Raw genomic sequence first — 144179 nt, 5'->3', positions numbered from 1 at the left:
GAAAAATCACTAACATTCATATATACCAATAACTTCCAAGCTAAGAGCTGAATCAATAATGCAGTCCTATATACAAGATACACACACACAAACACACACACACACACACACACCCCATATACAAATACCTAGGAATATAGCTTACCAGGGAGGTGAAAGTCCTATAACAAGATCTGCAAAATTTTGCTGAAAGATATCAGAGAAAATACAAACAAATATAAAAATATTCCATGCTTATGGGTAGGAAGAATCGATATTGTTAAAATGGCCATATTACCCAAAGCAATTTACAGATTTAGTGCTATTTCTATCAAACTACTGATGCTATTTCTTATCAAATTAGAATAAACTATTCTAAAACTCAGATGGAATCAAAAAAGAGCCAGAATCACCAAAGTCATCCTAAGCAAAAAGAACAAAGACAGAGACAACACACTAGCCAACTTCAATCTATACTCCAAGGTGACAGTAACCCAGCACAGCATGATATTGGCCCAAAATGGACACAGAGATCAATAGAACAGGTTAGAGAATCTGGAAATAAAGCCACACACCCACAAACATTTGATCTTTCATGAATTCAACAAAAATAAGCAATGTGGAAAATATTTCTTATTCAATAAGTGGTGCTGAAATAATTGCCTGGCCATATGCAGAAGGTTGAAATTGGACCCCTTCTTTTTACTATATACAAAGTTCAACTCAAGATGGATGAAAGACTTAAATGTAAAACCTAAAACTATTAAAACATTAGAAGTAAACTGAATAAGTACCATTCTGGACATTGGCCCTTGCAAAGATCTCATGACAAAGACACCAAAAGCAATTGCAACAAAACTAAAAATTAATGAATGGACCTTAATTATATTAAGGATCTTCTGCACAGCAAAAGGAACAATCAACAGAGTAAACAAATAACCTACAGAATGAGAGAAAATATTCACAAGCTATTCATCCAACGAATGTCCAATATCCAGAATGTATAAGGAACTTAAGCAAATTAACAAGCAAAGAAACAAACACTAAAAAATGGGCCAAATATGTGAACAGACAAAATAGAAGAGATACCTGCAGCCAACAAGCATATGAACAGATGAGATAGAAGAGATACACGTGACTGACAAGCATATGAAAAAAATGCTCAGTATCACTAATCATAGAGAGATGCTAATCAAAACTACAATAATATACCATCTCACACCAGTCAAAATGGCTATTATGAAAAAGTCTAAAAATAACAGATGTTGGCAAGGTTGCAGAGAAAAGGGAATGCTTATACACTGGTGGTAGATGGAAAACTAGTTCAGCTGTTGTGGAAGGTAGTTTGGAGATTTCTCAAAGAACTTAAAACAGAACTATCATTTGATCCAGCAATCCAATTACTGAAGTTGCATAAGTAATGAGAAGACAAATGTTAATCACCAATACAATGACGAAAATGACTTCAGGGCAAGTCAGAGATCTTCACAGTAGCCCCTCTGTCACAGGGCCTAGGAGGGATAATTGGTTTTGTGGGCCAGGCCCAGGTCCCTCCTGCTCTATGCAGCCTCAGGACATGGTGTCTTGCATACCAGCTGCTTCAGATCCACATGTGGCTAAAAGGGGCCAATTTACTGTGGAGCTGTGAGAAGAGGGCCACCATCCTCCAGACCCCAGAATGGTAGATCCATTGGCAGCTTGCACCAGGTGCCTGGAAAAGCCACTGACACTCAATGCCAGCTGGTGAAAGCAGCCAGGAGGGGGACAGAACCCTGCAAAGCCATGGGGCAGAGCTGCCCAAGGCCATGGGAACTGACCTCTTGCATCAGTGTGACCTAGATGTGAGTCATGGAGTCAAAGGAGATCATTTTTGAACTTTAAGGTTTGATGACTGCCCTATTGGATTTCAGACTTGCATGGGACCTGTAGTCCCTTGTTTTGGCCAATTTCTCCCATGTGGAATGGATACATTTACCCAACACCTGTACCCTCACTGTATCTAGGAAGTAACTAAGTTGCTTTTGATTTTACAGGCTCAGGCTGAATAAACTTGTCTTGTCTCAGATGAGACTTTGAACTTGGACTTTTTGGTAAATGATAAAATGAGTTAAGACTTTGGGGGACTGTAGGAAGGGGATGACTGTGTTTTGAAATGTGGGGACATGAGATTTGGGAGGGGCCAAGGGTGGAATGATATGGATTGACTGTGTCCCCAGCCAAATCTCATCTTGAATTGTAGTTCCCATAATCCCCATGAGTTGTGAGAGGCACCCAGTGGGAGGTAATTTAATCATGAGGGTGGTTGTCCTCATGTTCTCATAATAGTGAGTGAGTTCTCACAAGATCTGATAGTTTTATAAGGGGCTTTTTCCCCTTTTGCTTGGCACTCCTCCTTGCTGCCACCCCGTGTATGTAGAAGGATGTGTTTGTTTCTTCTTCTGCCATGATCGGATCGTAAGTTTCCCGTGGCCTTGTCAGCCATGCAGAACTGTGAGTCAATAAACCTCTTTCCTTCAGATTATAAGACTGATGCACTGCCGGCTGTGCTAAGAGGGCTAGTTATATGGAGAAAACTGAAATGGGACCCCTTCCTTACACCTTAGACAAAAATCAACTCAAGATGGATCAAAGACTTAAAGGTAAGACATAGGACCATAAAAATCCTAGAAGAAAACCTGGACAATACCATTCAGGACATAGGCATGGGCAAAGATTTCATGTCTGAAACATCAAAAACAATGGCAACAAAAGCCAAAATTGACAAATGGGATCTAATTAAACTAAAGCTTCTGCAGAGGAAAAGAAACTTATCATCAGAGTGAGCAGGCAACCTACAGAATGGGAGGAAATTTTTGCAGTCTATCCATCTGACAAAGGGCTAATTTCCAGAATCTACAAAGAACTTAAACAAATTTACAAGAAAAAAACAAACAACCCCATCAAAAAATGGGCAAAGGATATGAACAGATGCTTCTCAAAAAAAGACATTTATGCAGCCAACAGACATATGAAAAAATACTCATCATCACTGGTCATTAGAGAAATGCAAATCAAAACCAAGTTAGATATCATCTCACACCAGTTAGAATAGTGTTCATTAAAAAGTCAGGAAACAACAGATACTGGAAAGGTTGTAGAAAAATAGGAATGCTTTTACACAGTTGGTGGGAGTATAAATTAGTTCAACCATTGTGGAAGACAGTGTGGCTATTCCTCAAGGATCTACAACTAGAAATACCATTTGACCCAGCAATCCTATTACTGGGCATATACCCAAAGGATTATAAATCATTCTACAATAAAGACACATGCATGTGTATGTTTATTGTGGCACTATTCACAAGAGCAAAGACTTGGAACCAATCGAAACGTCCATCAGTGATAGACTGGATTAAGAAATTGTGGCCCATTATATACCATGGAATACTATGCAGCCATAGAAAAGGAGGAGTTCATGTCCTTCTCAGGGACGTGGATGAAGCTGGAAACCATCATTCTCAGCAAGCTATCACAAGATCAGAAAACCAAACACTGCATATTCACTCATAAGTGGGAGCTGAACAGTGAGAACACACGGACACAGGGAGGGGAACATCACACACTGGGGCCTGTCAGCAGGTGGGGGGCTAGGGGAGGGGTAACATTAGGAGAAATACCTAATGTAGGTGATGGGTTGATGGGTGTAGCAAACTACCAGGGCACATGTATACCTATGTAACAAAACTGTACGTTCTGCACATGTACCCTAGAACTTAAAGTATAATAATAAAAATAATAAAAAGTCCTTCTACTCTTTCCTGGCCTTCAAAATTTCTATTGAGAAGTACTTCATATTCTCATAGGATTTTCCTAGTGTGTGATGAGTTGTTTTACTCTAGCTGCTTTCAAAATTTTCTGTTTTTTAATTTCTCAGTTCAATTTTATTATATCAGAATGTAGACCTCTTTCTTTTCAATCTATTTGGGGTCCCATGGGCTTCTTCAGTCTGGTTGTCTATTTCCCTCTCCAGATCTGGGATGCTTTCTGTTATTAAATCTTTAAGTGAGAATTACACTTCTTTCCTTTTCTCTTCTCCTTGAATTCACATTATAAATTTGCTAGTTCACTTCAGTGTGTGTCATAAGTCCCCTAGGTTTTCTTTACTGTTTTTCCTTTTCCTCTTCCTACTGGATAATTTCAAGTGGTCTACCTTCACATTTGCTGATTCTTTCTTCTGCATGATCAAGCCTACTGTTGGAGCACTCTATTTTATTTTATTTATTTATTTTTTTCAGACAGAGTCTCACTCTGTTACCCAGGCTGGAGTACAGTGGCATGATCTTGGCTCACTGCAAGCTCCACCTCCCGGGTTCACACCATTCAGCCTCAGCCTCCCGAGTAGCTGGAACTACAGGTGCCCGCCACCACGCCTGGCTAATTTTTTGTATTTTTAGTAGAGACAGGGTTTCACCGTGTTAGCCAGGATGGTCTTGATCTCCTGACCTCGTGATCCACCTACCTCAGCCTCCCAAAGTGCTGGGATTGCAGGCGTGAGCCACCATGCCCGGCTGGAGCACTCTATTTTTTTAAAGCGTAGCCATTGTGTTCTTAAATTCCAGAAACTGTTTGGTTCTTTTTTCTATTTTCTTTACGTTGTACTACTCACTTTATCCTTGTACTGTTTACTGATTTAAAAAAATGTTTAATCCATGTTCTCTCTTACCTTATTGTGCTTCTTTAGAATAACTGTTAATTACTGGACAGTTATTACATTCCTTTGATGATTTCATGTTTCCCTCCTTTTTTGTGTGTTGTTTCTTTGTGTTGGTGTCTGCACATTTGAGAAGCAGTTACCTATCATAGACTTCATGGACTGGCTTTGGCAAGGAAAAATCTTCACCTGCAGAGGACGAATGAGGATGAAGGGATTCCAAAAGTAGGGTTGTTTGTGGGTGTACTCTGGGCCCTGGGTCTAGTGGTGTTCAAGACAAAAACTGTGGGGGTGTGCACAAACTCTGGGTTTGGGGCAAGTGGTGGTGGACCAGTGATCAGGCAGCTGGAATATGCAATGTTGACAAATGTGTGGTCTTGGAATTGATGTTTACATGGTGCCCATGATGGCCACTAGGGTTGCTGGGAATCACAGTGGCATCTCTTGGTCAAGTGGTGAGCATGACTGGGTAGGTGGATGTTGAAGCAGGCAACATGTTTGTGCTTAGCTACAGGGGCCAACTGCAGGTGTGCTCACTACAGTGGGAGCTGAGGTTGGTGATGGGAGCAGAACCTAGTTGTATACACTATACAAAGTGGCCATACTGGGTCCTGAGTTTCCATGGCATCACTGGCTAGTTCCCTTCAGTGGTTGCAGCAGATACTGCAGCTCAGGCAACTGAGGTCAGAAAAAGAGAAAATGTGGAACCCTTTGTGGTAAACCTTCAAGAGTCTGCAGTGACCATAAAAGTTGTTGAGGTCCTTAACGTTGATGTTATTGGGGTCCTCTGCAAGGGAAGCCACTGGGAACTGAGGTAGCACCTGCTGCCATGTACTTGGTACCAATAGCTCCTCCCCACTTGTTCCTAGTCATCTCCAAATATATCAGCTATGCTGATATCCCTACAATCTGGCTGGGTTAAAACCAAAGTAAGTCCTTCAGTCTAAAAGCTGGGGAAACTGGTTATTCATCTTGATCCTCTTTTCCTTCATAAGGAGAACTCATGGACCAAGATGACCTCTCTTAGTGAACAGCTGTGCTGGCCTGAGGAATTTAAAAAAAGTAGGCTAAATGAAACTGTTCTTCCCATGCTATCTGTGAAGTTATTTTTGGTTCTATTGCCCCACTGTGTGGCTGCACCTTCTTAAATAGATTCTTGAACTCTCCCAGAGCTATTTTCATTTATGCATAGCTGAATAATTATTGTTTTTGTGAAAGGACAAATACATCATTTTTAAACTGAGGTATAACATACAATTTGTAATGTGCGCAAATTTAAATAAGCAAGTTAAATATTTTTTCAGTGTTATATAGACACCCATGTATCAACTAGATGGATACAGAACATTTCGAGTACTCCAAAATGTTTTCTTCTGTGACATACCATTCAGCACATTCTAAAGAGGTGGCCACAATGCTTACTTCTATCTTCAAGTCATTATTTTGACCTATATTGAACTTCATCAAATGAATTAATCCAGGGTGTATTCTTTTGACTCTTGCTTATTTCATTTAATATAGCATAATAGCGAATTTTGTGTGTCACTTTGAATGGGCCATCGGATACTGAGATATTTAGTTAAACATACTGGTTGTGAAGAAGAAGTGCATATGTTTACCAGATTTTGTGTACAATGATACTTGTAGTAGTTATATACATAACTCCAAATGCAAACATCCTAAATGCCACCAATAGAAAAATGGACAATTAATATGTATTATACTCGCACAATGGAATACTGCACAGGAATGAAAATGAGAAACTACTGATGTGCAATACAACATGGATAACTCTCAAAAGTTACCTCTATTACTAGAATCTCTCCAGCAAAATAGAATGAATAGGATAGTTTTAGACAAAGATGTACATTTGTAGGCTTATCATAAGAAATTGGCTCTTGTGGTTATGAAGGCTGGGAAGTTCCATGATCTTCAGATAGAAAACTGGAGACACAGGAGAGCCAATGCTCTAGTTCCAGTCTGAGCCTCAAAGCTTCAGATGAACTGAAGAAGAGACTTAAGGGGACAAGCAAAACCTCTACCAAAATTACTCTCATTGCTAATATTTCCATGTAGAGATACTGGCATTAGAGAAGACTTCTGGTCTTTATCTGTTACCTCATTTACTTGCCTCAGGATTAGAGATAAATGATTGTTCTGGGGAGTTTGAGCAGAGAAACTGGGTATGAGTAGTTCAGCTGTGTTTCTCTTTGGAGAGACAGCCTGTTAACAGCCAGTGTGAATTCCTGGGTTTTTCATGGAGTGAGGTTTATTGTGGTAGGCCTCTAGAATAAAGGGCTGTGGTTTTTTCCAGCTCTGCTTGAGACAGTGAGAGTAATTCTGATTCTACACCCTTCTGCAAACTTATTATTGCTAGAGAATGAAGCCTTGTCCTTTTAGTAGCTTTGTCAGGTTAATGATGATGTCAGTTTTACTCCTTTGCCTATCTTTCAAGTGATTTCATTCACAGGCAAAGAACAGTGATAGTATACAGTGATCTCTCAAAAGGTCAACGATATTAACTTGCTATCAATTAAGAAAACAGCACATTTCTCTGATTTCCATGTCTACGAAGGTCCCATGGCCATATCTCAAATAAGTGACAAAAATTACAGGTAGACAGGAATACACAAAACCAGACAGAACAGAGAGAGCAATACAGACACAGAAAACAAACAGAAATATTGAAATGTTATAATATATGGGAAAACAAGAATAAACAATTTAAGGATATAGAAAATATAGTAGTAGTCCCCAAAATAATTTTTATAACTGACTTACTATGAATAAAATATTCCCACATCTCCGGACATATTGTCTTTTCCATGATACCTGTCAGTCTAACAGGCAGGCTAGGTCATATCTGGACAAAGTAGTATTTGACTGCCTATTAACTATAGTTCTTTCCCTTCTTCAAGATAATGGTTTGAGTCTGTCTATGATCATCTGATAGTCTTTGTATGACTAACAATTAAACTTTTCAGTGCAAGTGAATCTGTCAAACAATAAATATCTTTCTCAAAAGAATCTAAAAAATCTTAATAAATGAATTAAACTCAGATGTGAATGGTGGCTGTGAAAAATATGACTGTATCAATAAATGAATGGATGAGTACATTGAAATACCTCATAGATGACAGATGTATTTTCAGTGCTTTTGTTTTTGTAACATAGTAATTTAGTTTTGCCTTCATAGGTAGAAGATTGCTGTGAGATCAGTCGGTATTGTTGAGACGTGCTATGTTAGCATTTGCTTACAATTAATTTACAACAGTAGATACATTTGAAACAAATCTTTATAAGTTTTCTATTAACCATTGTTATAAAAGATTGCACATTAAGGCCGGGCGCAGTGGCTCACACCTGTAATCCTAGCACTTTGGGAGGCCAAGGTGGGCGGATTGCCTGAACTCAGGAGTTTGAGATCAGCCTGAAGAAAAAGGTGAAACCCCGTCTCTACTAAAGTACAAAAAATTAGCTGGGTGTGGCGGCGGGCGCCTGTAGTCCCAGCTACTCAGGAGGCTGAGGCAGGAGAATTGCTTGAACCTGGGAGGCGTAAGTTGCAGTGAGCCAAGATCTCGCCCCTGCACTCCAGCCTGGGTGACAGAGCGAGATCCATCTCAAAAAAATAAAATAAAAAAATAAAAAAAAGATTGTACATTAAATGCTTAAAATTTCTTAAATTTTTTGTGTGATTGCAAGAATACTGAGGGATAAAAGGAATCTGTAATTACAGTCCTGTTTCTACTATTTGTGCTTAGTGTAACTTGGGACACATGACCTTGGCCTCTCTGTCTTCTCATTTGATTAGAATGTAACACAGGTAGTCCTCAATATTCCTTCTAACTCTAAAATATTTTGGTACTATTCATTAAAATTTATAGATTAGTAATAGCATAATTTGGCTAAGGAAATAGTATATTGTAGTAGAGAAAGCAATGAATTACTGCTGTCCCATTTTGTAGACTTGTTTTATTCAGTTTTATGTCAGGGAGAGCGGGGGAAAAAGAGTAATTCACCAAATTAAATGAATAATATTTAATTTATTAGTGAATTAAATTAATTATTAAATAAATAAATAATAATAAATTATATAATTATGATTATAGATATAAGTAATAAATACATAAATAAATTTAAAATTATTAAATCTAATTATTAAATAAAATTTAATTCTTAATTAAATATTTAATTCCAGTAGCAATAATTTCACAAAACTAAATAAATAATATTTTGTCTTTCTAATTGATTCTCTCTGGTATTTCTCATCTGCCTATCCTTGCATAAGCAAGAGTTTCTAACATTGTCTTCTAAATCTGTTTTGCTCAGACCAAGATTTTAACAAAAACAGAACAAATAATAGTTCCTGCTAGCTAAGACAACTGAGAAAACATGTTTTTGAAACTTTCAAGAAAATCAGTTTTAGTAATTTCTTCAAGATAAATATTTTCAGTGCCTGGATTGCAAAACAGTTGCTATTATAATAATTGAATGATTTGTTACCTATATTAGTATTAGTCAGGTTTCCCTAGAGGAACAGAAATAATAGGATATATATATGTAAAGGGGAGTTTATTAAGTTTACATATATATATGTATGTGTTTGTGTGTGTATATGTAAAGGGGAGTTTATTAAGTATTAACTTACACAGTCACAAGGTCCTACAATAGGCTGCCTGCAAGCTTGAGGAGCAAGGAGAGCCAGTCTGAGTCTCCAAACTGAAGAACTTGAAGTCTGATGTTTGAGGGCGGGAAGCATCCAGCATGGGAGAAAGACGTAGGCTGGGATAATGAAACACTGCTGGAAACAAATATTTTCAAAGGTTTTGAAATTCTATAGTATGAAGACATAAATATCATACATGTCTTTTCAACTAGAAAATGAAGGAATATCTTTAAAATTATTGCCAAAAATCATAATTCAAAACTGGAACATTATTTTAATTTTTATGTTGAGGTTAGAACATTCTCCTGTGTTCTGTACACTAAAATCTGTATGTGTTTTTAACAATTATGTCACATCCATATTTGGCAATGTTGCAAAGTATATCATGTGAAAACCTGAAAGGCTGAGCTAAGCGTAATTAAAACCTATATACATGCAAATTTGAGCTCCAAGAAAATTTAGAGAAATCCATGGGGCCAAAAAGTAAACAATCTGAAAAATCTGAGTGTTACACAAAGACTAACACCGTCTTTGGCTTCTGCAAGAGAAACAGTTCCCAATCTTCCTTAGAATGGGGATCTGATTTACCAATCATGGCCAGGCAGTTGTGAGGGCTTGGGCTTGAGCAAGGAGGTTAGTATAATAGAGACCCCCAATAAAATGGGAATCCTTGAAGGGACACATTCCAATATAAAGAGTGGAATAGATAACATTCTTCCACTGGCAAATGAGAAGAAATGAAAACCTCACTGGGCCTGTGCTAAAGGTTCATCCTCTGAGAATTCATAATTGTGAGAAAATATTTCAGATGGTCCATTTTCAAGGCATGATAAATCTAGCACCGGCAGCCAGCCTGCAGATATAACAAACCGCATGGCTCATTCTGTTAGAAAGTCATGATAAGTGAACAGAAGGTAGAGGAGGGCTCAGCCCATAAAAGAGAAGAAAGTTTCATTATTGGGAAATCAAAACTTAATGGGGAAGGGGGCTAGGGTATAACCTTATAAGGGGAATAATGAAACTTAGGCGACATCTGGGAAGATTGTAACACCATAGTACTTGACCAATTAGGAACTAGGGGAGGGACTTGCATGCTCAAAGATAAATTATCTGCTGTAGCTGCCCCAGGTGTGCCTGCTTACCAGACACTTGATCTTGCAAAACTGCAATTAAAAGTCTCACTTTCTCTGTTCTTTATGCCTCTGAGCCCATTCTTTGGGTTTGGATGGGTGAGCATGTTTTCTACAAATCTGAGGGCTCGTCTGGGATCTCTGTGCCTGCGTGGAGTAGGACTCTGGCTGAGAAAGGAGATGTATCCCACCCAATGTAGGTGGTCCGGTCTGTTTGGGCATCCTGGCTCCCGACAGAGGTCATAGACAAAACTGAGATTGTTATTCAGGAGGCATCGGAAGTGACACAGGGAGAAAAGCAAGCACCACAGCAACCAGGCAATTTCGTGCTTGAGCCAAAGTAGGAAAATTGGACTGTAAGCTCTGCTGTTCTGGTTGGGCATTTTTGGAGGTTAAGTGTGTGTAACTGAGACTTACCCAGCATACAAAGCGAGTGCGGAGTCCCAATCTGCAGTTCTGTTCTCCTGCAAGGGAAACAGTGGGACATGGACAAACCAATTCTTGGGGTGTGCAAGAAACCTCCAGTAGGGGGAGTTGAGCACACGGGGAACAGCTCAGACACAGAGACTGAAAATGGGAAACAGGAATTCTAAGTCTAGGAGACAAAGGAAGGAGGGAGCCAAAGAGACTCCCTCTCACATTCCCTCCGACAGTCCTTTTGGGAGAATGTTGCAGGTTTGGAGGGACAACCTTCGAACCAGGGACAAGAAATAGCAAAAGATGATAAAGTATTACTGTTTTGTCTGGCCCAAAGATCCCATTCATAAGCCTACAGTCTTTTGGTCTAAGTTTGGCTCAGATGAAGATTGGGTGTGCCAAACTTTAATTCTCTGTGGGAATGATAAAACTCATCCTCACAACAAGAGATAAGTTATGCTTTCTGCTGGATCAAGGAATTAACTGCCATGTTCCCCCTCAAAGAAGAAGTAGAAGAAGAAAAAGCCTAGTAAAGAATCCTCACTCAAACCTTGGGACCCCTATCATGCTTGCCCCCTGCCTATGTCTCACAAAATAGGACATAAAATATCAAGGGGCAACAGAAGGGTTAGAGGAAGGTGACCTGGAGACCATGGGGGAGCTGAACCAATTGCTCCCTTAAATCCTTATCCAAATTTGAGAAAAGAATTAGAACAGTGTAAGAGGGATATTGAGAACTGCCCTATCCCTTCCACACAGCAGACATCTAGCATGTTCCCTCTTAGGGAAGTTCCATGAGACAGGGAGGGATTGGCTTTGTAAATGCTCCTCTTACAAGTACTGAAGTTAGGAATTTCAAGAAGGAAATGAAACCACTCCTAGAAGATCCCCTTGGTTTAGCAGACCAACTTTTACACCTGGGCTGAATTGATGTCTATCATGAATATCCTGTTCACAAGGAGAAGAAAGGAGAATGATTAGGAGAGTGGTCATGACTCTCTGTGAGAGGCAACACCATCCTGGGCAAGGAGTGTTGCCAGTCAAACAAAAATTTCCAAATGTAGAACCCAAATGGGATAATAACGATCCCAGGGACAAGGCCCAAATGCAGAACCTCAGGGAACTAACAATTAAAGGGATCAAAGAGTCCACTCTTGAACACAAAATGTCTCAAAGGCATTCAAAATTCAATAATAAGAAGAGGAAACTCCCACTGCATTCCTGCAGAGGCTCAGAGATCAGATAGAAAATACTCTGGATTAGACCTGCAGGATCCAGTAGGGCATGGGCTTTTGAAGGCTAACTTTGTTACTAAGAGGTGGCCTTGCAGACCAGGGAGTGCAGCTGCAGGCATAGGGGCAGCAGGAGTCACAGAACTGGAGCAGACAGCCAAGATAAAGGCGGATAATGTGAGAGAGCTGGTGTCAGTAAACCCCTGATGAAAGAGCTAATATCTATATTATACAAAGGGAGTCACTGGGGACTCCAGGCTCTGTGTAATGCAAAACTTAGAAATTATGTGTGTATAGGAATTTATACCCTCACTAAACAAATATGTCGAACTTGTGTAACTTGTCAAAAGATGAAGAAAAAGATGATTAGAAAACGGGCCATGGGAGGAAGACCACCTGGACTAAGATGATTGCAAAGCATTCAAGTAGATTTCACAGAAATGCCCAAAGTCGGAAGACTGAAGTATTTACTGTTGATCATAGATCTCTTTTCCAGCTGGGTGGAAGACTTTCTCCTTCCAATAGCCACTGCCAAAAATGTGGTCGAAATAATATTAGAACAGATTGTACCTAGATTTCGCCTGGTGGAAAATATTGATTCAGACAATGGGAGCACTTTACCTCAAGGGTGTTAAGGGAAATTATGGAAGGTTTACAAATTAAATGGGATTATTACACCCCTTGACATCCCCCTTCCTCTAGAAAGGTAGAAAGAATTAATCAAACTCTCAAAAAGCATGTCACCAAACTAATCTTAGAAACTAAAATGCCTTGGACCAAATATCTCCCAGTAGCACTCCTTAGGATTAGGACAGCCACAGGAGAAGACTTGGGATTGTCTCCCTATGACTTACTATATGGACTCCCATATTTGTGCAGGGCTACAGATCTTCCTACTACAGAAACCAACAACTAATGTTTTTTTTTTTTGAGACAGAGTCTCACTGTCACCCAAGCTACCAAGGACTAATTTTTAAGAAACTATATACTGGCCATATCCTCCACCCCGTCATCCCTTAAGTTAAAAGGACTTCTGACTCAAACTCAAGATCAAGTGTCTGGTAGGCAGGCACACCTGGGGCAGCTACAGCAGGTAAGTTCATGGTTCATCACTTCCAGCCTGACAACTTGATGCTGATTAAGAGTTGGAAAGAGGACAAGCTCCACCAAAGCTGGGAAGGTCCCTATCAAGGGCTCCTGACCACTGAGACTGCCATGCGAACAGCTGAATGGGGGTGGACTCACTATACTTGAGTCAAGGGACTGGTAAAAGAGACCCTTGAAGGGAGGGAAAAAGGTCACTGGGAAGTGCATTGGTCACCTAAGGAATCCTTAAAGTTAGCTCTAAGAAAAATCTAAAAAGAAAACATGGACTGGCCCCCTTTCTAGAAGTTAATATGGCTAGGATGGAGTACTATACAAACAGCAAAACATCAAAATGGAAACTGGCAGGGGACTCCTCCTTACCTAATCAGGTTGAGAATTAATGTGACCAAAACAGTAAAACCCCAGAGTACAAAATTTAATGCTTGCCAGGTTTTATCTTGTGGGAATTTAGAAAATCAGAGACAGCTCTTGCAGGCAAATAAATATCTTTGCCCTGAACCAGATACAGGTTACAGTAAGGCATCATCTTGCCCCAGCAGGGACGATGTATGGTGGACTACCCAATTTCAGGGTTGGACAGTAAACATGGGGTGGGTAACTCTGAGCTGAAGACCCTTACAAAATAAACTACATCTGTCCAAGCGCTCACAGTCAAATAACTACCAGAATTTAGAATGCAATCCTACATCCATCACCATTAACAATCCAGCCGTTTTAGACCAAGAACCAAAAGTAGCATCTCGGGTATATGGGTTAGGGACAGACATCACAGGGAAAAAAACCCTCAGGGTGATTTGTTTTCAAACTAATAAAAAACTTAACCACCCATTTGCTTGGGACTGCTCTAACCCCAGGCCCTAAGATACCTGAAAATACACATGGCTACCCAAACTGGACAGATTTAACAAATTGTTTTGATCCCAATATGCATGTTGACTCGATAGGAGTCCCTGGGGGGGGGGTGTCTGATGAATTTAAGGCCCAAAACCAAATAGTTGCTGAGTTTGAGTCACCACTTTTCTGGTGGTCAACTATTAATAAGAATGTGGATTGGATTAACTACGTCTATTATAACCAACAGACTCATCAGTTATACTTGGGACACCCTCAAAGGGGGTAGCTAGGCAGTTAGATGCCACCAGCCAAATGGCCTGGGAAAATAGGCTTGCACTAAACATAATTCTAGCAGATGAAGGGGGCATGTGTGTTACGCTGGGTGACAAATGTACTTTCATTCCCGACAATACTGCCCAGATGGGACCATCACAAAAGCTTTATAAGGACTGACAACTCTAGCCAAAAAACTGGCAGAAAATGCTGGAATTGGTGACCCATTTATGGGTTGACTAGAATGTTGATTTGAAAAATGGAAAGGAATGGTGCTTCAACCCTTACATCTCTCATAATTGTGGCAGGAATCTTAACAGAAGTGGGATGATGTATTATCCCTGTGTGAGGGGAGTAAAACAGAGATTAATTGAAACACCTATTGATAAACAAATGCCCATGACTTACCAGCAAAATAACTTTCTACTATTAAAACTAAATTAAACTCACTCTCCTATGAAGAAGAAAGTAAATGGCTTCTAGAGTGATTCTAGGACCAGGAGGGTTTAGATGAAAATGAGACCAGAGGAAGTAAATAGAAAAGCAGAGGGAATTTGAGAGAAAATATTTTAAATGGTCCATTTTCAAGGCATGATAAATCTAGAATTGGCAGCCAGCCTGCAGATGTAACAAACTGCATAGCTCATGCTATTAGAAAGTCATGATAAGTGAACAGAATGTAGAGGAGGGGTCAGCCCATAAAAGGGAAGAAAGTTTCGTTACTGGGAAATCAAAACTTAAGCGGGGAAGGGGACTGGAGTATAACCTTATAATGGGGATAATAAAACGTATGTGACATCTGGGACGATTGTAATCTCATAGTGATTGACCAATGAGGAACTGGGGGAGGAACTTGCATGCTAGGAGATAAATTACTTGCTGTAGTTGCCCTGGATGTGCCTGCCTACCACTCAATCTTGCAAGACCATTATTAAAAGTCTTAGTTTTGCTGTTCTTTGTGCTTCTGAGTTCATTCTTTGGGTTCGGATGAGTGTGTTTCTCACAATAATCAAGTCTTGTCCTCATCATGTAGGGGTTCATATTTAAAATATATACAGAGTTGAAAAATAAAAAACTAAAAATAAAACAAAAAAATAATCGTCAGTTGGTAACACTGCTGGGACATCAGCAGAAGCAAAATCCAACCTCTCTGAAGAGAGCACACTCTCAGACAAGACCTGCTTGGAGCCTCATGGGCTTCCAGCAATAATCTCAAACTTGAAAACACATGCATTTTCTTGAATATGATTTCTTCTATATAATTTCTGTATATAATTGTATACAAATCTTGTATACAGAAATCTCTTCTTTATGATTTCTTGTGTACAATTTTTCATATTTTCATTCCCCTGTATGTCTGTGTTAATATATATTTTTAAATTTTTTAATTTTTTTGAGATGGAATTTCACCCTTGTTGCCCTGGCTGGAGTGCAATGGCACATTCTTGGCTCACTGCAATTTCTGCCTCTCCGGTTCAAGCACTTCTCCTGCCTCACAGTCTCCCAAGTAGCTGGGATTACAGGCATGCACCACCATGCCTGGCTAATTTTTGTATTTTTAGCAGAGATTGGGTTTCATCATGTTTGGCAGGCTGGTCTCAAACTCCTGACCTCAGGTGATCCACCCACCTTTGACTCCCAAAGTGCTGGGATTACAGGCATGAGCCACCACGTCCAGCCATCTGTGTTAATATTAATACATAGAGAATCCAACTATCACACAGAGATAAAAGAGTAACATGGCATAATGGTTTAGGGTGTAGTGTCTAGGGTTGGCTTCAAACAGAAATATAGATAGCTTTGTAAATATATAGATAACTGAGTGGTCTTGTGCAAAATACCTCATCTAGTATTCTCATCTCTACATTGGGAATTATCACAGTAATGTATCTCATAGGCTTGCTATAAGAATTAAATGAGTTAATATAGAAAAAGTAATTAGAACTAGAACCATGCCAGCAATGTAGGAAGCACTAAAAAGGGAGAGCTGTTCTTATAATTATCGGCATCACCATTATCGTTACTATTATATATAACTGGTCATATTAGCTCACCTATCTCATGATTAGGTAGATTTTTCTTCATACACGCCCAGATACATATCCATCTTGCAAGGAGTTAAACCTTCAGGTAAACCAAGCTATGACACATCTCAAAATTACATGATTTCACATGACTGGCTTTTTTGCTGAGAAGCAGCAAAACTAAGAACTATGGTAAAATTTAATGGGCAACCATTAAGCTAACTAATGATAGCATATGTTTTTAGAATTTACTATTTACTCCTTGTTTTTATATGTAGGTTTTCAAAGTAAATTATTTACTTTATAAATATATTTATGTTGCTGTATACATATTTTGATTCCTCAGAATTCAGAACATGTCTTTTGAATATATAATCTAACATATATATATATGGTTGAGTGAAGTGAATACAGCTTTTACTTCAGAGATAGTGCATCATGCTTATCCCAGCCCTGGAACACTTCCTACCCCTCACTTAAACACCAGTTGATGCTGACCACCAGCTCACTCCTGACAACTAGGAAAACAGGGTTAGAACATCAGCTTGCCTCACCAGGTTATCTATGCTATGGTGGTGGATGCAGAAATCTGAACAGCTGCTGAAATTACACAGAACAAAATAGACACAAACATGAAAACAAGTAAAACTGAAGAAATAAGAATAAAATCTGAATAATATTTGAGATAAATGTTCTATAAATTGGATAAGTTTGTAATTTTGATTATCTTTTCTACATCATAGCTTTTTTAATTTGAAAGGCTGCACTCAAAGGATTTGAGGAGACAATGCAAGTCATGAATATGAAGGAAAATTCCTAGTATAGTTAAAAGAATGAATGACAGAGGTGAAGATTCATCTCAAATATAAGACTGTTAGGATTAAAACGTAACGATAGGGGAATAAGATATCTAAGAACAACAACTAATATTCTTTGAGTAGTAGACTATCTGCCAGGTGCTGTCCTAAGCATGTAACGTTAATTTACTACTTAAATCTCAAAAGCTCCTACGTGATACGTACTACATTATCTCTATTTTACAACTGAGGAAATCAAAGAAAAGAGGGTATTGTAATACATTAAGATTAGTAATTGCTGGTACTTAATATGTCTTTTAATATCCCAGTAAACCTATGGGGTATTGTTATGCATATTTTATGTACAAGAAGATTGAAGCCCAAATAGGTTAAGTAAATTGTATAAATTTAAATGGGTGTCGTATCTAGAATTTAAACTCTTGTTGGCTGCTCCAAAACTGCTTTTCTTTTTCTTGTAGTAAACAATACTCCTAGAATGATGCAGGTTATATAAGAGTAACCGGATTGTAACGAAGCACACCTCCATTGAGATTCTGGCACAGTCAAGTGTAACACCTTCTCAGGCACTTAATCTTTTTCAGCCACTCTTTCTTTCTCTGTAGAAAGGTGTGGGTTGTGGGGCTGGGCAAGGTGGCTCACACCTGTAATCCCGGCACTTTGGGAGGCTGAGGTGGGTGGGCCACAAGGTCAGGAGTTTGAGACCAGCCTGACCAATATGATGAAACCTCGTCTCTAGTAAAAATACAAAAATTAGCCAGCCGTGGTGGTATGCGCCTGTAGTCCCAGCTACTTGGGAGACTGAGGCAGGAGAATCGCTTGAACCCGGGAGACAGAGGTTGCAGTGAGCTGAGATCGTGCCACTGCACTCCAGTCTGGGTAACAGAGTAAGATTCTGTCTCAAAAGAAACAAAAAACAAAAAACAGAAAGGTGTGGGTTGTGATGAGTAGTATAAAGGAATCTGGAGTCCCTTCCAATTCTAAAAGCATATGTTTATATTTACATTATCTTATCCGGTAATATGTAGGTATATTTAGATAAATGTATGTGACTATTCTACATGGTAGGTAAATTTCTAATTGAATAGATGCAACTGATGGAATCATGATTATTGACTAAACAACCCTAATTGTGCTTGACCCACCGATTAGCACTAAAGAGCAGTAACCCACATAAAAAGGTTCTCTGTGATTTTCCTTAGGTGAGGCAATTTGGTTTCCTCCCTCTCCACTATCTTCTCCCATTCTGATTAGACGGGCCAGGGAAAATCCCTTTTGTGTGGAAGGAGTAAACTGCTGTGAAAAGTTGAATCAGAAGGAAACTGTGGATTGGACATTCGTTGTTTAACCTCTTGCCTGGCAGAGGGGCAACAGCAGGTACATCTGAAAGGTCTCTGTATGGTCATGATTTTTCAGCCCATGCATTCAGTGATCGGAGGATGAAGGGCCTTAGTGTCCAATACACATTCGTAGTAAAGATATGTGTGTCTTCAGTTACAATGAAAACCATCTGGTCTGAGTTGTTTTTAACATCATTTCTATTATTAGTTTCAAAATCTGTCATCACTAGAAAATGAAATGAGAAAGTCATCTTTAAATTATTAGCAGTTAGGTCTGCCCTCAAGCGGTAGGTCATCATGAATCATTTCACAGGGTGTAAGGCAAAAGAGCCTCTTAAAAATTTCAGTTGAAACATAAACAACTGATGGGAACATCAAACTATTTCATCACCTTATAAATGTTCATATGCTTTAGAATTTAAAGTGTTTATTTTAATTTCAGTGCAAGATGACTTAAGAGTTTTCCATGTAAAAGATAAAAGTCATCTTGTATAAGGATGATTATGTCTTGTATATTACCTGCATTCAGAAGACTTTAACTATAATATATGTTAATTATTTTATACATTAGAGCATAAATTATCCAGCTCAGTAAGATGATCAGGGTCACTACTAATTGCAAATAGAAAAAGTAACCAAGAGGAGTTGAAGACCTTGTGTGGTCAAATGAATGCGTAGAGCTGCTGCTTTAAGAGTCAGCCACGCTCTATTGATGAGCAGAAGTTAGGCTTCATGTTTACTGTGCTCATTTCTTCCTGCCTCCAAAGCAAAGGCATCGCACTACACTTCAGCAAATCTAGATTCTGCTTGACCCTCACTAAGTCATTTCATTCCTCTGCTGTTTCTTTCCCTCATCTGTGAAAGTTAAATGATGGGTGGATAGAAGGTGTAAGTGTAAGGGGGCATTGACCAGATAATATATAAGATCCTTCTTAATCTAAGAGCTAATGATTATATAATTTGTAAATAAATAAAATTACACAAAATAATTCTCTTTTAATTTTAGAGAACAGTGTTTTCTGTTTGAACCACTGAAAAAAATGATTGCTGTAAAAAGTAACTGCCTGCTTAATAATGTCAATTTCCACCTGATTCAAATACTGCTGAACACTACTAAATTATATATACTTTGCAGGGGCTCCAAATGCTGAAAAACATGCATGTTGTCCAACTATTGAGAGAGAGAGAAATAAGAGAATTAAGTTAGCACTAAGAAAGAATTTGATGATAGATGTATCACAATGAATCAACTGAGTTCTAAAACAATTTTTGAGTATGAATGAAATTAATTAAAAATATGTGTTATCAACTGAAATTAGCCTATTTTCACCTGGTCATATAGAGATTAAAAGGGCTGTTCAAATAGGAAAAACAGTTTCCTCCAGCTCCACTGTATAAGGCTGAAAGTTTTATCTAAAATATCAGAAAAGCATTAACTTGCTAGAACAACATCTAGAAATAGCTGTGTATACCTAGATTGTTTCTTGCTCAGTTAGTACTCACTGGTCTCTCTGACATATCACCTGCCATTTGGATTTGATCAGGAAGTTCAGGATGGTTTTACGTGGACCAATTATAGAGAGTGCAATTTTTTTCAATGGCTTAGGGAGAGTAAGTCAGCCAAGGTGAATCTGAAAGAGTGACCAATTTTGAATTATTTCATGGGTACCTCTGAGAGATTAATGTATTGACTTCCATTCACTTGAGTTAATAATGGCAGTTTTCCCTAGGTGCATGGGATAATAAGGAGAGGGCCAAAGATGGCAGAAGCATGTGAATGAAGCTGGCACAAAGGAGAACACATTCTGGGGTGGTATTACATGAAAAATGAGTTTGGGAAAAACATTAGGTAAACTTTTAATACTGGTTTTACTTAGGAATCACTCACAAGATGAAAGTCTGATGGGCAGTCTGATCGTGCTTTTGTAGAGTAGCTGTGCCCTGCTGGGGTTACCGCTTCCATTCTCAGGTGGTTTGGACTGTCGTGAGCCCACCGACTGGAACAGCTGAGTTGTCTACACAGCAAAGATGGTTGGCCACCCTTCCCTTCAGGTGTTCCATCCAAGGCAGAAATCAAAACTGTCTGCCGGAGAATATGGGTGGGGGTGGCTGGAGGCCCCAGTTGGAAAGTCCCACCCAGAAATAAGGAGCAGATCATGAACCCACTTAAAGAAGTGTGACAGCATTTTGGTAGAGCAGTTGTGCATTGCTGTTGGCTACTTTCTGCCTCAGACAGTTTGTACTCTCCTAAGCCCACTTCCTGGAACAGCTGAGTTGTCCAAACTGCTCCTCCCCTTGGGCACTCCGTCCAAGGGAGCCATTTGCTAGAGAGATTAGCGTGACTAAAGAGGGTCAAGTGCTAATATCCAAGACAATGGGAAAAAGGCCTAGAAAACATTTCAGAAATCTCTGAGGCAGTCCCTCCCATCACAGGGGGAGACCTAGGGTGAAAGAATAATTTTCTGGGCCAGGCCCAGGGCCCCACTGCCCTGCACAGCCTTGAAACACTGCTCCCCAAGTCCCAGCTGTTCTTGTTCCAGCCTTGGCTCAAAGGGCCCCAGATATTTCTCAGGCTGTCACTTTTGAGAACGCAAGTTTCTGTAAACCTTGGCAGCTTCTATGCAGTGGCAAGGTTGTGGGTGCGCAGAATGCAAGAGTGAAGGAGGCATGGCAGTTTCCACCTAATTTTCTGAGGATGTATGAGAAAACCTGGGTGCCCAGGCAGAGACCTGTCACAGAGGCAGAGCCCTTACAGAGAACCTCTGCTGGGTCTGTACAGAGGGAAAATGTGGGGTTGGCGTGTGCTGGTTCTTTCATTATCTTAAGATATGTTGGAGTGAAACCAAATATAGTATCTGATACCTATCTCGCAAAAGATATCTGTAGAAAAAGAATGAATCAAAATAGAAAGCAAGGAATAGTTTGCATGGGGAAGCAGTTCCTGCAATAAGCAACCAATTTACAGTAATTTAGTGTATAAATTATCCAAGTAAAAAAAGCCAAAAACAAATGGTTCTATTTTTTAAATTTTCTTTCTCGGTTTATCCTTAATATTTTGATACTGAAGATATTTTAAAATTATGATATAATTCCATTTTCATATATTAAAAATATCAAAAACAAAGAATATGAAGATTTAAGTTCCAGTTTGATCCTGAACAAGCCATTTAACTTTGATTCTTATCTATTATTTACATAATAATACCAACTCATTTATTACAAAGAATCTTTGTGAAGATTAAATGACATAAGGCTGCATATTTCAAGAGGGCACCATCTCTATCTCTGTGTCTCCAGGGATTAGCACAGTCCTGAAACGGTAGGCAATTAATAAGTACTTGCTGAAAATTTCATCATTAATAGTTGTTCAAATTAAAGATTTTTTAAAGGTTTTTTTTTTTCTTTTAGTAAAATTGGAAAGAACATTTCTCTTTTGAATATTTCTAGCTTTTCAGTTTGATTAATTGTGCTTTACTTGTTCAGATTTCCTGGCCATCACTTCTGAGCTTATAGAATCAATAATTTCTGCAAAATTTTAGAACAAACTTTTACTCCAATGGGAGAGTATATTAAAACATCCCTTTTCTACAAACTTTGGACAAGTTCTTCTAGACTTTTTGAAAACAGTGAATCTATCCACTTATAAAATGATCTAAGAATTTGCCTCATCCATCAATGTTTTATTTCAGAGCTCTTGAAAAACCAATAAATTAAAGGTTTGCAGAAACCTATAAAATTTCTGACACATTAAATTTGCATCAAAAGACAAATTTCTGCTCTTGCAAAATCAGTACAGAGTTCAGAGTGAGAAAAGAAATGTGACGTTAATTCTGCAGGATAAACCATTAGAATGAGATAATTAAACAATAGCAAAACAAAAAAGCTAAGGTGATCTACATTAAAGAAGTTTTTACTAGAAAAGTAAAATTGGGCATTATCTCACTGTTGAGTTCTAAACAATCTTGAGAACTGAAAGAACAAATTTTCATTGCTGTTTTTCTGGCAGATTCAAGAGAATCAAAATGTACTACACAAAAACAACCAATTAAACAAATGAGATGTGAGAACACTGTATTCCAAGAAAGAACTACTAACTCTAATGGAATCTGACTTCAAGGTACATGGGTGTGGTGATAGTTACTAAGCTATACAGATTTACAGATACACGGTTAGAGAGAACCTTGAAGGAGAAGGTACCAAGTGTCTGGGTGAGCATAAGAACAATGGAAAAATCTCATTAAAGAATAGTGGCATGGTGATTATTTTTTTATTGTGTGGGTCAAGAAAATATTTGGATTGACCACGCTACTATGATTATTTTCATGACTAAGCAATTTGCTGGATATAATAGGCAAAATTTGAACTATGTAGAGATGCCCTTTGTACCTATAACTATATTCCTCTTTCAGCAGGAAATGAAGAAAAGCAATAACATAACAAAACTGAGTGATGAAATGCTGTTCCTTTTTACTTTGGATATTGAGAACTATGAAACAAATTGAAGAGAGGGGGCTATAAACGTGAAAAGAAATTGTGATAAAACTGGATAAATTCTCTATTGTATTTCTAAGAAGCTGGAGCCAATGCCAGAAGAGAAATGTGAAAAGCTCGTCAAAGAATGAGAAAGATAAAAATTTGGCCTAAGGCTTGAAAAGAGAAAAAGGAAGCCAAAAGTAGTTTCAGACAAACTTAACAAACAACACTTTGAGAATTGCTCTTTTCAGGAAAAAATGATAAATTCAAAAATGAATTTTTGATATGCATTTTCTCATCGAGTGTACTAATGTGATTTCCATATATTGGCAGGTAAATTGGATGAAAATATTAATTTCGTCTACATCTGGGGAAACTAATTACACTTAGGAAGCTCTGCTGGCATTGGTCTCTGGAGGAGGAAGCCAGGGAAATACTGTATTGTCTTAAATTCATCGTGGAGAAAGCAGAAGTAAATTGTTGGGGGACCAATCTTGAATTCTCTCATCTATGTTGAAATTCCCTGGAGACAGATGTCTTGAGGATAAGAAATTTTTTTTTTTTCAAAATCAGAAGATAACAACTAGAAAAGGATAATGATAAAGATGGAAGATATAAACAAAAATAGATTTTGGATTCCACATAACGCTTATATTGGACTTAATTTACCTCTAATTTCTTGAGGTCCAAATTTAGATGATTGATTTGAGACTTTTCTCTTTTGTAACATGAGTATTTAATTTGATTCTCTCTTCTTGGCTAATTCACTAACAATCTACCAATATTATTTACTTTTTCAAAGAACCAACTTTTTGTTTCATTTGTCTTTTGTGTGTGTGTGTTTGGTTTGTTTCAGTTTCATTTAATTCTGCTCTGATCTTTGTTATTTCTTTTCTTCTGCTGGGTTTGGGTTTGGATCGTTCTTGTTTCTCCAGTTCCATGAGGCAGGAACTTAGATGGTCTATATGTACTCTTTCAGACTTTTTGATGTAGGCCTTTAACACTACAAACTTTCCTCTTAGCAATGCTTTTGCTGTATCCCAAAGGTTTTGACAGGTTGTGTCCCTATTGTTCAGCTCAAATAATTTTTTGATTTCCATCTTGATTTCATTCGTGACCCAATGATCATATAGGAGCAAGCTATTTAATTTCCATGTATTTGTAGGGTTTTGAGGTTCCTTTTGGAATTGATTTCCAATTTTATTCCACTGTGGTCTGAGAGAGTACTTGATACAATTTCAATTTTCTTAAATTTACTGAGACTTGTTTTGTGGCCTATCACATGGTCTATCTTGAATAACGCTCCATGTGCTGATGAATAGAACTATATTCTGCAGTTGTTGGGTAGGATGATCTGTAAATATCTGTTAAGTCCATTTGTTGTAGTGTATAGTTTAAATCCATTGTTTTATTTTTTGTTGTTGTTGACTTTCTGTCTTGATGACCTGTCTAGTGCTGTCAGTGGAGTATTAAAGTCCCCCACTATTATTGTGTTGCTGTCTATCCCATTTCTTGTGTCTAGTAGTAATTGTTTTGTAGATTTCAGAGCTCCAGTATTAGGTGAATATATATTTGGGATTGTGATAGTTTCCTGTTGAACTAGTCTTTTTATCATTATATAACGACCACCATGTGTCCTTTTAAACTACTGTTGCTTTACAGTCTGTTTTGTCTTATGTAAAAATAGCTACTGCTGCTTATTTTCAGTGTCCATTTGCATAAAATGTCATAAAATTCACCTTAAGTTTATGTGAGTCCTTATGTGTCAGGTGAGTCTCCTGAAGACAGAAGAAACTTGGTTGGTGAATTCTTATCCATTCTGGCATTCTATATCTTTTAAGCGGAGCATTAGACCATTTACATTCAATGTTAGTATTGAGATGTGAGGTACTATTCTATTAATTGTGCTATTTGTTGCCTGAATACCTTGTTTTTTTGTGTTTTTTTTTTTTTCTTCATTGTGTAATTGTTATATAGGTCCTGCGAGATTTATGTTTTAAGGGAGTTCTGTTTGGGTGTATTTTGAGTATTTGTTTCAAGATTTAGAGCTCTCTTTAGCAGTTCTTGTAGTGATGACTTGGTAGAGGTGAATTCTCTCAGCATTTTTTTGTCTGGAAAAGACTGTATCTTTCCTTCTATGAAGCTTAGTTTCCCTGGATACAAAATTCTTGGCTGATAATTGTTTTGTTTAAGGGGGCTAAAAATAGGACCCCAATTCCTTCTAGCTTGTAGGGTTTCCACTGAGAAATCTGCTGTTACTTTGATAGGTTTTCCTTTAGAGGTTACCTGATGGTTTTTCTTCATAGTTCTTAGGATTCTTTCCTTCATCTTAACTTCAGATAACCTGATGACTATGTGCCTAGGCTATAATCTTTTTGTGATGAATTTTCCAGGTGTTCTTTGAGCTTCTTATATTTGTATGTCTATTTCTCTAGAAAGGCTAGGGAAGTTTTCTTTGATTATTCCGTCAAATATATTTTCCCAACTTTTAGATTTCTCTTCTTCTTTGGGAGCACCAACTATTCTTAGGTTTGGAACACTTAACATAGTCCCAGGCTTCTTGGAGGCTTTGTTAATTTTTTTTAAACTGTTTTTTCTTGTCTTTGATGGATTGAGTGAATTTGAAAGCCTTATCTTCAAGCTCTGAAGTTTTTTTCTTCTGCTTGTTTGATTCTATTGCTGAGACTTTCTAGTACATTTTCCATTTCTCTAAGTGTATCCTTGACTTCCAGAAGTTGTGATTGTTTTTTATTTATGTGATTTCACTGAGGTTTTTTTTTCCTTTCATATTCTGTATCATGTTTTCGATTTCTTGAAGTTGTACTTCACATTTCTCTGGTGGCTCCTTGATTAACTTAATAATCAACCTTCTGAATTTTTTTCTGACAATTCAGACATTTCAGCTTGGTTTGAATCCATTGCTGGTAAGCTGGTGTGATGCCTTGGGGTGTTAAAAACCTCATTTTGTCATATTGTCAGAATTGGTTTTCTGGTTCCTTCTCATTTGGATAGACTATTCCAGAGGGAAGATCTGAGACTCAAGGGCTGCCGTTCAGATTCTTTTGTCCTATGGGTGCTCCCTTGATGTGGTGTTCTCCCTCTTCCCCTAGGAATGGGGCTTCCTGAGAGCCAAAGTGCAGTGATTGTTTTTGCTCTTCTGGGGTCTAGCTACCCAATGGAGCTACCAGGCTTGGGGCTCACACTGGGGACTGTCTGCAAAGAGTCTTGTAATATAATCTGTCTTCAGGTCTTTTAGCCATGGATACCATCACCTGCTCTGGTGGAGGTAGCAAGGGAATGAAGTGAACTCTGTGAGTGTCCTTTGTTGTGTTTTTGTTTAGTGTGCTGATTTTGTGTTGGTTAACCTCCAGCCTGGAGGTGGTGTTTTCAACAGCACATCAGCTGCAGTACTATAGAGAAGATGCAAACTTGCCCTAGGTTGCCTGGTTATGTATTCATGTTTCTCAGGTGGTGGGTATGGCCATAGAGCTCCCAAGAGATTATTTCCTTTGTCTCTGGCAACTAGGGTAAGTAGAGAAAGACCACCAGGTGGGGGCAGGTATAGGCATGTCTGAGCTCAGACTTTCTTAAGCGGGGCTTACTGTGGCTGCTGTGGGCAATGGGAGTGTGATTCCCAGACCAGAGGAGTTATGTTCTCAGCAGGATTATGGCTGCCTATGCTGTGTCATACAGGTTGCCAGGGAAGTGGGGGAAAGCCGGCAGTCCCAGGCCTCACCGCACTCCCACACAGCCTGCAATCCCAAAGGCTGATCTCACTCCCACCTTGCTCCTCCAACAACATCGAGTGTATTTCCAGGCAGCCAGTGACCAGGGCTGAGAACTTGCCCCAGACCATCAGCCTCCCCACTGAGAAAGCAAGTCCTTCGGCGTCTCAGGCAGCCTACAGTGGCGATCCAGTTTCTTCAAAGCATCTTTGGATTCTCTCAGCTTTCCTGGTATGTTCCTGTGGTAGTTCTTAGATGTTCACGATGTGAATCTCCACATTCTGCTCGGTCTTTCCAAGAAGGAGATGCAAGCTAGTCCTGCCTCCTATCCACCATCTTCTTTGGGACTTCAAGTTTTAATGAACAAGACTTGAGTTGCTTCTCTGTCAGTCCAATCAATTTGGTTATTGTATCTTTAATCAAATTGTTACCCTATCTATTTTTGTTTCCAAACAGCTAACTACTACTAACACTAAAATAGTTAAGGGAAACTCATGACATAAAATTAAATTAATAAAAAGTATGACATTTAGGTTTTAAAAACTAATGACTGCCTTATGCATAATCACAAAGGGCCTCCTGGCAAGTATATTATACAGAGGATTCCAGATATACATGGTCCCTGGCCAGCCCTGGCAAAATTATCTGAGAAGGGAAAATGAGAGAGCTTCACTTCTTAGTGCAGTAGATCAGATACAATACTTTAATCATGGAATAAACTTATCTGCAAATACTGATGATGATGATGATAACAATAATGTGAATAAATTATGCCAAACCTGGTGTTTTCACATTTAGGAAAGTGGAAAATGCATAGATTCTATTGTTTTTCTCACTTTCTTTTGAGAATTTTAAATTGATATAATACATTTCACCATTTAAAAATACTCTTTGGTTTTCAGGAGACAGAAATAAAAAGCAGACACAGAGTAAAGTGTCCTCTGTACAGAAGCTGCATCTTTAAGGGAGAGAGTGCCCTGCAACTAAAAATGTAATTCTTGCTCTGCAGTATCATTGCAGAGGATGGTTTGAAAACAGAATAGACAGCTGTTTCTTCACGACTTTCTTTTGTTGAAAGCCGCATCATGCTCACTAAAAGAAGCCTTGAACTGCTCTTCTTGTCTATCTGAATAGGTCAATTAGAATGGAGAATTTTGCAATACAACTTCTTGTAAATGCTATGCATCCTTTTCATTTGGATAACTCCAACTTTTTCAGAGGTTTTGTAAACAATGAATAGGCGTTAAGTCTCCTAGATTTGGAGTAAGACAAGACCAGCTCTGCCACCTGGCATGTGTTTGCATCTATATATTTCCTCCTCTGTGGCAGTAAGATATCAGTAATACTTACCACACTGCGTTGTTTTGAGAATTGAGGTAACCACATATATAAAATATTTAGCAGAATATTTGGCAAACAGAAGGCACTAAAAATATTTGTCATTTTTATTATATTCATGTTCATTATTTCAAACAACGGTGATTCCACAGTCACGAATAGCTCTGTGAAGGAGCTAGAGCTTCTTTGTACACAGCCAAGACTTTTTGGATTGCTGGTTTGCGAGTCATCTACAGTAAAATACTGTTTGTTGGCCAATATTGTGTTTCGTACAAAGTTCAATTTAGAGTACCAAGGTCAAATAAATTACTTGAATGCTATCTGTTAAAATACAGAAATAATTTTGATTTGTGACTTTTTGTCTTCTCCAGGATAAGGGAAGAGAAATGAAGAGAATTTGTGGAATTGAACTGAGCTAAATATAGTTAGAAATTCTGGAACACGGGATTCTATGAAGATGGTGACTGCACAGTAGTACCCTTTCCTCCACTACCTACTTATATGCGTCAGTGACTCCTCCCTGAGTTCCTAAGAACTCTGTCCTGAAATTCTTAGGCCCACTGGTGTCTGTGTGTATGTGAGATGTTGGTTTGGACAACTGATGCAGAGCCATGTATCATTTGGGCTTGATAATCTCTGTAAGCCAGGACTTGCATAGCACAGATCACAAGAACTTGATCTTCATGCCCCTCTGTCTAGGCAAGTCCTAGTAGATTTGGGTGTTGAAAATCTTCCTCCAACTGCCTCAGAAGGAGACAGGTGACTCCCCTGCTTTTATTATACAGTCTTCTCGGAATACATACCAATATCTTTATAACGACCTGCACAGTTTCGCAGTTCAGACCTCATCTCTCATTCTCTCTAATTTCTTGCTTTTACTCTAGCCACATTGGCCTCTTTCTGTTTTGTGAGCATCTGCAGCATACTCCCACCTCAGGGTCTTTGCAAATGCTACGTCCTCTGATTGGAATGCTCTTCTCAGATGCCCACATGTTTTGCTCTCTGGTCCTCCTCAAATTTTCCGTTAAATATAAAACTTTTTCCCAATCATTCCACTTAAAATTACAACCCCACAGTGTATGGGTTTTCCTAGTTTCTTGTTTTTTACCTAATGCACTTATAACTTTTTCAAATACTTTCACAGATTGTTTTGTCAAATGCCATATATCTTATTTCTTTAAAATTTGTTTAGCTTACAAATGTATTTATTAAATTTGTCTTCTGCCTCCCGCAAGGAATACAAGCTTCTACAGTTCTAGAAAAGTAAAAATAAAATAAAAATAAAAATTCATGCACTGGAAAGACAAATTTAGAATTTAAGAATAAACTTAGAAATGAAGATATTCATGAGAAAGTGAAATTTTAATAAATGTTGAAAATGTAACCAATGCTTTTGAATAGGATCACTAAAGATAAAGTGAACTCATTCAAATTTAATGTATTAATTTAATACATAATAATCGTAGCATTTAAAAAATTATCTAAAATGATAACCAAATTATGGGAGACATAACCTCCCCCACATAGGCAAGGAAAATATTGAAAATATAATTTAAATGATAATTCAAAGTAATGGAATCTGAGTATTTTCCACATTAGTGATTCTGCACAAGAAGTGATTTTTCCAGTCCATTTCCATGAGTAATTCAGTCCATTTGATTCGCTTTCAAAGTGTAGCTTCTCAATGCTTTAGACTCACAAATACACGACAAGTGTTAAAAGGGTTTGCTAATCTCTTCTCTTGTTCAACCCACAGTGTATTTTTTCATCCTACTTATACAGTGGTGTGTTGTGAATTTGAAGAACAAAGATTCAAAATGTTTTGTAGTTTAGAAATTGCAGGTTATAGAAATAAAGAGTAAAAATAATGGAATATTTTAAGTTGTTTATTTCCAGTGAAGATGTAGAATTTAATTCTATTTTAAGATTTTTTTTTTTAGAATTACCATGTGTTACATGTGAGTTTATTGCTGTCTGAATTGTTACAAAGAAAGAATCTCTGTCCATTTTCTATTTATTAAATTTAGTCATGTTTTTCTTCAGTATCTCTATCCCATCAATTTTTGTTTTGTTCATAATGTGTATTACTTTGGGTTCTCCAGAGAAACATAACGAATAGTATAAGTAGATAGATAGCTATATAAAGATAGCTACATAAATATATCTACCTTTAGTTTAGTCTGTCTTTGGTTTATCTTTAGTCTCTCAGTTTCTAAGTTTTCCATATGCTTAAGAAATCCTCAGAATTAGGGCACAAGGTGAGACTTACAGTTATTCTTTTAACATTTTTCTGCAGCAAGCAAAAAGAAAGGAGAAATTTGGGGTTCGGAGAATAGACAAATAAAGGTGGGTACATAAGGAGGTGTGGAATCCAGGTGGCAGCTGTTTCTTCCCCATTCAGGTTATCTTGTTTACTTGAACATACAAATGACAAAACTGACACTTTGCCATTGAAAGGTTGATTTATCTTGAATGCTAGTATAATTTTAGAATTTATTATACTAAAAGAAAAGAAAAAGCATGTGAGGTGTTTTGTTTTCTTTTCCTATGACCTTCAGGCAGTCAACTACTCTATTATGTAAACTTAGGCTAGACTATCCCATTGCCTCCCACTGCCTGGTAATTTTTGTAAATTTAGAAATAATTACATATTTTCAGAAAAGTTGCAAGAATAGTACAAAAATGTTTCATATAATCCTCACCTACGTTCCCCTATTTTTTCACATTTGCTTTATTACTCTCTTAAATATATACATACATACATATAAAATAATAATTGTAAATTGCAGACATGGTATTGCTGTACTCCTAAATACTTCAGTGTGCATTATCTCCATACAGGAATATTCCCTTAATAGTACCACAATTAACATATAAGGAAATTAATATTGATACAGTATTTTACACAATCAATTGCTCCTTTCTGATTCCTTGTTTTATAAATTACTTTTAAACATTAGGGCACACATACTATGGGCAATTTTTTTTTTTTTTTTTTCACTTTAATAAGCACCAAGTGTTATTTCAATTAAATTAAAATAGAACTATGTCATGGTTTTTATTCTTACATAATACTACACTATGAATTCACCAAAATTGTCCAATATGATCTTCAAAATCTTATGGAAAAAATACCCAAGAATATGCAAGCAAAGTAGTAGAATATAATTAAAATTATAGTTTTTTTTTTTTTTTTGCAGTAGAGTCATATGAGATAGCCCATCTTCATTGGTAAACATTTTTATGAATGTCGATAATCTCTACTTCCCTTGTAAAGCCACTTGTTACACTGTATTGTTACTACACATTTATGCATCTTCAAATCCCACTAGACTGTTAGACTGCAAAATTAGTACAGGCAGAAACTGTGCCTCCTTCATTAACCAGTGCATTGTGGATACTGAATCAACTGGTTGAATGAATACGTGAATACTAAGTATGACATAGAAGCTAATCTAGCTGCTACCTTTTTATGAAACCAATGGCCATCAGGAGTAATCCTCCTTACTCTCCTGTCTGACCTACCCAAACTGTTATCAACATGTATGTCTACACTCACTTTTCTTCTCACTGCAGAAGATTAGGTATGCCCTCCTCATGTCTCCCGCTTCCTATCCCATCCTTAGGTTCCAGGCTCTTGCTCTGTTGGTCATAAGTAGTATTCCTCTCCTATATCTTCAACTATTTTTTTTCTTTCTTTTTTTTTTTTTGGTTTTCTTCCCCATATCCAAAATGTAGGCTTCGTTCTTCCCACCAAATAAAGCCATCTCTTTTTTCTACTCCCTGTAGCCACTATCTAGTCTCTTACTTCCCCTTTTCCTGCAGAGCTTCCTAAAAACATAGCTTGTTATATATTTCTGGTATCTTATCTCCTGTGTATTCCTCAAGTACACTTGATCTAGATTCATTTTTTAATATCTAAAGGTAGTTCTGGCTTAAACAATGACGTGCGTATTTTCATATTTTGTGGACACCATTCCATTTTGATTGACCCTCTGCTCCCTGACATCATTCTCTCTGGTTTCTATACTTTGGAATTTAGTTGGATTTAATGTTTCTCGAATGGACAAATGCATCTCCTGCATATATTTTACTAGAATTGAGTAGTCATCTAGAGAATGCCATGTAGATGAAAGCAGAACAGGTTAAGACATATTGCTTGTTCCATTTTTCTTCATTTCATCTTGATATGACTTGGCTCTGTGTTCCCACCCAAATCTCATCCCAAATCCCCATGTGTTGAAGGAGGGACCTGGTGGGAGGTGATTGGATCACAGGAGCTGTTTCCTTAATGCTGTTCTCATGATAATGAGTGAGTTCTCACGAGATCTGATGGTTAAAAGTGTGGCACTTCCCCTAATTCTCTCTCTGTCTCTCCTGCCACCATGTAATAGGTGCCTTGCTTCCCCTTTGCCTTCTGCCATGATTGTTTCCTGAGGCCTCCTCTGCCATGAGGAGCTGTGAGTTAAACTTCTTTTTTAAATAAATTACTCAGTCTCAGGAAGTTCTTTACAGCAGTATGAAAATGGACTAAAACACACCTCATTTTACTTTTATTAAGATAAAGAACATGTTAAAATGCATTCTGAAAACTAACAACACACTGAGTGAATCATTGTTAAATTAAATGTTTCTATGTCAATTTGTCTGATAATTTTCTCTTCATTACTATGATAGCCATCCAAAGATAAGGTTCCTTTTTATTTAACATGAAGAGGACGCTAACAAAATTATAATGCTTTGGGACACAGAAAAATTTGTGAGAAATGTTACCATATATACCACAAAATAAGACTGAGATTCACCCATGAGCTGATGAAATCCATTATATAATATTTTTGTTTTGAATATTTCTTACTTTCTGAAGGTCTGAATACATCTTAAATTGAGTAAATCAGGAGGTGACTAAGCTTCATGCTGGTAAGAAAAGAGAGAAGAAGAGAAGAAGTATTTAAGTCTACAAAATGTATGTATTTAAAATAATTATAAATGATACTTTATAGAGAATAATTTGAAGAAAATACAATGATCTCATCACTAAATTCATAAAAATATAAATTATGGATTATGTTTTTATAGTTTTGATGAGTTTGAATACCCAAGAATAGAAAAATAAAGTCCTTGCTTTCAGAGATAGGTGTAGCATGATGCTTTTCAGATTAAGAAAAGTGGTATAATATTTCCGCCTCTCTCTTAGTTCTATTGTGCCTGTATCTCATACTTCTGGTTGTGTTAATATCCCATAATATCTCATACTTCTGGCTGTGTTATAGGTTGGAAATGCTACTTTACTGTTAGTCCTATATATCCCCAAGATGTTGTGTTAACATTTAAGGACCTGTGAGTAATAGGCACACAGTTTAACAACTGAAACATTTGTAGTTTTAGTCATAGAGTCGATCTCAATTAAAACCAAAAAAAGAGCTTCAATATTACAAAAACTCCCAGTTAATACAGGCATCTTGAATTAGCCTACATGCCAACTTGACCACTGATGAGGAGATTCTTCTCTTTCTTTTTCTCAAAACCAACTGGTTATACGGCTCAGGGATAGCAATGTTTGGGTAGCTCTCCTAGCTCTGAGAAAGGGTTTCTAAGTCGGCATGTGAGTTTCAGCGCAGCTACAAAAAAAGAGCACAAACTCTGGATGATTTAACCCCCTACTTTCCAACTCACTAACAGTAAGGTGACTTTGAGGAAGTCGCCAAACTTTCTTTTGTCTCAGTATTTTCCACTGTAAAAAAGGGGTCACATTGTTACCTGAGAGGTTTATTGTAGGCTTAACTGTGTCAATAAATGTGAAGTACTCATGAAAGGAGCTGATCGAAAGTAAATAATGTGCTAGCTGTTTTTTTTCAGAGGCCTATATCACTGATAAATTATCTTCGAATAGGAAGTTCAAGTGCGACATCAAGGCTCATCACTAGATTTGTGATCTTGGGCATTTTACATGATCCATGTGACTTTATATTTTTCATTGGTAAAATGAGATTAATAATTCCTGTCCCCATTATCCCACAATGACTTGATAGGTTTTTCTCTTGTGAAGGTTCATGGTGGTACAGAATGTTTCTTGGCCTCTTCATCAGGCTCGCAACAGGGGAGCCCCATTTACTTGGCCAACTATGCTCCTCCTTGAAGGAGGGAGCACATGAGCGAGTGTGTGAGGGATCAAGCCAGCCATTCCGGGAGACATGAGCAAGCTCTGTGCGCCAGTGACCAGGTGGGGTGCCTGTGACCCTGAGGCCCCAGAAGAGGTGATACAATGCTCCTTTAGTTCCACTGGTTATGGATGGCTATGTGTTAACAGCTCAGTTTGCCCCTTGTCTCATCGTGTGGGGTGGCTGCCCTCCACCAGAGAGGGCAAAGGGCTAGTGTGACAGCCTGTTTTGGGTACCTGCACTCAGTGGCTCCTGAGCTCTTGTCTGGTGTCCAAGAAGAATGAGGTTGCATGGACACTTGAAGGATGCTGAATGTGAATAATTTTATTGAGCAATGGGAATGGCTCTCAGTGGAGAGGAGAGCTGCAGAGGGAACGGGAAGGGCAGATAGCTCTCCCTGAAGTCCAGCCATGTCTTCCCCAAAATCAAGCCATCTCTTCATTGCCAAAGTCCAGCCATTTTGTCTCCAAAGTCAAACCATCTTGCTGAAGTCAAACTGCCTCTCTCCCTTTACCGACCAAGTCTAGGGTCTTTATAGGCAAAGGATGGGAATGGGGCGGGCCATAGGTAGTTTTGGAAAAGGCAACATTCAATTGGTAAAACTGCATTATTCAGAAAGTACCAATCAGGAGAGAATAGGCAAACAAGAATAGAAATTCTCACTTTGGGCCACAGGTTTCAGGCTACTTTGGCTTGAATGTGGGATTTCACTGGAGATCTGCCCCTATCTGCCTAGAATTTCTCTGCCTCCTGCCTGTACTAATGGTACACAACAGCAAACATCACACAATGCAGGTAGGAACTCACAGGCTAAGGGTGAGCAGGAACACAGGTCTCTGTTTTTGCAATAGTCTGGAGAGATGTGCTCAGACAATGGGACTGGGTGCTGACAGAGGTCATCTGACTTCTGCTGCTTTCTATTTTTAATTGAGTAAGTATAACAATGATGTTTCTCAGGGGAACAGATACTTTAAGGTTCGGAGCAAGTTTTCTAATGATGTGCTGGCAAAAGCCAGCTCTCCAGCACTGGGAGATGGTGAAGGAATTTTCCCGGCCACCCAGAGAGAATGCTCCAGCATTCCTTTTCTTCATATAATTAAAGGACAAAATGTAAGTAATATATTGTTAAAATGGTAAAGCATTACATAAATTAATTGAGTCTATCTCTGAATATCAAAAAGTAATAATGAAATATTAAAATGAAGACTGCAATTTTCTGTGTGGAGATTATAAAACACACATGAATATTATGTTCTTAATCTTCAATAGATGACTTCTATTTAAGTATTTTATTCATTTATTTATTTTTAGAGATGAGGTCTCACTCTGTTGTACAGGCTGGAGTACAGTGGTGTAATCATACCTGACTCTAATTTCAAACCCTTGGGCTCACAGGATCCTGCTACCTCCTAAATTACTGGGATTACAAGCATGAGCCCCTGCACTTAGCTATTAAAATATTTAAAAATCCAATCTTAAAATAATCTTTTTAATGGCGAATCTTTAGTGCACAACTGGGGTGAGTGGTGGAATCAAAGGCCAAGGAAATTAAAATAATAACTGAAAATGAACAAATTGTTTTACTTTAATAAAATTATATTTCTAAAATCAGCAGCAATACTTGAAAGCCACTAATTTGGATACATTCTTTTTTAAATAACAAAATAGTTTTTTGTATATTCAGCAGTAAAAAATTTACATGTATATTTGTATATAATATTGGTGCTTAAGTGGAAGTTTTAATTTGCATGGCCACATTTCAATGAGGAAGTAGAAAGTTTTATAACTTGTTCAATATACAGTAATATGTGATAGAGCTAGAACTCAGATCTGCATTTGCTGTAGTTCAAAGCTATGGTTTCTCGTTCTAGAAATATTTAGCTTGCTACAATATACAAACCGACACTGCCCTCTGACCACTGCTGGCTTCATAGGCCTGATTGCCAGGAAGTCACATGGGGCCCTGTGCTTGCATGAATGTGCTGCTGTTTCCATCCTGAATTCTTAATAATATTTGAAGAAGGAACATCACATTTTAGTTTTCACTGAGCTCAACAAATTATGTAGCTAGTGTTGCTTCTGGAAAATATCTTAACATCTCTTTAAATAGTCTCTGTGTTTGTAATGAATGTGATACAACCTGTTCTAATTAATAAGAAAAAATTGTCACGGGACAACCATGACTGATCCCTTTCTTTTCATTATTAGTAAAACAGCTTCATGTCTCAGATACCAGTTTCTCTTACCTATGACAATTGCACTTATTGACCCCAAATGTGCTTGCTCGTTGCTGAAGAGCTCTCCACCCATAATGATGCTTCCTGAAAGTTCTTCAAAGGAAAATACTCTACTGAGCCCTTCTGTACCTGCCTAGAATGCTCTTCATTTGGTTTATGCAAACCTCTTAGCAAACCATAGGGGCAGCTGTAGCTTCCTCTAGTTTACTGAGGGGATACTTTGGCCCTTCCTGCATCTATCTTCAAAATACTAAGCCTATGGGAAAGAGAGACAAAGAGGTGTTAAAACACTATCAATAGACTATGTCTCCCACCTAGAAAGAATGTACAATTTTGATCTCATTGTGTTTCTGTAGCACATTATGCAAATGTCTTTAATAGCCCTTATCACCTGGTAGAGTTGTTGTTGGTTTAATTGTGTTTCTCCTCCCCTACTAGGCTCCTTAAGTAGTAGGATACAGCCTTGATCATCTTTTTTTCTTTTTAATCTTCAGAGTCTGAAATTTAGCCCAAATTTTGATGGGTGTTTATTAAAATGAAATAAAATAAAATGCCTAAGTTCCCCCTTTATTCAGTAACTTCAGCAGTATATATTTCAATGACTATTATGCATTTTTTCAGGTGAGTTATGTAGAAACTTCCCCAAACTAAAACTAATGAATCCTCAAAACAGATATGTAAGTGCTTCATTACCTAAAAGCAATGTTTCCAATTAGTTTCCGCTTCTGGGTTTTATTTTCCCAACGTGATTTAGCTAATGTTTTAGCTAAAGAGAAACTGATCCACTTATTAATGTCCTAGCATAAGGTAGAGTGAATCACTATCAGCATAAATCTTTCTCCAATAGCATTTGACAAAAACCATTGATAATTAGGTAGGCAACCACAAATTGATTTATCAGACAGCAGGATCATAAAATGCCTTTTGCCCTTTTCTCATTTGATTTTCTTTGTCCTGGAATACTGCACTTATATGTGAAATTAGTGTCTCTTGAATGACACAATGTGATTGAGGTCATCTTCATTGTAACAAAATAATTTTTCCACATTAATAAATGTTATATATATTATAATATGTAATATATCTAAATTTATAGTTTTAGAACAATTTTTATAACTATATATAGTTTTATAAGTAATAGAATCAATCCTCAAACTCATTAATCAGGTTAATAAAAATCTCAGCAATTGAAAAATATAATTAAATGTATTCAACCTGATAAGAGTATCTATCCAGATGTTTCAATTACACTTATGGGTATGTTATTAGTATGCATATTCCAAATTTGGATAAAACTCTTAGAAACCTAATATGTTATCCATCATAATTGTGGCTATCATATTGTATGCTACAAAAATAGCTAAATTATCTTGTCAAATGCTGATTATAATAAACTTCCACCAGATTTTTAATCATGGCTATTCTAAGATTTTGTCACCCACAGGGATTATTTTGAATTCTTCTCTAAAAGTATTTGCAATCAGATTCAAGGAAAAGACTAACAGGTATTTGTATGTCCTCTTAAATATAGGTTTCTAATATGTTTAAGATCAATGGGCAAAATATTTTTTTTTCAAAACTTTAATGAAGAAACTGTTGGGTTTATAAAATTTCTAATCAAGAACAAGCAGAACAAAAATTAGTTACACGAGATTGAACAACTAATGAAGATAATGTTTTTATGACACTTAAAACATTGTTGATTCTTTATTAAATGTTATTTTTTTCCAAATTTAAGATATTTTTGTTCTCTCAAACTATTTGAACTTTACAGAAATTTGGTAAAATATACTTTTGCAAACAAAGATAGAAGAATTTGCTTTTTCTCCCTCTTTGATTCCACCAAAATTCAAAAATGTTCAAGATTATTCTCATGACAATATGGTTACTTGCATAAGTCCAGTAAAAATCTGCTCTCTCTGTATAGCAGGATACAATTTGAAACACTCATTATATTACCAAGTCTTCAACTGAAATATCACATTTGAGAATGCCTGGTTTCAAGGGTTCCTTACAGTACAGCCACCTTCCTAGCAGATAAAAATGGTTACTTCTTGGCAGGCCCAGAAACCTTAAAGAGTATATGTCAAATCTAAAGTCTGCCTTGGTTTGGCTTTCTAGTCTCAAGAGGTTTTCTGAGATTCCTTTATAATCAACATATGAGAAAAATCATATTTCCAAAGAAAAGCGACAATAATACCTATTATTAAGCTGTAGCCCTGGGCATTGTTTTCAAGTTCTTGTTATCTAACAATAGACTAGACTAGATCCTGAATTCTTTACATTCTTCCAATCTAACTTTCTTTCATGGAGTTATTAAAATTGGGAACTGCTGTGTTCTTAATGCCTTATATGCTAAAACTATAATAATTTTAAGAAGCAAGACTTGTACCTAATGTATTGGTCACACAAAACGTATACCAAACCCACCTGATGCCATAACCAAGAGACACTCAAATCGCAAACCGGGACAAGAAGCTGACATTTTCATGCATAGACGGTTTTCCACGGATGCCAGAGCAAGACTCCATGTCATAATGAGACTCTTACCCCTCCTAATGCCTACCTTTTTCACTTGGCAGGATAATAGATATCTGATTCACTCAATTAGTTGCCTTTAAGTCTAGATTCATGGCTCTAAACCATTATGCAAATGGGGATTGTTATATGACTATTAATTTTACTTTGTACTTTCCATTTTAAACTTTGTATTTGCCACTTGTTAAAATTCTGCAGAAGTGCAACTCTTAACAAAATAATACTGGCCCAGTTATTTGAGATGATAGCAAAAGACTACAGAAGAGACAAAATTGAACTTAATAATGAACTCTAGGTAGGCTTAGCCTGAGAGCCACTTCCTTCAAACCACCATTGTTATTCAAATGCAGTTAAAAGAGTCCTGATATTGACTCCTACTCACCATTCTCCCAACATGGGACCAGACCAACAAACTGGAATAGGTTCATTCTGGCACTAAGAGATAACAAGGATGATTGATCAATGATGTTTTCAGAGAAATAGCTTGATCAATAGGGGGAAATGAGAAAGTTGTCAGAATAAAAATAGAGTTGCTTGTGTTAAAAATGAAACCTTAAAAATTGAGCCAGGAAAGGCTACGAAGAGAGGGTTCCCATGTATAAATGCCTGATAAAAATGATCACAAAAGACTGCAAATTCTGCAGCCTTGAACAAAGGCTATTACAACTTCACACAAAGAATAATTCTGAAAAGACATCTGTCTAACAACTGCCTATTCAACATCAAACTAGTGTCACTCTTGTTATTGATTCTTGTAGCCAAAGATACTTATATAAGAATTATGTGATCGTCTTCATTTTTTCTTTAAAAACCTTTGTCTTCCTTTACTTCCCTGAATATGCACATAGTTTACTATGGTACACATATACCCATTATAATGCCCTACTTCCAAATAAATATCTTTTTCTTTTTTTTAGTTTGTTATTTAGGTTGATAAAGGTAACAGTATTAGCCAATGTACAAAATTGATTGTATTTCCACATACTAGAAATAAAAAACTAGAAAATACAGTTGAAAGATGCCATGTCCAAAAGCATCAAAACGTTAGATACCTGGTAATAAAAGTAAAAAGAAATATGTAAGGAACTTTTTTTTTGTACTGTGCTAACTACAAAACTTAGATGACGGAGATTAAAGGAGCCTTAAGTAAAAGAGAAATATATCATGTTTTCATATTAGATGTTTCAATATTGTCAAAATATCATTTCTCCATAAATTTATCTAAAAATTCAATAAAAATCCAAATAGAAGTTCTAGCGGGGTTTTTTGTTTGTAATGTAGAAAGTGGGTAGAGGGGAGTAGCCAGACACTATTGATTGTGTAATAAGTCTTTCAGCAGTGTTTGGCATTTTAGACTATTCAAATATTTTACTTTTATGAATAAAAATTAATTTTAAAAGTTTTTAATGTACCTTCAATTTCCCTGATATGTGATAAACTAGATAGTCCAGAAACGATCCAAAGATACAATGTTGAGAAACATCAGTGTTTAATGAATGGGTACACGAGAAGATTTAATAGAGCCTAAGGATGCGTGGCAAGAATAAAAAAATCTCAGAGAATGAGTTTTCTGTAAACCAATGAAAGAGTTTAGGAAGGAATGGTCAACAATACTAAATGCTGTACAGAATCCAATTAAAGTGAAGTTTAAAAGTACCCCTTGGTAAAAATAAGGTCATCGTAGATATGCAAGAGAAATCACAGTGGACTTGTGGTGAATACGAGGCAAGGAAGTGGAAAAAGAAGGTAGAGAAAGTTGAAGAAGCTTAAAATGAAAACAACAACAACAACAAAAATGTTAAAAGTGAAGGTAGCTATGCGATCAAAGGAAACTTTGTTTAAAATAAGGTCCTCAGCACGTTTAAATAAAAAACGTTCCCAACCTTGGCTGTGCACAAGAATCACCTGGAAAACTTTTAAAAATTTTAGCGCCTGTATGTGGCATGGTGATAGGAATATATATGAAATCTGTGTACATTCCAGCCAATTTTGCTGTGAGCCTAAAACTACTCATTTAAAAATATCCAATGCCCCAATTGTACTTTAGATAAATGAAATCATTCTCTGGGGTTAAGACCAAAGCATCAATAGTTTTTTAAAGCTTCCAGGTGATTCCAATGTATAGCTAAGTCTGAGAAGCACTGCATTATTCTAACATTTCTCACAATAAAAATTATCTTGAGAATTTGTTATTAATAAAAAACAGATTGCTGGGTCTCATCCTCAGAGTTACTGATTGACTAGGTCTAGGGTAGGACTCATTTGTTTGCCTTTTTGGAAGTTCCCAGATTACATTAATGTTGCTGACTCAAAGCCACACTTAGAGTGACATTATATTCCAGAGAGGGAGACTGAAGATAAAAGAACAAGGATATACCTGAAGATCCCCAGCCATGCTGCATACAGATGGGGTGATTTAGATGATTCTAGTGGTCCTCTAAAATGTTTCATAAGCCTTCATAATTTTCTCAACTTGCTGCCTTTAGCAAGCAGCTCACAGAATTCTGGCTGAAGTCTGGTAGTTTGCTCGAGTGCCAACATTTTCAAGTGTGGTTCCCATTAGCAGTAGCAGCACCTTCACCTGGTAACTTGTTAAAATGGAAATTATCAGCACACCCAAGATATGTTGAATCAAATACTCTGGGGATGAGATGCAGCAATCTGTGTTTTGAAAGACCCTCCAGGTGATTTTGATGCATGCTAAAGTTGAAAATCACTATTTCAGTGAATGGCGTATTTTATGTTTTGAAAAGCCAGTCTGTACATCTAATTCCCCCTACTAGAGGCTGTCTTTGCTTCTTGTGCCCTTGCTTCCACTTAATCATCCCTAATGCCTACCAAGTCATCTGAAGAAACTTCACTTGTGCTATAATTTGTTATGGGAATGTCACTGGCTATAAGTGCTGTCAAAGCTTCCAATCCTTGGGTGCTAGATGAGCATCAATTAATCTACAGTGCGAGAGGTAAACTTTGTCCCTGAAACAATTTCACCTGTGTCAGGAAGCCTACATGGTCTCTTCTTGAGCAATGTTACCAACTTCTAATCCTCAATACTCAAAACACAAAGGATGAGACTAAACACCATAGTATATACTTTCTTCTCGTCCTCCTGTAACTGTTTTGTTACATGAAATGTATTGGAATAGTTGAGTTGAGGACAACTTTATTTTTTAACACAACCTACATAAATGGTTTAGAACCTTGTTCTGGAGGAACATGAGCAATGAAATTTTATCTTTTGTGCTTAGTGTTTGCAAGCTTGACCAAAAAACAAGCATAAAATGTTCCATTGAAAAATTCTGTTGGCTGGGCGCGGTGGCTCAAGTCTGTAATCCCAGCACTTTGGGAGGCCGAGACGGGCGGATCACGAGGTCACAAGATCGAGACCATCCTGGCTAACACGGTGAAACCCTGTCTCTACTAAAAAATACAAAAAACTAGCCGGGCGAGGTGGCGGGCGCCTGTAGTCCCAGCTATCCGGAGGCTGAGGCAGGAGAATGGCGTAAACCCGAGAGGCGGAGCTTGCAGTGAGCTGAGATCCGGCCACTGCACTCCAGCCTGGGCGACAGAGCGAGACTCGTCTCAAAAAAAAAAAAAAAAAAAAGAAAAATTCTGTTAACAACTTCAACCAAAGTGTTCTTCCTCTAAAAAAGTTTGAATCTCTATGAATGGGGGCAAAAAGACAAGATAACAGTATGTGAAAATTTCTAACTTTCGTTATGTACAAATGTTCTGTGTGAGCATAGCATATCTGAACTATCAGCATTCATTTGAACATGACTGTAATAACACTGTCTAATATATACTAAGCATTCAGTATGTATCATGCATTGTAATGAAAATTACCTAATTTTATATTCCAAACCTGATTCTGTCCGATCTGCATAGAGAGGGAAAAGTTATTCTGTCTTCCGGGGATGTAGGCAGGGAAGTTTCAGAAAAGAATTTGTGAACAAGACACATAATTTGGAAATGAGATTGCTTCCCAAGAATTCTGTAGCAGAAAATATCATGTTATTTATTTTCTTGTTTAAATTAATTTTGTTTCAAGTTTCTTTTCATTCATGTATGAGAAATGCCATTTTATGTTTTAAAAATTTTTTTTCTTGAGAAAAAGTGGCATGTGCCATTTTCCCAATAATATGTCCTAAAAGATTCCTAAGAAATGTTACAAAGCATAGAGAACTGGGGTAAGCTTATAGACTAGGGTCTTATAGTCCCCTGGAAGACAGGAATTTCCACTTCCTCCTGGCCACCCCAGAGTATGAGGTTCTTTATGTGAGTCTACCAGGACAGTGCACCCAAAAAACATCTTCAGGCACACAAGTGGGTCCATTTGCCTCTGGATCTTTGAAGGGGAGTAAGGGACAGATACCTGCGCCTTGGCAACATGTGCCTCAAGTCTGTTCCCTCTCCCTTTGAGTGAACCACTTCTGCTGGCTTTAAATTTTTGATCCCAAGTCTTTCTAGAATGACCTAGACTATACCCTTTTAAGCATAAACTTTTGCAAACAAAAATCTGTTATTTTCTTCTGTGGACAGAAATCCTAACCACAAGGGGAGGATATATCTAAAACATTAAATGGTAACACTTGTATAATTAGGACTGCTCTATCCAGATACTTTTATAAGAAAGAAGAATAGCTTTTCTGTGGAAGTATCCACGGCTTGCTTTATTATATTTCATTGAGTCTTTATCTCTTTTGATCCCTTTAAGAGAGTGTCTGTGTAGTTCTGATGTAGGATGACCTGGTATTTGGATATTATCATTCGTTGAAACCAATAAAACCTATGAATTATCATAAATATTTTAGTTAATTGAATAGTGATATATAATTGAAAATATTCCAAATTCAAAGATATTTCATAGGTAATACAAATAAAAAAATCACCCATTAAATAGTGTGCTAGATTGTTTAAAAAAAAAAAAAAAAAAAAGTCCACGATATTTTAGAGCTCTTCCCATCAAGAAGTAGAGTCTCTTTCAACATCCCTTGAATGGGGATTTAGCCACGTTACTTGATTTGGTCAATGGGACATTAACAGACATGATGCAAACAGAGGTTTGAAATGTGCTTGTGCATTAAGGATGTGTTCTCTGGCTCTGTTTGCAACCCACCTGTGATATAACAAAGTTAAGCTAGGTGTGAATAAGTCCAGAGAAAGAAGCCTGTCCTGAAAAGAATAATGGATGTGACTTTTTTCCAATGAAGTGGACTAAATCTGATAAGTAGAAATCCACACAGTTTTTAAGGGAGTTGTATAAGCATAAACTAAAGGAGACTAAGACATTCTAAAGTGAAGAGATCTCTGTTTTCAATATTCGTAGACAGAAACCTATAAAAGTTACTCAGCTAAAAACATGGTAATTTCATTTAGAAAAGAAAAAATATTTCAGAAGGCAAACACATTTTCTTCTGTGGGCAGAAATTCTAACTACAAGGGGAGGATTTATCTAAAACATTAAATGGTAACACTTATATAATTAGGATTGCTCTATCCAGATACTTTTATAAGAAAGAAGAATAGCTTTTCTGTGGAAGTATCCACGGCTTGTTTTATTATATTTCACTGAGTCTTTATCTCTTTTGATCCCTTTAAGAGAGTGTCTGTGTAGTTCTGAAGTAGGATGACATGGTATTTGGATATTGTAGAACAATGGACTGGAAAGCCACTCCCAGGGAGCAGCATTTTCTCTGTCACCAGAGTAAGGGGAACTAGAAACATATCCCTTCTGATTTCTATAATTTCTATTGACCAGCGACTACCACATGAATTTTATTTGTTCATTGTGACTATTTTGACCTTTGCTCAGTATTATGTGTAAAGTGAGTCTTTTTTGTTCTCAAGTCTCTGAATCAAGAGAAGCTGCGTCCAAGTATCCTCGCTCACATTTACAGAAGGTAACAGATCACATCATACTGGACTTGAGCTTAATGCTGTAATTGAAAGAGACTTGTTGGGAGTCTTGATGGGGTTAAGGATATTTTGTGTTTGGGAAGAATGTAAATAATTGGAACCAGAGAGAAGACAGTGATAAATTGTGTTGGGGGAAGAAAGGTCACATAATTTTGCAGCAACTGTCATTAAAAAATTGAGTCTATTTTTCCACCCCTTGAATGTGGGCTTGACTATGTGATTTGCTTTGGTCAATGGGATATTACTAAGCATAATAGAAGCAGAGTCTTGAAATGAGCTTGAACATTTGAACTTGCTTTCTTGTTGCTTTTGTAACACAGTCATGTGTAAAAGCTTTGGCTAGCCTCCTAGATGATGAAAAATATGTGACCTATTGCCCCCATTCCCTCAGCCAATAGCCTGACATGTGAATGAAGCCATCTGAGATGAGACAGTCCCAACCAATCTCATAATTGACTCAAAATGCATGAGTGAGCCAGGTTCTGAACAGGAGAACTATACAACAGAATCCTAAGCTAAACACAATGATTATTTGAAGTTAAAAAATTTTGATACAGTTTATTATGCAGAAAGAATATATATGAACAGTTTTAGTAAAATAAAATGTATTTAGGTATTTTCAGTGAAAGTTGCTTAGTTTTGTTGAGGGCTGGCAAAAATAAATGCCAGTGACCTCTGACATATTCTTTCAGGGTAATTCTTATGGCCACAGTTCAAAATACATGTAGTCCTAGAATGAAAATGAAAAATACAATTAGGTTGGTTTAATAGTAGAAACAACTGCAGGCATTAGACACAAGAATGCTTTTTAAGGTCCCTATATTATAATATCATGATCACAAAACATATTAAAAAGCAAGTGTCTGAGGAGCAGACCTGTGAGGAACCAACTTCCAAGGGCATAAGAATGACTGTTTGCCCTTAAATACATCAAAATAATAGATTTGTGCATCTTTAAAGGCCCTTAGAGATCAGCAACTAATACTACCTCATTTTACTTACATATGTTTTTTCATTCATATACGTGTCTTAGAAAACTGGAGGAAAAGAGAAGGAAAACATTTATATTTTCAATCAATCCCAAAATCTACCATAAGTATTTTGGTACAAATTCCTCCAAGACGTACATAATTTCTGTTATAATGTGCTCATACCCTGTTTTTTTTCACTGCGTAAAATATTCTGAGTATTTGTGTCATCAAAGGTCCTTAAAAGTATTTAGTTTTTAGTTTATTTTAATATCTGTTTATTACTCTATTCTAGAGATGTCACATAATGTATTTAGTAAATCTCATACTCACACATGTAATGTTGTTTTAACTTTTGCTGTTTATTTGAGTGAAGTTTGCTACATAGAATGTATATTGCTAGTTACTATAAAGATTGTACATCATTATTTGTCTGCATCTGAAAGAATATAAACATTACATTTTTGACAAATGTTTTTAATTTATTCCTCTAAAAGTTGTACCTAGAGTTCATGAGCACTTGATTCCTTAAATCTTCATCAGCATTGAGCATACATCATTAAAAATGAAAACATTAATATATGATTTAAAAAATGGTATTTTATCCTTTATTTTTTGCTTCTCTTGTGTGTTTTTGGAAATGCTTTCTTAAGTTGAGTGGTTACTTTTATTCCCTCTTTGGTAGTTATTTGAATTATTTTTCATAATAGTTGTACATGTTCATTAAGTATTTTATATTTTTCTTATTTAAATATCATTTTTATTAACATAAGAATATTATACCTTGGTCATATTTGTTGTGTATTTCCTTAATTTATTATTTTCCTTATTTCCCATATTTTCTTTAATTTATTATTTGCTTTTAAATTTTAAATATTATGAGGTTTTATGGAGTAGAAATTTAAGCTATTTAAATGTAGTAGTCTGTTACTTTATGATTTTCTTGCTTTGAAAGACGTATTTGTCTAGAGTCCAAGTATGGGTACTCTTTGTTTATTTTTGTTTGCTTAATTGTTCAATATCTCCTTCATTATGCTTCCTTGGGTTTATTCTTTTTAATTTTTTTTCTAACTTTGTAGCTTTAGCTAATTAATTTAACTTATTAATTTTTCTCTTTTCTTCAATAATTATTTATAGCTATATATTTTAATATCGTTAGTTGCATACCAAGAGTTTTGACATGTAATATTTTATTACATATTTTAAAGTATTTAAAATTTTTTGTTATGGCTTTTAAAAAATAATTGGGTTATTTACATTTCTGTATGTATAAAACATTTAAAATATTTACTAACTTCTAATTGAGTCTCGTTTGCTCATATACTAAGGTCTAAATGATAACGATTCTCTGTAATTTGTTGAGACTTGCTTCTTGGCCCACTATTATATCAATTTTGTAAACAATGTTTATTTGAGAAAAATGTATATTGTCTAATTGTTTGGTAAAAGTTCGGCGGGGCACGGTGGCTCACGCCTGTAATCCCAGCACTTTGGGAGGCCGAGGCAGGCAGATCACGAGGTCAAGAGATTGAGACCATCCTGGCCAACATGGTGAAACCCCTTCTCTATTAAAAATACAAAAATCAGCTGGGCGTGGTGGCACGCGCTTGTAGTCCCAGCTACTCGGGACACTGAGGCAGGAGAATCGCTTGAACCCGGGAGGCGGAGGTTGCAGTGAGCTGAGATTGTGCCACTGCACTCCAGCCTGTTGACAGAGACTCCGTCTCAAAAAAAGAAAAGAGAAAAAAAGTTCTAAATAAGACCATTAAATCAAGCGTATTCATTTTGTTGTTCAAATTTTAAATAACTTTACTAATGTTCTGTCCTTATATCTAGTATAAATGAAGAGATATGAGTAAATTCCCCATTTTTATGATGGGTTTGTCACTCTAATCTTTAACACTTGTCTCTATATTTTGTTTTGTTGTTGTTGTTGTTTTTTGAGATGGAGTTTCGCTCCTGTTGCCCAGGCTGGAATGCAATGGCGTGATCTCGGCTCGCTGCAACCTCTGCCTCCCAGGTTCAAGCGATTCTCCTGCCTCAGCCTCCCTAGAAGCTGGGATTATAGGTGTGCACCACCATGCCTGGCTAATTTTGTATTTTTAGGAGACGGGGTTTCTCCATATTGGTTAGGCTGGTCTCGAACCCCCGACCTCAGGTGATCCGCCCACCTCGGCCTCCCAAAGTGTTGGGATTATAGGCATGAGCCACTGCGCCCAGCCACTTGTCTCTATATTTTGAAGTTAATATTACATGCATATAAGCCTAGAATTATTACATCTTGTTTGAGTAGAAACTTTATCATCATAGGTACCCATTTTGTTTCTATTTTTTGGAGTCTTAATGTGTTTGTCTTTTTTTTTTCCCCCTGGTATTAATTTAGCTTCCCTAGCTTTCTTGTGGTATTTATTCATATTCTCTTTCAGTGTTTTGGTCATTAATTTAGGTTTGTCTTTTTAAAAGAGACTACAGACACTCTAAAAATCCAATTTAACTATTCTTTTTTTTTTTTTTTTTTTTTTTTGAGGTGGAGTTTCACGCTTGTTGCCCAAGCTGGAATGCAATGGTCAATGTCAGCTCACTGCAACCTCTGCCTCTCAGGTTCAAACAATCCTCCTGCCTCAACCTCCCAAGTAGTTGGGATTGCAGGCACGTGCCACCTGCTCCACTAATTTTGTATTTTTAGTAGAGACGAGGTTTCTCCATGTTGGTCAGGCTGGTCTCGAACTCCCGACCTCATCTCAAAGTGCTGGAATTACAGGCATGAGCCACCGTGCCCAGCCCAATTTAACAATTTCTGTCAACTGGTAATTACAGAAGGTTTACAAAAATGTCATTTTGTCCAATGTTGTTTTGTTATAATGTTGATGGCAAAAATAATTAGTTTTATTCTATATCATTGTGCTTAAATTTGCAGTTTCCAAGAACCTATCGAAGACAGATGTGGTTTGGCTGTGTCTCCACCCAAATCTTATCTTGAATTATAATCCCTATGTGTTGAGGCAGGGTCCTGTAATCCCCAAGTGGGGAGGGAGGGCAGTGATTGGATCATAGGGGTGTTTCCCCCAGGCTGTTCTTTTGATAGCCAGTGAGTTCTCAGGAGATCTGATGATCTTATATGCATCTGGCATATCCTGTGCTTGTACTCACTGTTTCCTGCCCCCTTGTGGAAAAGGTGCCTGCTTCCTCTTCACCTTCCACCATAATTGTAAGTTTCCTGAAGCCTCCCTAGCCATGTGTAACTGTAAGTCAATTAAACCTCTTTCCTCTATAAATTACCCGGTTTTGGGTATTTCTTTATAGCAGTGCGAAAATGAACTAATACAATAACATTAAGTGAGGATTAGGAAAAAGCAACATAACCTTGGGGGGCTTATCTAAAGTTCAATAAAATTTGAGAGCAAATAAAATGCTAAACATATCTGTGATTTTATTAGAAAAATAAACTAATAGCACATATTTAATTTGTGAATTTAAAAAGAAGCAAAACTAAAACACTAGTCAACAAAAGTATATAAGTTGTGTGAGAGAGATTAGAATTAAAATGTTTTTAAGGTCTTTGTATTGCTCAAGAGATAGAGCTAAATGAAATAATATCTATAGTTTCCAAATTAACAATATATTACCATTTCAATAAAGTGTAACAAGCATGTATTAATTTTACATTGTAAGAGATAACTACAAGTCACATTGAATGAACCATATTTTTCCTATTTCCAGTGACAGTCTGATTTTTCATGAAGGCTAAGGATTTAAACCTGAATCATCATGTTTCTAGAACACTCTAATTTTTGCTTCCTTTGCAATGTGAATACTGAATCCATGATGTCATTTGGGGACTGAGGATGGCCAGAAAGGCACAATTCACAGTTGATTCAGATGATTCAAGGAGAAATATTAGCAAAAGTGCAATGGTAATCTCAGAAAATATAATTTTCAGCTAAATAGAGTAAAAATAGACTCACAATGAGGAAAGTTGCTCCAAGCATCAACGCTTTAATTTTAACATCAAGATCAAATGGAAACTGGATCCCAAATTTCTCATCATTGGTTAATATTCCCCTTACAAATCCAGAGTACTGTTTTGAAATCTTTCCAATAACCATTTCCTCATCCACAGTCAATAACTAAAATGGAAAAATATATAACCTTTAGAGAAAAATCTATGAGATAAAAAGTTATTCCTATACCAAATTTATTAACTAATTATGACCTTTATGAGTTATAATCATACTGATTGTACCCAAGAATTTACAAAATATGCAACATGGACACATAATAGCCCGGTAAAATTTATAGGCAATTCCTATCTAAAAGTAGATTTTCAAATTGTATACAACTGATTATATCTATTTCTATGTCTATGTATACACACATATATAGTTAATTCATATAATTTGCTTTAATTTAACATGAGCATGAATTTCATTATAAAATGAAAACCACTAGCTTCTCAGCTCATTACACAGCTTCCCAACTCTTTCAGAAGTGCTTTTATTTTCTGGTTGCCTTTACTTTTTCCTCATTTTTTTTTTCTGTTACTTATCTAAACCTCCTAGAGCATCATTTCTCATACCAACTCACACTAATTTCTTTAGAATAAGAGATAGTCATGTAAATATAAAACACCAAACCTGGGATGAATCATAGTACCTGCCTTGTAATGAGGGCCATAACGGAAGGGTAGGGTACTATCATGTAGTACAATTGGGAGCTAATAAGCAGACTACACAAATGGTAGGGGCATGGTTTTAGAGTAAGCTGCTTGAGAACAGCATCATTTAAGCTGAGACTTAGAGGACCAGAAGGAATTAGTGACAAGAGAAATAGGAAGACAGACAGCATTCCAGAGAAAGTTAACATGTGAAAAGGCCCCAAGTTAGGAGGGAGCATAGCTGGAGTGAAGTGAGGGAGGCGGCTAATAGCAGAAAATTAGTGAGACCAGAGAGGTTAGCAGGGCTGCTCATACACAGCCTTGTGAGTAGTGCTAAGGAATATGGGAAATGAGAAATATCAAAGTGTTTTAAATATGCCCAAAATTCTTCACCCTTTTCAGAACTCTGAACCCACCATTCCCCCTCATTCTCAACAAAATATCTTATCTCTTATATTACAGAAAAAATAAAAGCTGTGGAACAGGAATTCACACTCAGACACCAGCCCTACAAACAGAACGTATTCGTACCAACATTTCCGGCCTCCTTCCCGTTATGGTGAACGGGCCATCTCTATATGAAGCTAATTCTCTACATGTGTCTTAGTCCCATATCAAATAAGAAACCGGGTTCATCAAGTATTCAGCCTCTGTTGTATCTCCACACTTTCTCTCATTTGGCTCTGTTCTTTTACAGTCAAAGGGATAATGATATACTTTTCAGAAAAATACCTCACCTTCCACCTGTGCCTTCATCCAGCCAGAAACAGGATTGGGGTATTGCAGAGATATAAGTAATACAAGTACATGGTCAGTTCCTTTCTTAATTTTTTGGTGTATTTCATTATAAAAAAAGTTTTTCATTAATTTTAATTTTTAAAAAAATGCAACACATTCATTTATCACTTACCATTAATACTAAGATTCGTGTTGCTCACTTAAATTTTGTACCTGAGATGAACACCTTAATTGCCTCATTCTAGTTCTGGCCCTGTAACTAGCTCCTACTTTATCTCTCTCCTCTTATTCATAGCCAAAAGTATTAAAAGGATTGTCCACATTCATGCAAAAGATGACTTTCTTACAAAATCATGATTTCCCTTTCTTGCTCCTCTTACTTGGAGTTTACCCAAGAGTGCCAGCTTTAAAATTGTTTTGCTTCAAACAGAAAAAAATAGGAAGAGTTTAATATAACTTTGACAAAGTTTTGCAAATATTACAATGAGTAGGATTTGCTGTATTATACTCTGAAATACAAAATAATGCACAAAAAGCATTTTATTATTTGGTGTCAGTAAAAATGGCTTTGGATTCCAGAGTTTTATGCACAGTCTACTCTGTTACTTTGACTTTTAACTTAAAATAGAGTCCCCTGGAGTCACATTATTAATTTCTGAACTAACCGTATTATTAACAATTAATTTGTAATGTATTAAGTATATTTTACTTAATCAGTATATGCAGATGCCAGTAAGAATCAGAATCACTAAAATGAATCAACATAATTCTAAGAAAGGAAGGAAAATTAGGTAGTATTTTAGTTAGGCTGTATCCAAATTTCCTACTAGATATTTTAGATATTCAAACAAACAAACATGTTTTAGATGCAAGTTAGGGAAGTATGGCTTTTTGCACATTTACTATAATGTTAAACCAACACAATATTCTCTATTGCTTAGGAATCTTCAGGTTTAAATAAATATAACAAGTTATTTAATTTTATTAACTATATGAAGTGTGTTTAGTAGCTAATTTCCCAAATTATTATCTGGATGTTGGCTATAATCTGAGAAGTAAATTAGTAAGCACATAGAAAAATTTTTTAAAAATATTAAATTTCAAAGTTTTATAAAAAGCAGAAACTATGTTAATGAACATTAATATAACACATTATCTATAATTAGTACCAGATTAGGTCATTGTCCATTTAAATAAAGTTTAAATTTCTCTGTCGATATTCTTTGAGATATTAAATAACTAACTTTTGATACCTTTAAAACCTGTCTTATAAGCTACATAAACTTATAGAGCTTTTAAATAAGGACACTGTGAATTAGTAATCCAATTTTTTTAAAAAGCGAATAGTTACAATATTTTCATAATAATATTCTTTTATTTTTCTTTATTCATATTCACTAATTATATCTATTATAAAAATGTAATAAACTAATTTTAATATGACATCAAAATATTGTTAATTACTTACATTAAAATTTAGATCCCTGAGACAGCTGAAGACCAACCATGGGCCTCTAATTTTCATTACCTCCTCCTTATTCTCATTTTTTATTTTGAACTTTGGCAAGAATGGGTGAAAATATTGATAAACATACCCAATTGTTTCACCAGGTGGAGCTTCAACTTTTAGCTGCAAAAGATTGAAAATATATCATTGATCCGACCGGATATGTCAGACTTGTAAGTAACACTTTATTTAGTTCTGTACGATCTCTTAAATGAGCTTTTTGTATATTTAGATAGAATTTTCCGTATTTAAGGGATGCTTCATGTTTGAGAATAAACATAGAAGTGAGAAGACCAGGATTTATATGTTAAAGTCCCCGGAGCTAAGACATGACTTCACTGCTTACTAACTGCTTGAAATGTGAACAAATCACTAAAGTCTCTGAAATTTACTTTCCATTTGCAAAAGAGGGATAATAATAATTTCCTTTGTAGGAAAGTATGAGAATTACTTTTCAAATTGCAATGCCCATGAAATACAACATAAACTCTAATCTCATCCAAAACTGCTTATTACTCAATATGCGAAGCAGTTTCATAACTCTTTGCCATGGCAAATCTAAATTTTGTCCCAATTTTTATTTAAAGCTCAGTTCATCAGACTCAACAGAGACTTATTGAATAAATTATGGCATATCCATGTAATGGGTTATTATGCTGCCATTTAAAGGAACAAGAAAGTTCTAAACATAGATGTAATCCTCAAATTACAGTGTTATGTGCTTAAAAAGTAGAATAATATGCTGCTAATTATGTTAAAACACACACACATAGCATAAACATGTTATATTTATGTAATGCATTATACAAATATTCACAACATAACTGTGGAAGAATACATAAGAAACTTATAATGGTAGTTGTATCTAAAAAGGGATGTAGGAGCCCTAGGAAGCAAGCATTTGAGATAAATTGTTTCTCCTGAATATGCTTCCATTATATTCTGTCCTGTTCTATTCTGAAAAGTAGAGAATTCTGACTTTTCCTTTCCTTTCCTTTCCTTTCTTTTCCTTTCCTTTCCCTTTTCCTTTCCTTTTCCTTTTCCTTTTCTCCTTCCCTTCCTTCCTTTCTTCCTTCCTACCTCTTTCCTCCTTCTTTCTTTCCTTCCTTCCTTCCTCCATTCCTTCCTTCCTTTCTTCTTTCCTCCTTCCTTCCTCCTTCCTCTCTCTCCTTCCTTCCTTCCTTCCTTTCTCTCTCTCTCACTCCCTTCCTTCCTTCCTTCCTTCCTTCCTTCCTTCCTTCTTTCCTTTCTTTCTTTCTTTCTTTCTTTCTTTCTTTCTTTCTTTCTTTCTTTCTTTCTTTCTTTCTTTCTTTCTTTCTTTCTTCCTTCCTTCCTTCCTTCCTTCCTTCCTTCCTTCTCTCTCTCTCTCTCTTTCTTTCTTTCTTTCTTTCTTTCTTTCTTTCTTTCTTTCTTTCTTTCTTTCTTTCTTTCTTTCTTTCTTTCTTCTTTCTTTCTTTCTTTTTCTTTCTCTCTCTTTCCTTCCTCCTTCCTTCCTTCTTTCCTTCCTTTCCTATCCTTTTTCTTACCATATGTAAGTATTACCCATTAAAAGGCAAAGGAAGACTGCTAAGTCAATCTGATGATAATGGTGGTATGGCTTATAAATCCCCCCAAAAACTCTCATGGAAAAGAACAGAACAAGTATGCTAGCAAAACAAAACAAAACCACTGTCAAATTCTTTAGACAAAATTAAATGGCAAAATTAGATGGAAAAACAAAGCCTCAAGCCTCAAAATATAAGTAGATGTAGTGAAACACGTGACAAGAGTAAAATGTTTCTGAGATTTCCAGAATCCAGACAATAAACACATACATTCATAAATTTATACATACAAATAAAAAGCATACAGATGACAAAGGAAGAAGTAAAATCTGTATTTTCGTATCCATAATTGTAGGAAACTTTAGGGAATCCACCAAAAAGCTACTAGAATTTATAAGTAAGTTTTAGCAAGGTCAGAGTAAAGTGTAAGTATACACAGAACAATAATTTTCTGTATACAATATACTATATAAACACAACAAAAATGTAAAGTTTAAATAAAAAGTACCATTTATAATTGTATCTGGAAACATACAATAATTAAATCTATTTGTAATACAATATTTGTAAGACCTAAGTACTGAAAATGACTATTACTGGGAGTTATTAAAGAAGATCTAACTAGAAGGAGAAATAAACCATAGTCATTGAGCAGAAAATTCAATATTAATAAGATATCAGTTCTTTTGAAATTAATCCATTGATTAAATACCCTCAGTATCTCAGCAGGATTTTTGAATATGAGAGGTTTTTTTTTTTTGTAACATTTATATAAAAATGTGAAGGAACTAAGAGAGCCAAAAAAGGTTTGACAAAAGCAAAACAAAATAAGAAGGCTTGTACTACGTGATATTAAGACTTACTCTATAGCTGGTATTATGCCAATATTATATTGTCCTTATGATCTTAGCTCTGCATGTGTGTATGTATTTGTATGTATACACATAGGTAGAATAACAGAAGAGAGTAGACTCTAGAAATAGGTAAACATATACATTGGCAATTCATTTTCAGAAATGTTGCCAAAACAATCCAGTAGAAAAAGAATAGTCTTTTACAAATAATGGTGTTTAAACAACTAAATATTAAAGTGGGAAAAAATGGTTCTCAACACTTTCCTCACATGAATATGAAAATTAACTAAAAATGGAGGTAGATTTAAATATAGAGCTTCTATAGGAAACATGAGATAGAGTCTTTGCCACTTCGCAACAGGCAAAGATTTCTTAGGTCACAAAAAGCCTTGGATGGATGCTTAGATAGTTTAGAACAGAAAACATCTAAAGATCTTATGACCTTCATTGCCTAGAAAAAATTTGCAATGTTGTGCATGATTCTCAGCCTATAGGTACATGGTACAAAAATTCAATGATCTCTCTGACATTTTTCATTCCAGAAAATCCTTTGCAGCCAATCCCAATGCTTAGACTTTATCATACTGTCCAGTACCAAGGCTTTTTTGATATGATGGTATAAATATTTACTTACCTTTTGTAGGCAGCATCTACTCCAGCAGCAGCTACATTTCACAGCCTTATGCAGAGCAAGTACATCTCTACCTACATTATCATAAATTGTAATAGTAAAAGGCCTTGAAAATCCACAAAGGTGTCGAAGGAAGCAATTATTTCTCTCTTCTGCAAAATAAATTATCTGTCCTTGATTGTTCAAGATTTCATATGTTTTACTAGTTTCAAATTTTCTGAGGGCTAGAGAATAAAATAATGTATGAATTTGTTAGTAATACTGATGTAAGATGTATGTAAACAGGTATCAAATTACCTTCAAATATGGAAATTATATTGGATAATTGTTACAGGAAGTCAGGGACCCCGAACAGAAGGACTGGCTGAAGTCATGGCAGAAAAACATAAATTGTGAAGATTTCATGGACATTTATTACTTCTCCAAATCAATACTTTTATAATTCCTTATGCCTGTCTTTACTGAAATCTCTAAACATAAATTTTGAAGATTTCATGAACATTTTTCACTTCCCCAATCAATACTCTTGTGATTTCCTATGCCTGTCTTTACTTTAATCTCTTAATCCCGTCATCTTCGTAAGATGAGGATGTATGTCGCCTCAGGACCCTGTGATGATTGTGTTAACTGCACAAATTGTTTAAACAATATGAAATCTGGGCACCTTGAAAAAAGAACAGGTTAACAGCTATATTCAGGGAACAAGGGAGATAACCATTAGGTCTGGCTGCCTGAGAGCTGGGCGGAACAGAGCCATATTTTTCTTATTTCAAAAGCAAATAGGAGAAATATCGCTGAATTATTTTTCTCAGGAAGGAACATGCCTGAGAAAGAGAATGCGTTCCTAGTGGGAAGTCTCTAAAATGGCCGCTCTGGGGACGTCTGTCTTTTACAAATGTGGACAAGGGATGAAATAAGCCCTGGTCTCCCATAGCGCTCCCAGGCCTATTAGGACGAGGAAATTCTCACCTAATAAATTTTGGTGAGACCGGTTGTCTGCTCTCAAACCCTGTCTCCTAATAAGATGTTATCAATGACAATGCATGCCCGAAAATTCATTAGCAATTTTAATTTTTCCCTGGTCCTGTGATCTCACCCTGCCTCCATTTGCCTTGTAATAGTTTATTACCTTGTGAAGCATGTGATCTCCGTGACCCACCCACTGTTCATACACTCCCTCCCATTTTGAAAATCACTAATAAAAACTTTGCTGGCATCACAGAACCTGCTGACATGTGATGTCTCCCCCAGATACTCAGCTTTAAAATTTCTCTCTTTTGTACTCTTTCCCTTTATTTCTCAGACTGGCCGACATTTAGGGAAATAGAAAAGAACCTACATGAAATAACGTTGAATTATTGGGGGCGGGTTCTCCCAATAGATAATAAACTGTTTGAATTTAGGTAACTAATTTTCACTGGTATCTTAGTCTTCTTATGAAGAAAAATGAGAGCTAGGCTAGGTACTCTTTGGCTCCATTTACTGCTAAAATTCTATGCATAACTTTTTGTTATCCTTTTTGAACTTCAAGTAAGTTAACCCATTACAATTATGTTTTATGTTAAATTGTATTCTTCATCTTTTCCTTGTTACAGAATTTTAAAAAGATTTCATTAGAACTGCATTCTGGATAGCAGAAATAAAAAAAATTGTACTTACACTAAATTGAGGGAAGTAGGAAATACTCTATTATTTATATAAGGTAATAATCAAATTTACCCTTTTGCAAGCAAATAAGAATATTGTTATCTTTTGTTTTAATAATTTTACTTCTGTTATTATGCAAACAAAACAATCCTAAAACTTAAAAAAGAAAGTTTTAGGCATCAAATATTCACTACTGCACTATTTAGAACAGAAAAAACAAAGTGAAAACAAAGAAAGTGTCCAATAAGAGGCAATACTTATTATCCTCTATTGAGGATTACTGTGTAGCTCTTTAAAATGCTGGGTTTTTATGATAATGAAAAATTAACCTTAAGTGACTAAGAAAAATAGTGTGGACGATAATTAAAAGTGATTTTTAAAAAACTCTAACAAAATAATAATTTTAAAAACCTCTTCAGAGGAAATGTATCAGTAGTTGTGCATGGATGATTTTTTTTCTCTCACTGTTGTTTTTGAAATGAGTGTACACTTAACGAGTACATGTTACTCTAACATACATTAAACGTTCTGGTGGGTTTTTTTTGTTTTTTGTTTTGTTTTGTTTTTTTGAGATGGAATCTTGCTCTGTTGACCAGGCTAGAGTACAGTAGTGCAATCTCAGCTCACTGCCACCTTCGTCTCCCAGGTTCAAGTGATTCTCCTGCCTCAGCCTCCCAAGTGGCTAAGACTACAGGCACACGCCACCACACGCAGCTAATCTTTTTGTATTTTTAATAGAGACGTGGTTGCATCATGTTGGCCAGGCTGGTCTTGAACTCCTGACCTCATGATCTGTCCACCTCAGCCTCCCAAAGTGCTGGGATTACAGGCATGAGCCTGTGCCCAGCCTAAACATTCTATTTTAAGGCTAAACTTTGAAACAGGTTGAGTATAGAATTTCTTTATTTTTAATGATTCTGCAGGCATTAAATGTAATTGTTTCTATCCTGTGCCAACATATATAAAAGGTACACATTTTCATTTGATATTGATGACTAGATCATGATTCATAACTCATTAAAATAATATTTTCTGCTTTAAAAATCCATTTTTAAGTAGAAATTACATATGTATGGCACAAATTTTAAAAATGCAAATGGGAGTATAACATTAGAAATAATTTCTTCTTCCAGCCCTACCCTCTCCCTATCCTTTTGAATTTCATATGCATCCTTTCAGAGATACACAAAGCATATAAAAAAACTACACATATTGTAAACACACATGCACACACACACACACACATGCACACTCCTAACTATATGCTCTACTTTGTAATTGTTGTTTATACTTAGCAGTATACTCTGAAAATATTCCTGGCGTATCTGTAGAGCTATCTAATTCTTTTAAATAACTCACAGTGTTAAGTTACATGAAAGTGTCTTCATTTAGAGTAGTAGTTCTTAAGCCTGCATCAAGGTCACCTGGAGGGCTTTATAAAGCAAATTATTGACCCCAAACTGGATTTTCTGAATCAACAATGGGTCTGTAATGGAGCTTGAGAACTTGCATTTCTAACATGTTCCCAGGTGATGTTGATGCTGCTGTTCTAGGGATCATACCTGGAGAGTCACTGGTTTGGAGAAATTGTTCCCTATTCAAGGATGTTTAGATTCCCAATATTTTTGCTATTTTTGTGACTTAATGAGTTACTGTGGCTATTTCTCTCCTTTGAATTTCCACAATTAGTTTTTACCTGTCTCATTATTTTTATGACTCTATACTACATATTTAAGTATTGTCTTAGTTTATTTTGTGTCACTACAGCAGAATATCACACACTGAATAATTTATTTAAAAACTGGATTTATTTCTCACAGTTCTAGAGGCTTGGAAGTCCAAGGCTGAGGGGCTGGCATCTGGTAAGAGACTTCTTACTGCATCATGTTAAATATGAATTCCAAATTTCTCTTCAAAGAATTAATATGTCAGTATGTTCAATTCCTTGCCTTCTACTTTTAAACTTAACTTCTTCGTAAAGCAACCTTTTCCGATTACCTACTCCACCCTGACTCATTTCATAACCATTTTTCCCGCCAAACCACTCACCACACCACTCTCTTTAAATTAGTCAATCAGAATTAGTTTAGCCTGTGTGTTCTAACCCTAGCCAATAGAGGAATGATACAGCAGTAGGGACCACGTGTGTCAGGAATAAGAACTGCTTTCCCTCCCTTGTCCAAATGTGCACTCACCATTGCTCCATCTGTAAGGGCACACCCTTCTATAGAAGTACCTTGCCTTGTTGGGAATTACAAAGAAAATTTTATATTTGAGCGCTATTTCTTTTGAGGCACCAAAACTTTATTTATAACAATCATAATATGATGGAAGGCATCATATGGTGAGTGAATACATAAGAGAAGGAAGGAAGGGGTCCAAACTCATCCTTTTATCAGGAATCCACTCCTTCAATAACAAACATGCTCCTGCCATAATGGCAACAATCTATGCCTGTAGAAAGAGCCCTCATGACCTAATCACTTCTTAAAGGTCCCACATCACAGCACTATTGCATTGAAAATTCAGTTTTCAGCACATGAAGTTTGGGGGATCCATTCAAACCATAGCATTCCACCTCTGGCCACTGAAATTTACATTCTTCTCACATGTGAAATACATTCATTCCACTCCAATAGCCTCAAAGTCTTAACTCACTCAAGCATCAACTTACAAGGTCAACGTCCAGGGTCTCATCTGAATCAGACATTTGTGAGACTCCAGGCACAATTTGTCCCAAGGCAAATTCTTTTCCAGATACTAGCCTATGAAATTAAGTTATCTACTTCCAAAAAAATATGGTGGAATAGGCATAGGACAAACATTTCCCTTTCAAAAGGAAGAAATAGGCAAGAAAAAAAGGGGTTAACTGGTCCCAAGTAAGTCCTAAGTCCAATAGGAAAAATAACATTAAGTCCTAAAGCAGGAGAATAATCTCCTTTGATTCTATGTCTTGTAGTCTGGGCATACTCGGAGTGGGGAGGTTTGATCCTTAAGGTCTCAGGCAACCCTATCCCTATGGCTTTACTGGTTTCAGTCCACGTAGTAGCTCTCATGAGTTGCATTCTGAAGCCTGCACCTTTCTCAGGCTGGAGTTGCTTGCTAGTGAACCTACAGTTATGTGGTCTCCGAAGCTGACCACTTTGACCACTCCACTGGGCATTGCCCTAGTGCAGGCTTTCTGTATTGACTTTGCTCCTGTGACAAGTCTTTCTCTGGGTCCCAGGTTGTCTATGACATCCTTTGAAATCTACATGGAGGCTTCCATGGCCCCACAGCTCATTCACTCTGCACATCTGAAGACTAAGCACCATTTGGATGTCACCAATGCTTAACACTTGTGACCTCTGGAGTTGCAGCATGAGTTGCACTTGGGCCTGCTTGAACCATGGCTGAGGTGGCCAAGGAGTACTTCAGTGAGGTATCGGGACTAGAGAACTATTACAAATAAATTTTCGGTGCCACAAATGAAAGAGCACTCAAACATAAATTTAATTTTCTCAGCAAGGCAATTTTACTTCTATAAAAGGGTATGACTCATGGATAGAGCAATGGCAAGAGCACACCTGAACAAGGGAGAGGAAGGGGCTCTTATTCCTGATGCAGATAGCCCCTACTGCTGTGTCATTCCCCTATTGCCTAGGGTTGGACTGCACAGTCTAAGCTAATTCTAATTGGCTATTTTAAAGAGAGCAGGGGTATTAGCCAGAGTGGTGGGGTGAGTAGTTTGTCGGGAAGGACAGTTACAGAACAGGTGACTCAGGATGATTCAGGTCAGAGCAGGTGAGCAGCAGTGACTCAGGACGGAACAGGTAACCAGGGGAACAGATGTGAACTACTGATTAGAACTGGCAGGAAAGTTGTTTACTGAATCTAGAGGCAAGAGGGCGAAGAGAAACAGGAAGTTAAACTTTAAAATGGAGAACAAAGAATAAGAGAGCTGAACATACTAACATACTGATTCTCTGAAGAGAAACATGGAGTTCACTATATTTAACAGAACCAACACAGACCCGAGCAGTGAGCTTGTGGAGTGTTGTTTGGATCCATCTTCCAAAAATATTTGGTGCTCCTGGAACTCTGGGCCTGTAATGGGAGGGGAAGCCTCAAAGCTCTCTGAAATGCCTTCAAGGTCATTCTCCCATTGTCTTGATGAATAGTACCTGGCTCCCTTCTATTTTTACTAATCTCCTTAGCAAACCACTGCTTGGCTACACTTTTGGTTTGCTCTCCTAAGCATACCTTTTTACTCTTTATATGGGTACTCTGTGAAATCTCCATAGTTTTCCATTCTGTTTCTCTTTTAATTATAAATTCCATTTTAAGTCATTTCTATCCTCTTGCATCTTACTGAAAGTGGTGAAAACTAATCATGCAGCTCCTTCAATATTTTGCATAGAAATTTCTTCTGCTAGATATCCTCATTCATTATGCTTAAATTCTGCCTTCCCTAAAGCTCAAGGGCATGGACATAACTCTGCCAAGTTCTCAGCAATTGTATAATAAGTATGGCCTTCACCCCAGTTTGCAACACCTTGTTTTTCATTTCTATCTACGACTCATCAGAATTGCCTTTGCTGTGTATCTTTCTACCAATGCTCTGATCATAGTCACTTAAGTAATTTCTAAGAAGTCTCGGACTTCCTTATAGCTCTTCTCTTCTGGGTCCTCACCAGAATCACCCTTAATTTTCCACTGATGGCAATCTAGCCTTTTTCTAGCTTCCTTCTCCAAACTCTTCCAGCTTCTACCCATGACCCAGTTCCAAAGCTGCTTCCACATTTTCAGGTATCAATTTTCTATCTTAGTCTGTTTGGTATTTCAATAAAATAATACCACAGACTAGGTAATATATAAAGAAAAGAGATTTATTTCTAAAGTTCTGGAGGCAGTGAAGTCCAAGAAGGTGTGGCTGGCACCTGGTGAGAGCCTTCCTGCTCCATCATATGGTAGTGGAAGGCATCACATGCTAAGAATGTGTAAGAGAGAGGGGGAGGAAGGAGGTCAGATGCATCCTTTTATCAGGAATCCACTCCCACAGTAACTAACCCACTCCTGAGATAAAGGCATTAATTCACACATAAGGGCAGAGCCCTCATGGCCTAATCACCTCTTAAAGGTTCAACCTGTCAACACTATTACATTGATGGTTAAGTTTCCAGCACACGAACTTTGGCGAACACATTGAAACCACAGCAAATATATTAATTCCTCACACTTCAGAGGAAGTTCTTCAGTGCAAGCCTGGATCTGACTCTTCCTTGATTCTCTCAAAATGAGTATCATATGCCTTGTTTGTTGTAATTACCTATGGTGTTTCTGTAGTAAATGATCTTGCATAAATTAAAGCAATGTAGTATAATTCAGCAAGAAAAAAAAAAAGCAAAGAAAACATTGTTTTATAATATGCCAAAACAGAAAAGCTTTCATGAGTTAAATCATCAACGCCCATGTTAGTTTTAGAATCGCTAACGCATAAGAAAGGCAATGATAGTGCTATTTTTTTTGTAACTAGACACTCATTTCCATGCATTTTAGTTTCATCCACATAAAAGAAATACTCATACTAAGTTGAGATAAAGGTAAACAGTTAAATTCTAAAGGACAGTTTAATTTTTCAGACTTGGGAGCACAATTGGACTATCCAGAAACTTACCTGCATTCTGCTTCTGTTAACAAAATTTCTGAAGAGTTTAGAATTATTGTTTCTCTAAAATACCTGTATTTGAGGAAATCAGGGTGGGAAAACCATTTCAGGAGTTATACCTATGTTTAGCATACTAAAAGGGCAGGAATGATCCTGAAAGGATCTACTTTAAGAGAAAGTAAAGTATAAGAAAATAAAGTATTTTTTTTCCTTTCCCATAAGAAGACTATTGCTGCATTTACCTTCTCATTATCTAATGACCTTCTATACACTCTCTTCATGTTTGCAAGGTTTAGTTTCCTTAAGAAACACTTTAATTTATGGGGGTTGATCTAACTACAACAAAATAAGTTATATCGTAAAGAATTAATATATCAGTGTGTTTGGTACATACCTCCCAGAGGATCAAAATATTGACACACTGTTAACTGATTTATCTATTAGAGTAAAAATAAAGAAGGTGGTTATGAAGTACTCAGACTACATTTAAAGCACATATCAACAGATAACTTATTATTTACATTTAGGATATTTAAAGTAATTGATCCATTGTCAATATCTCTGATTTTTTCTGTCACTTGTCTTGTATATCATAGTAATCTAAAATTAAATTTTATTTTACTTCACCACGGAACAGGCAAATGAAAAATTATTATTACAGTCTATAAGGTGTTTTGTCTTGTCTCAATTGTTAACATACTCAATAATGTGGTTAACAAAAATTTAAAATACATATTATAAATATTTTTGAAATTCAGATAATATCTACACTATCATTTGAATATTTTAATATAGTTTTTACCCAAATGTTAAAAGGTTTTATTATATTTATATCATAATTTATGACAAGTTTATAATTAAGCATTGAAAATGTAAACAACCTTTTCAAGAAGTTACATACATACTATTTTATTTTTAAAGTATTACAAAATAAAATGTGGCCAATGATTACAGACAACTAAATTGTCAAAGTTAATTATGCAAGAGACAATATCATAGGAAATTAAATCAGAATTGACATCATAATCTTTAATTGGATTCAATCTAGTACAGAATAAGAGACATTTTCCTAATATTAATGTTTATATTTTACATTTTCATACTAGGCTTCTAATGCACAAGCAATAGATGAAGTGAGGATTCTCGAGGTTAGTATAAGTTACATTCTCAAAATACAATTTCCTATTTTAAAAGTAGGCATTTATTTATTTACTTATTTTTATTTACTTTATTTTATATTTTGAGACGGAGTCTTGCTCTGTCACCCAGGCTGGAGTGCAATGGCGCGCTCTCGGCTCACTGCAACCTCCGTCTCCTGGGTTCACCCCATTCTCCTGCCTCAGCCTCCCGAGTAGCTGGGACTACAGGCGCCCACGACCATGCCCGTCTAATTTTTTATATTTTTAGTAAAGACGGGGTTTCACCGTGTTAGTCAGGATGGTCTCGATCTCCTGACCTCGTGATTCACCTGTCTCAGCCTCCCAAAGTGCTAGGATTACAGGCATGAGCCACCGCATCTGGCCAAAAGTAGGTATTTATTTTTAAATGAGATTCCTAGGAAATAAATTTGTAAGTAACAGTATTATAATATGTAAAGTGTAAGCTTACTATCTCAATCAAAAATAAAAATTTAAATGTAAATAAAATACAAAAATCTTAGTGTTAAGGTCATAGTATTTTAATCCATAGTCAAAAATGTTTATAACAAATTATATTCTGGAACGATCTAAATTCATGTTATTGTGGATCAAATAAGTTGAGAAGCACATTGCCATACCTGATACAAATACTCCAATCCAGGTGGACAGCTGGTTATTGTCTCTGGTGTAGACAACCAGGGTCGTAGGTCATAAATAGCCATAATCTGGATTATGTAAGTGCTTTAGAGAATGACAAATTGAAAATATTTAGCCTTTTATATTTAACATCTAACATTATCAAAACATATTAACCTGGTTAGAGACAGGAATATACAACTACAGTTTTAGCTTTTCTACATTTAATGGTGTAAACATGATTCATCTCTTATTTTGTAAATTGTTTTTAATATATGTAGTTTTATATATGAAGTCCGTCTCTTATCAAGTACCAAAAAGGAATTTTAGGAGTACAAGTACAAGTTAATACAGTCATGATAAACTGAGTGCAAATTGATATTCCCATGTGACTTTAATGTATTTAAACAAAATTAAATCTTTATGTTTCAGAATCATTTGAAAATGGCTGGATTTTACCCACACCAATCTTGAAGAATGGGCATTGGTGAACATGGAAATATTTCGTCCCAAGTAAAGACAAGATAAATCATCTTAAAATGAGGTTTGAGTAGATCTCTGTCTCCAGCACCATGATACTAACAAAATTAGAACAAATCTCTATGGAGCCAAATTTTCTAATTGGCCCTAATTAGGATGTTGTTATTCTCTGTGTTTTCCTTAGGTTGCTCAGAATAAAACTTATAAAATAAATCCATCTACAAACCCTGTTTCCAGCTCAAAATTTAAGGGGAGGATTTTAACAGTGCCTATAAATACATTGAAAATATTGCAAAACCTACATTATTTTGTGGCAAATATTGTATGAGCTACTCTCAAATAGATACAAGAAAAAAAAAATTGAACTTTTAACTAAGAGGCCACAACAAGTAGACAAGAGACAAATATAAATAATGACAAAGAAGAAAACATACTTTTGAAAAATGTTTACTGCCAAAAACAAGAGTAAATTTTAAATAGCAGGTTTGCATTCCAAAGATATTGACTATGAAATAAGAGGTGAGGTAAAGAGAAGTAAAGAAAGAATCCTAGCAAAAGAGAGGATGATACAAACTTAAGAGTTACTATTGTTATTATTTTAGATGGGTCAGATAGCAACTGTATGTTTAAATTTATGAGAAACTGCTTAATGTTTCCAAAGTGGCTACTCCATTTCACAGGTTCTAATGTTCAAAAGGAAAGCTGGCTGACTTTAGTTAGCAACATGTGTTGTATATTTCAAAGTAGTTAGAAGAGAGGATTTGAAATATTTTCTACATAAAGAAATGATAAATATTCAGGGTGATGGATAATTCCAAATACCTTGAACTTTATCATTACACATTCTCCGCATTTAACAAATACTCACATGTACCACCTAAATACGTAAAATATTAAGTATCAACTTAAAAAATCAGCACAAATGTATTGCTTTACAATTTCTGGTGGTCAGAAGTCTGCGATGGGTCCTCAGGGTTGCCTTTGTGCTGGAGGCTGTAGGAATTATATTTTTCTTTCTCTTTTCTAGTTTTACCTTCTGATCTTGTATTCTCTCGTTAGGAGCCTTGTAATGACATTTGATCCACTCAGATAACACAGGATAATTTGCCCTGTGTTAAAAGATCTTAAGATCCTTAATGTAATTATGTTTGAAAAATACCTTTTTTCATCTAGGTAATATATCTATTGGCTCTCTGGATTATGATATAGTTATGTTGGGGAACCATTGTTCCATCTACAATAGTTCTCTCTCGGTTCCCCCAAAGGAACAGTTATCCCACATGCAAAGCATACAAACCCCATATCAAATCTCCAAAATCTCAACACTTTCCAGTATCTACTTAAGTCCAAAATCTCAAATAAACCTCATCAGCTTAAACATCCAAAATCTCACCATGTAAATCTTGTATCAGTTGTGATTGTGGGTATGATCCATTATGGGTAAAAATTTCTCTTCATACTTTGACTTGTAAAACAAGAAAACATGTTACTCTTTTCATAACACACTGGTAGGACAGGCATAGCTTCCCTGTTAGAGGTATTTCTGTTCAAAGAGGGAGAATACAGAATGAAAAAAAGGAATCATTAACCCAAATAATTTTGAAATCCAGCACGTGAGGTTCTATTAGGTTTTGAGGACTTGAAATAATCCTCTGTGGCTGTCAGTGTCACCTTCTGGCTTCAGGATTCTGCCTTCTTGTCCTGCAGCTCTGCTTTCAGAATCATTCTTCATTTTTCTTAAAGGGAAGCATGTGTTTTCAGCTGAGTAATATTATTAGGCAGTTTTCATTTGCAATTCTAGTGAATTTATTTTATTTCTTCCTTTCCCTGTCATTTGCTCCTCCACTGATATTTCCTTCATAATGCCAACTCCCTTCCTTGTTTCTGCTTAGATCCAAAAGTCACACACCTAAACTCTTCAAAGAGTCCTTTGTGTGATTGAATACTCTGAAATATTGCTACTTCAGAAGCACTAGCAGAAGATTGTCCAGTCACTGCCTTTGCCTTCTCTCCAGAGCACAGTTTCCTGACATTGAATGTGCTCATTTTAGTGTCTTGTGTAATCTGGATAAGATGAAAATCTTCTAAGTCATCAAGTCCTGATTCCTTTTTGCTTAATATTCTCTCAAGATTCTTTTCTCTCTCTCTCTCTTCCTTTTTTATCCCCCACGTTGTACTATAAGCCAAAGGAAGAAACCAAACCACAATTTCAACACTTTGCTTGGAATTTCAACTAAAAATCAAATTTGTCTTTCAAAATAACATTATGACACAGTTCAGCTAAGCATTCTATCATTATATAAGAAGAATACAGTTTTTCCATGTTTCCTGTAACTTCCTTCTGATCTCTCACATACAGTACTGTTAATAAATATATTTCCACTAACAGTCTTGTAAAGTAATCCAGGAATGTTCCATTATGCTCCTCAAAGTTCTTCCAGCTGTAACCCATTACACAATTACAAAGCAACTTATGTATTTTTAGGTACTTGCTACAGCAAACAATGTCCCACTTCCAGGTACCAAAACCTGTATTCATTTCCTATTGCTGCTATAACACATCACTACACTACATACTTAGTGGCTTAAAACAACACAGATATGATATTACAGTTATGAAGTTAAGAAATCTAAATTGAATCAGCAGGACTCTGTTCTTTCTAGGGCCTCTAAGGAAAGAAAAACTATGTTTTGTTGCAGGTTTTGTTTTGTTTTGTTTTGTGGCCTTATCCATCTTCCAGAGACTGCCTGCATCCCTTGGTTTGTGGCCCCCTTCCTCCATCTTCACAGTCAGCAGCATAGTGTCTCCTTCCCTCTTTTACTTTCTGCTTTCATCCTATAAGGATACCTGTGATTATATCAAGGCCTCATAGATAATACAAGATAATTTCTCCATATTAGGAGCCTTAACTTAATCACACATGCGCAGTAACTTTTGCCATTTAGGACAAAGTAATTATAGCTTTGGGGGATTGCGATATGCACATCATTGGGGACCATTATTCTATCAGTCACATCTTGGCTACTGTGACTTCAAGGTAGTTGATTTTCAAGGCTTCTGTAATGCTGAGGAGAAGGTGATGGAAATGAGGTAAATCAAAATGTCACAAAGCTCACTCTTCTTACTGAGATTTTCCCATTTTTCTTGAATAAATCTTCTTCAGATTGTTGCAAGCCTTTGGTTAATTTTCCAAGTTCTGAAAATTGATGTTGACAAGTTTTACCAGTGTTCTGATTGCTTTTGTTGAGGAGCAGATTTTCAGATACCCTCACTCTAAATTTGTGTAAAATAATCAACATATGTAGGGAGACTATTACTAGGAAACAAATCAAAATATAGCATCTGTGTGCACTGGTTAATATACAAATATATAAATGACAAATACACTTCTAAAAATTTCCAATTACCCACTTATTAATTTTTCTATATTTTCAATAAATGTATTGGTTTCATAAAGTATAATATTGTATATATATTGTTGTATATGTACATATAAATATATGTGTTTTTAATGTTTGCTAAGTAACGCTGTGTTGATTTAACACTCGTAACCAAGCAAAAAGGTATAAAGCAATCATGCTGAATAAATTGGTTATCTTTCAAATGTTTTCTCAAAGAATCTCAACTTTAAATATTGTTGCTCTAGTATTGATTATCTCTAGTTTAATAAAGCAATATATTGCTGCTGGTGAACATTAAATACAAACAATTTTTAAACATTGTCATGATTTAAATACTTTCTATGTCATGGATCTTCAAACAACAGCGACGATCACATAATTATATAAAATGGATAAATTTACCTGAATCCTTAGAGAGAATAGGCATATTGTATTATGCTTCAGCCAAATTATAAGTTTGTTAATTCTAGAAGAAAATTCCGGCTGAATTCATGAAATCTCATACATACAAACAAGATTTGTAGTTGGTTCAGTGTGGGACCTTATAGATTATTCCTAGTTCAACTCTCATCTCAGTTTAATAGATCAAAAACATAACCCTTAGATATATTGTGTGGTCATTTAGATTTATTAATGGAAGAGCTAAAAAGAGAACTCAGATATCCCAAAGAGAAACAGCAGAAGCAGCTGTGATGGGTCATGGAAGAAGAGTGGAGAGTATAGATGGAGAAAATGTATCAAGGCAGGAAGAAAGAGACCTATACATATATATTTTACACAAATGTTTAATCATAAATGAGAAGAAAGATGGGGTTGAAGGCTTTTTTACTTTGCATCTATGTTGTTTATTTCTGTGTTCCCTAGATACAAACATAAATGTCTGCTTCCTACTTTGTATACCGAAGATCTATGTGGGTGTCTCCTATTTATAGTACACTAAACCCAGAAACCTAGGCATATTCTACAAAAAAAGAGCAGGATTTCATCTCATATTAGATCAGCAGCAATGAAGCATCAGAAAGGTTATAGATTCTTTAGCCTGAAGACTACTATTTCTTGGTGCGAGTTATATAAAATCCCAATTAGATCAGCAATGAAAAGGACTACAGACATAAACACAGGGTAGTTGTCAGTTATGGACATCAACATTTGAAACAGAATAGTTTCTGGAAACTACATATGGAATTGGGTACCTGATAGGTAAGTTGAAACACTTTGGTCCTCTGCCTGGCCCACAACCCACTGTCTCTCAAAGTTGCTGTTAGGAAGAGTCTAAGATGGGCCGATCCAAGCAACCACAACAATAAACATTCCATTCAGAATTTTGAAGGTAATTAGTTCTATGAATACTTGCATGTGTTTTTAAGTTATTTGCTCCTGAAAGTAGTGAATGGGTGGGACAACACAATTGGTAGGTCAGTGCAAATGGGGACCTTTGGGTCAAATCAGGCCAGAACAGGTGAGGGCTTAGCCAGAAAAATAGTTTTGTGTCTTTGTTTTTAATTTGAGGGACATTAGCTGAGCTGCACTTTCAGTGTCCTACCTTTGTTCATTCTTGTCTGTCTTTTAAGACATCTACAGTATCGTGTATTTATCTTATTTGCCTGGCCCCAGCAGGCAGTTGAGTCATGAGCCCTGGCTAACAGATTCAGTTCTGGTCAATATGAGTCATAAAACAAAGCTCTCAGAGACATACAAGTGCACAGATATAAGATATTGTCTTTAATCTTCTATTGGCATCAGGGTTACCTTGTTCTACCCATTCTGGCTGGCACCTCCATGAGGAGTTTCTCTGAAGGAATCTCATTCACATCATTCATGCCTAGAAGTTAGAGTGTGATCTGGCATGAGTGATATTAAACAAGAAAACCAATAGGAATCTGTAGGAATTGCTTGAGAATTCAAGTGTCCAGGGTGATATTTTAGATTTTGAGTCACAGGTTAGAAAACTGGCCAATGAACGTAGCTGATCCAAATCCCACACAAAGTGTTTTTGTGTTTTTTTTTCTTTATTTCTTGTTTATATAAATTGTGACTCCTTTTTCTCCACCCACCCAGCCTGCAGGTGGCTGAAATTCCTGGTAAATAGAGAGGACAGGGACAGCAACCTAAGTGAAGACTGCTATGACTGGTGTTATCACAGTCATCAGAAAATAAACTTTCATCATTCCAGTTTCCGGGTTTCTCATTGATGGAACTGGTTATACATGGTTCCACTTAGCGGACCAAGTTGGAACAGCTATGCACTGCATAATTTATTAGCTACACTGGTTCTGACTTGAGCCAGCAAGAGAAAAAAGAAGACTGACATTCTTAGTGAGCAAGCCGGTCAATGCACTTGACATGCTTCAAATTATTTATTCTCTTTCTTCATTTGTAGAACAAATTTCTCCTAAGAACTTCCTCCAACAGAACACAAGTAAGTCCACATGTGGCTGTAACTCTAAATTGCTCTTCACTTCAGTGCATATAAGTCTCCAAATATTAAATCCCAAAACCTAGAAGCATAGGGGTAGACCTGGTATAATAACAGGTTTGTGATCTGTGAAATAAAGCAGGACACTGCCACAAATGAAGCCGAAAATAAAAATAGACCACCCTTTAGATAAATCAGAGGTCTATCTTTCTTATAGTATTTATAATACTACGATATTGTAATATTTTGTTTATTAGGATGTCAGCAGTGTGTGTGGGCATCCCATTTGGAGGGTCTGTGGGAATGAAGTCTGCATATATTCAGCTGTGACTGAGACCTAGGCCCAGATTGGCTAGACTCCCACTGCATTCTTATGTCCTTACACTATTGTGGGCTCAAGAATGCAAACATTCTTGATTCTTTGGTTCTGTCTCTTTCCTTTCCTTGTTGTGCCTCTCTCTCTCTCTCTGGTTAGATTCTCACGAGAAACTTAATACTAACTCTACTTAGTTAACAGTATTTTAACTTGGAAGTAAAATTGATAACTTTTTCTACTTCTGTTCAATATCAGTTATTTCATTTGCCTCAATACTATCTATAACACATTACTTATTTAGGCTCTACTAATGTTAGATATGACTGTAAAATAAAGATTATTCTAAAAGTCACATAAAGTAGTCATTCATTTGGTCCACACACAAAAAATATTCAAGTTTCACCCTTAAAACATCTGCTTTCCATCATTTTTTTCTAGTAAAGAGCTTTAATATCTGATGACTTATAATATGATTTGTGTACCTTAAAATATTTTAGATAATGCTAATCAGATTCCCTTAAAATAGGTAGATTATCCTGCATTATTCAGGTGGATCAATGTAATTCCAAGTTTCCTCTGAATGTGGGAGAGGAAAGTAGAAGAATTGAAGTCAGGGAACGGAAATGTTACAGTGGAAGCATTTGCTGGTTTTGAAGATGGAAGGAGGCCACAAGTCAAGAAATAGAGGTGGCCTCTAAAAGTTGAAAAGATAAGGAAACAGATTCTTCCCTAGTGCTTCCGGAAATAATGAAACTCTTCCAATAAGTTGATGTTAACCCAATATATTAATCTTCTCAGGCTGCCCAAATAAATTACCACAGACCAGAGAGCTTAAACATAGAAATTTATTTTCTCACAGATCTGGACATTGGAAGTTCAAGATCAAGGTATCCTAATGTAGGTGACAGGTTGATGGGTACAGCAAACCACCACGGCATGTGTATACCTATGTAACGAAACTACTTTCTGTACATGTAACCCAGAACTTAAAGTATATATGTAAAAAAAGATCAAGGTATCAGCATGGTAAGTTTCTGGTAAGATCTCACTTCTTGATTTATACACGGCCACCTTCTCACTATGTCCTCTCTTGGTCTTTCCCTGGTGCTTGTGCCCAGAAAGTGACAGAGCTCTCTGGTGACTCTTCTTATAAGGACATTAACCCTTTAGGATCAGGGTCCCATCCTTATGATCTCATTTAATCTTACTTACTTCCTTATAGGCTCAATCTCCAAATATAGTCACATTGGGGGATTGGGCTTCAACATCTGAATTTTGAAGGGGCACAGACATTTCGTCCATTACACCATGTAAGACTCATTTTAGACTTTTGACCTCAGAAATCATAAGACAATACATTTGTTTTATTTAAAGCCACCAAGTTTGTGGTAGATTGTTATGCCAGCAATAAAATCCTAATATAAATCTTGGTACAGGAATCCCAGCTTTTCTGCTGTTTTGCTTTCTAAAGTTTCAGTTACTAGCATGGTCAACTGAGGTCCAAATATATTAAATGAAAAATTCCGGACATAAACAATTCATAAGTTTTAAATTGTGTGCCAGTCTGAGTAGTGTGTGAAAATCTTGAGCTGTCCCTGTGGGATGTAAATTATTTCTCTGTCCAGCAGATCCACACTATCTCCACCATCCTTCCATAAGACATTTTCATTATCAGTTTGACTGCCATGTAGCATAGTGGTTGTTTTCAAATAACCCCTGTTTCAATTAATAGGGCCCTAAAGTGCAAGAGTAGTGATGCTGGCAATACAGATATGATAAAGAGAAGACATAAAGTGCTTCCTATAAGTGAACAGGTGATAGTTCTCAACTTAAGAAATAATATATATGTGTGTGTGTATATATACACATATCTGTGTGTGTATATACACTAAGAACAATCTTCTATCCATGAAATTATAAGGAAGGAAAAATAAATTTGTGTTTGCTTCACTGCTGCACCACAAACTGTAGAAGTTGCAGCCATAGTGCATGATAAGTGCTTAGTTAAGATAGAAAAGACATTAAATGTGTTGCACCAGGAAGCACTGAAGACTCCAACAAGGGACCCCCTGAAATGAATGACATCAGGTCATTTATTGCAAGTAAGAGGCTGCATCTGCCCATTAAGAAGCTGCTACCACATTTCTGGAGGAGTTAAAGAAGTTAAGGGGAAAGCATACCATCCAAATGTGGCTCTTCTGGAAGAAGATGCCCGAAAGAAACTACATTCATAAAAGTGTAAAAAAGGTACCACGACATAAACCATGAAAGGACATAATAACTCTGGTCCTATGTGGCAAGCCATATGTAAGTTTGGTATTATCCACTATTTGGGGTTTCCACCATGGGTGTGGCTTGGGTTTCCTGCAGACAAGAGGGTGGCAACTGTATCTGGAAGTGGGGTGCTGCATTTAACAAATATCTAAAAATGTCGAAGTAGCTTTGGAATTTGGCAATGGGCCAGGCTGAAAGGATTCTGGGGAGTATGATAGAAAAAGTAAAGATGGTTTAAACAGATATTTCATATAAATATGATGTTAATGACTGCTGGTCAGTACTCAGAAGAAGTGAGGTTCATGAAAATAAAATAAGTACTATTTTAAATAATATGTCATCGTGAGCAGACCGATGATAGAAATATGGAGCTAAAGGCATGGAAGGGGTACAGGCTCAGATAAAGATGAAGAACCTATTATTTGAAACTGGAGAAAAGTGGATTTTTGTTATATAATGGCAGAAAGATGAGCTAAATTTTGTGCTGCATTAAAGTTATTACTTTATTCTTTGTAAATTAACAAGTATCTTATTGAGTGCTGCTTTAAGACAATGTAAATACACTTTTACTCCTCAAACTTTCCACCACTGATTATAGAAGCCATTTATGATTTATTGCTAGAATGAAATTGTTGTCATGATTGCCAACTGAGAATTTTTTTGAATTCAATCATTTCTTCTACTTCTAGTTAGCTTTTCTGCAAACAAAGGAGCATTCTATTTTTTTCCCTATTCCTCCCTCTCTGTCTCCCCCCTTTATTTCCTTCCTTCCTTTCTTCCTTTCTTCCTTCCTTCCCTCTTTCCCTCCCTCCCTCCCTCCCTCCCTCCCTCCCTCCCTCCCTCCCTTCCTTCCTTCCTTCCTTCCTTCCTTCCTTCCTTCCTTCCTTCCTTCCTCCCTCCCTTCCTTCCTTCCTTCTTTCCATCAAAATCATACACAAAAGTGTCTGATTATTCTACCTATTCGACTGGTGGTGAATATTGTTTTTATTGTCAAACAAAGAACTTCAGAGGAAGTCAAGATAGGCGTTCCCTTAACTGATCTTTACTTACCCAAATTATGGGTTGACTTTTTAAACTCTATAAAACCTACCCATGATGCCCAAATTACACTGAATGTGTGTGACTAGTACATGAAATTTGTCCCTTTCATTCTCTAATTGTGAGGGTACATCTGCCCTAACAAGTTGAGTTCTACACCTACAAAGAGTGATTTGTATTTTTTCTTAAACCAGTTTATGCAAAACATATTCATTAATATTACAGAAAGCAGATAAATATTATTTAGTACTTTAATTAAAGATTAATTTTAAAATATTTTCTACAAGAACTAACCTGAAGTCTTTGAAAACATTTATTAAAGCTAGTTGCTAAAGTTGATATGAAATACCAGAAAATGGTAGTAAAAATCTAGTATTATGTGTCTTTAAATTCTGGTTCCATTTATACAAAAATAAAACGTGTATCTTTATGGAAGAAAGACAAGGTAGAACAGCAGGTCCACACTTGGCCTTTAGTCCTACATCCAAAGACTAGAAAATAAATAAGTGATATAAAAAGAATAATAATAGTAGTAGTAGTGAACTTCACCCTCAATTTATTTAAAAGAATGCATGCATTTAAAAAATATTATTCTTCACTTTTTATTGATATTTTATTTAAACAAGTGCTTATCTCAATATTTTCACATAAATGGACTTTGACAACTTTAAGAAATTTCAAGATTTGCAATACAAATCAATTCACCCTGTAAATTTGAAAGATGGGTAATTCAACAATTTTAGGCCATATACTGTGTATCCAGTTTTAGCATGTTCAAAAAGAACTTCTCTAACTCTAGAATCTATACTAGTTCCTAGAGAACAATTAGTCAAGCCATGGTGCCAAAGAAAAAGGTACAATTTCAGACAAGCCCACCATCAAGATTCCTAGAGACTGAAAGAGAGCTACATGGAGGAGGAAACACTTGATTTGATCTCTCAGGAATGGTTGGAAGATCTAGGAAAGTCAGCAGTCAAGAGAAAGAGCATGAATAAGATGGATGAACTTCTTAACATGGCTAACAAGGCACTGCATAATCTAGCCTTCCTTCACATGCCCCACCTCCCTTCCTGTCTAGTACCTGCAATGCACACAAGAATACAAAGCTATTGGTCCAGCCACATTGCAGAGGACGATGTGAATTCTGTCCAAGTTCTTTCCTCTGTCTAAAATTATATTCTCCCCAATTCACTTGTGCTGAGCAAACTTTCTGTCTTAGTTTAAAAGTCACCATTCTGTCTTAATTTAAAAGTCACCACCCACAGGAAGAATTTCATTAAAATTGAGTTCAGCATTCCTAATACTTAGTTTCTATATAGTTTTAACTCGATCATAACACTTTTCACATGTATGCCTGTACTTAAGTACCTTGAGGATAATAATTTAGTTCATTATTGAGGCCAATATACCTAACAAAACCAGTAGCCCAGAGCAATATCTTTGTATATATTTATTAATTGACTGATAATCAACTTTATCTCCTTTAAATCTATCAATTTTATATTTTTATATTGGTTTCCCCCTCAGTTCTCATGGAATAAATGCCACAAATGCATTTATGTGAGTGACTATCTTTTCACACACACACAAAAATTAGATCTGCAAAACAAAGGATTTTGCAAATAAATCCGCCTCTGTTGGTGATTAGCAACAATGGTGAGAAAATTCTGGCAGTACAATTTAAAAGAAATGTACTTAGAAGGTACATGGTAGATCCAACTTACTCTGTAAAGGGTATCTGAAACATAATTTCTCTGGATTATCTCTGAATTACTACTGTCTCTTGGCAATATTTGATTAAAGTTGAAATGTTTCTTAGCAACTGATTCTCAAAAGAAAATGCAATTTTAGGAAGAGATAAACCAATGTTTGTTTCCTATCTCTGCCAGACAGAAATAACCTCAATATATTAATGACAAGAGACCAGAATCCACAGGCAGAAACAAATTGCCATTAGTAGGCAAGTAGATTTCAAGTATTGGTTTTCCAAATCTAGTTCATTTCCAAATTAGATAAATTTATAACCTGTCATTAATAGGTTATTTTCAGCCACAGAAGGGATAATGTTAGATTAAAATTTGACTTCAGTGCTTGGTTTGTGGGAATAGTAAGTTCAGAGCTCTGTGTATTGTTTATCATTCTATAGCCCTCCCACCTTGTAAATCCCGAGTTCAAACCCTATATTGTTCAGTTATGTTTCATCTGGCTTTAGGGTATGAGATTGTTACTACCCTCAGACAATGGCTTCTGCATTTTGATACTATGAGGCTAACAAAAAACAGTCTCTAGCCCAGATGCTAGTCTACACTTCTGTGAGATGAGAATCATTCCTTAGTTTGGCATCTTGCATAAAGACTTACTTTCTCTTCTGAGAGGATAATCAATATTCATTGTAGGGTTCAGAATGGTTTTGTATCCATTAAAAGTTGCAAAACAGAAATTTAATGTAGCCCAAATATTCCACATTGACTTTGAGTCACCTCCCTGTGTTTTAAAAATTGTTGATCTTTAGCAACACATAGTCCTTTTTATTTTCTATGTTTGTTCTGCTGCAGGAACCTTCTCACGTCCCTAAACCCGTATTAGATCACTAAATCTTCACACTGACCTTATGAGGTAGTGTATTAATCCATTTTGCATTGCTTTAAAAGAATACCTGAGGCTGAGTAATTTATAAAGAAAAGAGGTTTGTTTGGCTCATGGTTCCGCAGGCTGCACATGAAGCATAGTGCCAGCATCTGCTTCTGGTGAGGCCTCAGGAAGCTTACAATCAAGATGAAAGATGAAGGGAACCAGCATGTCACATGGCAAAGGAGGGGCAAGAGTTTGGAGGGCTCAGAAGAAGAAAAAAAGACAAGGGAAAATTTGGAACTCCTTAGGGACTTGCTAAGTGGCTGTGACCAAAATGCTGACGGAAATACAAACAGAGAAGGCCAGGCTGACAAGGTCTCAGAAGGAAATGAGGAATTTATTGGGAACTGGAGCAAAGGTCACCCTTGTTATGCCTTAGAAAAAAGAACTTAGCTGCATGGTGTCCATGTCCCTGGAATTTGTGGAAGGTTGAACTTAGGAGTGATGACTGAGGGTATCTAGTGGAAGAAATTTCTAAGCAGCAAAGCATTCAAGATTTACCCTGGCTGCTTCTAACAGCCTACACAGATGTGGGAGCAAAGAAATGACTTAAAATTGGAATTTATTTATTTTTATTTTTTGATGAAGTCTCCCTCTGTCGCCCAGGATGGAGTGCAGTGGCATGATCTTAGCTCACAGCAAGCTCTGCCTGCCTGTTTCATGCCATTCTCCTGCCTCAGCCTCCCAAGTAGCTAAGACTACAGGTGCCCATCTCCATGCCCGACTAAGTTTTTGTATTTTTAGTAGAGATGGGGTTTCACCATGTTAGCCAGGATGGTCTTGATCTCCTGACCTCATGATCTGCCCGCCTCATCCTTCCAAAGTCCTGGGATTACAGGCATGAGCCACCGTGCCCAGCCAGAATTTATATTTAAAAGGGAGGCAAAGCATAAAAATTTGAAGCATAGCCATGTAGAAAGAAGGAAAAAGCATTTTCAGAAGAGGAATAAAAGAGGGCTGTAGAGCCACCACTTGCTAGATAGATTAGCATGACTAAATGGAAGACAAATAAACCTATTTTTCTTTATAAATTACCCAGCCTCAGGTATTTTTTGTAGCAACACAAACAGATTAATACAAGTACACACTATTATCAATGACAATAATACTATTGAAAATTAAGGAAAATTAAGGCACAGGGAGAAACACAGAGTTTGAAAGAGATAGGGCCAGGTGCAGGAAGGTTCTAGGAAAGTCAGGCTGCTATTGCATGGTGGGTAATAACAAGGGCAGGGGTAGGGCAGGACTTGGAGGGAACTTCTGTGCATTCTTCTGGCACTTCATAGCATCAGTAGCACTAAATTGTGCCCAGAGCCATTTTAAATCATTCCATCCTTAAATGATAGCAGTAATTCTCTATTGAGTTTTTTCTAATTACACTAATGTTACAGTAGCTCCTTTTGGGCCCAAACTCAGCTAAAACTTTAACACCTAAGCTGTAGAAAGATGCTAATTAACTTGATACCAGGAGTCTATACAGTGATTTTCTGCAATTTAACTGCCTGTATGTTCTTTTTTGTTCCTGTTCTCAGCCTTGTCTCCAGTCTACACTTTCACTTTCCTTGACCCCCAAGTCTCCTCCAAGAGGTACTCAGGTCAGGTAGTCACATATCTTAGCCTTGTTCTTTCCTACCCTCTTTATTCTCCCCCTTCCCCACTGATCCATGTCCCCAGAAATTCCTTCCCAAGACAAAACACAGCTCCATCCCCCAGCCATCACAACTCCTCCTCCTCAGTGTTACTCCTAGTCAGGGATACCCACTGACCTTCCATTCACTGTTACAACCACCCCACAGTGACACAGGTCCTAGCATGAGGCAAGCACCCAAACCTCTCTCCTGGGTGTTAGACCTTCATGGAACAAGAAAAGAAACATCTCACTCATTGCCTTCCTCCTCAGGCCAAGGATGCTTGACTTCCTGGAAAGGGGTGGGAGCAAAGAGGGGTGAGAGAAGGAAGGGCTGTATAAAGGAGGCACTTTGTGTCCTAGGATAATAGTAGAGACAATACTCTAAGCAGTTTCTCCCCACTAAACCACTTAAGGGAAGGGGCCATGAAAAGGAGCTTTCTCAGAACTTTTTTACTCTAGTTGTTTCTACCCCAAATCACTACATCTGCCTGCTTGTTCATTATCTTTTGCCTGAAAGTTTTATCAACTTTCTCTTCTCCATCCCACAACTCCCTTCACATAAACATACCCAGACACAACTCAAATTTTTAGCCAGCACTGACCTCTTAGTGAATGCTTGCTGCATGATGACACGATTAAAGCAGCAAGTTGGCCAAGACCCTACAGTCTCTGACTTCAGGATTACATTGAATTGGGGTGTGCCTGCTTAACAGGAAGGCTTAAACCAAAACATCAGGGAATATTCTGTCCCCCATCTCCCACCACCAGCTAACTAACTAACAATAATTAAGTGGAAAGAACAGTGAATTACAGCTAAGAATAACACAAGATACAGATTATCTCTGAGGAGCTAACATGCGGTAAAACCCTCTGGCAAAGTAGCCTACATCTTGAATAAAAGTTATCACTAAAAGAATATGAAGGCTGGGGTGCAACAAAGGTTAACTATACAACATACTTGAAACTAAGCCAAGCTATGGCCTGCATAAACACAATTCGCAGACCAAAAGGTTTACCACAAGGACAGGCAAGCTCATCAAGCATTAAAAAAAAAAAAAAAAAAAAAAGAAAGACTTTATTATCTTCTTCCATGTACACATCAAGATCCATGTAATGCTGTGTCTTAGTGCATCCTATTAGGTGGTACTTGATTTTAATTGATCCCATTACTGATGTTTACTTTAATCATTTTGCTTTAAATTTACTTTAATGGAGTTGGCTGCTAGACATTCACTAAAATGTTACTCATTTTCCCTCTGAAATTGAAAGAATTTGAGGGAAAATAAATTGAAACCTTGTATATCATGTTCTTCATCAAACCTTTAATTAACTTATAAGAATATGTGTATGAACTTACCATGTCCAATTTTATTCAGGAAGTAAGAATATTCTGAATTTTGTTCGGGAGAGCCCTTTCAAGTTCCTTCCTTTATCCTTTTGATGTGTCAGCATCATTACTTGAGCATCTTCTTGATTTTCCACAAGTTGTATAAAGTTTGTCTTGTAGCTTTCCCTACCCAAATCCTGGGATCAACCATTCTCAAAACAAGCCCAGTTGATTTGAGTGGAAAATAGTATCTAGAAGCCAAGATTTAGGACTTGGTGGTCAAAATGTTGACCTGAGATGTGATACATTTCCTTTGTTTTTTCAAGGTAAGAAAGATGGGCAAAGTGAGCCACTGCTGGGAATGAGCCTAAGACACCATATCTGTAAAAGTCACATCATGCTGAAGGAAAGCATTCCTGCAGTGGTAAGGTCTCAAAGGCGGGTATGGGAAAATGGGGGGCAAGGACAAAAATACTTTTATAGAATCTACCTTTTTGTTCTAAATCCTTTGGTTCTTTTAAATGCCTGCTATTAAAGTGTGCTAAATTTAATTAAACGCTGCTGGTGAGGTAGAAAAAATAGTAAACTAGAATGTAAGTATCATGGAAGTTAAGCCACAGAAACCATTCTATTACTACCTAACAATGTCTCCCATATACCAGCCACATAATAATTGTGTTTTGAAAAATAATCATAAGTATGTCATTTTCATTCATTTTTGTCTGCTTTATGGTAAATCCATTTATTTAAAGACTACAGTATGTCTTGACTGCAAATAAACTTTTTTACATTAAAAATATATTCTCTTGCCTCCATCTGATTTCTGCTTCTAGAATTCTTATTGTGCATGAATTGAAATTGACATATTTGTTTGCTAGGTCTTAACTTTTTTTCTTTATATTTAGTGTTTAATCTTACTTCTGGCAGAGTTTCCAAAACCTATTTTTTATTTATTGTGTTAGCTATATTCTTTATGCAAACTGTTGTTCTAGTGCCTCCATCATACTTTAAAATATGGTCATCATATTTTTTAATTTTATTAAAATTTGGCACATCAGAATATTCTTCTTTCTCTATGCCTGTTTCAGAAACAAATACACACCATTCTCTCAAATCTCACTGAGATTCAAATTAAGCCTTTTTTGCAATTCCTAGTATTTTTATTAATTGACTTGATAATTGTTGATGTTTGATGATTTTTCTCCATGTAAATATTCAATGTAAAAATGTTTATCTAGTATTTGAATTTAAATAAGTTCCACAGATAGTGTGCGAGTTTTTCCTTATGTCTTCCTTGCACAGTAGAAGAAAGAAGGAACCGTTTAGATCAGTTATAGTTTCATTTTGCCTAGCCAAAGATCCGGAATCCTATGCAGAGAGAGAAGAAAGGAAAGTAAGATATGGCTGTAAAAGAGATAATGTCAGTACTTCTAATCCTCATTTTGGGTTGGTTTTGCATTTGACTGCCATATTTGCAAGCCCTCCCCTTCTCTAACTGGCGTAACTAAAGCCACATGCAAATACCTCAACTTGACTTGGCATACTGTCTCTACTAAGCATATGCTAGAGATGAGTGCCCTGGGTACCCTTCATCATTGGAATCTGGCATCTGATGAATTATTTAGGCTGCTGGGAGGTCATCTAGACATTGCTTTTTCTGTAGCTCCACTGTCATACCAATGTTCTCATCCATCATTTGCCATTTGGGGTTATTGGCCTTGGTAGAATTCTGCTGGTGGTAACACTTATGGGGAGAGTGGCTGTTGGAAGAGTTTGCTGAAGATGAAAGGGATACCCTTATTTCCTAAGCACACTTTTCCTTTGCATGAAGTAAATTGTGGGTTGGCCGTCCCCTCTCTCAATTCAATCTTTCCACAAAACAAATTACAAATGCCTTTAAGTTTCTGATAGCTGGAAATCCTAGTTTCCAACACTGGTACAGATTTTACTACAAAATATTATAAGTCTTCCCTTTCTTTTTTAATGCTGAACTTTATTAAAAGTGAGATAATAAAAAATTTAAACTATGTCAGGATAACATATCTCACTGTATTGGAAACCATACAAAAACATAATAATATATACCCAATGGCTCAAGGCAACTGAACGCTGTTCTAAATTGCTGATGGGAATTCACAGAGAAATAAATTCTATGGAGGATAATTTGAACAGATATTCCACTTTTCAAATCACTTCCAAATATGCACTAGGAAAAATATAAAATATGTATGCCTGTTTATTCATGAAAGCTTACTTGGAATAGTAAAAAATTTCAAAGAAAGTGAAAGTCCAATTGTAGGGAATTGTTTGAAGAAACTGACATAGCCACTTAATGAGATACTATGCAACTAGTAAAAGGAATGAAAACATCTCTATGTACTTATATAGAATTTTATATGTATCTTACAATATAACTTCACCCAGAAAATTTATAGGTCCTTGATATATACAAAAATAAAATTAGAAGAGAAAATTCAATCCCTAAAAATTAAGAACAAATGGAAACAAATGATTTTATTTATTTTTACAAGAAAATCATTTCATTTTGTTTTATTTCCAATAGTGAGTTAGTGATTCAATTTTTCTTTTGCTGCTCTTTTTAAAGGTGATTTTATTTATTTATTATTATTATATTTTAAGTTATAAGGTATATGTGCACAACATGCAGGTTTGTTACATATGTATACATGAGCCATGTTGGTGTGCTGCACCCATTGACTCATCATTTACATTAGGTATATCTCCTAATGTTATCCCTTCCCCCTCCCTCCATCCCACGACAGGCCCCGGTGTGTGATGTTCCCCATCCAGTGTCCAAGTGTTCTCATTTGTTCTCAATGTTCAATTCCCACCTATGAGTGAGAACATGTAGTGTTTGGTTTTCTGTCCTTGCTATAGTTTGCTCAGAATGATGGTTTCCAGCTTCATCCATGTTCCTACAAAGGACATGAACTCATCCTTTTTTATGGCTGCATAGTATTCCATGGTGTATATGTGTCACATTTTCTTAATCCAGTCTATCATTGATGGACATTTGGGTTAGTTCCAAGTCTTTGCTATTGTGAATAGTGCCGTAATAAATATAAGTGTGCATGTGTCTTTATAGCAGCATGATTTATAATCTTTTGGGTATATCCCCAGTAATGGGACGGCTGGGTCAAACGGTATTTCTAGTTCTAGATCCTTGAGGAATCACCACACTGTCTTCCACAATGGTTGAGCTAGTTTACAGTCCCACCAACAGTGTAAAAGTGTTCCCATTTCTCTACATCCTCTCCAGCATCTGTTGCTTCCTGACTTTTTAATGATCACCATTCTAACTGGTGTGAGATGGTATCTCATTGTGGTTTTGATCTGCATTTCTCTGACGGCCAGTGATAATGAGCATTTTTTCGTGTGTCTGTTGGCTGCATAAATGTCTTCTTTTGAGAAGTGTCTGTTCATATCCTTCACCCACTTTTTGATGGGGTTGATTGATTTTTTCTCGTGAATTTGTTTAAGTTCTTTGTAGATTCTGGATATTAGCCTTTTGTCAGATAGGTAGAGTGTACAAATTTTCTCCCATTCTGTAGGTTGCTTGTTCACTGTGATGGTAGTTTCTTTTGCTGTGCAGAAGCTCTTTAGTTTAATTAGATCCCATTTGTCAATTTTGACTTTTGTTGCTGTTGCTTTTGGTGTTTCAGTCTTGAAGTACTTGACCATGCCTGTGTCCTGAATGGTATTGCCTAGGTTTTCTTCTAGGGTTTTTATGGTTTTAGGTTTAACATTTAAATCTTTAATCCACCTTGAATTAATTTCTGTATAAGGTGTAAGGGAGGGATCCAGTTTCAGCTTTCTGCGTATGACTAGCCAGTTTTTCCAGCATCATTTATTAAATAGGGAATCCTTTTCCCATTTCTTGTTTTTGTCAGGTTTGTCAAAGATCAGATGGTTGTAGACGTGAGGTATTATTTCTGAGGGCTCTGTTGTGTTCCATTGGTCTGTATCTCTGTTTTGATACCAGTACCATGCTGTTTTGGTTACTGTAGCCTTGTAGCATAGTTTGAAGTCAGGTAGTATGATGCCTCCAATTTTGTTCTTTTTGCTTAGGATTGTCTTGACAATGTGGGCTCTTTTTTGGTTCCATATGAACTTTAAAGTAGTCTTTTCCAATTTTGTGAAGAAAGTCATTGGTAGCTTGATGGGTATGTCATTGAAGCTATAAATTACCTTGGACAGTATGGCCATTTTCACAATATTGATTCTTCCTATCCAAGAGCATGGAATGTTCTTCCATTTGTTTGTGTCCTCTTTTATTTCGCTGAGCAGTGGTTCGCAGTTCTCCTGGAAGAGGTCCTTCACATCTCTTTAAGTTGGATTCCCAGGTATGTTATTCTCTTTGAAGCAATTGTGAACGGGAGTTTACTCATGATTACGCTTTCTGTTTGTCTGTTATTGTTATATAGGAATGCTTGTGATTTTTGCACATTAATTTTGTATCCTGAGACTTTGCTGAAGCTGCTTATCAGCTTGAGGAGATTAATATTGTTATGTGTGAATGATCCTGTCATTATGATGTTAGCTGGTAATTTTGCTCATTAGTCAATCCAGTTTCTTCTTAGCATCAATGGTCTTTACAATTTGGCATGTTTTTGCAGTGGCTGGTACGGGTTGTTCCTTTCCATGTTTAGTGCTTCCTTCAGGAGCTCTTGTAGGGTAGGCCTGGTGGTGACAAAATGTCTCAATATATGCTTGTCTGTAAAGGATTTCATTTTTCCTTCAATTATGAAGCTTAGTTTGGCTGGATATGAAATTCTGGGTTGAAAATTCTTTTATTTAAGAATGTTGAATATTGGCCCCCACTCTCTTCTGGCTTGTAGAGTTTCTGCCGAGAGATGCACTGTTAGTCTGATGGGCTTCCCTTTGTGGGTAACCCATCCTTTCTCTCTGGCTGCCCTTAACATTTTTTCCTTAATTTCAACTTTGGTGAATCGAAAATTATGTGTCCTGGAGTTGCTCCTCTCGAGGAGTATCTTTGTGGCATTCTCTTTATTTCCTTAATTTGAATGTTGACCTGACTTGCTAGGTTGGGGAAGTTCTCCTGGATGATATCCTGCAGAGTGTTTTCCAACTTGGTTCCATTCTCCCCATCACTTTCAGGTACACCAATAAGATGTAGATTTGGTCTGTTCACATAGCCCCATATTTCTTGGAGGCTTTGTTCATTTTTTTTTTTTTTTACTCTTTTTTCTCTAAACTCCTCTCACTCCATTTCATTAATTTGATCTTCAATCACTGATACCCTTTCTTCCACTTGATCGAATCGGCTACTGAAGCTTATGCATGCATCAAGTAGTTCTCATGCCATGGTTTTCAGCTCCATCAGGTAGTTTGAGGTCTTCTCTATGCTGTTTATTCTAGTTAGCCATTCATCTAATCTTTTTCAAGGTTTTTAGCTTTTTTGCAATGGGTTTGAACATCTTCCTTTATCTCGGAGAAGTTTGTTATTACTGATCGTCTGAGACCTTCTTCTCTCAACTCGTCAATGTCATTCTCCATCCAGCTTTGTTCCATTGCTGGCAAGGAGCTGCATTCCTTTGGAGGAGAAGAGGCACTCTGATTTCTAGAATTATCAGCTTTTCTGCTCTGGTTTCTCCCCATCTTTGTTGTTTTATCTACCTTTGGTCTTTGATGATGGTGACATACAGATGGGTTTTGGTGTGGATGTCTTTTCTGTTTGTTAGTTTTCCTTCTAACAGCCAGGACCCTCAGCTGCAGGTCTGTTGGGAGTTTGCTTGAGGTCCACTCCAGACCCTGTTTGCCTGGGTATCACCAGAGGAGGCTGCAGAACAGCAAATATTGCAGAACGCAAATGTTGCTGCCTGATCCTTCCTCTGGAAGCTTCATCTCAGAGGGGCCCCCAGCCATATGAGGTGTCAGTTGGAGCCTACTGGGAGGTGCCTCCCAGTTAGGCTACTCAGGGTTCAGGGACCCACTTGAGGAGGCAGTCTGTCCATTCTCAGATCTCAAACTCTGTGCTGGGAGAATGACTACTCTCTTCAAAGCTGTCAGACAGGGGCATTTAAGCCTGCAACAGTTTCTGCTGCCTTTTGTTCAGCTATGCCTTATCTCCAGAGGTGGAGTCTACAGAGGCAGGCAGGCCTCCTTAAGCTGCAGTGGGCTCCACCCAGTTTGAGCTTCTTGGCCGCTTTGTTTACCTACTCAAGCCTCAGCAATGGCAGATGCTGCTCCCCTAGCCTTGCTGCCACCTTGCAGTTTGATCTCAGACTGCTGTGCTAGCAGTGAGTGAGGTTCCATGGGCGTGGGACCCTTTGAGGCAGGCGTGGGATATAATCTCCTGGTGTGCCGTTTGCTCAGTTGAAAATGCAGAAATCACCCATCTTTTGGGTCACTTACGCTGGGAGCTGTAGACTGGAGCTGTTCCTGTTTGGCAATCTTGGAACCTCCTCCTTAAAGGTGATTTTAAAGGAGTTAAGTGTGTATGGTCTAAAATGCCACCTGGATGGATTATCCAGTTTTTTCTAATAACAAAAATAAAATATGCAAAAATTATATCAATAAATTTTACTTTAGGAATTTGATTTTTGGCATCAAATAACCTAAGACCACTGATGAAGTATGCTTTGTAAAAATACACATATTTTTTATTTCATTTACACCTGATCAATCTTGTAACTAACATATTCTGGAAATGATAGAATACAGGAGCCATGTAATAATAAATAACTTCAAAAGTGATAACAATACCAAATTTTAGAATGAGTCTATCTTTTCGATAGACTCACATAGTCATGTCTGTCTGTATTTACTGAAAACCATAAAAAATTGTTAATTTATCATGTAGTCATTATGAAAATCTTATTTATAGTACTAGGTTAGCTGATAGGAGAAGTTAAATATAGTGTGCTTTCCTGAAGATTAAAAAATACTTCAGCTTGGGTGACAGAGTTAGACTCCATCTCAAAAAAAAAAAAAAAAAAAAAAAAATTCACATTTACTTTTCCTTGAGAATATGCATATTAAATATTTAGCATGATAAAAGAGACTGAAATTGTGTCAATTTTAAGTTGTTTTCTGAGTATACAGTATTTGCATATTAGTTTTTACTATAAAATAAATTATAACTAGCTTTAAAAAGTAAAATATGATGATACATTAAAACTCCTTTAATAAGCCTTTAATTTTTGCTTATAAAATGGAAGCTGAGACTATAATTCAAGTAGTCTTTCAAAGGAGGTTTGTGTCTAAATTTAAAAATTCCTATATTGTTTTCCCCAAATATACAATGAATAATCTAATAAAATATATAAAACATTTATAACCCAGTGATAAAATAAATGTTAGAATTTGAAAAGTGAAATTACGTACTCAGAGCTACAAGCATCACAGCTTAACTCACACAGGTGTAAGTCATTTAAATAAAGAACACAAAAAACACTGAATTTTTCTTTTAGATAACCCTAATAAACATACAGACTTCAAATTTTCTGAGGAGACTTACATTAATCCACTCCCACACTCTGACATTCCAGTCATTACCTAGTTCTTTCAAAAAACATGTAGTCCTAGATAAAAACAAAAATACAGAAATGAGTTCTCAGAAACCAGAGATCCGATGCAGAAATGCTAAGGGATCTGATGAAACACAGTTAAGTGTCCGTTAAATAAGAAAAATTAACTAAAATAAGTAATGGGAGAAAAGTCTACAGGTATAAGATCTCTACCTTCAGCTATCTATTTTAATAGAAATTAAATCCTATAATCCTATGTATTTATTGACACTTGCATTAATTTAAATAATCCTGTCAATTTCTGTGTTACTTTTATCCTCCTGAAATCTTTCTTATTTAATGTTTTGCAGTCCTTCTCTAGTAATATAACTCTTCTTGTAATTTGAATTCATTCCATGTACAACAAATTAAGAAAATAATTCCACTTACAACAGCATCAGAAAGTATTAAATACTAAGGAATGTATTTAACCAAAAAGGCAAACATTCTGTATACTGAAAACTATAAGACAATCTGAAGAAGGCACAAATAAATAGAAAGATATTCTGTATTTCTGGATTATAATAATTAATATTGCCAAGATGTCCATACTACTGAAAGGGAACTACAGATTCAATGTCATCTCTCTCAAAATACCAATGAATTTTTCACAGATGTAGAAAAAGAAATCATAAAATTTGTATGGAATCACAAAAGACCCCAAATAGCCAAGCAGTCTTTAGCAAGAGAAACAAAACTGGAGCAATCACACTACCTGATTTCAAAATACATTACAAAGTTATAGTAATGAAAACAGCCTGATACTGGCATAGAAACAGACACACTGACCAATGAAACAGGAAAGGAAGCACAGACATAAACCCAAACATTTATAATCAACTGATTTTTGACAAAGGTACCACCACACACAATGACACAATGAGGAAAGGACAGTACCCTTAAATAACGGTGTTTCGAAGACTAAATATACATACAGAAGAATGGATTTCGACCCTTATTTCACACCATATACGAAAGTAAAATTAAAATGAATTAAAGACTTAAATGTAAAACCTGTACTGTAAAACAACTAGAAGAAAATATAGGGGGAAATCTCCATGAAATTGGTTTGAGAAATGATTTCTTGAATATGGCCCAAAAAGCACAGACAGCAAAAACAAAAAGAGACAAAGGGAAGTTCCTCAAATTAACAAGCTTCTGTGCAGCAAAGGAAGCAATAAACACAGTAAGGAGACAGCCAATGGATTGGGGGAAAATATTTGCAAACCATATATCTGATAAGTGGCTATATCCAAAACATATGTTGAACCATTTTTGCTTCTCTGGGATAAATCCCACTCAATCATGGCAAATGATCTTTTTCATGTATTGTTGATTTTGACTTGCTAGTATGTTGTTAAGGATTTTTGGATCAATGTTCATCAGGGATATTAACCTGTAGTTTTCTTTTTTAAATATGTCTTTGTTTGGTTTTGGTATCAGCATAATACTGGCCTCATAGAATAAGTTTGCATGTATTCCTTCCCCCTGTATTTCTCAGTAGCTTGAGTAGGATTGGTATTCATTCTTTAAATGTTTGGTAAAATTCAGCACCAAAGCCATTGGGTCTTGGATTTTTCTTTGCTGGGAGACTTTTTATTATGGCTTTGATCTTATTACTTATTGTCTGTTCAGGTTTTAGATTTTTTCATGGTTCAATCTTGGTAGATAATATGTGTCTAGAAATTTACCCATTTCTTTTAGGCTTTCCAACTTATTGGCATGCAGTTGTTGATAGTAGTCTTTAATGATCCTTTGAATTTCTGCAGTATCAATTAAAGTGTCTCCTTTTTCATCTCTGATGTTATTTATTTGGGTCTTCTCTCTGTTTTCGTAGTTCCTCGGGCTAAAGCTTTGTTGATTTTATTTATCTTTCCAAAAAAACAATTTTTACTTTGTTGATCTTTTTGTATTTTTTTAAATTTCAATTTTATTTATTTATTTTTGCTCTGAACTTTATTATTTATTTTCTTCAACTAATTTTGAGTTTGATTTGCTCTTGCTTTTCTAACCCTTTAAGATTCATTGTTAGGTTATTTATTTGAACTTTTTTCTACTTTTTTGATATGAGAGCTTATTGCTATAAACATTCTTCTTGGTACTGCTTTTGCTGTATCCCACAGCATTTGGTATGTTCTGTTTCCATTATCATTTGTTTCAATTAACTTATTAATTTCCTTCTTGGTTTCTTCATTTACCCACTGGTAATTTAGGAGCATATTGTTTAATTTCCATGTTTTTTGTGTGTGTGTTTAATTTCTACAAGTTAATTTCCACAAGCTCTTCTTGTTATTGATTTCTAGTTTTATTCCATTGTGGTCAGAGGAGACATTTAATTTAATTTAATTTTTTAAAGAATCTTTAAGACTTTTTTGTGGCCTAACATATAGTTTATCCTCAAGAATGAGCCATATGCTAAGGAAACGAATGTATATTCTATAGCCACTGGATTAACTGTTCTGAAAATATCTTTTGGGTCCATTTGGTTTATAGTGCACATTCGATTTGATGTTTTTTTGTTGATTCTCTGTCTGGAAGATCTGTCCAGTGCTGAAAGTAGGGTGTTGAAGTCTCCAGCTATTATTGTACTGGGGTCTATTTCTCCCTTTACCTCTAATAATATTTGCTTTCTACATCTGAGTGCTCCAGTATTGGGTGCATATATATTTACAATTGTTACATCTTCTTGCAAAATTGACCCCTGTATCATTACATAATGCCTTTGTTGCCTCTTTTTACAGTTTTTGTCTTGAAATCTATATTGTCTAAGTATAACTAGTCCTGCTTTTCATTTTCATGGAATTTTTTTCCATCTTTTTATTTTCAGCCTATGTGTGTCTTTAGAGGTGAAGTGTGTTTCTTGAGGGCAACAAATGGTTGAGTCTTGTTTTTTTTTTTTTTTTTTCCCATTCAATCATTCCATGTCTTTTGATTGGAGAGTTTAGTCCATTTATATTCAATGCCATTATTGATAAGTAAGGACTTATTCCTGTCATTTTGTTATTTTGTTTTCTGGTTATTTTTGTGATATTCTCTTCCTTCTTTCCTTCCTTCTTGTCATCCTTTTAGAGAAAGAGATTTTCTCTGGTGGCCTGTTTTAATTTCTTGCTTTTGATTCTATATGTATCTTTTCTATTTTTTGATTTAAGATTACTCTGAGGCTGGCAGATAATACCTTACAACCCATTATTATAAACTCATGGAAACTTAACACTGATTGCATGAACAAACAAAGAGAAAAGTAATAAAAAAATTTACACTTTAATTTCATCGCCCCATTTTAAAATTTGTTGTTTCTATTCATATGTTATTATACTGTCTATGTCTTAAAGAGTTGTTGCAATTTTTATTTTTAATAGGTTTATATTCTAGTCTTTCTACTTACCATATGAGTAGTTTTCACACTACAATCACAGTGTTATAATATTCTGTGTTTATCTGTGTACTTACTATTTATTACCAGTGAGTTTTGTACCTTCAGATGATTTCTTGTTACTCGTTAACATCTGCTTTCAGATTGAAGAACTCCCTTTAGCATTTGTTGTAGGACAGGTCTGGTGTTAATGAAATTACTCAACTTTTGTTTGCCTGGAAAAGCCTGCATTTCTTCTTCATGTTTGAGAGACAATTTTGTTGGATATACTATTCTGTGATAAACATTTCTTTCCTTCAGCACTTTAAATATGCCAAGCCACTCTCTTCTGACCTGAGAAGTCTGCTGCCACATGTATCGGATCTTGCTTTTATGTTATTTATTTATTTATTTATTTATTTATTTATTTATTTATTTTCTCTTGCTGCTTTTAGGATCCTTTCTTTATCATTAACATTTGGGAGTTTGAATATAAAATGCCTTGAGGTAGTTTTCTTTGGGTTAAACATGCTTGGAGTTCTATAACCTTCTTGTATTTGAATATTTATATATTTCTCTAGGTTTGAAAAGTTCTCTGTTATCCCCTTGAATACACTTTCTACTTTTGTCTCTTTCTCTACCTTCTCTTTATGACAAATAACTCTTAGATTTGCCCTTTTGAGGCTATTTTCTGGATCTTGCAGGCAAGCTTCATTGTTTTTTTATTTTTAATTTTTGTCCCCTCTGACTATGTATTTTCAAATATCCTGTCTTTAAGCCCACTCATTCTTTATTCTGCTCCATCAGCTCTACTGTTTAGAGACTCCGGTGCATTCTTCAATACATCAATTGCATTATTCAACTCCAGAATTTCTGCTTGTTTCTTTTTAGCTATTTCAATCTATTTGTTAAAGTTATCTGATAGGATTCTGAATTCCTCCTCCGTGTTAACTTATATTTTGTTGAGTGTTCTCAAAACAATTATTTTGAATTCTCTGTCCATAAGTTCACATATCTCTGTCTCTCCATGATTGGTCCCTGGTGCCTTATTTAGTTCATTTGGTGAGGCCATGTTTTCCCAGATGGTCTTGATGTTTGTGGATGTTAATTCATGTTTGGGCATTGAAGAGTTAGGTATTTATTGCAGTGTTTGCAGTCTGGGCTTGTTTGCACCTGTCCTTCTTGGGAAGGCTTTCCAGGTATTCAAAAGAACGTGGGTGTTTTGATCTAAGTTTTTGGTTACTGCAGCCGTATGTACTTTTGTGGGTACCCCAAATCTAGTAATGCTGTGGCTCTTGGAGACTCATAGAGGTAATCCCTTGGCAGTCTTGGGTAAAATCCAGAAACATTCCCTGCGATACCAGCAGACTCTTGTTCTCTTCCCTGACTTTCCCCCAACAAGGAGCATCTCTGTGCTGAGCTGCCTAGATCTGAGGGAAGGGTAACACAAAAACCCCTATGACCACCACCACTGGAACTGCACTGGGTCAGACTCAAAGCCAGCACAGCACCGGGTCTTGCCTAAGTCCTGCAATGACTGCTACCTGGCTACCACCTATGTTCACTCAAGTCCCAAGAGCTCTACTATTGGCAAATGTCAAATCCAGTCAGGCTTGTATCCTTTCTTTCAGGGCATCAGATTCCCTCCTGATACTGGGTAGGTCCAGAGATACTGTCCAGGAGCCTGAGTCTGGAGTCAGGAACCTTAGTAATCTACTTGGTGCCATATTCTGTGGCTGAGCTACAACCCAAGTTGCAAGGGAAAAATCTTCACATGCTTTTCTTCCATTTCCTTAAGAAAAAGTGTCTTTCCCCTTGGCCACCACCACCCCAGGCCCATAATACATACTGTTTAGCTGCCATTGATGTTAAGTATTACCTAGCTACCACTGATGTTCACTCAAGGCCCAAGGGCTCTTCAGTCACCTTGTGGTGAATTATGCCAGTCCTGAATATCTCCCTTCATGGCAGCAGGCTCCCCTCTGGCCCAGTACAAGTTCATAAATGCCATCCAGGAGCCACGGCCTAGAATCACGGACACTAGAGCCCACTTGGTGTTCTCTCCCACCGTGGCCAAGCTGGTATACAAGCTGCACGACAAAATCTTCTGTCCTCTTTCCTCTTCTTTCCTTAGGTAGGAGGGTTCGGGCATTGAAGAGTTAGGTGTTTATTGCAGTGTTTGCAGTCTGGGCTTGTTTGTACCTGTCCTTCTTGGGAAGGCTTTCCAGGTATTCAAAAGAACTTGGGTGTTTTGATCTGTTTTCGGTTACTGTAGCCATATGTACTTTCCCATATCTCCCCATATCTGCCACAGCTGGGAATGTGCTGGGCCACACCTGAAGTAAGCATGTCTTAGAGTCTCCCCTAATGCCCACAGCAAGTACTGCCTGGCTACCAACAGGACAGACATTAGGACAGACCCAAGGACTCTTTAGTCAGCAGGCAATAAATCCTAGCAGGACTGGGTCCTTCCCTTCAAGGCAGTGGGCTCTCTTCTGGCCTGCAGTGTGTTTAGAAACATTGTCTGGGTGCTAGGGGTGGTATCCAAGTTGCAAGAAAAAGACCTCTTTATTCTCTCCTCCTCTCTCCTCATGAAGAGGGAAGGAGTCTCTACTGGAACTGCAAGCTGTGCTGCCTGGAGTTGGGGAAGGGGTGATACAAGCACTCCTTGTGCTGCCCTGGCTGGTGTCTCACTAGGTTATAGGCACCGTAAGTCCAGTGGCTCCATGCCCAGCACAGCACAGCACCGGGACTTGCCCTCGTATTGTGGTCCTTGTGGCTTAGAGTGTCTTTCAAGTTTATTTAGAAGCCCAGAGTACTTTAGCTTGTGGTAGCAAGGTTTATCAGAACTCAGGTTCTGAATGGTGGGATGAGCAATGCCGCTCTGGCTAAGGCTGGTTTATATGCTGTCTCCATGGGTGCTATACCACATGTTACTTTCTGCTATGACAGGGAAGCACAGAGTTCCAATGCAAAGTCCCACAATCACTGTGTTCTCCCTCCCCCAAACACACGGATTCTGTCTCTCCACCAGATAGCCACTGCCAGGTATGTGGGAAGAGTGGTTTAGGCAATTCAAGACTGTCTTTCCTACCCTCCTCAGTGACATTTTTTAATGTGATCTTTAAACCAGGTACAATGATCATTTGACTGATTTTTAGTTCTTATGAAATTGCTTTCTGTTGTGTGGACAGTTGTTCAATTTGGACTTCCTGCAATGGGGATAATTCTCAGAGCCTTCTATTCAGCCATCTTCATCAGCTTCCCCTGTTTAACTTTATCCCATTATTTTCATTGCCATTTACTTGTTGAAGGAGCTGGGTCCTTTTTGCTGTATATTCTCTGTTAAGGTTTTCTGATTATATCACCAAATTAATGTTTAAGATATCTATCTGGCGTTTCAAACCTTGATTGAATATTGGAATCACCTGGGAGCTTTAAACAGCTTGAAGTCTTCATCCTAACTCCAGAGATTTTAGTTTAGTAAATTTGGATGGACATGAGGAGTTTGAAAGTTGCCCAAGTGTTTCTACTGTGCAGCTAAAGTTGAGGACCATTGCTCTGTTTCCATAAACCTCAACTTTGGCTGCATGTTCGTATCATCTGGGGCACTACACAAACTTCTGACTCTGAGCTTCTTGTTTAGTTGAAGTGGGGAATGGCCTAGTACTTGAAGGCTTTCAAAAAGTGTCTAGATAATTCTAATATAAATATACATTCAGAATCACCCCTTTACCCCATGTATTTCCTGTAAACTGAGAGTTACGTTTAGAGGCTTGATTGAATGTATACTCTTATTACACTTTATAATCCCATGTTAGATGTTTTAATTTAATGAGTCAGGATGAAATTTCTGTGTTTCACTGAGTTTTATTCCATGTAAGACTAGCTTCAGATTTTTCTCCTAATAATATATTTGATTTTTTAATAACCCTCCCCCAAACCAGAGCTGCTTCTTAGCATATAAAGTTATTCTCTTGCCATTTGAAAGTGTGTAGACTCTTCAGACATAAACTAACTGCCTATAAGTCCGGAGAATCAGAATCAAATAGAATTTCAGTGCTGGGATTAAATGAGAACATTTTATAAAAACTTTATACTCTAAATGGTTATCTTAAAATGTGTAATTTATTAAATTATTTCAGAATGATTCTAGAGAAGACATCTGTAACCAAGATTAGCAGGAATAGACTTACAATGAGGAAACAGGCACCAATCATCACGGCTTTCAGTTTAACATCAAGGTCTCTAGGGAATTGGATTCCAAAGTTGTCAGCATCTGTAAATGCCTCTCTTAAAAGCCCAGACCAGTGCTTAGAAATCCTGCCAACCACTATTTGTTCATCAAGAGATGTAATCTAAATTGTAAAAACAAACAAACAAAAATCTTAAAAATTTATAGAAAACTTATAGCAAAAGTACTTTTAAAGTTGGAGTAATAGGAAGCATGTATAATTATGAGCATACAGTTAATATGTTACATTAGATGCATATAGACTCCTGTATATTTGTAGATACATAAAAAACTGTTCTATTTTATAGAAAACTTACATAAAAGTAGTTTTACTGAAATTTTTAACATTTTCTATTTTATATTAAGATAGACATTAACATGTTTTATTTATTTGAATTGACCCCAAACAAAATTTAAGCAGAAAAGGATATAAATTTGAAGTATTTCTTTGATATAATTTCTAGAAGCCATCAGGAAGGAAATAAATGAAACTCCTATTAGACTTCTGCTTTTTAGAGACACACAGAGCGTTTACACAGCTGAACGTTTAAATATGAAGAGAGGCCTCACTACCACCCACTGTCAGTAGGAAAACATAAAATGCTAAGAGCCTAGAAAAGAAGAATGACAGTTTGAGTGAAGAAGCAACCAATAAGTTACTTGATGGGATGCCTCAAGTCAAGGGTGTGGGCAAGACCAGATAACTAGTGGGGTGTGAAGACCAAAAAAAAAATAGGTAGAAAAGATCTCCAATGTAAAACTTTTCTATTTTTGTGAAAAAAAAAAATAAAGGTTGTAAAAATTCTGCTGAGGAAACCTGGGGGTAATCATATAGAGTTGAAAAGAGTGTGCTCAGACAAAAACACCTCACCAGATGGGCAGGTAGTGGCTGAATATAGCTAACATTCACCAAACTACTTGTAAGAGTTATGTCAACCCAAGTCAGGAATGTCATTTGCAAATTTGAACACAGAATCAGAAATATAAATAATGACCTACATATGCAGATCATTATAAAGTCTAGATAATTTTTATGAAAAAAAGTTATAAAGTCTAGATAATTTTAGCTAAATTCTGTATAACATTTTAAAAACAAAACAGAAAATAAGGTAAAATTACTTTAACCTCTGGAAATAATACATTGGTATTTACAATATCATAAGAACTATACATTAAGTTTTTTTTCTTTGTTTTTTTTTTTATTATTATTATTTTTGGTTTTTATTTTATTTATTTTTTTAGACAAAATCTTGCTCTTGTCCCCCAGGCTGGAGTGCAATGGCACTATCTCCACTCACTGCACCCTCCGCCTCCCAGGTTTAAGTGATACTCTTGCCTTCAGCCTCCCAAGTAGCTGGGATTACAGGTGCCTGCCACCATGCTCAGCTAATTTTTATATTTTTAGTAGAGACGGGGTTTCACCATATTGGCCAGGCTGGTCTCGAACTCCTGACTTCAGGTGATCCGCCCGCCTCGGCCTCCCAAAGTGCTGGGATTACATAAGCCACCACACCTGGCCTACATTAAGTTTTTATCCCTGCTTCCTGACACAGAATTTCTAAAACTCTCTTAACTTTCTAAGTTACTAGGGGTAATAGGAAAGTCTTGCTTTAATATTTGGTCTTTGTCCCAGTTTGCTGGCACACAGCTTCAAAATCCTTAGAATCTTCTAAACAATAAGTCTTTTGTATACTAAGATGACTAGTGGTTTTTTGTTGGGGTTCCTGATAGCTTCAGTATTAGGCCGGACACCAGAAAAACCAAGCAATGCTTAGACAATTGAACCATTCAGTCCTGTCCCCAACTTCCGAGAGTAAGGCTGGAGTTCGTTATTTACCAACAGTCAATGGTTTAAATCAGTCATGCCTACATAATGCAACTTCCTAAGAACTCTAAACAACAGGTTCAGAGGCTTTCTGGATTGGTGAACTCACGTGCCATGAAAGTGGCTTACCCCAGTTCCACAGGGACAGATCCCCCTTTGTTCAGGACTCTTCCAGAACTCATTCTATTAACCTCTTCATCTGGCTATCCATCTGTGTCCTTTATAATAAATCAGCAAACATAAATAAAATATGTTCCTACATTTTGTATATAGTTTTAACAAATTGTCAAACCCATGGAGGAGGTTGTGAGAACCCTGATTTATAGCCAGTTGGTTAGATGTACAGGAGATCTTGCATTTGTGGTTGGAGTTTGAAATACGGAACAGTTTTGTGGGACTGAGACCTTAACCTGTGGTGTCTGCATTAACTCCAGGTGAGTGAGTGTCAGAATTGACCTGAGTTGTAGGGAACCCAGTAGATATCTGTAGAGAAAGAGAATTGGTTGACACGGGGAAAAAATATCCACACATTTGGTATCAGAAGTATGAGTAAAAAAAAGAATTGTAGTGTATTATATTAGCATGAAATTTATACATCTGTAAATTTAATACTAATAATTGGTAAAGATAGTCTAAAAAAACTAAATATTTATTTGCAATGTAAATTATAAATGCAAAAAATACAAATAGGCCACTAGCACATAGAACCTAGGTAAACACCAAAATAATATATTAAAATAATGTGTAAGATACTACAGGAACTATATAATTCAAAACATATACTTTATGAAAGATTACTGAAAAGGTATTTTTAAATTACAAGCTCAAAATTGCTATAAAATTTACTATATGCATTATTTTCCTGCATTCTCAAATCATATGACTTTTAGTTACTCTTAGAATCTGGTGTCTGCAGACATAGAGAATTGAAGAGCTACTGAATGAAATCTAAATTTTTAGTATTAAGAATGTTTCACAATTTGTTAGTGATTTACTCATTTCTTAGGAATAAATTATATTCCTATTAGACTTTTATTAATATCATTCCTAGAAGGAGAAATAATCTTTCACTTGTCTGGATTTTTATGGGCATGAAAAGAGAACTATTATTATACATATCCCTACGTAAGTTTCCTGTACATACATATTACACACTCACATACCCACACACCCATATACACCCACACACATATACATATATCCAGTGCATATTATCATACATTTTATATACATATATATGTATCCCTTTATAACCGCATTTTAAGTCTCTACAACACATGTGTTTTCTTAGAATTTCCCATCTCTGTCATCAGATTATGAAGTTGAAAAGGGGAAGCATTCATTTTTATATAACTAAATTCTAATAGAGAAATTAAAAATCATATTATTAGAGAAGAAAGGATGCAACAGAATGAAACTGAATAGTGCAAAACCTTAGAAAGATATGGGGACACTGTCAGAGTTCCCACATTTTATCATAAATGAGGTAGCCCTACTCAACTTTAGGATTTTTATTCCTCATTCTGTGGAATTGTGGGCCTAGTTTACCAAATTTTCTGATTTTCCAAGAGAATCAGGAAATCAAGATTAAGTTATAAAATCTTCTAGTGGTTAAATATTTGCAGCTAAATGATTTGATTATAAGGCTAGGCTGTCTGTTGGAGAACTGCTGTAATGAAATTTCTGCAGGAATTTAATATAGAGACATATTGTGGTTTCCAATGACCTAATTTAATACAGGGTTAGAGAAGAGACCACAGAGAAGTATAATTGGGTAATACATATTACACTGACTTTCTCAAAACTATCTTTGCATGATTGGGCTTTCTGTAGGAACTCAAAGATGTCAGAACTTCTGGACATGGCCTGGAGCACTGGCAGCCTATATTTCAGATTAAGGAAGGATCCATTTGCTTTGGCAATCAGAATTAGATGACAAGGTTAAAGTTTTATTTATAATGGATAATATATAGTGTCACCACACAGAAACCAACATGTTTAAGTGTTAGATGATTTGCTTATTTTTATTTGACTACAGAGCTCTGCTTCTTTTTTCATCCATTTATCATGATCAGTACTGACCTTTAGTCAGTAATAACCTCCACTCTGATCAAAGTTAAATATATGGGAATATTATCTTGCTATTGAGACATCAGTACACAATACTAATTTAAGGCATTCATAACATTCTGCAAAATTATATTCTTCTTATATTAAACAAGCAAATTCTATAAACATTATGACATCTCTTACCTCAAAATCAACACCTGCAAAACAGCTGCACACAATACATGGACCACTAATTTTTAGTACATCCTCTTCTTTCTGATTTTTAATTGTAAACTTTGTTAGAAATGGGTGCCAGGTCTGAGTAACATAACCTACTGGTACACCAGGAGGAGCTTGGATTTCTATCTACAAAAGTAAAATATGTGTGAATGTAATAAATCATCATAATACAAATATCTAATAATAGCTCTAATTTACTGAGCATTTCCTAAGTGCCAGACACTGTAAGTGAGGACTTCCTAGGACTTATTTTTTTAAAAAAGATCAAACAATGTAACATATTTTAATGTGCTATTCAAATTATAGAGCATTTCCCATCAAATTCTCAGTTTTTCCTCAGATAGATATTCTTACAAATATATAATTATACCTAACCTAAATGGCATGGAAAACAAAGCAATTCATTACAAATAACTTCAATTATCCTCTCAAAATAAGTACAGTATTAGACTTTAGATAAGTCTATGCCTGTATCTCTATCTGTGTGATGTTCTCATAGCAATCTGTATGCAAGACTAAGTTACCCAGGCAGATACAGTGTTGGGCCAGTGGGATCCTGGAAAAGGCCAACTTTCCTAAAACATCTCTGAACCCCAGTGTCTTCCCTGAAATCATATTTTCCAGGAGTAGGCTGCCATGCAATATGAAACAGAGATATCTGGTCTTTACAGAGTTGAAGATACTCCCATTTAGGATATCCCTTTTGCAGATGACACAGATATACAGGTTTTTATTCTGAAAAGGAGAAATGAAAAACATAGGAGATAAGACTTTGTCCTAGGTTTGTCCCTTAGTAGGTTGGCCAAAATTATGAAATGAACACATCTGTTCTTTCCTTCATTCTTTTGTCCCCATGATCCTAGAATGCTATTTTAGGATATTTTCAATGGTGCAACTCTGCTGGTTTCGACCATGCCTCTTGTAGTCATCTCTAAAAAATGATTTGAAAAAGGTGCCCTATCTGACCTTTCCTTGAATATCAATAACTCTCATATCTGAGCAGTTGCTCAACCCCATGAGGCAGACTGCTGCAGGACACGAGGCTAACTATTCCCTGTTGTTTACTTGCCTTCCTCCCCTTCTTATACAATTGATTCAGAAGCCCAAACATATAGCTCATGGAGCCATATTCCTTTAAATCTCATTTGATTATACAGATTCAATGAAAGGGCGGAAATCCTTGCTGAACTACTTTACGAAAAGCTCTAGTAATTGCTCACATACCTCCTGAAGGCAGCAGGGGCAACAACAACAGTTACATCTTAGTGGTCTTTCCAGAGTTATGACTTCTTGACCCACATTATCAGTAATCCTCAAGGTAAAAGGTCTAGACTGCCCACAGCAATTTCGGGTACAGAAATTAGTATCTTCTGCTGCAAAATAAATCCTCTGCCCAAAGCTGTTCTTGATTTCATACACGTTACTACTTTCAAAACTGAATAGGACTAAAAATGAAAATAAACTCAGTTGCCTTTATGTTAAAAGTATTGAACCTATCTTAAGACATTATAATATCTAGCTAGTTTTAGATGATGCTGCAAGTATCATAGAAAGAATAAAAAGGAATGGTATTTAGAGTTGATCAGGCAGAGGAAAAAGGCAAAGGGAAAGGAGGAAGCCAGGCTATTAATGCATGGAGAAATTGAGTCCTTCTGTGAGACATGGAAAAGAAAGCAAGTCATATTTTTCTAATCCCATAGACTCCTGTGAGAAGAGACACTTCACTGCTGAGGGTTGGGGCAATGCTGCAGGTAAGCACAGTGGTGCTAGGTGTACGGATAAAACGTCCATTTATTTGGTATAGTTATCGTATATTATGGAGAGGAATATAGGATGACTGCAAAAAATATATTAAATCAATTGGTTTAAGATTTCGTTTTATAAGCCACACTTATGTCTTGCTTGTTTGCACTGTTTGATGAAAGGCAATAAGAGGGTTAATTCTCAAGGCACACGCATAAAAAGTGAGAGGCAAAAATGGAAGGCAAATTAGGACATCACATTGGGCTCAGGGCACCCTTATTTAGCTCTGCAGTAATTTGAAAGTAAGAGATGAATATTAAACAAATGGGGAAGGTGCTTGGCAATCAGGGCTTCAACTCAGAATATCTAGACCGTGAGCATCCTAAGTGAACTCTGTACCTTAGATAGGTTAACCTCTTGGAGAAACAGAGGAACGCAAAATGCTGATGCTCACATGGTATCTTACCAAGGACTTCCATATTGAACCACACATTGGAAACCTCTCCTTGTTTAAAGCCATGAAGGAGCAATGAATTGTCCCACTATCCACAGAAGGACATCACACAGAATTGTTCCTCACAAGTCTTATTACCATAAACTTCCTTAAGAATCTATGGTGGGACTCAAACAGGTCCTGGACTGTGCCTATATAGGAACTGCACTTGACCTCAACATCTGCCATAGACAAAAGTTTGTGAAAAAATTTTAAATCGAATTAAAAAAATTAATTCCTATGTGGGCATCTGTTATCCAACTAATTGTTTAATTACGTAACTTACTTGCAAAAATCTTAAGCTCGTTTATCTATAAAATGAGATCAATGGGGTTACACAATCTTGAAGTTTCCTTCAAGTTACTTGAAAAATGGAGACAAAACAAAAGACTGCAGCAATTATATTTTTAGAATCTATTAATTTTTCAGTCAAGGTAAGGTATAAGTATTTGTCATAGTCTCAGGTGCTAAAAATAGACTGAGTAATCATCTTTTTATATGCCTTGATGTTAGCAAACAATATAGACTTTCAATTTGAGAAAAAAAGAAAAGAAAATTAAAAATGTCTTTTTAAAAAATTAAAAACTGGTAAATGTGGAACTTTGTATTTTTCAATGAAGCACATATATTGTGCAAATATATAAATCTAAAAATTGTAAACATAATGTTGTATAATGTATACTGTCTGGTCTTTTGGATTTTATAATCTCTATTATATATTCCATAAAATAAAACATTTTAAATAATTCGGTATACAAACTATTACAGAACATAGTGCTCCTTTCCAGAGCAAACTTAATTTAGCAAAACTACAAAAAACCAAGAACATTATAAATATCTAATCACGTACTTTAAAAGCAGTTTAAATGTAATAGGTAACAATTGTATATGTTAATGAAATTCATTACTCTGCTTGTACAATTCAAGTTATAATTTCAACCAGTTAAAGAAACTGCAGCTATGCAAAAATGAATTTATTTAACAGATATTTTCTAAAAACCAGCAGTTTTTATAATACATAGAAGAAGTAACTTTATTATATCAGAGGAAAGACACTGTGGTTCATAGCTCTACCTAGGCTCTCATTCCCCTAGCGGCCGTTCTGAAGCATGTAGAGGCTTACTGAATTTATTCTTGCACCTAGGAAGCACTGGACCCAAGAAAATATCTGGTGGCATCAGGAATATTCAGCAGGAGCAGGAGTGTTCTTCTAAGAAGACAAGCTGGAGGCCTGCTGGTCAGCATCCTCCAACACTGCAGTGCCCCTGCACCCTGGCTAGTAATCTACGGTGCATGGAACAAAGATTCTACTGGATTCATCTGAACTCCCAAGAGAAACTGTGGGCAGGAACAACAATTTTCCAAAACACTCCCATCCAAATTCAAAAAGTTTACTCACTTGGAAATGTACTAAGGTAACTAAAATATTGGATGTGGCTCTGTGCCATTCTCAAGGTGATCACAAATTGGAGAGAAAAGAGCTGAAGTGGTGGAAGTCAGGTAAAGTGATTGAATCCCTTAAAGTTATTTGGAGAGAGACAAGAAAGCAAAAGTAAGTCTTGGCTGTATTCCTTCTACATTAGAGTTTATAACATTAGGACAGATGCTTATCGTAATAGTGCAGTCATCCCACAGTATCCGTGGGAGATTGGTTCCAGGACCTCCTGTGAATAATAAAATCCTAGGCTGCTCAAGTCCCTGATATAAAATGGCGTGGTGTTTCTGTATAACTTATGAACCTCCTCCTGTATTATTTAAATCATCTCTAGATTACTTATAATATGCAAATACAAGGTAAACGCTATGTAAAGAGTTGTTGTATTGTACTGCTTAGGAAATAGTGACAAGGAAAAAGAAGTCTGCACATGCTCAGTACAGATACAATTTCTAAAAATATAGTTTTGATCCATGGTTGATTGAATTCATACAGGTGGAACCCACGGATAGGAAGGGCCAACTGTATTTTAGCATTTCACTTCTAATGTTCAGAAATAGACTACTGATTTCATTATTGTTAAGACAGATATTTGTAAATAATCAGGTTTACCATCTCACATCCCTCGGAATGCTATATTTATAGTTTTTGATGTATCTTTATTTGCATAAACTTCTCTTTTTAGATATATAAGCAATACAATTAATACATACCTTCCAGATGTTCAATTTGCTGATGAATTAGTATCATATCTATCTATTATAGTAAAAAGGAAATTAAGTTGTATGTTAAATATTTTATAGCGAACCAATTACTATTCATGTTTTTATTGTTTAATACTGCATATAATCAGTTATTGACATTTATCATTATCAACTCTTAATAAGTTTGTTACCTTTTATTGTAAAACTAAAGTTAACATATTCTTAATTAAAAATGCTGTATGTTTATTGAAAGCATTCACTACTAATATTGTAAACTTAGGTAAAATAAACTAATATAGTGGAATCCCTATAAAAGTTAGAAAACAATGTTCTTCCTAAATGAGGATTTAAAATATAAAGACTTTTTTATCGATTTAAATAAGTTTTTATTGTAAGTCTCAGTTACTCATTTTATGTCTACTTCATATAATCATTTTATAGTAAGTTACAATTTCTTCTATATATTTTTGAGACTCTAAAAAAACTAGGGTATTTCTTAGAGAAATATGAACTACTAAACATTCTTATAATATTCACTGTGCAAGTGTATTGTGGGAAATTAAGTTATAAAGAGTAAAAGAGAGATAATTCATTTACTGAAAACTCATTGACTATCACAGAAATATTTGTTTATAGATTGGAGATATAAAACTTTATATTCCTATTTTACCAATCCGTTCTCTAAGACAAAACAAATATTAAACCTCAGTTTGCTGAGGTAAGCTATCATGTAGTACAGCAAAATCCAGGACTTTTTTCCTTATTGGTGACATTTGTAAAATTGGGTCTTCCAAAGAAAAAAAGCATCATAAAAATGTAATTTTACTAATTGGAAGAAAAAGATGACTCAAATCCCACACAACAATATTAAGTCATTTTTGGTACTACTTACTAAAACTCAACTCTAAATTTTAGATGTCTTTTAAATGTCAAGAAAATTATTCAGTATTGGAATTAAAAAGCACAGAATCCAGAATCAGGGTACCAGCCCCTGATTGGTGATGAACAGGGCACCCCCAGTTCATTAGGTTTTTAATCCTGGGTAAGTTATGTAACTGCTCTGGACCTCAGTTTCCTCTTGTGTAGGGTGATGATGATTACAACGCCTATACATCATAGAGATTCTGGAAAGAGTAAGTGAGGTAATACATGTATAATGCTTAAAAACAAAACCTAGAAAATAGTGCTTAATAAATTTTGACTTTGGACTATTATCACATTATATAAAAAATCTTAGAAAACAATCACCTGTGACATTCATATTTTGATTTAACAATGAATCGAACCCAAAAGAACCAGTAACTTGTTAACAGAATGTGTTGTTTACCATTTCTGACATTAATTAATTAGCAGTAAATAAATAAATATCACTCAACCAAAATTACTATGGTTCAAAAACCAGAAGCACAGTTTTGTTTTTTCTGAGTATTTTACGTATTTGAAATTACCTGACTTAAGTATTCCAATCCTGGTGGACAGTTTAATGGTGGTGGTGGTGCTGGCATCCATAGTGCCACTGCAGGTCTACCTGGCTGATTTTGAACAGGAATGCCAGCTGCGCCAGCAGGTGGGACTAGGTAGCTACGCTGATGTCCTGGGTAGAAGGCCTGGGAGCCCAGGTGGCCAGCCTGTTTCCCAATGTGTCCAGCCTGGTGCTTAGGGTAGACAATATGTCTGGGAGGTCATGAAATAGGAGCAAGTAAAATAATTTCTCATCAATCCTTTTTAGAATAACCCTAGTTATCTACAAACTGACCTCTCAGCTCAGAAGTCATATCTGTGAAGCTTGAGGTATGTTTTTATCTTCAGATATGTTTCAATGAAATATCTGTGGTTTCACATTCACTTCTATTTTGAGGGTGGTTCGCTGTGAATAGTGTCAGCCTAGAGCTTTATCCTTACTATTTAAAACTCAGATAGAAAATATGCTTTTATACCTGTGAAAGTGAAAGTAAATCCACCGATCTAAGGTGACCTATATGAAGATTCTGGCATGCCTTCATGGAAAAGAGAGATGAAATTTGAAAAAAAAAAAAAAAAAAAAAAGCCAAAAATAATGGCTATGTTTCAGCATACCCAGAGCCCAAAAGCACCCTGTGAAAAATTATAATTGTGGAATTATAACAAATGATATATCCTATATGTATAGAAGTCAATGGGGAGGGGGGTTGACCCATGAAGGGATATTTGTCAAGGTCTGGATCCATTTTTAGTTGTCACAACTGGAGGAGAGACTGATATTATCATCTGGTTGGTGGAAGCCAGGGATGCTGCTAAACATCCTCAAATGCCCAGAACATCCCCATGGAAACAAATAATTATCCACCCCAAAATACTACAGTGCTGAGAAACCCTAATACAGAGGTAAAATCATGTCATTCCTCCTAGCAGTTTTCAGATGCTTGTCTGGGCCAACGGGTTACCAGGAGTTTTAATCTACAGCGTGTTTCTCTCCTGTTTCCCTTGATAATTTTCTTAAAACATCAATTATGATATTGCAGTTACAAAATTAAATTTCACAATTTGTCATTCTTAGATCTTTAGAACACACAATTTGATAAAATTCAACAAAACAAAAGTAAAAAAATCAACAGACTGAGAAAGAAAAGCAAAAGATTTAACAGATGAAAAATTCTAAAGTATTTAGCAGAATAGAGGAAAAAATGTAATAAGTATAATCTTTATATTACATGCAAATGTACATTGCAATGATGCTTCATAAGCTTATTTGTATAATCCACAGTGTAGTGATTCCATAGGAATGGAAAATAATTTCAAGGGACTATGTTCCTCAATATTTTAAATGAATACTTAATGCCACATAAAATATAATACTTAGAATAGGCAATACATTTAAGTGGAACACTGGTGACAGGCTCATATACTAATAAAAATAAGGCTTAGCAAACAGATTTAGCCTAGTACTAATGCACTGTAAATAGCTTTTATAATTTATTCCTCCTACAATTAATGAATATAGATGACGCATGATGTGATTGGCTCTGTTGCGGAATCAGGGGATACAGCTATCAAAAAGTCAATATGCTGTCAATGAGCTTACAGTCAACTTCTGGAGGAAATAAAATAATTTTTTTATTAAAAAACTTCATATTGGTATGATGGGGAAAACCTGGGAGAAAGGGCAGAGGAAGATGGATATAATTTATGTTGAAATCAAAAAGATGAGAAGGGGAAAGCTTTATGTGAAGACCTGCAGAGAAATGCTACAGGAGGAAGGAAAAGCCAATGTAAAAACCCTGACTTTGTAAGGAATTTAGCATGTTCATGAGAGAGGAGAGTCATAAGAAAGGAAGAGTATGCATGGCTGTCACCAAAGCAGTAGGAAGAAGTTCATCTAGGGAGACTCTTAGTAAGGGGTTTGGATTTTATCCCAGGTGTCATTGGTAATTACTGGAGGAATTTAAGCAGAAGAGTGAACCATGATCTCATATATATCTTGCAAAGTTTTTAGGATTGCCCAGTACTGGGATTTGCAAAGGAAAACATAGCTACAAATAATATCCTTTCGTAAGCTAAAAAAAATATGACAAAGAACAAGTCAACAACACATTTAGTATTATAGGGAGGAAATTAAACACTTAGTAACTTACTTACTTTTATTGTTCATGGATTGAAATAGTTCTGAAAGAGACCTAATATTAACATGTTGTCTATACATTCATAGGTCCAATATAACTGTTGGAACAAGATATTCTAAAACAATACAGTCACATTCACGGGATATTCCTCTTTATTCATCGAGTAGAGCCTTATCTGGCCATTTAAATCCTTTGGGCTTGACCTCATTCCCCTTGCTGTTTTCACAGTAGAATTTATTATTATTTTATATAGAGACAGGGTCTCATTATGTTGCCCAGGCTGGTCTCAAACTCCTGGACTCAAGTGATCCTCCTGTCTCGCCCTCCCAAAGTCTTGGGATTACAGGCATAAACTGCTGCATGTGGCCTCGGTAGGAATGTAGAAATTGTTGGTCAGCCCATGATGATGAACGCTTTCTTTCTTTTTTTTTTTTTTTTTTTTTTGAGATGGAGATTTGCTCTGTCACCAGCCTGGAGTGTACTGGCATGATCTCGGCTCACTGCAACCTCTGCCTCCTGAGTTCAAGCGATTCTCGTGCCTCAGCCTCCCGAGTAGCTGGGATTACAGGCACACGCCACCACACCCAGCTAATTTTTGTATTTTTTAGTAGAGACGGGGTTTCACCATGTTGGCCAGGCTGGTCTTGAACTTCTGACCTTGTTATCTGCCCACAGCAGCCTCTCAAAGTGCTGGGATTACAGTCGTGAGTCACTGCACTTGGCTGATGGTGATCACTTTCTAGAAGCCTTTAGGAAGAGAGTCTAATCAGGATGAAATGCTGCGAACTAAGACCCCAAAGGGTAATTGAGCTAAAACTTCAGTCTTCACGGCCTGCACAACCTAAATGAAGTGTGTGGTTCATTTCCGAGCCTCTGGGCTTGGGCTCCAGGAATGGTCCAGGTAAAGAGCAAGAAAGGTTAATTATCAGATCACACCACTGCAATTATCTTGTAAAATTTCAGGTCCTGTGGACCTGTCATGCCAATCCTGACCTGCAAATTTGAGAAGTTGCGACATTACTCTGTTCATTAAGAGAAGTATTTTTTTTTTTTTTTTTAAATCAGAGAACCCAGTCTCAGGAGTTGTCACAGCTATAGCTGCCACAGCCTCCGGAGTAGCTGGGACTACAGGCACCCGCCACCACGCCCGGCTAATGTTTTTGTCCGTGCTAGCCAGGATGGTCTTGATCTCCTGACCTCGTGATCTGCCTGCATCAGCCTCCCAAAGTGCTGGGATTACAGGCATGAGCCACCGCTCCCTGCCTGTACTTGGTATTTCTATAGAAACATAAATGACAGCAAATATTCTACTCAGTAATTCTGCCTTCTGATGCCTTGACCCCATCCTAGTCCTTCCCACTACTATCCAGTCACTATTTTCTCCATCTGCTGTAGATCCCGGTGCTTTTCATGACTGTTAATTACAATGAACACATCAGGCAAATCTCCATTACCCAACATTTTTATCTTTGACCCATATGTACTAATGCAAACTGCCCTCCCACTTCTCAGGCCCACTCTGGTGTTGGCTGCCCTTTCACCAACTCCTCCTACTGTGCAATCCTAAGTGGCAAATAAGTCAACTGATCCCTCCACGTCTTCAACTAAAATATAGAGTTCTCAAGAAGAAAACATCTCCTTCCTTGCCATTTCAAAATTATTTTTTATGATTACCAACTTTAAGCACACATTTTCATAATATAGTGAAACTCTTAAGAATGCTCCAATTACAGTCACCTCTTAGTTACATCTAAGAAGTTCAGCAAAGGTTGAATAATTCCAAGTGGGTTTATTTGTCCCTGAAATAAATCAAAAGATGTATCTGTGTTACTGATTTAACTTCCTGAATTGTCTTAGGACAATAGGAATCCAGTTTGCGTTAACTGGTCAGAAATCAATGCTGTGGACCTCATCAAGTCAGAAGAGTAGAAATATTAAATCATATTTTTCTGCAATTAATCTATAAGGTGAACAATAAGCTAGTAAACATGTGTAACTAGAGTAGACTAACTAGGGTGGACCAGTAGCTTTCCTGGGTCTCCAGTTTACAGACTTCTAATGTGGTGGGACTTTTCGGCATACAAAATTGCATGAGCCAATTTTTTATAATACATCTCTTTGTGTGTGTGTATATATGTGTGTGTGTGTGTATATATATGTGTGTGTGTGTGTGTGTGTATATATATATATATATAACTATCCTAGTTCTGTTTCTTTAGAGAATTCTGACTAATATGATGAGTCTATTCCAAGAAATGACATAACTCAGTTTAGGAAATGATTGAGCTGTGTCCTGAATAAATTAGCTAATTAATCTAACATGATAACTTTAAATCATTGCTTCCAGCACTTTTACTAAAAGGTAAATTTCAGAAATAACTTCAGAGTAAAACAAAATCATATTTTTATGCTGTACTAAAAGAAAATAAATGTTTGTGATAAAGTCATATGATATATTGTACCATTTGAATTATAGTTACTCTAAAACACAGAACTTCAAGTTACAATCTGATTACTACACACTTCTTTCTAACTCTCTGTTAAGTGATAAATTTGGAGTAAATTGAGGTAGCACATACTATATACACATTAGTACATCTCTTTTAAAGTAATTCTATCAGAAATCATATCTTCATTGCTGCTCTGGACTATTTGATAATTATAAACCTCCGCACTCAGGGAGAGGGAGAAGCAGCACAGAGGATTTCCAGTTCTGACTTCACAATTTGTATTACAGTTGTTATATATTAACATCGATTTGGTTTGAGCTCCTGCACTAGGCTTCAACAGATCAAATCAAAATGGAGTAACTAATGCTAAAGTTCCGCATTAGCAAATTGAAACTAAGTTGTTTATTTGACCTTCCAAGAAATCAGGAGAGAAATGAAAGTCTAGCCTCCAAACAGGGCAGTTTCAACCTACATAATAAAGAAGTTCCCACACTTTAGCCCTTATAAAGAGAGTAACCTGAACTAGTTTAATGTTAACTAATCCACTTTTTGTATTATGCTATTTCTTCATTGCTGCTCAAGGTACCTTATAAAAACTGACTATTCTGCAATGCCCCATGTAGCATCTCTCTATTTTTAGATAAGATGCTGTCATATTCACGAATTCCTAACATAAGTTAATTACATCTTTAAATTTGTTGTAATTTATCTTTTGACACAGCTAAAGCCTTTTGACCCATTTCTTAAGGTCTGAAATTTTTGTCTTACTGCTTTCAAACATAACTAAAGTAAAACCTGGAACCCACAGGGAAATCATACTTAATTCTGGAAGATCCTAAAATTACTATGCCTGTAACATAGACAATTAACAAATAAATTCAGATTAATAACCTAAATCTAGTTATGCCTAAGAACAACTCTCTCCAGCCACATTCACCCTCAAAAAAAAAAAAAAAAAAAAAAAAAAAATCACAATATAAAACAGTTCACATTCTTCTCAAGCCCCAAGCAGAGACATAGGTTCTGAATGATTTTAGTAAAATTCTACCATTCTGAAAACGATCACAAGAATTCTAGGTGCCTAACTTCCTACCAGTAAGAAAGAATGAGACATTATGCTATGCCAGAGGGGAACTGTGAATAGCCCAGGGAGAAGGCAACATTTATTGAGGTAAGTCACAAATTAAATAGCTTTCATGTCATTCAGTTACATGATATGTAAATTTTATGCATGTAAAAGATTTGGTTACCATCTAAGAAGACAAACATTTCATCCGTTGAACTGTGGTTTCAGTCAAAGTAAAGCAGAGCAAGCAGAGATGCATTTATACAAATATGTGGGGCAAGAAGATGGTGAGCCTTTGAGTACAAAGCCCACCATATCTGTGAGGTATGAGATTGAAGTAGGGTGACTGAGGCCAGTTATTAATGCAAAGTACCTCGTAACTGGGAGTTTTACCATAAAAATCCATTTCAGCATTTAGGCTCAAGAAAACAAAACACATATGCTTAGAACCAATGTAAGATAGCCTTTTACAGTTTTGTTTGTTTGTCTTTTGGTTTTATTGAGACAGAGTCTCACTCTGTTGCCTAGGCTGGGGGCCAGTGGCATGATCTCGGCCCACTGCAACCTCTGCCTCCCAGGTTCAAGCAATTCTCGTGACTCAACCACTGGCATAGCTGAGATTACAGGCATATACTCCCACACCTGGGTAATTTTTGTATTCTTAGTAGAAATGGGATTTTCCCATTTTGTCCGGGCTGGTCTCAAGTTATTTGCCTGCCTTAGCCTCCCAGAATGCTGGGATTACAGGTGTGAACCACTACACCTGGCCTATAGAATTTTATATTAAACCTTGAATCAAAATGTAGATACTATATCAACTAGACCCAACTGAAACTGTAGTAGTAAAGTGTTCTACAAAACTAACAAGTAAACCAAGGAGACAAAAGAAACAAAAATGAGTCTTAAAGTCAGTTATTCTCATTTGATTGCTTTATTACTGCTCAAAAACCTTTCCTTACAACGCAGACCTCCCTCACAAATCTGAGTTTTCCTTTCTTCTTTATAAATGAGAAAACTAAGCCCATAAAGATAAAGTGTTTACTTAATGCTGTACAGCTCACTGACTAGCTGAATTGAAATTATTCATGATTCGTATCTGTTGAACTCATGTTCCCATTATGTTGAATAAAAAGAAAAAAAACAACCCCACATTCTCCCAATGTGCCAAATTTCAGTGAAAGCTGTTAGAGGTTATCTTTAAGGTATCTTTCTTATGTAAGATAGAACTATGTTGAATTTCAATTTAGTCTCACAACCAATTAGTTTTTAACTAGGATAGGCAAAATTTTTTTAAAAGCAGTTTTTAGCAACAAAATTTGAGAAATGAAAAGCACAGTTGTTACTACTGATTAACAAGTGCTTTGGCTTTTAAATTTAGCACTGTTCAAGGCAGTGCTATAGAGCGTGTGTATAGGTACACATATGTGTACCTACATATATCCACATACATGTACACATGTATAAATATGTAAGTACATAAATACTTAACATAAAGCTGATTTTGTTTTTCAAGAAATATTAATCAAAGGCATAGAGCATGAAAGGCACTATACAGGCACTAAAAATGGAGGAGACGGGCAGCTAATACAATTAAATATATTCCAGCACATCATATTAATTAAATTCATTATAAATATATTATGGATAACACATATATAACAATACAAATGTATTTGCATATATACAAATATATTAAGTACTATGAATACAAATAATGGTGCAATAAAAAGGATATGGAGTCATTGATTTAGATGGAGTAGTGATGGCATTGTCAGGAAAGTCAGAGCAGAGAGCTGAAAAAAGTCTAGAATCAGCCAGACCATGGAGATGTGTGAGGTGCGGGGTAGGGCCTCGAGAAGGCCTTATAGAGAGAGGGAAATTCACTGGTAGAAGTCCTAAGCTGCAGGAAACAGGGCTCATTCGGGAAATGAAAATCTATGAAATTACAGAGCAAAAGATGGAGAGACCCTGAGAGATGAGGATGGAAAGGTGCACAAGGGCCAGTTCATAAATGTTTAAAGTCGCTCTACCTGCACTTTAAGCCCTCAAAGGCCAGAACTTGGTTTGTCTTGTCCAAGACAGGCCACTTAATCTGTGTTGGTTAATTCAACAATAAGTGGACAGTATTATTTTGTTCTTTTCAGTCAGTAAGAATAGTTCCCTTAAAGATCTGAAGGCTGCTTGATGTACAGTGAGACCCAGGTATTTTACACTTGTCTATCCAACTGCAGCAATCCACTCATTTTCCTTTGTATGTGTTTTTCATTTCCTTGTGCTTGTCCATTGCTCAAAACCCTTCTACTGTAAACATCAGGGTGGCAATAACAGAAAGGTTTGCTCTTAGGAAAAGTTCAAGAAAGAAAGGAGCCCCCAAACCGCCTGACACTTCTAAGTGTCACTGGTACTAACCATGTATCTCAATGTTAGATACATTGGAAGAAACAACGACTGCCTGTTCCTGGAACTGGGAAGTGGCCATGGCAAGACGTCCAGAAATAACAGTGAATGAATGAAACCACATGGGAACCAGAGAGTCAGTTTGGAGAAGCAGAAACTTTGTCAAATATTTAAAATAATAAAAGCTAACTTTCACTGAGTACTTTCTGTAGTGCCAGGCACTGCTCTAAGAACTTTACATTAACACATATAATTCTCTGTAGCTCTTTTAATAGTTACACAGTTTCAGAGATGAGGCAATGGAAAGAACATATATGAAGAAATTGGCTGACAGTCCACAGATGGGAACCAGTAGAGGCCGAATTGTCTTAGCAACCGTGCTAGATGCCGCTATCTTTTCCAAGCTGGTATTGTAGAGGGCCTAGCATAGATGTGGGCTCCGGGCGGACTTCAGTGAATACTTACTGATAAATGACAGCTTGCAGGCTGTATTAACCGTCCCTTCTAATAGCCCCACTATACTGGCACATGGTCCTGAGCCCAGCCTCTGCCCAGGATTCAGGGCCGCTCTCTGCCTGTAAAGCAGTGTAGCTAAGGGGAAACCGAGCCCCGCGAGGCGTTTTCAGGCAGGACACCCCTTTTCATTCGAATGGTTCTGGGGTGAGCCCGGGGGCCGCTGGGCCGCCTGAGGCCCCTTGCCGAGTTCCGGTTCCACTTCAGGTGGCGGTTCCCGAGGCCCATCGGCCCTTGCCTCGCCCTCTGACGCAAACACAGTTATGGGGCGGAGCGTCGTCCCCACAAGCCGCGCACACCTCAGTCCCATAAGGAGGCGACTAAGAAAGCCTCCCCTCTACCACACCACCACCCGCGGCTGCAGCTGTTCCCACACAGCCCTGAGCAAGCCGAGGTCCTTGCATGGCTTCCTCCCCTCCGCCCCTTGACTGCCAGGCCCACCTGTTGCACAATCCTCCCTGAAGTCGGCGGGAAAGCGGCCTGGACCAGCCTCAGAATCTACACCTGCAGCAGCCCCTCGTTTAGCTTTCTGGATACCAAGGGTACAACAAGGCTTCCCTCCCCTGGCCCCTGCGCGGGCACAGGGGATCCGGCTTTGCTGCTGGAGGGCGGCCGAGCTGAGGGTACGACTGAACCCCCCACCCCGTGTGCGACGCGGAGCTGCCGTCCAGCCCGTCCCGTCTCCCCCTCCCCATCCCCGTCCCCTTTCTTGCTCTTTGGAGAGGCTCCGGAAACGTTTGTCCGGTGGTTAAGGGCAGAAGGGCAGAGATGAACTGGGACCTCGACACCAGCTGGAACTGGAAAATTATCAGGCAGGCAGGGAGTGGCCTCCCCCGGGAACTTCCTTAACTCTGGTCTTGACCTGCATCCCTCAGAAGCCTGCGGCTTTTCAAGGTGAGGGAGCTTAGACTACAAATGAGGAGCGGTCGAGATTATTTTGTTTGTAGCCTTTACCCTCTTCCCTTTTCTTTCCATCAAAAGGCATTTTTAACCTGTTTTAAGAGTGAAAATGATGAGGTGTGTGGAATGTTTAATTTTTCAGGGCGTGCCTTTGATTTTTCAGGGTGTGCCTTCAACTGGCACACCCTCATGCAATAAATGAATACATATTGTTCTGATGTTTTTACAGATTTTTAAAAAATTTATTTACACGCCTGTAACCCTAGCACTTTGGGAGGCCAAGGCAGGCGGATCACTTGAGGCCAGGAGTTCAAGACCAGTCTGGACAACATGGCGAAACCCCGTCTCTATTAAAAATACAAAAATGAGCCGGGTGTGGTGGTGTGCCCCCGTAATCCCAGCTACTCAGGAGGATGAAGCAGGAGAAAAATCGCTTGAACCTGGCAGAGGTTGCAGTAAGCCAAGATCGTGCCATTACACTCCTGCCTGGGAGACAGAGCAAGACTCGTCTCAAAAAAAAAAAAAAAAAAAAAAAGTAACACGTGGTCTTCCAAACAATAACACCATATATGGAGAAAAATGAAACCTCACCCTCTCCATTTTCTCCCGATTACCCTGCTAACCAAGGTTGACACAGACATTTGAAGACATACTAAGAGGTGGGAGGAGGGAAGAAAAAAGGGAATGGAAGGCAGGAAGGAGGAACAAATTGAGAAAATAAGATAGAAAAGGGAAGAAGGAAAATCAAGCTACCTGAATTTGAATTCTTCCTTTTTTACTTCCTGTGCCTGTGACTTGTGAAAAATTACTTGACAATCTTTGTGCCTGTTTTCTAATAGGTAAAATGAGAGTAGTAATAGTGTCTACCACATAGGATTTTTATGACGATTAAGGAAGTTAAAATATATAAAGAATTTAGAATGATGCCTGCCATAGAGTAAGCGCTCAGTAAATGTTATATACATACAGATATGTATATACACAGCTATACAGTATTTTGTTTGTGTGTTTTTTTGTTTGTTTGTTTTTACACAAAGAGGATTATTTTACACAACTCTTCTCTGATGTGTTTTTCACCTAACTATGCATCTTGGAAATCTCTATCCCTCTAATACAGAACTGTATCATTGATCTAATAATCTAGGTGCTGTTTCTAAGTTTTATCAATTATAAATTATGCTGTAGTCATCATCTTTGCACATATCTTTCTGTATACAATACAAATAACCATATCATTTTATTCTTTTACCAGTAAGTCATGAGATTGATAATTTTTCCACATCTCTTCAATTCTCAAATACCAATTCTAAATGTTTCCTACTGTGAATGGCAAGTATTATATTATTTTTTGTTTGTTGATTCTGATTGTTAATGAGAATGAGGACTTTTTCATATGATTACTAATTATTTTGCAGTTTTATTCTGTGATTTGTCTGAAATATAATGCTCATTTGTTGTTGTTATTGGATTGGAATTTTTTTCCCTCTTGCTGATTTGTTAGTGTTCTTTATATATTGTGGGTATGTTAAAAAATATACAATTCTTTTCTTTTTTTTTTTTTTTTTTGAGACAGAGTTTCACTCTGTTTCCCCGACTGGAATGCAGTGGCATGATCTCAGCTCACTGCACCCTCCACCCTCTGGGTTCAAGAAGTTCTCTTGCCTCAGCCTCCCAAGTAGCTGGGATTACAGGCATATGCCACCATGCCCTGCTAATTTTTGTATTTTTAGTAGAGATGGTGTTTCCCCATGTTGGCCAGGCTGGTCTCAAACTCCTCACCTCAGGTGATCCGCCCACCTTGGCCTCCCAAAGTGCTGGGATTGCAGGCATGAGTCACCATGCCTGGCCAAGATACAATTCATTTGCCCACTGGGTCTCTGGCTTGAACCTTATTTGAGGTTGCTTTCACCATCTAGAAATTTTTATTTTCAGTGATTTTTACTTTTATTTTTTTCATTTTGACTTCTGGTCTTTGAATCTTATTTTAAACTGCCTGCTGTACCCAGGACATTTTTAGATTTCTTCCTTGATGTCTGTTCATTTCCTTATTTCCAAGTAGTTGGGAATGTCTAGTTGTCTTTTTATTATTTGTAATTTTATTGTAGTGCAAGCACATGCTGTGTATGGCTCCAGTCATTTGAAATTTTTAAGACTTACATTATGACCTTCTGGTACACAGTCAATTTTTATAAATATTTTATATGAGAAATAGGTGTATTCTGCAGTTGTGTATGAGTGATGTATTTTTGTTCTAATGGACTGGGTCAGTTTATTAATTTTGCTGTTACTTTAGCTATATATTTGGCTTGATTGATCTATCAATTATTCAAAGAAGTATTAAAATTGAGAAAGTATCTATTTACATTTTGACTTCTTTTCATGTAGTTCATTAGGGCAACTAAAAGAAAATACTATAGCCTGGGTAGCTTATAAACAACAGAAAGTTATTTCTCATAGTCCTGGAGGCTGACAAATCCAACACCAAGGTGCCAGGAGATTCAGTGTCTGCAGAGGGCCTATATTCTGACACATACATGGCATCTTCTCACCGTGTCCTCTCAAAGGGGAAGGGACGAGGGGTCTGTCTAAGGTGTTTTATTCTTTCTTTTTTTTTTTTTAAGGGTATTAATCCCATTTATGAGAGTTCCATTCTCTTGACCTAATCTCACAAAGGCCCCATCTCCTAATATATCACATTGGTGATTAGGCTTCAACGTATAAATTTTGATGGGACACAAACATTCAGACAATAGCAACATCTGTCTTAGTTCCTGTTGCAAGAGCAAAATAGCATAGTCTGGGTGACTTAAAAAACAGACATTTATTTCTCACAGTTCTAGAGTTTGAGAAGTCCAAGGACAGGGAGCCAGTAAAATCACCATCTGTTGAAGGCTCTCCGATTGGCTTGTAGACAGTCCCTTTCTTGCTGTGTCCTCACATGACAGAGAGAGGAGGAGCTCTGGTTCTTCCTCTCCTTATAAGAACACTGATCCCATCATAGAATTTTAACCTTTCCTTAAATTGGCATCACCAATCCGTCCTTCTCTCTGGGGTACTGTGGAAATAAATTGGATCTCTTTATTATATCTATCTAGACACCGTTTGTGACTTCCTGTGTCTTGCAAAATGATTTGCCACATCTACCATTTTTCATATTCTCAAATTAGTTGAAATCTTATGTCCTGCTATACGATCTCATCTTTCTGTCATACTTGGCTTATTATAGCCTTGGGTTTTGTTTGTTTTGACTATCGTCACTTTCATTGTATTATAATCCTGAAGAAAAGCACTATCTTTTTTTTTTTTTTTTTTTTTTTTTTTTTTAAGACAGTGTCTTACTCTATCATCCAGGCTGTAGTGCAATGGTACGATCTTGGCTCACTGCAACCTCTGCCTCCCGGGTTCAAGCAATTCTCCTACCTTAGCCTCCCAGAGCTGGGATAACAGGCTCCTGCCACCATGCCTAACTAATTTTTGTATTTTTAGTAGAGATGGGTTTTCAGCATGTTGGTCAGGCTGGTTTCGAACTCCTGACATCAGGTGATCCACTCATCTTGACCTCCCAAAATGCTGAGATTACAGGTGTGAGCCACCGTGCCTGGCTGAAAAATACTATCTTAAATTAGAACACATCTCGGTATAACATAAACACACTGTTGGTTGACTAATCAAAACTCAGTATCTGCTCTTATGTGGTAAAATAGTGGTTTTCAAATTTTAGTATCCCTCAGATTCACCTGGAAATCTTGTTAAAACTCTATATGTGTTCCCCACATTCAGAGTTTCTAATTCAATATATTTGAAATGGGGCTTGAGAATTTGCTTTTCGAATAAATTTCCATGTGACGCTGATGATGGTTTTCCAGGGACTTCACTTTAAGAACCATTGCTAAGTGTTCTATTTTGTTCAGTTCTTGAAGAACAATGTGTTCATAAAAGGAATGTCCTAACCCAAAGAACAAATATTGGTTAGTTGTCAATCATAATGAATCCAAGCTCCTTTCTCTGTTATTGGCATGCATTTGGTTATATTACTTAGATTTGGCTAAAGAAGAGTCATATTGGGAATTTCTAGGAGTTTCCTGCTTACTTTTGTATATGTATGTGAATGTATTAATACATATCTGTGATGTACGTAAGTACATGTACATATACAGCCCATATGTACACTTATGTGAAGACTGACTTGTGGCTATAGAATCTATGAGGATATTTATTTTTGTTCTTTCCACAATTTCATACTCAAAACATGCTTTTTTTTTTTTTTTTTTTTTTTTTTTACCTGTTGTCCTCTTCTGCATGGAGGGTTTTATTTCTTTTCAATAGCTCCAAGACATCCACAGCACTGGGGGGTAACTGGTATAACACAGCTTTATGGGAAACAGTAGCAGAGGACGATTTCACTTTGCATCATGGTTCTAACATGTGAGTTAAAATTCTGGGTTGGAAATTCTTTTCTTTAAGAATGTTGAATATCGGCTCCCACTCTCTTCTCACTCTCTTCTCTCTTCTCTTTCTGCTTAGAGGTCTGTTTTTATCTGATGGGCTTCCTGTTGTAGGAGACCAGGCTGTTCTTTCTGGCTGCCCTTAGTAGTTTTTCCTTCATTTCAATCTGGGAGAATCTGATGATTATATGTCTTGGGGTTGATCTTCTCATGGAATATCTTAATGGTGTTCTCTGTATATCTTGAATTTTCATGTTGGCTTGTTTTGCTAAGTTGGGGAAATTCTCCTGGATGATGATATTGTGAAGTGTGTTTTCCAGCTTGTTTTCATTCTTCCTGTTTTCTCCTAGTACTCCAATCAATTTTAGATTCAGTCTTTTTGTAAAGTCCCATATCTCTTGGAGGCTTTGTTCATTTCTTTTCACTCATTTTTTTTTCTCTATTCTTGTCTGCATGTCTTATTTCAGTAAGGTGGATTTCAAACTCTGATATCCTTTCTTCTGCTTGGTCGATTTGACTATTGATACTTGTTTATGCTTCATGAAGTTCTCATGCTGTGTTTTTCAGCTCCATCAGGTCGTTTTTGTTCCTCTCTAAACTGGTTATTCTAGTTAGTAATTCCTCTAACCTTTTATCAAGGTTCTTAGCTTCTTTGCATTGGGGTTAGAACATGCTCCTTTAGCTCAGTGTAGTTTTTTATTACTCATCTTTTGAAACCTACTCCTGTCAATTCATCCATCTGATCCTCCGTCCAGTTTCGTGCCCTTGATGGAGAGATGTTGCAATCATTTTGGGGAGAAGAGGCACTCTGGTCTTTTGGGTTTTCAGTATCTTTTCATTGATTCTTTCTCATCTTCATGAGTTTGCCTAGTTTCAGTCTTTGAGGCTGCTGACCCTTGGATGGGGTTTTTGTGGGGGCCAATTTGTGGGGGCCATTTTTGTGGGGGCCATTTTTGTTGTTGTGTCAGGTCCCTCTTCTGTAGGGCTGCTGCACCTTGCTGGGGGTTCACTTCAGGCCCTATTCATCTTCCATTCCTACTTCTTTACATGCTTCATAACTTGTTGAAAGCCATATATTTAGAATAATATAATATGACAACTCTGGAAACTGTATTTGCCTCTTCCCCAGGCTTTGTTGTTGGTGGGGTCTTTCCTATTGTGCATTTGTTTGGTTACTTTCCTCAACTAATTATATTAATCTATATTCTTCATTACGTGTGACCACTGACATCTCTTCAGTTAGCTTAGTGGTCATTCAATAAATGGATATCGTTTTCCTTAAATATGCTGCATAAGTGTATCTCACAGCCTTTTCCAAAAGGTCTTTTGTGTGTTTGGAGGCACTATTTCAAAGATCCAATAGATGATTTGCAATACTGGCTTAGCTTTCTCTCATTGCTGGCACAGAAACTTAAGGTCAGCAAGAGGAGAGAGATTATTTCTTTTTCAGGTCTTTTCTGGGTATGTGCACAGTTCTGTACAGTTCTGTACAGGTACATTTCCTTCTAAATTTTCAGGAATATGTCAGAACTTGTAAAAGCCCCTATTAATATCTCATTCTCCAGATTGTCTTTTTAAAAGATTTTGGTCAGCTTCTTCTATGCCCCAACTATTATTAAGGCCTCATTCAATTGTCATGTTAAACAATTATCACTAATTATTTCCCAAAACTGTTATATAGCACGGGTAGGGGAGGGCAGGGCCAAGATGGCTGACAAGAAGCAGCTGTAATCAAAGGCTCCCACCAAGAAGAACCAAGACAGTGTGTGAATCCTGCACTGGGAACCAAGATACCCCTGGGTTCTATCAGGACTGGCTAGGCAGTTGGTGTGACTCACAGAGAGCAAGGAACTGCAGGGTGGTGCATCGCCTCACCTGAGAGCCACATAGGGCAAGAGGAGCTCCCATGCCCCAGCCAAGGCAGGCGGTGAGTGATCATGCTACCCAGCCTGGAGATCTGTGCTTTTTCCATGGATCTGTGCAACCCATGGATCATAAGATCCCACTCATGAGCCCGTGCTACCTGGGCTTTGGGTCTCAATCACAGAGTTGCATAGATTCTCAACAGCTATTTAGTTGGCATCTGCCTAGGACTGCTGAGGTCCCAGGGAGAAGGGAAGCCTTCATCCTGCAGCTGCCTGCTGCCTAAGACAACTGAGCTCCCCAGGAAAAGGACAGCAGCCGTCACTGCAGCTGCCAGCTGCCTAAGATACTGAACTACCGGGAGGAAAGGGTGGCAGCCATCACTACAGCTCCAGCCCACCGTATTTCCCCTGCTGGAGCCTGGGAGACTCAAAAGGCATTCCCCACAGTGCAGCACACCAGCTGTGGTAGATCACAGCCAGACTGCCTCTTTAGGCCACACCCTGACGCATCCTTCTTTACTGGGTGGGGCCTCCCTGCAGAAACTTCAGCAACTCCAGCAAGGGACTTAGGGCCAAAATTCTGGTCTCCCTGGGCCTGAGCCCCTAGGGGGAAGGGTAGCCATGGTCTCCATGCACCAGCTGACTTAGTCTGTCCCGCTGCTAGCTCTGAGGAATCCAGGCAGCCCAGATGATTGGGATTCCCCCCAGAAGAGCACACCTGTTTGACAAAGGGACAGCCAGAGTGCTCTGTTAAGTGAGTCTCAGATCCCGTGCCTCCCAACTGGGTGAGAACCACCACCAACAGAGGTCACCAGGCACCTTATACAAGAGTGTTCCCGGAGTTCCGTTCCAAGATGGACAAATAGGAACAGCTCCAGTCTGCAGCTCTTAGAGTGATTGACACAGAAGGTGGAGGATTTCTGCATTTCCAACTAAAGTACTTGGTTCATCTCACTGGGACTGGTTGGACTGTGGGTGTGGCCCACAGAGGGTGAGCCAAAGCAGGGCAGGGCATCGCCTTACCTGGGAAGCGCAAAGGGTCAGGGGATTTCCCTTTCCTGCCAAGGGAAGCCGTGACAGACTGTACCTGGGAAAAGGGACACTTTCTCCCAAATACTGCACTTTTCCCATGGTCTTAGCAACCGGCTGACTAGGAGATTCTCTCCTGTGCCTGGCTTGGCAGGTTGCACACCCATGGTGCCTTGCTCACTGCTAGCACAACAGTCTGAAATCGACCTGCGAGGCCACAGCCTGGCTAGAGGAGGGGTGTCCACCACTGCTGAGGCTTGACTAGGTAAACAAAGTGGCCAGGAAGCTTGAACTGGATGGAGCCCACTGCAGCTCAGCAAGGCCGACTGCCTCTATAGACTCCACCTCTGTGGGCAAGGCATAGCTGAACAAAAGATAGCAGAAACTTTTGCAGACTTAAATGCTCTGTCTGACAGCTCTGAAGAGAACAGTGGATCTCCCAGCATGGCATTTGAGCTCTGAGAATAGATAGACTGCCTTCTCAAGTGAGTCCCTGAACCCCATGGAGCCTAACTGGGAGACACCTTCCAGTAGGGGCCGACATACACCTCATACAGGCAGGTGCCCCTCTGGGACGAAGCTTCCAGAGGAAGGATCAGGCAGGAATATTTGCTATTCTGCAATATTTGCTGTTCTGCAGTCTCCACTGGTGATATCCAGCCAAACAGGGTCTGGAGTGGACCTCAAGCAAACCCCAGCAGACCTGCAGCTGAGGGACATGACTGGTAGAAGGAAAACTAACAAACAGAAAGGAATAGCATCAACATCAACAAAAAGGACATCTACACTGAAACCACATCTATAGGTCACCAACATCAAAGACCAACACAAATATGGGGAGAAACCAGAGCAGAAAAGCTGAAAATTCTAAAAACCAGAGCACCTCTTCTCCTCTAAAGGAATGCAGCTCCTCACCAGCAGTGGAACAAAGCTGGATGGAGAATGACTTCGACAAGTTGACAGAGGTAGGCTTCAGAAGATCCGTAATAACAAACTTCTCCGACTTAAAGGAGCATGTTCTAACCCATCACAAGGAAGCTAATAAAAACCTTGATAAAAGGTTAGATGAGATTTGATGCCCTGAAGGATTTGACTGTGTTATAAGTTGGGTTTAGTTAATTGGCTTCATTTCTGAATGCTTACATGGCGCCAAGGCTCTGATCAGCACTTCTCAGCTGTATGTTCTGACATTACTGACCTGGAAACAGGCCTTTAGTTTTATGTGCTGGCCCCTTGAGATCAAGTACTGACTGCATTGGAGAGGCTGAGGTGTTCCCAGTCCGCTGGCAACAATACTCTGCAGAAAACTAATGAAGCTATTCAGGACTTAAACTCAACACTTGACCAAACAGATGTCACAGACATCTACAGAACACTCCACCCAATAACAAGAGAATATACATTCTTCTCATCTCCACACAGCACATACTCTAAGATCGACCACATACTTGTGCATAAAGCAATTCACAACAAATTAAAAAAAAATCATACTCACCACAGTCTTGGACTACAGTGCAATAAAAATATAAATCAATACTAAGGAGATACATACAAACCCTACAATTACATGGAAATTAAACAACTTGCTCCTGAATGACTTTTGGGTAAAGGATAAAATTAAGCCAGATCAAAAAAAAATTGAAACCAATGAAAACAAAGTTAAAACACACCAGAATCTCTGGGACGCAGTTAAAGAAGTGTTAAGGGGAAAGTTTATAGTGCCAAACACGTACATCAAGAAGTTAGAGAGTACTCAAATTAACAACCTAACACACCTGAAGGAATTAAAAAAAAAAGAGAGAAAGAAATAAAAGCAGAAGAAAAGAAATAACCAAAACCAGAGCTAACTGAATGAATATGAGATGTGAGAAACCATACAAAAGATTAACTTAGACCAAAACTTGGTTTTTTAAAAGAAAAATCAAGCTTGCTTTGATAGACCACCAGCTAGATGAATAAAGATAAAAAGAGAAAATCCAAATAAACTTAATCATAAATAACAAAGAGGACATTACTATGGACCCCATGGAAATACAAAAAACCTCAAAGACTGTTACAAACACTTCTATGTACACATACTAGAAAATCTAGAAGAAATAAATAAATTCCTGGAAATATATGACCTCCCAACATTAAACCAGGAAGAAATTGAAATCCTAAATAGACCAAAAACAAGATCCAAAACTGAGTCAGTAATAAAAAACCTACCAACAAGAAAAAGCCTTGGACTAGCCTATTTCTACAAGATACATGAATAAGAAATAATAACAGTCCTATTGGAACTATTGCGAAAAATTGAGGAAGAGGGACTATCTTCTAACTCATTTTAGGAGGCCAGCATTATTCTCATATCAAAACCTGGCAGAAACACTACAAATGAAAATCTTTAGGCCAATATCCCTGTTGTAAAGCCCCTCAACAAAATAAGCAAACCAAATCCAGCAACACATCAAAAAACGAATCCACCATGATTGAATAGACTTTAATCCTGGAGTGCAAGATTGGTTCAACATATGCAATTCACTATTTGTGATTCATCACATAAACAGAACTAAGAACAAAAACCACATGATCATTTCAATAGACATAGAAAAGGCTTTGGATAAAAATTCAATATTCCTTTGTGTTAAAAACCCTCAACAGCTAGGCAGTGAAAGAATATACTTCAAAATAATAAGAGCCATCTATGACAAACCCACAGTCAACATCCCACTATTAACAAAAGAGCGAATGCTGTAATCATTCCCCTTGAGAACCAGAACAAGATAAGGATGACCATTCTCACCACTCCTGTTCAAAATAGTATTGGTGTAATTCCAACAGTTTGGAAAGCTGAGAGATTGCTTGAGCCTAAGAGTTTGAGGCCAGCCTGGGTCACATGACAAAACCCCATCTCTACAGAAAATGCAAAAATTAGCTAGTATTGTGGCATACACCTATAGTCTTAGCTACTTGGGAGGCTGAGGTGGGAGAGTCATCTGAACCTGGGAAGTTGAGGCTACATTGAGCCATGAATGCACCACTGCACTCCAGCCTAGACAACAGAGAACAATCTGATCTCAAAACAATAAAAATTTTACTGGAAATCCTAGCCAAATCAATTAGTCAAGAGAAAGAAAGAAAAGGCATTCAAGTAAGAAGAGGGGAAGCCAAACTATCTCTCTTTGCAGATGATATAATTCTATGCCCATAAAACCCCATAGTATCGGCCCAAAGACTACTAAAACCAAAAAAAAAAAAAAAAAAAAAAAAAGTTCAGTAAAGTTTCCAGATACAAAATGGATATACAAAAATCAGTAGTATATCTATACATCAATAATGACCAACGTGAGAGTCAAATCAAGAGCACAATATCATTTACAAATATCCTAATAAAGAATAAAATACCTAAGAATACAGCTGACCACAGAAGTGAAAACATCTCTACAATGAGAATAAAAAAAACTCTGCTGAAAGAAATCAGAGATGACACAAACAAATAGTAAAACACTCCATGCTCATAGCTAGGAATAATCAATATTGTTAAGATGGCCATACTGCCCAAAGCAATTATAGATTCAATGCTATTCCTATCAAATTACCAATGTCATTTTTCACAGAATTAGAAAAACTTATTCTAAATTTTATATGGAACCCAAAAAGAGCCTGAATAGTCAAAGCAATCCTAAGGGAAAAGAACAAACCTGGAGACATCATGCTATCTTACTTCACACCATATGATAAGGCTATAATAACCAAAACAGCATGGTACTGGTACAAAAACAGGCACATAGACCAATGGGCCAGGTTAACGAACTCAGAAAGAAAGCTGCACACTTATAACCATCTGATCTTCAACAAAGTCAACAATAAAATGCAATGAGGAAGGACTTTCTATTCAATATAGGGTCCTGGGACCACTGGCTAGCCATATGCAGAAGATTGAAACTAGATCCCTTCCTTTCACCATATAAAAAAGTAAACTCAAAATGGATTAAAGACTTCAATGCAAAACCAAAACTATATGCCCTGTAGGAAAACCTAGGAAATACCATTCTGGACATAGGCGTTGGCAAAAATTTTATGGCAAACACTTCAAAAGCAATTGCAACAAAAACAAAAATAGATAAGTGGGACATAATTAAACAGCTCCTGCACAGCACAGCAAAAGAAACTGTCAGCAAAGTAAACAGACAACCTATAGCATAGGAGAAAAATATTCACAAACTACCTTGCATCTGACAAAGGTCTAGTATTCAGAATCTATAAGAAACTGAAATCAACAAGGAATGAACAAATGACCCCATTAAAAATGGGCAAAGGACATGAACAGACACTTCTCAAAAGAAGACTCACACACATCCAACAAGCATATGAAAAAATATTCAACATCACTAATCACGGAGAAATGCAAATCAAAATTGCAACGGGATACCATCTCACATCAGTCATTATGGCTATTACTAAAAAGTAAAAAAATAATGGATGCTGGTGAGGTTCCTGCACTCACTGGTAATGGGAATGTAAATTAGTTTAGCCACTGTGGAAAGCAGTTGGATATTTCTAAAAGTAGTTAAAACAGAACTTAAATCCATTCGACCCAACAATCCTATTACTGGTTATATACCCACAGGAATGCAAATTATTTTACCATAAAGACTCATGCGTGCCTATGTTCATCACAGCACTAGTCACAAGAACAAAGACATGGATTCCACCTGGATGTCCATCGATGGTGGACTGGAGAAAGAGGATGTGGTGCATACACACTATGGAGTACTTTACAGACATAAAAAAAGAATAAAATCATGTCCTTTGCAGTAACATGGATGGAGCTGGAGGCCATTATCATAAGTGAATTAATGCAGGAACAGACAATTACATATAGTGTGTTCTCACATGTAAGTAGGAGCTAAATACTGAGTATACATGGAAACAAAGGCAGGAACAACAAACACCAGAGCCTACTTGAAAGGGGAGGCTTGCGGGAGGGTGAGAGTTGAAAAACTACCTATCAGGCAATATACTCACTACCTGAGTGACAAAATCATACCAAACTCCAACAACATAAAATTTACCCATGTAATAAACATGCACATGTACCCCCTGAACCTAAAATGAAAGTTGAAAAAAAAAAAGTAAGCCTGTATTTTCAGCTGAGGAATTTTATTAGGCAATATTCTGTTTACAGAATTTCGGTAGTCCAGCGAATTTCTTTCATTTCTTCTTTCTGTTTTTGTCTTTCAGTCCAAGGTGGCATATATATATATATATATATATTTTTTGGCAATTGTAAAAACTTTAATAACATTGTGTCTCTAAAGTATATGTCACTGGATTCATTCAATTAGACATTATGTTGACATATATGATAATGTGTAAGATAATATGTTTATGGTTTTGGGAAATATGACATACACATCTTTAGGTGGAATTTTTCTGTTGATTACATTATGGCTACTGTGACTACAAAGCTGTTGGTTTGCAAGTCTTCTGTGAACCTGGGGGTTGGGGGATGGAATTAGAATGTTAAAATTCCACAGCTCACTGTTCTTATGATAGTTTCACAGTTTTCAAAATGACCTTTAGATTGTTTGAGATCACTGCTTAATGTTCAGAGTTCTAAAATTTTGGTTTTTGCCCATTTTTTCCTGGGTTCTTACTGCTTTCTTTGAGGCACAGATTTTTGGAGCCCTTACTCTGAATTTTTTTGTGCATGTGAAATTGTATATAGACAGAGACTATTATTTGAAATGAAAACAAATAAGAACTATGTCAAATCTATGTACATTGGTAAGTACATAAATATTTCATATACATGAATGACAATGTACTTAATTTAAAAATCCCAAATATGTATTTATTAATTTTTATGTTTTATTAACTATATTACTGTTTTCCATATTGTCTACATGTGTGCATATATAGTGCATATATGTATACATGTTTTAATACTTGCTAGTAAGTATAACTATATTGATTTTTAAACATACATGTCACCAGACAAAATATATAATTATGCTAGACAAACAGGTGGTCTTCTAGTTGTTTTGCCAAATAATCTCAATGTTACATTGTTGTATTATTCATAAGTCTATTTAATTTGATAAAGTAATATATTGCTGTCAGTGAACCTAAAATACAAACACTGTTTATAAACACTCATGGTTTAAATACTTTCTAAATCACAGATCTTCAAAGAATAGTAATAATCACATAATTATATTAGTTGGAGAGTTCTCCTGAAGTCTCAGAAGGAAAATGCATTTTGCATTATGCTTCATCCAAATATACAGGTGTCTTAATTTGGGGAAGAAAATTCAGACTTTCCATCGTGAGGTCTCATACTTATGAAACACTCTCTCTCCAGAAGTGTTTCCTAGTGGGTTCACTGTAGAAACCTGCAGATCATTTGTAAGTTAACCTTCATCCCGGTTTTACAGATCAAAATATGAGCCTCAGAGATGTTGTGTTATCCATTAGATTTATACATGGAAGAGCTATAAAGTGAATCCAGGTATCCTAAAGAAGAGGAATAGCAGGAATAGTTGACATAGACAATGGATTAGGAAAGGGGGGTATCAATTAGAGTAGGAGAAAAGAGGGTCATTCAGGGTCAGATATATTTCATGTACATGGTGATTTTCAAGTTAGATGTGAGATGAAGTTGGAGGCTTTGTTACACTCCATCTATGGCATTCGTTTTTGTTCTCTCTAGAGAGGAACATGAATGTCTTCTTCCTAGTTTTGGATACTTTGTACTGAGTGGTAGCTTAGAGATTCATCCCAAACCTGGAGTCCTAGGCAATGTCTCTAACAATACATAAAAATATTCTTTTGTATTATATGTGCAGCAATGAAGCATCAGCAAAGTAATAAATTCTGAATACTACAGTTTCCCAGTACAAAGGACTGAATACATGTCTCTGAAATTAATATGTTAAAGTCCTAACTCCCAGTGGTTTTAGGAAGTAGGGATTTTGGCAGATGATTAGGTCACAAGGGAGGAGTTCTCAGAATTGGGAGAAATGCCCTTATAGAAATAAACCCCAGAAAGATCCCTCCCCGTTTCTGCCCTGTGAAATTACAGTAAGACGTTGATCATCTGTGAGGAAGTGAACCCTCATCAAACACCAAATCTGTTTAATTTTGGGCTTCCCAGCCTCCAGAAGTACAGAAACCAAGAGAAACAGAAACAGAAACCCCCAGTTTATGTTACTATAAGTCACCCAGTCTATGGTATTTGTTACAGCAGCTCAGACTGTTTAACATACCGAGTATGAGTTTAAGGCCCCTATTAGGTAGTTCATGAATGGGAACATATACATAAACAAAAGGGAGTACGTAGTAGTTATAGAGACCAACATTTGAAGCACGTTAGTCTCTGGAAACTACGTGTCATTGTCTACCTGGGAGGCGAATTTGAAAAGGCTTCATCCTCCATTCAGCCCACAATCCATAGTCTCTCAAAATTATTGCTAGGAAGAATCTAAGATGGGCAGATACAAGCAACCACAACAATATACATTCCATTTAGAACTTTGAAGCTAACTAGTTCTATGGATAATTGTATGCATACCAGGATATAAAGCTTATAATTCTCCCATGGTTTTGGAATGGCAGCAAAGGCTCAAAGCAGTGGCCATGCTTCCTGCAAGCAGTGTGCCACCTCAAAGCAGTGTTCACACCTCAAAGCAGTATGTCACACCTCCTATATTCCAATAATTGATCAATTGGAGCCAGTTCCACATGAAGTTTCTGATACCTAAGGCTTTACCACTACATGTTAAACAAAATAAATGGAACAATAAAACAATTATATGATGGTGTATAAAATGGTTTCAGAGCATTGTACATTGTCCTCTGTTGTACTGGTTTCATTACTTTGCACTTTGTGAAGGAAGACACTTACTTCTCAGTCATATAGAAAGAGAGAAAGCCTCAGTGGAAAGTAAATTAGAACATTATGTTTTGTAGTAGGGTTTGAGTAAGAGGAAAGTACCTCTTTGGTATCTCAAAATAGGAGGGAAAAGTATTCACAATGTATGAAAGTTGAAACAACTTGGATACATTTCGATTACAGGATCTAGAAGCAGAGGGTAAGGATACTATCGTAAGTCACTCTCTTGTGTGAGCCCATTTGCCAAGCTTAGCTATGGACAACACAACAGCCTCGGGTGTTTGTAATCCCCTCTGAACAAAGTGAAGGGATCTGGACTCCTGTGAAGGTACAAGGGCATGAAGTTACTTCTTCCACAGACCATGATGTCAGTGAAACCCAGGGTGGTGGTGGGGGAGTTGCATTTCCTGTGAATAAGGGCACAGGTTTCGCACCTCACAGCAGCAGCTGGTCAAGACAGATAAGAACCTACTGGCATTAATCAATGGAAACAATAAAGGATAAAGGCTGCCACTTCATGAAAGATGAGCTTAGCCTGTCCAAAATAAATTGTGTAACTTCCCCATGGAGAAGACAAGAGAGGTCAAATAGATCACAGGCAAATAGCAGTCTCATAAGCCCTCAGCCAGATTAGCATGTTGGAAACCTCCCCTTTATCTGGATCAGTAAGGAGCAAATTAGCCTCCCAGAACTGGGCCCTCTTGTACCCACTAACTTAGGATATAGGTTTCAGAACACTGACATAAAAATGATGAAATGAAATATGGAAACAACAGTGTCTCACTCCCACAACTAGTATATTCAGATTTTTTAAAGAGAAACAGTGCCTCAAAAGCTTCTTCACCCAAAACTGCCCTTTTAATTTTCTCTTTTTTCAGTCACCGAAAAGAATATTCTATGTTCTCTGTTTTTACCAGAATCATGAGGTAATATAGACACCTCAAAGTCCAGAATATTTAACGAGTAATATTAATATAATGAATTTTAACATTAACTTAGTAACATTAAAACTTCAGTTTTTGTATTTATAAATTATACTGCAGGGTTTCTTCTGGTAATAAAATTCCCTGGTAGTGCATATAATCTCAAACACTCTTTTTTTTGAATTCTAAAGGAAGTGATCATATTTTGATATATGGATATTAAACTGAATTAAAATTGTAAGCTTACAATTTTAGACAAAACAAAAAAACTAAAATTTGGAAATCTAAAATTGGAAAACAAAGCTGAAGCATGTGTCTGTTGTTAAGTAAGTAGATATACACACAAATAAATACTTTTCATTATATATCAAGACCTGAAATTATGTCACAAACATGCACCAGTAGTTGAAGAGAGCTCCTACCTCCTCAGAAGGAAAATGCTAGATTAGATATATCCAATACCAAGAATGAATAAACATTCTTTTAAAAAATTATTCATCAGTTAGAGTACTACCTACATTATATGAAATTAATAAAAAATGGTTTGCAGCATAATGTCATCTAAGTAGAACTGAAAATTAATGGTGCATTAATAATAAAAATAAGAATAATAATGGTAAAACATGCTTACTTTATCCTAATAAAAACTTTAAAATGAAGAAGTTATTATCCTAATTTTAGAGGTAAGAAAACAAAAGCTTATTAATATTTTTGTTCAAATTGAGCTACAAAGTTCAGGTGCCTGAAATCAAATCCTTGTCATAGTTGGATTTCAGAAGCAACAATGATTTACTTTTACTTATTTCATATGGTTGATAATATAATCAAATTTAATTATTCAGCACTTACTTTTGCTACAGATGGATGAAATCAATTTATTATTAGAAGAGTAGTTTGATTAATAATTTTCAAAATGCCGTTCAGAGGCAAGGAGGTGAACTGGGTACTTATTTCTTCAATTGGAAAAGCTGGATCAGTTACAGATTTCACATGAGTTTTATGACCTGTACAATAAAACAGAATGGTGCCCTAAACCAACAAACTAACAAAAATGGACCACCTTTTAGATTAATTGGGCTTCACAGTTCTGTTTGTTTAAAGCTGATATCCTGTGATCCTGAATGGGAGATGTGGGAACACTGTCTGATGACTTGGCAGAATCCTAGGACATACTGTTTTACAATTTGGCCACATGGAAACACCTAGATTATTTTATGTTCTGAGACACTCTATACATTAACCGTGAAAAGAATTAATTCCTTCTCTTAAGAATGTAGTTGCTTCAATAAAACATACCTATATTTTCAGCAAGATAAGAAAGTGTAATATGATTTTATTACATTTTATTATATTTGGTGAGTTCATGGGTTTAAATCAGATAGTAGCTCAAATCACCCAGTTTTTCAAAGTTCAAATACTAGTTCCCTCTCACATTTATAAAAGAAATAATAGCTGGGTGAAGTGGCTCATGCCTGTCATCCCAGCACTTTGGGAGGCCAGGGCAGGTGGCCTGGGAGACCTGAGGTGGGGAGTTAGAGACTAGCCTGACCAACATGGAGAAACCTCATCTCTACTGAAAACACCAAATTAGTCAGACGTGGTGGCACATGCCTGAAATCTCAGCTACTCCGGCAGCTGAGGCGGGAGAATTGCTTGAATCAGGGAGGCAGAGGTTGGGGTAGGCCGAGATCATGCCATTGCACTCCAGTCTGGCCAACAAGAGTGAAACTCCAAAATTAGAGCATTATGTCCCTGGATATGAGTACTTCACTGCCAGTTTTACCACAAAGGGAAGTTCAAATAAATCTTTCACATGTTATCTTGCATTTTAACTTATGCACATCTATACGTAAGAAAAACTCAGTTACAAAATACAAGCTCACTCATTAGTGTTTTGATTGGCCCTCCTCTTCCTTACATTATTTACTATTACTATGCCACTAATAGTTATTAAAGTTTTCATATTACATGGCTTTATATTCTTTCCAATTATACTGTTAAAGGAAAATACTCTTCATTAAAATAAAATCTCAAAAATCTCATATACATACACAATCACGCGCCTGGAAGCCAGAAAAGTTTTCTGTTTATTCATTGTTTTATTTTTTTCCCAGACCTTTACCAAGGTGAGCAGGGGCCAGGAACGGGCATGAAGGAGGTCATCCAGGAAGGCTTCCTGCCCCAAATGAACAGTGATTACATACATATCTGTCAGACAAGGGTGAATGAGTTAATTAGTCGTTTTAAGAAATTAAAAAATCCCATGTTTATGAAATAAAATGTTTTTTAAACACGCCAATGATGGCAATTTAGAAGTGTTATATGAATATTAAACATCCTACATATTCATACTACATGATTATTTAATGTCTTTTTAAATATATAGTAAATGATAATTTTATATATTAAATTATATATGTGAATGTGGATGGATGTATATATACACACACAGAGGAGTAAATTTACTGTTTACCTTTTCAAAATTCTTTACCAAACAAAAATTGGATGTCATTTGCTAAGACAATGGTTCTGAAGTCTGGTCTCCAGATCAGCAGAATCAATATCACATTAGAAATTGTTAAAATGCAAATAAATTCTCTGGGAAAGTCTGATACCCACTCAGTCAGAAACGCTGTGGATGGGCCCAGCAATTTTTATTTTATCAGGTTCTCCAGGAAATTTATATATATTGTAAAATTTGACAACAATTCCTGTGCCAAAAGATCCCTAGCTTATAGGTTACGTGTCATGGATATACCTGCTCCAAATTTTAACTAGAAATGATATTTTAAAATAAGTTTTAAAGGCAAGTGGTTAAATGATTTCAGAATAACTGAACTCTGCATCTTAATTTGTTTTGTGTTGTTGTAACAGAATACCACACATTGGGTAATTTATAAACAAATAGAAATGATTTCTCATAGTTCTGGAGTCAGAGAAGTCCAAGATCAATGCATTGGCAGGTTTGCTGTCTGGTAAGGGCCTGGTCTCCACTTCCAAGATGGTACCTTGAACCCTGCATAATCTGGAGAGGAGAAACGCTGATTCTTATGAGACAAAAGAACAGAAGAGAGAAAATCTGTTCCCACAATCCTTTGTATAACAGCATTAATTCATTCATGAGAGCTCCATCCTCATGACCTAAACACTTTCTAGTAGGCCCCACCTTCTAACACTGTTGTACTAGGGGTTAAGTTTTAATATGAGTTTTCAGGGTACAAAACATTCGGACCATAACATTATGCAAGTATGATACTCAGATATCAAACAGACTTTCACTTTAAAGGGGAAAAGTGAGTAACATAATAATAGATAATGTCATTGTGCTGCTTGCTATCAATATGCCAGACGTGGCTCAAAGGAGTTTTCATATCAAAACTCATAAAATTCTTAAAACAACCCTTTGAACTGTATCGAAACTATTTAGAAGTGTGGCCTCTGCAGACTAGTTGGTTCTCCCTGTTAACAGGCCTATTTTACAGATGGGAACATTAAGGCATAGAAAAGTTATGTGACTTGCCCAAAGCACAGAACTGCTCAGAGGGGAAACTGAGGCACAGAGTTCAAATGTGGCAGAGCTGAGATACTAACTCTAACGGGACATTTCCACAGTCTCCACTTTCAATCATGAGAAAATGCTGATGTTTGTAATAAATCATTTTAAATACTTAAATTTTATTCATGAACCATTCTCTTCCGAGGAGCATTTTATGGATATGACAAAACTACTGGTAGGTGGGTACAAAGGGAGACATTTAGGACTAGTTAGGCCAGACTACATTTGAGAATTTGGCCAGCAAAGTAGCCTTTTGTGTGTTTTTAATTTGAGAGACATTAGCTGGGCTGCAGTTTTGGTTCTCTACTGATATGGTTTGGAAGTATGTCTTCTCTCAATCTTATACTAAAATGTGACCTTCAGTATTGGAGGTGGACCCAGTGCAGGGTGTTTGGATCATGAAGGCAGACCCGTCTTGAATGGCTTTGTGCTATCCTCATGGTAACGAATGAGTTCTCACTCTATTAACTCACATGAAAGCTGGTTGTTTTTTATGCCACCTTCTCCTCTCTCTCTCTTACTCCCTCTCCTACCATGTGACATACCTACTCCCTCTCTGCCTTCCACCATGAGTAGAAATTTCCAGAGGCCTCACCAGAAGCTGAGCAGATACTGGTGCCATGTTAATATAGCCTGAAGAACTATGAGCCAAATAAATCTCTTTTCTTTATAAATACCCAGTCTCAGATATTTCTTTATAGCAATGTAAAACAGACAAACGCACCTACCTTCCCTCATTCCTGGATGTCTTATACCTGTAGTACTATGCATTTATCTTACTTGTCTGGCCCAAGCAGGCAGTTGAGTCATGAGTCTTGGTTATCAGGTTTAGTCCTAGTCAATATGAGTCCTAAAACAAAGCTCACAGAGACATACAAGTTCATGATGGGATATATCGCCTTTATTTTTTTATTGGCATGGGATTACTTTGTTCCCTTCTCGCCCCTACCCATGTGAGGAGTTTCTCTGTGAGAACTTCACATCATTCTCCTTAGAAGTCAGAATATAATCTATGAGTTATGGTGAACAAGAAAACAAACAGAAATCTGTAGGAGTTGCCTGATAATAATTCCAATCCCCAGGGTATACATTTTCCATTTGAGTCACAGATCAGAAAATGATTCAATAAATACAGTTGATGCAAATCTCAGGCAAATTTTTTTTTCTTTTTTCTTTTTTAATAGTCTACTAAGCTTTGTTAACTGAGACTCCCTGTTCTCCAACTACCCAACCTATAGGTGGCCTGCAGCACCTGGTAAACAGAAAGGATAGATGTAATTGAAGGACTCCTTTTATTGCAGGGCAATTGACAAATGTCACCAAAAAATAAATTCCCACCATTCCCAAGTGAACGGATTTGAATCTGGTGGAACAGGCTAGACTACATGGAACTATACTGATTCTGATGTGACTCAGCAGAGAGAACAAAAGGCCTGAGATACTTAGAAACTCTAGTGAGTATACAAGTCAAGGTGCTTTATATATCTCAAATTCTTTTTTTACTTTCTCTGCCTTCATTTGTGAAACAAATTTCTCCTAAGACCTTTCTTTAGTGGGGCACCAGTAAGTCCACCAGTCGCTACAACTGTAAATACTCTTGAATTCAGTGCACATGGATTTTCCTTATTATAACATCAGCAGTGTGTGGCTGGTGACTCATTTGCAGTGTCTGTGGGAGTGCAGGGGCTCGTGTACACTCAGCTGTAACTGAGACTTAAGCCCAGCTTAGCCAGACACCCACTACATTTTTACCTCACTACACTGTTGTGGGCTCAAGACTTGAGTCTCGCTCAGTCTCCCAGGCTGGAGCACAGTGGCGCCATCTTGGTTCATTGCAAGCTCCACTTTCCGGGTTCACGCCATTCTCCTGCCTCAGCTTCCGGAGTAGCTGGGACTACAGGCTCCCGCCACCACACCCGGCTAATTTTTTTGTATTTTTAGTAGAGATGGGGTTTCACCGTGTTATCCATGATGGTCTCGATCTCCTGACCTCGTGATCCGCACCGCCTCGACCTCCCAAACTGTTGCGATTACAGGCGTGAGCCACCGAGCACGGCCGAATGCAAACATTCTTGATTCTGCTTCCTTTCCCTCCTTGTTTTTTGTCTCTCTGACTATATTCTCTTTGATAGCATATTTAATATTTACTCAGTTTAATTAAGCAGATTTTAATTTACTTGTAGGTTAAGTTGATCCCTAGTTTTGTTACTGGAAAGGGGTCCTGATCTAGACCGCAAGAGAAGAGTTCTTGGACCTCACTCAAGAAAGAATTAGAGGCAAGCCCATAGACTAAAGCGAAAGCAAGTTTATTAAGAAAGTAAAGGAATAAAACAATGGATACTCCATAGACAGAGCAGTGGCATGGGCTACTTGACTTAGTATGCTTATAGTTATTTATCAATTATATCTAAACAAGGGGTGGATTATTCATGAGTTTCCTGGGAAAGAGGCGGGTAATTCCCAGAACTGAGAGTTCCTTCTCTTTTTATATCATGTAGGATAACTTCCAGATATTGCCACAGCATTTGTAAACTGTCATGGTGCTGGTGGGAATGTCTTTTAGTATGCTAATGCATTATAATTAGCATATAATGAGCAGTGAGGAAGGCCAGAGATCACTTTCCTTGACATCTTGGTTTTGGTGGGTTTTGTCTGGCTTCTTAATGGCAACCTGTTTTATCATCAAGGTCTTCGTGACCTGTATCTTGAGATACCTGCCAAGTCTTCCTTTGACTAAGAATGTCTAACCTCCTGGGAATGCAGCCGTATAGGTCTCAGACTTACTTTATCCAGCCCGTATTCAAGATAGAGTTGCTCTGGTTCAAATGCTTCTGACAGTTTCGTATGACAGTGACTCTCCCACCTGCATCAATTCATTCTATAAAACATTACTTATTTAGGCACCACTTGTATTAGCTAAGTAGGTAAATAAGAAAGTATTCTACAAATTATATAAACTAGTCATTTGTTAGGCCCACAAAACTTCAATACTTAACCCTTACCCTTACAACTTCAGCTTTGTATCTTTTTTTTCTATTAAAAAGCTTTAAAATCAAGTGATTTAAAAGTATGCATAGTATATCCTAAAATATTTTACATAAAATTAAAAATGTTGAGTAGGAAATGTATGTTAATTATAAGATTAGATACATCTTTAAAGTCTTATTTTTCCTCCCATATTTCTTCTTTACTACAATATAACTAGCTTGTTTATAAACAAAACCAAGATCACTAAATAAATAATATATAGCTGTTAAAATACTAAAGGCTGATCTATTTTTTCAGGATATTAAAGGAACTTTGTATCTTGCTCCTTCCCTTTGCCTGTTTTATGTTCCATCAATAAAATGCAGCTGTTTAAAGAGACCAGACCAGAATAATATTCAAGAGGAAATACGTTGTCAGGAATGTTTGAAGGGAATTGTTTATACAAAAATATTGAACAATAGAATAGGAGAGGAAGCTTGGAAACAGATCTACAAATCCATGAAAAGTTAATAGCTGGCAAAAGTAGCATTACAAATCAGTAGAAAAGATGAACTCTTTGCTGTTATTGGAGTGACTAGCTATTTATATACAATAAAATTAGATATCTACTCATAACATACATTTAAAAAGTTCCAAGTGCAGTAATGACCTGTGCATGAACAATAAACCTGCAAAACAAAAGAAAAAAAATGCAAACCTTGAAAAAATTGATAAATATGATGATTTAAAATTTCTCTATACAACAAAAATATTATTTCACAGATAAAGTGAATTGAAAGCCATGTCCTGAGAGAAGATATTTACAATGCATAAAAGATTTGGTCGCATAAAAAGAAACTTCTACAAATTAATAAGAAAGTTGACAGCAAACAAATACAAAAATTATTACAGTATGCAAAAAGATGATTCACATTAGAGGAAACATGAACGTCTAATTAACAAATGAAAACATACTCAACCTCACCATTTCATGCAGATGAAAACAAGGATGAGATTCCCAATTAAAAATATTGGAAACTCACCAAAACAAAACAGAACCCAACAATACCAGATCTGATGGGGGATGTAAAGCTGTAGTGATGGTCATACACTGGTGTTCAAATAATAAATTGGTATTATTTATTTGGAGAGCAATATTAAAATATTTCATAATGATGTTTAGACCCTTAGGAGCAGCAATTTTGCTCATAAGGATAATCATAAATGCTTTTGTTTTTTGACATGGGCAAAAGGATACATATACAGAAATATTCACTGAAATTGATTGTAGAGGAAAGTTGGCATATTATTCAAGGTTCTCCAGAGAAAGAGAACCAACAGGAAAAAAAAAGTGAATATATACCGTGTGTGTGTGTGTGTAAACAAAAACTGTGGGCGGTCATTGATTTGGAGTGAGGTCACGCACTAGACTCCAACAAACCAGATTAAACCACAGCAGAGTCACTCATGCCAAATGTCACGTAATTATACTGCAACTTTAAGGAAGCAGATAGATCCCAAGCAGACCATTTTTTTTCCCCTGAAAACAGGAAATTTCAATCTGATTGAGTCAGCATAATAAGGAAGTCCCTCTGCTTTAACCCTTACAAAAAAGTAACATGAAATAACCTAATGTTAACCAATCATTTTTTTTTAATTGTTCCATTTCCTTGTTCCCACTTTATAAGGTCCATTGTCCTTTTATTGTCTAGTCAATGAGAATGATGAGAGTTTATTTCCTGGTGACATTTGTAAGTTGGCCTACAATAAGAGGAGTCACATCAGCCTTCAATTACATTGCTACCCTTTCTGTTTACCAGGAGCCACAGGCCACCTGTGGATTGAGTAGCTGGAGAACACGGAGTCTCAGTTAACATAGATTAGTTGATTATTAAAAAAAATTAGTTGATTATTAAAAAAAATTTAAAAAAAAACTGCATGAGATTTACATCAAGTATATTCATTGACTCATTTTCTAGTCTGCGACTGCACTGGAACTTACTTCATTTTCAGGAGCCAATGTTTCTCTAATGATCGTAACAAACTTTTTGCTAGAATAAATTCTTGAAGACTGAATTCTGATTCTTTTGATTATTTCAGATTGACAGAGCTAAAGACAATAGAAACAGTATCAATAGAAAGAAAGCTACAGGACTTCTTTACAGGCCACAGTACCAGAACATCAAGTTATGGCTGCAGATGTGTACTACTCTTCAAGATAAGAAAAAGCAGTAATCCTGAAGGCAATTCAGAGGTCATCATGTCTGCCTCCTTGGTTTTCAGTTGGGGAGAGAGCCATTGCCTTGGTTTCAACAGGCTAGACAATGGCAGCCTGGAGCCTGGAGAATGAGAATTCCACTCAGCTGAGCCTTGGGAGTGGATGTGACTCTCACATTGCAGAGCTTTGAGGGCACAACCCCCACCCAAAAGAGCCTTGCAGGACATAGGTCTCAAAGACAGAGCATCAAACTAAAAGTAATTATTCTTGAGCCTCAAGATCTAATGGCATTTGTTTGCTAGGTTTTGAATTTGATTTGGACATGTTACTCCTCTCTTCCTCCCAACTTCTCCATTTTGTAATGGGAAAGTCTGTTCTATGCCTGTCCAACTATTATAATTTGGAAGTACATAACTTATCTGGTTTCACAGGCTCATAGCTGGAAAGAAATTTTGCCTCGGGATGAATTGCACCTTGAGTCTCATTCATATCTGATTTAGATGTTTCTTAAGTGAGACTTTGAAGTTCAGAGTTGATGATAGAATGAGTTATGGATTTTGGTACTATTGGGATAGAATTAATACATTTCACATTCAAGGAAGACATGAATGATGGGGGCCAGGGGTGGAATGTTATGAACTAAATGTTTGTGTACCTCTCCTGCCAAATTCATGTGTTGAAACTCTCACCCCTAATGTGATGGTATTTGGAGTCAAGGCCTCTGGAAGTTAATTAGGTTTATAAAAGTGGGGGTCTCATGATGGGATGAGTGTCCTTATAACAGGAAGAAGAGAAACCAGAGCTTGGACTCTCTGCCATGGGAGAACACAATAAGAAGCTGGCTGTCTCCAAGACAGAAAGAGGTCCCTCACCAGAAACCAGATCAGCTGGTACTTTGATTTTGAACTTCCCAGGCTCCAGAACTATCAGATTAAACATCTCCTGTTTAAGACAGCTTATGATATTTTGTTGTAGCAGCCTGTGCTGACTAAGACAAGACTGAAGAGATATGGGTGTCAATGACTGGTGAGTACACAAAAGGAAGTGAGGAGCATGGTATGTATTTTCTCTAAGAAAATGTTGATCATCTTAGAGAAGATTTACATCAACATGAAGAGACCAATGGTAGAAAAATACAGAATTAAATGCACTGCAGGTGAAGGTTCAGATGAGTGAAAAAAAAAAACCTTGTTTTTGGAAACTGGAGGAATGGAGATCTTTTCCATATCATGGCAGACAGCTCAGCTGAATTGTATCATGCAGTAAATGTAAAGTTACTTACTATTTTATTCTTTTGAAATTAATAAATATCTTATAAGAAGCTACTTTGAGACAATGTAAGTACTGCATACTGCTTTTCCTTAAAGGTTCATCACTAATTTTAGCAGCCACTGATGTTTCCTTGCTGGACTAAAATTGTTGTGATGATGACTGTCAAATGGTCATTTCCTACCTTCATCATTTCTGCTATATTTTTTAGTTGACTTCTACTGCAACAAACAAACAAAAACCCCTTTTCTTTCTTCTTTCCTTTTCATCTAATCCCTCCCTTTCTTCTTTTGTGCTTTCTCCTTTACTTTTTGGAGCAGATAAGTTCTTGAGGGAGCCATGAATCATATAAAAAAAGTGTCATATTATTTTAGCTACTGGATTGATGGTGACTATTGTTTTCCTTGTCAGAAAATAATTACTAAAGAAAGTAAATATAGACACTCTCTTAACTGATCTTAATTTACCCAACTCCTTGGGTTGACATTTCCTATTCTGTCAGTAAAACCTAATTATTAGCTCAAATTATGCTGAATACGCTTGACAATTACATCAAGAGTCCCTATTGATTCTCTAGTTCTAGGGTACATCTACTCTCTCGAAAGTTCTACACCAAATAAAGGTGATTTGTATTTATTTGTAAATCAGTTTATACAAAAGATTATTGTAGTTACAGAAAGTATTTTTACTTGCTTTGATTCAATATTAATATAAAAGTTTGTTTCTATGTAAATCATAGTAAAAATTTATTGTTTTACACTGAGATACCTTTGAAAGTGTCTTAGAATTCTGACTCTATTGAAACAAAAATAAACTGTGTATTTTTATACAAGAAAGACAATGCAGAATAGTAGACCCACACTTGGCCCTTGCCCCTCCTTAAAAGACTGATAAATAAATAAATGATAATAATAAAAAAAAATAAAATTTACCCTTAATTTATTTTAAGTATATTCATCTTTTTTACAGATATACTTCTTCATCTTTTATTGACTTTTTTACTTACACAACTAATTACTAATACCAATCTCCTCAGATAAATGAACTTTGGTTATTTCGATAGCTTTCAAGACCTAAAATGTATTATCAACTCACACTGTAAATTTGAAAGATAATTCAACAATTTTGGGCCATCTATCATGTATACAAGTTTTTGGTGATGAGGGAGATACCAAATCACCATGAGAAAATTTGTGTGTAGACAAAGTAACTTTTCCATCTGAAAAGGCTAGACTAGTTCCTAGAGAATAATCAGGCAAGCCATGCTGCTTGTGGGGGTGGGGGGAAGGAGTTTTAGAGAAGTCCACCACCAGGACTCCTAGAGACTGAGAGAGAGCTATGAGGAGGAAAGGACACTTGATCTTTCCCACTTCGGCCTCTCAAAGTGGTGGGATTACAGGTGTCAACCACCACGTGTGGCCCCAACCTGAACTTCTTAATGTGACTGGGGCACTGTATGATGTAGCCACTCTTTAGATGTCCCACCCCCTGCATGTCTTTCACTCATGAAGGAACACAAAACCAGTGGTCTAACCATATTTCAGACCCCTGAGGTGACTTCTGTTTATGTTCTTTCCTTTGCCTGAAATAATCTTCTCACTTCCCTTTTGTCCAGTAAGCTTTCTTAGTTTAAAAGTTACTTCCCCTAATTTCCTGACAATTAAAACTGAGTTCAGTGTCCCTACTAACCCTCTCCATAGTATTCTGAATCCTATAATAACACATTCCATAGGTATAATAGACCTTAAGCACCTTGTAGAAAATAATTTTTATTGCTTATTGAGACATCGTACCTAGCATAACTCTTGGCCCAGTGTAGAAGCTCTGTATGTACTTGTTAAATAATTGATGAGAAGTTTCAGTGCCCTTAAATCAATCAACTTTACATTTTTTATATTCATTTCCTCAATTATAAAGAAAGTTTACAAATACATTTATGTGAATTATTTGAGTGACTCTATCTTATTCATAAAAACCAAAATAGATTTGCAGAAAAAAAAAAAAGAATTTTGTGAGTAAATTATTTTCTGCTTGTGACTTGCAATAATGGGGAGAGAATTCAGACAGTATGATTTAGCAGAAATGTGCTTAGTAGGTGCCATGGTTTAAAGGCATGTGTCCCCCCGCCAAATTCATTTGTTGGAAACTAAGACCCATTTTGACAGTATTCAGATATGGGGTCTTTAGGATGTGATTAAGTCATGAGGGCACCATTCTCACGAATTGGATCAGTGACATTTTAAAAGGGCTCAGTTGGGTTCCTGTTGACCTTCTCCCTTCCACCATGTGAGAATGCAGCAACAAGGTGCCATCTTAGAAGCAGAGAGCAGCCCTCACTACACACCAGAATCTGTTGGTGACTTGATCTTGGACTTCTCAGCTTCATAAACTATAATTAACAAATTTTAGTCATTTATAATTACACTGTCCCTGTCTAAGGTGTTTTGGTATAGAAGCCCGAGCGGACCAGGTAGTAGACTAAGATCTAATTAACTCTGTAAAGTCAATATAACTGAGAATTTCTCTAAGATATTTCCAGGTGGTTGCAGTCTATTGGCAATGCCCGATTAAAGCTGAAATTTTTCCTTGCAACTAACTCCTTTGCTGAAATAAATAGGTCAATGTTTGTTCCTTATCACTGCCAGACAGAATAACCTCAATGTGTTAATGATGGAAAACTCCCAGAATCTACAGGTAGAAACAAATTGTCCTTAGTAGGCAAACAGATCAATTTTCCAAATCTAGTCAGAATTCAATGTGGGTAAATTTATAATCTGCATTTTGGCATAAATCTGACATTTCCTACCGTATAAACATTAACAGTAGATTAACGTTAACTTGAATGCTTGGTGTGTGTGTCTGTGTGTCGGAGGTTGTTAAGAGCAGAGCTCTGTGACCAGCTGTACTTGTTGCTTATCATTCTATGGCCCTCTCAGTTTGTAAATCATGAGTTCAAACCCTGTATTGTCAGTTGTTTCATCTGGTTTCAGGGACCCAGATTATTGTTCCTCTCTCTCTCTTTTATTTTCTTGAGAAGCAGTTTCACTCTTGTCACCTAGGCTGGAGTGCAATAGCATGATCTCGGCTCATTGCAACCTCTG

At 36.8% G+C, this 144179-nt stretch overlaps 1 protein-coding gene across 1 annotated transcript; it reads right to left on the bottom strand.

Annotated features, from left to right (window-relative positions):
• Window positions 1-87878: 87878 nt before the first annotated feature.
• On the bottom strand, window positions 87879-131242 carry LOC103241534 (phospholipid scramblase 2). Its single transcript, XM_008008824.3, has 7 exons — window positions 129655-131242; window positions 105451-105686; window positions 104012-104054; window positions 100852-101072; window positions 99592-99753; window positions 95476-95637; window positions 87879-87942 (listed from the first exon to the last, which is right to left on the bottom strand). Exons 1-7 carry the CDS (start codon window positions 129776-129778, stop codon window positions 87913-87915), a joined length of 978 nt encoding a protein of 325 aa, XP_008007015.3. The 5' UTR covers window positions 129779-131242; the 3' UTR covers window positions 87879-87912.
• Window positions 131243-144179: the final 12937 nt, after the last annotated feature.

The sequence above is a fragment of the Chlorocebus sabaeus genome, chromosome 15, assembly GCF_047675955.1.
Source record: "Chlorocebus sabaeus isolate Y175 chromosome 15, mChlSab1.0.hap1, whole genome shotgun sequence".
NCBI lineage: Eukaryota > Metazoa > Chordata > Mammalia > Primates > Cercopithecidae > Chlorocebus > Chlorocebus sabaeus.
This window is presented reverse-complemented; position numbering and strand designations above follow the sequence as displayed.

What these genes read in the sequence shown, in the direction of transcription:
- LOC103241534 (XM_008008824.3), bottom strand. Translation starts at nt 129,778, where the DNA reads ATGGAATGTATATTGTTGTGGTTGCTTGTATCTGCCCATCTTAGATTC. An exon ending in TTTTCAAATTCGCCTCCCAG is followed by an intron (nt 105,687 to 129,654) that starts GTAGACAATGAC and finishes CTCCTATTTCAT; the next exon opens with GACCTCCCAGACATATTGTC. An exon ending in GATTGGAATACTTAAGTCAG is followed by an intron (nt 104,055 to 105,450) that starts GTAATTTCAAAT and finishes TTACTATAATAG; the next exon opens with ATAGATATGATACTAATTCA.